Source organism: Salvia splendens, chromosome 20 (assembly GCF_004379255.2).
Source record: "Salvia splendens isolate huo1 chromosome 20, SspV2, whole genome shotgun sequence".
Classification (NCBI taxonomy): Eukaryota; Viridiplantae; Streptophyta; class Magnoliopsida; order Lamiales; family Lamiaceae; genus Salvia; species Salvia splendens.
Genome location: NC_056051.1, coordinates 9,177,441 through 9,298,526, shown reverse-complemented (window position 1 = coordinate 9,298,526; position 121,086 = coordinate 9,177,441). Strand labels below are relative to the sequence as shown.

The 121,086-nt window shown below is 39.5% G+C and overlaps 4 protein-coding genes and 3 long non-coding RNA genes across 7 annotated transcripts; 2 read left to right on the top strand and 5 right to left on the bottom strand.

The window, feature by feature from the left end:
* Window positions 1–23,602: 23,602 nt before the first annotated feature.
* On the bottom strand, window positions 23,603–24,716 carry LOC121780809. Its single transcript, XM_042178439.1, has one exon. The coding sequence runs from the start codon at window positions 24,687–24,689 to the stop codon at window positions 23,748–23,750; it is 942 nt and encodes a 313-aa protein (XP_042034373.1). The 5' UTR covers window positions 24,690–24,716; the 3' UTR covers window positions 23,603–23,747.
* A 5,062-nt stretch (window positions 24,717–29,778) lies between these two features.
* Window positions 29,779–30,405, bottom strand: LOC121780733 (60S ribosomal protein L27a-3-like). Its single transcript, XM_042178364.1, has one exon. The coding sequence runs from the start codon at window positions 30,352–30,354 to the stop codon at window positions 29,914–29,916; it is 441 nt and encodes a 146-aa protein (XP_042034298.1). The 5' UTR covers window positions 30,355–30,405; the 3' UTR covers window positions 29,779–29,913.
* Window positions 30,406–33,930: 3,525 nt separating this feature from the next.
* On the top strand, window positions 33,931–34,337 carry LOC121780937. The gene is made up of 2 exons (XR_006046116.1): window positions 33,931–34,079; window positions 34,175–34,337. It is a non-coding gene; the product is annotated as an uncharacterized LOC121780937 (long non-coding RNA).
* A 218-nt stretch (window positions 34,338–34,555) lies between these two features.
* On the bottom strand, window positions 34,556–34,962 carry LOC121780912. The gene is made up of 2 exons (XR_006046113.1): window positions 34,814–34,962; window positions 34,556–34,718 (listed from the first exon to the last, which is right to left on the bottom strand). It is a non-coding gene; the product is annotated as an uncharacterized LOC121780912 (long non-coding RNA).
* A 9,491-nt stretch (window positions 34,963–44,453) lies between these two features.
* LOC121782497 lies at window positions 44,454–52,466 on the top strand. The gene is made up of 3 exons (XR_006046416.1): window positions 44,454–44,627; window positions 44,704–44,773; window positions 52,135–52,466. It is a non-coding gene; the product is annotated as an uncharacterized LOC121782497 (long non-coding RNA).
* Window positions 52,467–72,732: 20,266 nt separating this feature from the next.
* LOC121781434 (protein FAR1-RELATED SEQUENCE 5-like) lies at window positions 72,733–73,224 on the bottom strand. Its single transcript, XM_042179171.1, has one exon. It carries the CDS (start codon window positions 73,222–73,224, stop codon window positions 72,733–72,735), a length of 492 nt encoding a protein of 163 aa, XP_042035105.1.
* Window positions 73,225–74,478, bottom strand: LOC121781433 (protein FAR1-RELATED SEQUENCE 5-like). The gene is made up of 3 exons (XM_042179170.1): window positions 74,245–74,478; window positions 73,847–74,130; window positions 73,225–73,693 (listed from the first exon to the last, which is right to left on the bottom strand). Exons 1-3 carry the CDS (start codon window positions 74,476–74,478, stop codon window positions 73,225–73,227), a joined length of 987 nt encoding a protein of 328 aa, XP_042035104.1.
* Window positions 74,479–121,086: the final 46,608 nt, after the last annotated feature.

The following is a 121,086-nucleotide window of genomic DNA, read 5'->3' as shown; positions in this document are numbered from 1 at the left end:
AAGGGGGTTAGATTGTCGAGTACTAGGGTGTTGATCCAACTGGCTGATAGGTCATGCATAAGTCCTGAGGGTGTTTTAGAGAATGTGTTGGTCAGAGTGCATGAGTTTACCTACCCTGCTGACTTTTATGTGATCAAAATGAGTGAGTATGAGGCTAGGGAATCTAGTGGAATATTGTTAGGTAGGCCATTTTTTAGAACGGCCAAGACGATAGTAGATATGGCTGAGGGAACAATTTGCATTGATTTTCATGGGGAGAAGTTTACTTTTGATATTAATGAGGCCATGAAAAAGTCTATCGATTCTGAAAATTTATTCCATGTTGATGTGATTGACCCCTTAGTCCAAGATTTTCTTGAGACCGAACTATTGCAGGAAAAGCTCCAAGCTTTAGATGTCTATGAGCAAGCTGACGTAGAAGCCGCTGCATGGTGTGATCTGATCAGTAGCCAAGGGCTGACTGATGAAGAGATAGAAGGAGCAATTAAGGACTTCTGCCAGAAATCAGAGTTCATTGGAGCCGCAGGGGCTCAGCTACCAGTCAGTATAGAGGAATCTCCAGAGGGAGAATTAGAGAAAGGAGGAGAGGCTGAGAAAAACCCTCTACCCGAAGACACACTTCCACCCCAAGTTGAGCTGAAGAAATTGCCATCGAATTTGAAGTATGCCTTCCTCGGAGAGGAGAACTCACATCCAGTGATCATCAGCAGCAGCCTTACGAAGGAACAAGAGGCTAGGCTACTGACCGTGTTGAGCAAGAACAAGAAGGCTATTGGATGGAGTCTCACAGATTTAGTTGGAATTAGCCCCGACGTCTACATGCACCACATTAGGTTAGAGGAAGGAGCAAAGGCACATCGAGATGCTCAAAGGAAGGTAAATCCTAACATGCGAGAAGAGATATTGAAGGAAATCTTGAAGTTGTTGTCGCTAGGGATTATCTATTCAGTGCCGGACAGCGAGTGGGTCAGCCCCATTCACATGGTTCCAAAGAAATCAGGGATCCAAGTCGTGAAGAATGAGAAGAATGAGAAGAATGAGCTAATACCAATGAGGCTAGTCACGGGTTGGCGAATGTGCATCGATTACCGTAAGCTGAACAATGCGACCAGGAAGGACCATTTTCCCTTGCCTTTCATCGACCAAATGTTGGAGAGATTAGCTGGGAAGAAGTACTTCTGTTTTCTGGATGGGTACAGCGGTTACTTCCAAATTTACGTGGATCCGGAAGACCAGGATAAGACCACATTCACTTGCCCATTTGGAACCTATGCATACCGACGCATGCCTTTCGGTCTATGCAACGCTCCAGGCACGTTTCAACGATGTATGATGAGCATATTTTCCGATTTGATTGAAGACTGCATAGAGATATTCATGGATGACTTCACGGTCTACGGAGACTCTTTCGATTCTTGCCTTCATCATTTGGATATAGTTCTAGAAAGGTGTCAAGCAAAAAGTCTGGTGTTGAATTTTGAGAAGTGTCATTTTATGGTCACTGAAGGGATTGTTCTGGGACACGTGGTTTCAGAGAGGGGAATCCAGGTGGATCGAGCTAAGGTGGATGTTATATCCAAATTACCGTTCCCTACTGATCAGAAGGGGATAAGTGGTTTTCTGGGGCACGCCGGATTTTATCGAAGATTTATCAAGGATTTCTCCAAGATTGCCCAACCCCTTACCCGACTCCTTCAGCATGAAGTAGAGTTTGTTTTTGATGAGCAATGCAAGGCTGCGTTTAACCTTCTCAAGGAAAAGCTGATATCCGCACCTATCATACGGGCTCCTGACTGGGACTATCCTTTCGAAGTGATGTGCGACGCCAGCGATTATGCAGTGGGAGCCGTACTGGAACAGAAGATCGATGGGAAGAGGTACGTAATTTTTTATGCATCTAAGACTCTGAATCAAGCCCAGCGGAATTATGATACCACTGAGAAAGAGATGCTGGCAGTGGTGTATTCTTTCAAGAAGTTCTGGCCATACTTGTTGGGATCCAAGGTCATCGTTTATACTGACCATGCAGCGATTAAGTATCTGATTGCCAAGAAGGAATCCAAACCCCGCTTGATTCGATGGGTCCTTTTGTTACAAGAATTCGATTGGGACGTGGAAGATAAGAAGGGAGTCGAGAACAAGGTGGCGGACCATTTAAGTAGAATAGTGCAAGAGGGAAATAGCGAAGAAGTGTACGACAAGTTTCCAGAAGAGCATTTATGTGAGGTAAATTTTGAGGCCAGGAAGATTGACTGGGAAGAAGTGATGAAACTTACTGGCCAGTACGATACTGAAAAAGGAAAAGAAAAGGTAGGGCAAAAGCCGTGGTATGCAGACCTGGCCAACTACCTAGTGACTGGAGAACTTCCAGAGGTGCCGAGTATTACCAAGGCCCAGAGAATGAAAATCAGGAGTGAGGCAAAATACTACTTTTGGGACGACCCCTATCTGTGGAGAGTAGGATCCGATCAAGTGATAAGGAGGTGCGTTCCTGACTGAGAGCAAAGGGACGTTGTGACACATTGCCACTCTTTGGCATGTGGAGGACACTTCGGTCCTAAGAAGACGACAAGGAAGATTCTGGACAGCGGCTTTTATTGGCCAACGCTCAACAAGGATGCGTACGAGTTCTGCAGAACTTGTGAGCGCTGTCAACTGACCGGAGGAATATCTGCCCGGGATGAAATGCGGCAGGTACCCGTCATTGTTTGTGAGTTGTTCGACATATGGGGAATGGATTTCATGGGTCCGTTTCTTTCGTCCTATGGCAATTTGTACATTTTAGTTGCAGTGGATTACGTCTCCAAATGGGTGGAGGCGAAGGCCACAAGCACGTGTGAAGCAAGGGAGGTGGCCAAGTTCCTAAAGAGTCATATTTTCAGCCGGTTTGGAGTACCAAGAGCGATCATATCGGACCAAGGTACACATTTCTGTAATCGCACAATTGAAGCATTAATGAAAAAATACGGCGTACACCACAGACTATCAAGCCCCTACCATCCGCAAGCTAACGGTCAAGCGGAGATTTCTAACCGCGAGATAAAGAAGATCTTGGAGAAGACTGTAAATCCTTCTAGGAAGGATTGGAGTGCAAGGGTAGAGGATGCTCTATGGGCATATCGTACAGCCTACAAGACCCCCATAGGAATGTCCCCATACCGGATCATTTTTGGGAAGATGTGCCATTTACCGGTTGGAATTGAACACCGGGCATACTGAGCAGTACAGAAAGTGAATATGGATGCTACAGCCTGTGAAGAGGAAAGGAAGCTGCAGCTGCAGGAGCTTGAGGAACTTAGATTGGAGTCGTTTGATTCAGCTATGTGGTACAAGGAGCAAACCAAATTGTGGCACGACCAGAATCTGAGGACCAAGGATCTCCATGTTGGGCAGAAGGTACTACTCTTCCAGTCGAGGCTGAAGCTCATGCCTGGGAAGCTCAAGTCGAAATGGACAGGGCCTTATGTCATCACCTCACTCCGTTCCAATGAAGCAGTGGAAATTTCAGGGAGTTTTCCTAACTCTGAACCTTTCATAGTGAACGGACATAGGCTAAAAATATTTAGGGAGAATAGTGAGGTGGGTGTAGTGGATGAAATTCCACTGCAACCACTTACTACGGTTGTCTACTGATCAGTAAGATAGGAATTTGGAGTTCCACGTGGCTAGTTTCTTTTTGAAAATAGTTTGCATATACTGGCCAAGTAGAATTCCAAATTGCCTAAGGAAGATGTAAATATTGTAAATACGTAGTTAATCTCTGCTTGCAAGATAATTTCTAAAAAAACCCAAAAAAAATTTCGGGCCTTAATTTTAATTTGGAATATGTATTGAAAAAATTGCCTATCTGGTGCTATTTCAGATTTTATTTAAGGGCCAATTTGATTTATTTTCCTTATTAGGTAAGTATAGGGGGGATTATGGAGAGGACGAAAATTTGAATTAAAGTTGATGCAGCTTTTGCAGGGTGGCAGCGGCTGGGAGTGGCGCGTGAGCAGAGAGAAGGGACACACTGACCAATCAGAGGCCAGCAATCTCAACCGCCTCCCATCTGAAGCGTCGCGACCGGCAACCCCTGATAACCGGTTACAACCACCTGCAACTGCTCTCTCTCATCCAAATTAAACTCACCATCCCAACCCTTTTCCCTCACAAACTCTCATTTACACTTTCTCTCCCAAAAGTTTCTTTCCCATTTCCACCAGTTCAAACCCTACTTTCCACCACCAAATCGTAAATTTCCGATCATGGGGAAGAAAGCGTTCGCCAAGAAAATCAAACCTCGCCGCAAAGAAACCCCGGAGGCACAACCACAGCCAAATCCACCACCACCGGTACCGACCGCTCAGCCGCCACCCATGATTTCCATGGATGCCTTGATGGCATTTCTTCACCAACAAGACCCGACAAGGGACTGGACGACGACGCTGACCAGTTTCAGCCAAATGGGGGGCGTAGGAACCACACCCAGTGAAATTCCGCCTGCGCCGGTCAGCCATACAGCAGTACATTCAGAGGAGGGAACTCCCTCGGCGACCGCGCCATCGGAAACCTCAGTACCCAATTCGGCGGAACTTGACGCTGTCGCTGCCCATTACGACTCTAACCCTGAGGAGCCTGAGGCCAGGACGAGTCAGGAACAGGGAGACAAAGAAGGGAACAGTGAGACAGAGAAGACACCGATAGCAGAGCCGGTTCCTCAAGGAGTAGCAAGAGAGACCATAGATCTAAATGAGACGGCCAGGAAGCAGGGCCTTATGACGGATGAAGAATTTCAAGCGATTCTGGAAGGGGTATATCGGCAGGAAGAAGATGCTGCCAGGAGGGTTGAGGGACCGGACCTCAAATCCGGGGTAGCAGGAGAAATGGTGGAAGACAAGTCAGAAACTCCCCAGCAAGAAAAATGGGCAGTTGAGGAGCATACTGCTCAGAAGGAGACGACAGAGAGTTTAGAGGAATCTGAACAAGTAGCACCACCCGTGATAAAACCAAAGGTAGTTAAGAGGAAGTTAGTGTTGAAGGGAGACCAGAAGGAGGTACAACCGAAGCCGCAAAGGGTATCGCAGCGATGCCTGGGCAAATATGCAGCTAGTAAGGCAAAGCCGAACACAGAGGCAGATCCCGTGGAGATCTTGAGTGAAGAAGAAAGGACCTTTCCCACAAAACCTGGGGAGGAGCCTTTACCTGTTACCGACCTAGAGGATACTGCAATGGAAACCAGCATCTCCAACACTGAGTGGCCAAGGTGAAGAGGCTGACGGGATGGCTGAGGGTCTGGACCTCGCATCCAGGTCAGTAGGCCACAAGGAGACCAGTCCTACTATCCAGGATCCACTTTCAACACAAGCTGAGAAGGAACCCGAAGAAGAGAAGACAAAGATGACGGAGAGGAAGTTAGATACCGTGAAGAGAGAAAACGAAAGGGGAAGGCCCCTATGAAGAAGAAGCCCAGCAACAAGAAGCCACGTACAGTAAACACTGGCATAGTCATTACTGAGTCAGTTCAGCAAGTCCAGGAACACCGGAGGGAGCGAAGTGATAGCGAATACGCTGCCAGCGAGGAATCAGCCTCCGACAGCGATATCTCTTTGGAGGATGAGGAGTACGCAGAACAACATCTTTAGAATGATCATCGAGAGTTAGTCCACCCACCGGTAGAGAGACTGAGGTACCGGCGCTGGACAGTGGACCTTACTGATGATCTGGTGGAGGAGATGAAGCTTTTCGACTCGAAAGAGCTACAGAAAGCTTTCGATAGCAAGGATGAAGGGAGTAAGCAGGTGAAGAACGGAAAGGTACTTCACATTCCTTCTTTAGATGAGTTAGGTGCCCGCAAGCAGTTTCTATCTTATTTGCACGCGTTAGGATTCGAATGGTTGTTGGAGAATGGGGATCCGAGTGTCCCGGTTAGATTAGCGAAGGAGTTTTTCACGACCTTTAGGTTTAAGGTCACCACTGATCTAGATGAGGAATGTATCAGTTTTAGGCTGTTTGGCAGAGAGATACAGATGAGCTTGATTGAGTGGACCGTGCGTCTGGGAATGTGCAGTTTAGAGGAGGCCATAGGGCCTGAGTGGAGAAGTAGGGAGCGGGGAATTCCCCGCAGACATGTGGAATTTGAGCCCCAGGAAGCCTGGGAGGAACTTACTCACCCTGATGCAGGGCAATTCCAGTCCACTATTTCCCGCTCCGTTCATTTCAACAACCCAATTCTGCGTCTTGTACAGCTTTACCTGGATTTCAATTAATTGGGGCAGTCGAACTCCGCTGTTAGGACATCGATGACGGAGTTATATCTTCTCTGGTGCGCCAAGCAGGGAAGGAAGTTGCATCTGGGTTTTTGGACCGCCTACCAATGCCATCTAATTGCCACCCACCCAGCGAGGAACCTCACTCTCTGCCATGTCTTGGGAGTGTTCGTCAGAAACAACATCATCATCACGGAGGCCGAAGATTTATCCGACCAGATCATGGTGGATCCTCCTGGTCTTTTTGATACACCTTTGTTCGTCCGAACGAACACCGTTTACATGAGGCAGGGCGCACCCCAATTCTACGCAATGGGAGAAGAAGCTATACCGACTGGGAGATCAGCAGCCGCCAGGGAGGAATCAACGCAAGAGCAGCGTCAAGAAAGGATAGAGAAGGCTGTGGACGAGATAGCGGAGGAAAACAGACAGATGAGATCAGAAATGACACGGTTAGCATCAGTAATGGAAGGGATCCTGAAGGAGTCTGCATGACAGACGAGGCAGAGTCAGAAGCAAGAAGCTTTGGAGACGATTGTTACGAGGCTTGGAGAGGAGAACCAGCGGTTGATAACTGAGATGAACAGGATGGCATCTGTGATAGATGAGATATTGGAGGAAGTAACCAGCCAGAGGAAGGAAGAAGCTACAGGAGACAGGGGCCATGAAGCCCAGCATCCCGGACCAAGTGTACCAGTAGAACCCGAGACAGAGAGAGGAGATGCCGAGGAGCCGGCGGACGTAGATGAGGAGCAAGCTGAAGGAACAATCTCCTGCACCACCTACCCCGCGAAGGAGCAGGCGATACAAATAGACCACACCCCCGACCACAAGTTAGTTTTTCTTTTCTTTCTCTTTAGTTTTTCGTATTTTTATGGTTTTCTGTGCTTTTAGGTAGTATAATTTCTGTTCGTGCGCAAACCCCATTCATAACGCTTAGCCTATTTTATAGTCTAAGTGTGAGAAGTTAAGGGTTTGTCTTTTTGGCGCATGTGTTTGTGTTTTCTGTTTTCTTTTTCGTAAGCATGTTGGCTCACACTTAGCCCATTGCATGGCCTAAGTGTGAGGAGTTTTGTATACATGTGTGTTTTGTTTGTTGGTTTCTGTTTAGGTTTTCAAACTCTCCCACTTAGCCCATTCCATAGTCTAAGTGTGAGAAGTTTTAGTTTTAATATGTTGTTTTTGTCTGATTGTCTATGTGTCCATCATACTGGCCATTACCTTTTCCACTTCACAGCCCTATCTGAGGGCAGACACTTGTGAAGTGGGAGGGGGGCGCAATGACCAGTATGATGAATGTGTATATGTGTGGTCTGTGTTTGTGTTTGTGTTAGTATCCTGTTAGGTATAGTTTTTTTATTTTGTGTGTTGATTGGGCTTAAAACTCAACTGTCTTGAGCTGACGGTGAGGGGAATTGAGGGAAATAAGACATGCTGGAAAACAGAAACCACCCCCCTTAGTACCTCCTAGCCAGGATAGATGATGTGAGTATGAGAGAAAGGCCTATACTTAAAGCCAAACACGAAAGCCCTCTTAAAATGTGAGTTATAAGCTTTAAGTGGAACCACTTTCCACATGTTTAGAAAAGAAAAGAGCGACTGCCACAAATTGCCTAGGGTGAAGTGACTGCGTGTAGCAACACTGAAGGCAGTAGGAACCTCCCCCCCCCCAAAAAAAAAACCACCTTTAGAACCTCTTTTCTAACTCTTTATACCCAGATAAATACCCCTAGCCACTGGGACTGTGTGTGTGCAAGGCATGAAGCGAATGAAGCTTACTGGCTAGAAGGGTGTACAAGAAAGCAGAATCCAGCTGGACAAGAAAGTTTGGAAGAAAATCGGCCAGGGAGTCATCCTAGGCCCAAAAAGAAGGTATAAGGGTGACGAAGCCACGGGGGAAAAAGAAAAAAAAAGAGAAGAAGAAAGAATATGAAGAAAATGGTCAGAAGAAAAAAAACTCGGCCACAAAAAAAATTGAAGAAGGAATAAGGGTGGCGAAGCCACAAGAAGCTACTGACCAGTTGGAGATCATAGCCAGAAGCGCCAGCCAAGAGAAACAACAACCAAGAGCCCAAATGCACACAGTTTCCCCACCTCAATAAAGCAGAAATTTTGAACCTAGAGCCTTAGGAACATCCACCCCAAAACATTACAAGCCAATAGCCCATTTACAAGCTTTTAAGTCCTTCAGTCGCTGCACATGAGATCTAAGTCCGAAGCATTTTGTGGTCCAGCAATTAGAGAGAACCGTCCTAATACTCCTGGTGAGGTATGAGTGACTGAGTGAACCTAGTGTTCGGCCGAGAGTGTGGGCGATCTTGACAAGCGGATGTACTGACTGGGAAAGAAAAGGGGGGCGGCAGAAGTTCAAGGCTGTCTAAGGCCGGATTGCACCTGATCCCGAGGGGAGGGATGGTTGAAAATATAGCCCGATCTTTGTGTTTTAGTCTTTTTATGTTTGTTATTTGTTTTTTTTTCTATGTTTGTTCAAGTGTTTTTCTTTGCGTCGTAGTATAGAGTCTAGTTTAGGTAGAGTCGGTCAGGGGAGTAACCAGGCTAGAATTCGACTTATTTCTTTTTTTTGTTTGTTCTTCACGCTTGAGGACAAGCATGTGGTAAGTGTGAGCAGTTTGATAAGTCGTATTCTAGGCCTTGGTTACTGGTCAGTATGATGTGCATATTTGAACTTTATCTGCAAAACAAGTTGCTTAAGCGTGCAGGTTGAGTGTTCTAGCCAGTAGGCAAAGCTTCAGATACTTCAGGTGAAAAGGGCGTCAGGACGATTACGTACTGACCAGTATACATGTAAAAATGGCTCGAGATGGAGAAGAAGGATAGCTGGGACTGATCAATCACAATTAAGGGCAAAGAAGTCATCTCACCGCAAGGTTTTACCCTAAAATCAAGGGTAAGCCTCCCTATAAAAGGAAGCCACTTGGAGAGAGAAGAGACATCTATTTTTCATCATCATCACTCTTAGGTAGAATTCTCTTGGAGTTCAGTCCTTCAGCCCAGTCCAGAGTCTCGTTCCTCGCCACTGCCATGGTCACTTGAAGATTAAGAAGTTCCCAGAGTTCCAGACGTTCTAATCCAGTCATCAAGATCGTAGTTAGAAGTTCCATCGCCCGGCGTGGCAAAACACTTTTATTTCGCTTTCGTAGTTAAATTGCTTGTTTTTCCTTACGCTGGATCTTTGTTTGCTTTTGAATTTCACCGCCTAGAAGTACTTTGTTTGAAGATCCAAACATGTTTTATGCTATGAAGTTGTTTTCTGTTCAGTTTACTTCGCCGATCTCTTTTCCTTCTGCCTAGTTAGCTTAGATCTAGAATTTCTGGTCGTTTTGAGTATCGAATCGTGTGTTTCCAGTTAGTAGTTTATTTCTTCGAGTTAGCATAATCTGTTTACTTTTATTTCATAGAGGTTTGTTTCATGCAAGGTGCAGTTATGTGTTTCCTGTTTTCTTCCATGCTGATCAGTAGGTGGGATTTCAGTTTCGATGTTTGATTTTCGATTTGGAATTTTTGATTGTAGATCTGTGTTCGTGAGTTATTAATCTGTGTTTTTATAGTGCTGAATCAGGTTTGTTTTCTGATTTTAGTTTGTGTTTGTTGAAGAAGATGATGTCCATATCCAAGTTTGGGACCACTTTGCTTTTTAGACGCTTTTTGCTTTTTGTCCTTCACCTTTAGTACACCCTGCAGATCTGTCAGCCTAGTCACCACAACTACCACTTATTCTCAGCTTTTCTGTTTAGCCTTTTATAGAAACCTAGTACTTTCCGCATATTTTCTGTTACATCGCATCCACCATAATTCCACGTACACCACTACATGTCGACCACCATTCACCTTCCTAGTCAGTAGGACACCATCTTAATTTCCCGTCTAGGTAGAGACTCAATCCAAGCGTGGTAGCTAACCAAACCATCCAAAATATCACCGCAATCTGTCCAACCGTCACCATCTCTGTGGGATTCGACCCCTACCTTCACTATACTACCCAGTAGAAGAGGGTTGAGGATTCTTTGAAAGCAGGTTCTAGGCTACCGGGGATTCTTATACTGATCAGTAGGATAGATCCTTGCTTGAGCGACACCTACGCAAACCATGCTCTTTCAGTCAGCATCGAGCCATCCAAGTGAGCTCTGGAAAGCTGGCTTGCCACCTTGTCTGAGGATTGCGACCTCGACCGTTTGCAGGTGGAGTCCGAGAAGGATTGGGTGCCTCCCGACTACTTAGACATATGTCACCTCATTTTATTTGCACCACTTGTTTTAACAATTTTCTCTCTCTCTACTATCATTTCTACTCAAGATAAAATGGATCACGATAGTGACTCTTCCTCCACGAGTGAATCACAAAAGCCGACGTTCCCTGTCGGAAGTGGGGTATACGTGGCTGGAATGGGCGGGAAGCCGACAGGATGGCTGAAATGGGCAGGAATGCCGTCGGGATGGTCAGGGTGATGCCCCAAATGGCGAGGAGGATGCCCGGGTACTACAATATCTACCCTTGGGCCGGGATGGCAAGGAAGGATGGGATAATGCTCTAAATGGCGGGCATGAGTGTCACGATTGTCACGACCGCCCTTCTAGGGGTTAATAAATGCGGCGATCGCGACTTAACAGGACTTAAATGTAATAAAAATATTATTTATCATGCTACACATATGTAACCATCGGGGTTTAGCTTTAGAAAAGTCCGAGGCACTAAAAATCATTTCCCATTGCAAAAGTCGACTGATCAGTCATGTTCCCATAGACGTTAACCATATATGCCAATACATGACTTGGAATGTGGCCACAAACCAAGTCACTAGACCGGCCAGCCCGTACGCTAGCACACAGTCTACCATAGGTGTACACTAATCCAAGTAGGGTTTGCGGCCCTACGAGGACCCGAATTCGATTTAAATAATAGTGGCAAAAGTCACATCAGATAGGAACGTTAAAATCAAAATACCGCATGATAAATATAGTTGCATTCCCATCGATAAGATATTTAGGACATGGTACTTATTTAAAAGAAAGCCCACCTCGACGGCTTAGATCTCAAGCACTTTCTTCCCCTTGCTATCACGCTGAGAGCGCGAGTTATCACCTTTAAAATTTATGTGTATCACAAATCAGTCCCAATTATCGACTCAAAATCATGCATGTCCCCAACGTTTCCCTTTTCCCATCAATTCGTTTTATCAACATAAGGAAACACACCATAGCATACATCAACACACAACACATCACTACATCATAGAATGAGTTTCTTACCACATATGCATCATGTATATCATTCAAAGCTTAACAACATAGATTATTTTCGCATGACTTAAATCTGGCAGAAGAGCGCAGTCGTTTTCGTAAAGATCGTTAAAAATCCATCCGACCTCCGTTGGAGCTGAAATTTTACCACAATACACTAGATATATTAAAGATCATCCAGTTAAAATGTCACATAAAAATCACATCCTTAGGCCGGTCAAATCAAAAACGAAACTCACTGGTCGAGAATATAAATTCTGATAGAACTGCGCAGTCGACTTCAAAACTTCATTAATAATTCATATTTCGACCAAAACGGCTGATATTCACACACAACACAGAAGACACCTTGAAGTTTACTCAGTTAAAATTTCACACCAAAATAAGATTGTTTGGTCAGTCAAACACACGTCGGAATCTACTGTCCGAACACCACAGTTGTCATGCTTCCAAATTTTGAATTAGTGTTTATCAAATATTCATCCCAACATATATATTCATACTTCCAACACAAAATCATACTTCAAAAAGATCTCACCATCATGTTCTCATATATTCACATAGCATTCACCACAAATCATCCACAAGTTCATTCATAAACAACCTAAATGCATATACTATCCTTTTTTCATGCAACCATCAATCCCACCCAATTAAATATTAGATCTACGATCTCTACACTTATTATATGCATGATGGAATCAAAATCAAGGTTTCAATAGAGAGGATGAGGAAAAGAAATTCTATTATACCGTTCTTGATCAAAAGCAATCGGTAGAAACAAAGTATAATCTAGATTCTTCAACAATTCTTGAGGCTTCAACTTAAATTCTTCTCAAAAGATGAAGAATTTATGGAGAAAAATAGAAGAAAAATTGGAAGATAATGGGGAGAGGAGAGTGGCGTGAGGGAGATGGAGTAGGCGTGTAGTTAGTGGGGTTAAGGTTAGGGTTAGGGTTTTCTCATGTATTTATAGAGATCAAGAATATAATCCCACTAATAAATAATTAGAGATTTGAGAAGATATGGGAGAAAGGAATTGGCGTGAAATCTTGGGATAAATAAGAGGATTTTCAAATTCTAGGCTATTTAATTAGCCTATGATTTAATTTGGTATTTCACGGAGTAGAATAAAATGCTACGGAGTAGAAAATAATAAATCCCCCCAATAAAAAGTGAGTAGGCGATTTTTATATACATTCTCCCACAAGGAATTAAATTCAAATCCTAATTTAAATAGGATACGGCAAGATCTCCTTAGATATGGTAAGATTTGCTAGAATGTTTATATTTATTCATGGAAGGGAATAAATAAGAGATCAAAATATATAATGAATAATTTCCTCCTCCCATAAATAGGAGAATTTTGAAATTTCCATGGTGTAAGGCATAGGTGTCGTTTTTCTCATGGAGAGAATAAGGAATAATTGGACTTTGAATTCAATTTGGATAAATATCCCAAGCAATTAATTAAATCCAAGGAAAAATAGGATTTCTTCTCCAATAATAACAGGGGTCGAAAATGCCAAATGAATACTGATGCTCCTATTTAATCTCACTCATCCCTTAAGAAATAATTCGCCACAATATATTTCACCCCGCATAGATTATTCACACAGCCACGTCACAATTTCAACCATTTTCACTTCCACCACATATTCTCAACACTTTGATCTTTCAATGGCCACGTCATATGTTCCACATCTTTGACTATTCAACAGCCACGTCATATGCTCAACGGATTTGACTAATCAAATCAAATCTAAATTCCAAAACGCAATTAGGTCACACAGAAAACATGCAATTAATTCACTCATCATTTAATTCACATACTTCACAAACATTAAAAGTATTAAAATGCAAAAATTTTATGCTTCGCAAATTAGGGTTCCGAAAGTGGGGCGTTACATCCTACCACTCTTAAAAGAAATTTCGTCCTGAAATTTGGTACCTTCATGAGAAGTGTTCCGGGTACAATTCCATCATCTTGTCCTCAAGTTCCCACGCGACTTTTTCGGGTACCCGTGGTTTCTCCACAACACTTTTACGCTAGCTATCGAATTATTTCTCAAATTCTGAACCTTTCTATCCTGGACCATTTGGGGTCTCTCCTCGTAGCTCAAGTCGGAATTCAACGCAACTTCTTCGTAATGAATCACATGCTTTGGGTCGAACACGTATTTCTGCAACTGTGATACGTGAAAAACGCTATGCACATTTCTGAGACTTGGCGGTAGCGCCAGTCTGTACGCAACGGGTCCTACTCCTTCTAGAATTTCATGAGGCCCGATAAATCGCGGTTTCAACTTTCCCTTAACACCAAAACGCGTTATCCCTCTCGATGGGGATACTTTGAGGAAAGCTTTGTGGCCGGCTTGAAATTGCAAGTCGGTTCGTCGGACATCCGCGTACGACTTTTGTCTGCCCTGGGCTTCTTTGATTTTTTTTTTCACGAATTTGTCGAACAAATTTTAATCATTTCTGTAACTGCATCAGGTCCAAGTACTCTTCGTTCGCCAACTTCATCCCAATAGAGCGGCGATCTACACTTTCTTCCATACAAGGCTTCGTACGGCGCCATGTTTATCGTTGCTTGGAGACTATTGTTGTAAGCGAATTCGATCAGCGGTAGCACTGATTCCCAACTTCCTCTGCAGTCGAGCACCACGGTTCTTAACATGTCCTCGAGAGTTTGGATCGCCCTCTCAGATTGTCCATCGGTCTGCGGGTGAAGCGCCGTGCTAAAATTCAATCAAGTTCCAAGCTCGCGTTGCAGACTCATCCAAAATCTTGAAGTGAATTTCGGGTCACGGTCGGACGTGATTGTCACTGGGACTCCATGCAGTCGCACTATTTCCTTTATGTAGACCTGAGCTAGCTTGCTCGATCGATGCGTTACGGGAATCGGTATGAAATGCGCACACTTGGTGAGTCGGTCTATAATTACCTATATGGCAGTATTCCCTTTTTGCGTCTTCGGCAATGCCGTCACAAAATCCATGGCGATGTGCTCCCATTTCCACTTTGGAATTTCTAGTGGTTGCAACTTTCCGTACGGTCGTTGATGTAGAGCCTTCACTTGCTTGCAGGCTAAGCAGCGCTCCACAAATGCTGCTATGTCTCTCTTCATGTCATTCCACCAAAAGGACTTTTTCAAGTCTTGATACATCTTCGTGCTTCCCGGGTGAGCGGTGTACGGAGTCTCATGAGCTTCACTCATGATCTCGTTCTTGAGTTCCACGTCGTTTGGTATGCACAGTCTCCCTTCAAAAGTGAGGGCGTTGTCAGACTCCTCACTAAAACTTCCAGATTTGCCAGTTCTCACTTCAATTCGAATTTCTTCAAGTTTCGTATCCATCCGTTGTGCTGTAACGATTCTCGTTCTTAGATTAGGTTCAACCCTAAGGTGGCAATTCGGCCTTCCACTATTTCAGGTGCCCTTACCACTTCCAATTGCATTTTACTAAACTCTCGTATTAGACTTTCCTCTTCCGTCAGAAAAGCAGCTAGTTGCGAATGGTTCCTTCGGCTTAAAGCATCTGTCACTACATTTGCTTTGCCAGGGTGGTAGTTGATGCCACAATCGTAGTCATTTACTAATTCGAGCCATCTTCGTTGTCGCATGTTCAAATCTTTCTGCTCGAAGAAATATTTCAGGCTCTTGTGGTCCGTAAAGATTTCACATCGAACTCCGTAGAGATGGTGCCTCCAAATCTTTAGGGCATGCACTACTGCTGATAGCTCCAAGTCGTGGGTTGGGTAGTTCAACTCGTGCGGTCTCAATTATCGTGACGCTTAGGCGATCACTTTGTTGTTCTGCATCAACACGCATCCTGGTCCCACCTTCGAAATGTCGGTGCAGGCTACGTAGTTCACTCCAGGCTCCGGCACAGCTAACACTGGCGAGGTGGTCAATTTCTCCTTCAAGAGTTGAAAACTTGCCTCAACTTTGGCGGGATCCACTTGGGTTCCTTCTACCGATACAATGTGTCCAAGAAAGTTTACTTCTTTCAGCCAAAATTCACACTTGCTAAATTTGGGCTATAGCTTCTCGGTCCTCAACGTCTCCAAAGCGATTCGTAGATGCTCCTCGTGCTCCTTCCCGTTCTTCGACTAGTCCAGGACGTCGTCTATGAAGACCAAAACGAATTTATCCAAGTACGGATGGAATACCCGGTTCATCAAGTCCATGAATACCGCAGGTGCATTCGTTAGACCTAACGGCATCACAACAAACTCATAGTGACCATATCTTGTACGAAATGCCGTCTTCGGTATGTCCTCACTTCGAACTCTCAGTTGGTGATATCCGGACCTTAAGTCCATCTTTAAAAACACGCCGGCTCCTCGGAGTTCGTCAAACAGGTCATCTATCCTCGGCAGTGGATACTCGTTCTTGAGAGTCAATTTGTTCAACTCTCTATAGTTGATACACATTCTCATCGACCCGTCCTTTTTCTTGACGAAAAGCACCGGTGTTCCCCACGGTGAGACACTAGGCCTAACGAATCCTAGGACCATGAGCTCTTGAAGTTGTATCTTGAGTTTCTCCAACTCTTTAGGCGCCATTCGATACGGTGCCTTAGACACAGGTGCGGCTCCGGGTTCGAAGTCGATTGTAAACTCCACTTGTCGATCTGGCGGCGGTCCAGGTAACTCTTCGGGAAAAAAGTCTGGAAATTCTCGCACAACAGCGACGTCTTCCACTTTCCTTTCCTCCATCTCCTCTCCGTGGAGATAAACGAGATATGCAGGACGCCCCTTTCTTCATCATTGCGGTAGCTTGAAGTGCAGAGATTATAGCGGTTCGCCGGTTCATTGAGATTCCATGGTACACGATGGGTTTCTTTCCCCGGAGCTTGTAGAGATATTTGTCTCTCTTTACAACGAATCGTCGTAAAATTCGCGGTCAACCAATCCATCCCTAAAATTACGTCGATATCTCCCATCGCCATAACTTGCGGATCGTGAGCGACTAACTTAAGGTTTCCCATAACGATTTCTATGTTCGAGCATGTTCGAGAGATTTCTATTGTCCCACCCACTGTTGAAGACACTACCATCTTATGTTCAGATTTGCTAACAGGCAAGCTCAAGGTATTCACACACAAATCAGATACGAATGAATTCGATGCGTCCGTATCAAACAACACAACGATAGGAGTGTCAAAAATTTCGCCCATACCTGTCAGGTTTCCTTTTTCTCGATTGCCTTGTTCCATCTTCGGTTGTTTTTGTTCCAACGCGTACGTTCTAGCTGGAGACGGAAGTCTTGAGTGGTTGTTGTTGTCATGACAGCTGGTCGCGATTTCTCTTCGATTCATTCTGCGGTGCCCTTGATTGCTGATGGGATCCTTGATCGTTTTGCCTCGATCCCGATCCTCCCTTCTTGCTCGGACACTCCCTAGAGAAGTGACCATTCCCTCCGCATTTGTAACACTTGGTAACGTTTTGATGCTGACATTCTCCGAAGTGATACTTAGAGCACACGTTGCACTGTGGTGCCCTGGATCGGTAGTCTCCTCTCTGACTAGAAGTATGTTGTCCTCCTCCGTGTTGAGATCGATGCTGACTCGACTGGAACCGTTTTTTGTCGTATGGAGTCCGAGAATCATCCCACTTCCTTTTCTCCCGGGAATGGGGTGTCATTTTTTAGCATGTCTGACTATAGAAACTTATTCCTTGTGTATATCCGAGTCGACTACTGCATTTCCCTACCGTCTAGTATCAAGGATTCGAAATTTGACCCAAAAGTCTTACTTGGATATGAACAGATTTCAAATTGTTGCAACAATGCAATGATTGAGTTTCATTGGACTCAACCCGTCCATTCTGAGAATTAAATGGTTTAGATGTATCAAATAAAACCCATAGAGCTTTGAGAATTTACTTCTAATGAGAGCTTGGAAGAACATGAGATAGGTTATGGAAACAGGATGAAACTGCAAAAAATTCTCAAATTCCATAGCCGACTGCTAGATCACAATTTGCAAAATTCCGGACAGCAATGAAGGATATCGTTCAAACATGTCATGGCTTAAAATAATCAGTCGGGGCAGGATTTAGAAACATAGACAAATGTCATGAAGTAGTACAAATGATGGTTCAACAACATCAGGTTATTGGAAAAGATGAAATCACATCAATGGGTTCGCGGGTTTGTTAAAGACAACTCAAAGTGAATGGAACTTTTTAGAAATTTAACACATTCAACCCGTTAAGGAAGAAGAGAACAGGATAGCCTTAACTTGGGGTTGCAGAAAGAAAAATCATTGAGTATGAAACAATATATGTAGTGAAACCGAGCTAAAAAGAATTTCACTTCTGCAAGAAAGAACTTGTCACATACATGATTACAAAATAAAGAGGTGAACTAGTAGTTCCAAGAATAATATTCCATTCTTTGAAGAAAACATGTCTGGAGGTGTGATCATACTGAAGGTCATAACTGCAAACAACTTTAGGAATGAAGCTCAATGACGGAAGTTCAAAAGGTCAAAATATTGTCCTTATGAATGATGAATCAAAGGAGACTACTCAATCAAGCTATCCAACGTTACAAAGGCAAACACAAACTTTCGAGACAAGTGAGTCATGACTCGATATAGGGAAGAAAAAAAATAATGGACATTACTTGCAAATTGGGAGTCAACCAAGGTGTTTAAATAGACAAGGCCTCACGTTTATTCAAAACGTCCTGAAAGGAACTTAGAATCCAAGTAAGTACTGTTGAAAGTAAAACGTTCATTCTAGATACGAGGGTCGCACTCCCTCGCACATTTTCGTGAGCCTGAACATGGTAACATCGTTCTATGAAATCGTGGATTCCAAGTTGAGATTCATCGTATCGTCGAAATTAATAACTATTTTTGATGGTCGCATCTTCAGAGTCTTCTTGCCATGCCACGTAGTTTTCGAAATGCATTGCCATTGCACACGTGGTTTTAAAGTATCATAAACGTCGTCGTACTTGTGTCGCATCGCCACTTTGGCATGGTATGCAAGACTGCATAGTTTTATTAGATCTTAGGTATGGTCTCGCCATTGTGAGAGTACACCAAAGTTCAAAATATATACTTTCGTTGGTTTTATCACTCAGGAAAGTGATATTGCAGTTGTCAACTTACAACTAAGTTCTAGCACGTTCAGTCTGGCCTACCTCGTAGGCACTCTATAATTTCAAGTATAGCTTGAAGTCTCGTACTTCAACGTATATTTGATCATTACCTCACTCAAGCTTCATATGGCTCCTACGTTCGCAACGAAGTTCAAAAGTTCCACATTTCACTTTAATAGTGGTTATCCACAATACCTCATACTTCATTGGTCATAAATTTTCACCACATAAACGTCATCCATATATTTCACAATCAACACATTTATTCGTATAAATCATTTGATGTTCCATAGCATAACAAACATCGTACATTAATATATGTGAATAGCAACACTCAGTTAATCAATCATCCATGGAATCACATTTCATAAATCATGCAGTTCATGCTCATCTGTATCACAATCACAACTCGCAACTACACGCGTATCATGCTTTGCATTTCACAGTTTCATAGTCATGAAATTTTAACCTCCTAGGCATAAAATTTTGTCGTTCCTGGAAGCAACATGTATTTTCTTCAAGTAAATTTTGCAGTTTCGTGGACGTAATAGCAAATCTCAACATCAACCAATACAAGTTCACAATCATACTTCAATATCCAGTGCATTCAACGCCATCATGCCTCACTGTTAAACAAAAGCAATTGTATAATCTCATAGTGTCTCCATAGTATTTACTTATTTCTCACAGGTGTTGTTTCATAGTATAATCAAGTAATCACACTCATACTTCACGTTTCACAATTCATGTAATTTTCAATCATTTAGAATTTCATCTATCCAAACTCATAGAAGTCCAATCACATATTCGCCGATTTTCCTTATCGGGGTGTGCACAACAGTATTCATCATTTTTGGCATAGTCGTATTAAGCAATTTCATATCCATGTATTTTCATCATCCCACACTTCCAAACAACATTTTCAAAGAGGTCATATTATCTTCGATTCCCATCGAAATAATTTCATTTTCCACCAGAGGAATATCCCCATCACACTTTCCAACATTTCACGGGTTCAGATCAAACTTATCGAAACGCTTGTTACCTCGTTCTTCGTGGTTGGGCGGAGACGAGTCGTGGTGTTGAGCCTTCGACGATTATCAATTAGTAAATTTACACATGAATAAACTTTGACTCAACAAAGCTCTTGGGTCCAGAGCGGAAAGAACTGAGGCTCTGATACCAAACTGTCTCGACCGCCCTTCTAGGGTATAATAAATGCGGCGATCGCGACTTAACAGGACTTAAATGCAATCAAAGAAAAGGGCTAGGTTTTTATAAAAAAGGGTTTGACCAGGGAAAATAATTGAACAATAAATCAAGAGAAAAAGGGTGATGCTTTTACAGATAGACCAAAAGGAGAAAACAATTATTATCATTGGTATTCAAAATAATACGGGTTCAACGTACTCCAAAACGTATCATGTCTTTAGATTCTAAAACGGAACTCAAAATAGTGTCAAGATTAAACAATAAGTAAAACAAGTTTCAGCGGAAGCATCCAAGAGAAGAGTGAAGTTATGTATGAAGGCACAACGACACTCACAAATCGAAGATAAACAATTCATTCTTCAATTTACTTGCTCAACACCACCATACTCTCGTCGCCGCTCAACCTGCACATAGAGAAAACACATGCAGGGCTGAGTACTATAAAAATACTCAACGAGCTCATGCCGAAAACATTTGCAATAAAAGTATTATTTATCATGCTACACATATGTAACCATCGGGGTTTAGCTTTAGAAAGGCCCGAGGTACTAAAAATCATTTCCCATTACAAAAGTCGACTGATCAGTCATTTTCCCATACACGTTAACCATATCTGCCAATACATGACTTGGAATGTGGCTACAAACCAAGTCACTAGACCGGCCAGCCTGTACGCTAGCACACAGTCTACCATAGGTGTACACTAATCCAAGTAGGGTTTGCAGCCCTACGAGGACCCGAATTCGATTTAAATAATAGTGGCAAAATCCACATCAGATAGGCACGTTAAAATCAAAATACCGTTTGATAAATATAGTTGCATTCCCATCGATAAGATATTTAGGACATGGTCCTTATTTAAACGAAAGCCCACCTCGACGGCTTAAATCTCAAGCACTTTCTTCCCCTTGCTATCACGCTGAGAGTGGGAGTTATCACCTTTAAAATTTATGTGTATCACAAATCAGTCCCAATTATCGACTCAAAATCATGCATGTCCCCAACGTTTCCCTTTTCCCATCAATTCGTTTTATCAACATAAGGAAACACACCATAACATACATCAATGCACAATACATCAATGCACAACACATCACTACATCATAGAATGAGTTTCTTAACACATATGCATCATGTATATCATTCAAAGCTTAACAACATAGATTGTTTTCGCATGGCTTAAATCTGGCAGAAGAGCGCAGTCATTTTTGTAAAAATCGTTAAAAGTCCATCCGACCTCCGTTGGGGCTGAAATTTTACCACAATACATTACATATATCAAAGATCATCCAGTTAAAATTTCACATAAAAATCACATCCTTAGGCCGGTCAAATCAAAAACGAAACTCACTGGTCGAGAATATAAATTCTGACAGAACTGCGCAGTCGACTTCAAAAATTCATTAATAATTCATCTTTCCACCAAAAAGGCTGATATTCACACAAAACACAGACGACACCTTGAAGTTTACTCAGTTAAAATATCGCACAAAAATAAGATTGTTTGGTCAGTCAAACACACGTCGGAATCTACTGTCCGAACACCACAGTTGTCATGCTTCTAAATTTCGAATTAGGGTTTATCAAATATTCATCCCAACATATATATTCATACTTCCAACACATAATCATGCTTCAAAAAGATCTCACCATCATGTTCTCATATATTCACATAGCATTCACCACAAATCATCCACAAGTTCATTCATAAACAACCTAAATGCACATACATATCCTTTTTTCATGCAACCATCAATCCCACCCAATTAAATATTAGATCTACGATCTCTACACTTATTATATGCATGATGGAATCAAAATCAAGGTTTCAATGGAGAGGATGAGGAAAAGAAATTCAATTATACCTTTCTTGATCAAAAGCAATCGGTAGAAACAAAGTATAATCTTAATTCTTCAACAATTCTTGAGGCTTCAACTTAAATTCTTCTCAAAAGATAAAGAATTTATGGAGAAAAATAGAAGAAAAATTGGGAGAGAGTGGGGAGAGGAGAGTGGCGTGAGGGAGAGGGAGTAGGCGTGTTGTTAGTGGGTTAGGGTTAGGGTTTTCTCATGTATTTATAGAGATCAAGAATATAATCCCACAATTAACTAATTAGAGATTTGAGAAGATATGGGGGAAAGGAATTGGAGTGAAATCTGGGGAGAAATAAGAGGATTTTCGAATTCTAGACTATTTAATTAGCCTATGATTTAATTTGGTATTTCACGAAGTAGAATAAAATGGTACGGAGCAGAAAATAATAAATCCCCCCAATAAAAAGTGAGTAGGCGATTTTTATATATATTCTCCCAAAATGAATTAAATTCAAATCCTAATTTAAATAGGATACGGCAAGATCTCCTTAGATATGGTAATATTTGCTAGGATGTTTATATTTATTCATGGAAGGGAATAAATAAGGGATCAAAATATATAATGAATAATTTCCTCCTCCCATAAATAGGAGAATTTCGAAATTTCCATGGTGTAAGGCATAGGAGTAGTTTTTCTCATGGAGAGAATAAGGAATAATCGGACTTTGGATTTAATTTGGATAAATATCTCAAGCAATTAATTAAATCCAAGGAAAAATAGGATTTCTTCTCCAATTATAACAGGGGTCGAAAATGCCAAATGAATACTGATGCTCCTATTTAATCCCACTCATCCCTTAAGAAATAATTCGCCACAATATATTTCACCCCGCATAGATTATTCACACAGCCACGTCACAATTTCAACCATTTTCACTTCCACCACATATTCTCAACACTTTGACCTTTCAATGGCCACGTCATATGTTCCACATCTTTGACTATTCAACAGCCACGTCATATGCTCAACGGATTTGACTAATCAAATCAAATCTAAATTCCAAAACACAATTAGGTCACACAGAAAACATGCAATTAATTCACTCATCATTTAATTCACATATTTCACGGCATTAAAAGCAATAAATGCAAAAATTTTATGCTTCGCAAATTAGGGTTCTGAAAGTGGGGCGTTACAACGATGACGGCAATGGCTAGCGGGATGATGGGCGGGGTAATGGCCAAGGGGACTCAGGAGAGTGAGCGAGGGCCGGGCGTGGTGAAGCTATGAGATGGATTTTTTTAATAATTGAACTATGTATTTTTTTTAATAATTTAACTCTTGTATTTTTTTATGAATTAAAATGGTTGCACTTTTTCCATATCTGTGTTGAATTTTAATTTTGTATTTGTAAATTTGTGAATTTATTTTATTGGCTTGAGCGTCGGCTAGTCCTAGTGCTAGGCTATTATTGTGTTGTAGTTAGTCCTAGTGACGTGGCAGGAAGTATTTTTAGTTAGTCCTAGTGCTAGGCTATTGGTTAGTCCTATCTACTGTGGATGCTCTTAAAATACTAGTTCCACCTAATCTCACTAAGTAGATTCGTACAACCCCGACCTTCTTATGATGTGCATGAACACTAGAAATATTGATGCATGAGCAAATGTATTTCTGTAGATTCAAGAAGCAGCGTATATTGCTTACTCCAACAGGTAAAGTCAGATGTTTAGCATGATTGTGTTCTGGCTATCAAAGATTATTGTTTGACAAACTCAATGCCCCCTTACAGGAACTTCAGTTAACTAAAACCAGAAACGAGCACGGTTATTGAGCAAATACCAATCCTTAAAAGTATATATTCCTTGCGTCTCAACAAAGATCAACGAAGATGAGAGATATTTCCTTTTAATTTATCTCAACCAATTAGTACTAAAAATAAAAATACTTTTACTTTTACGTTATTCTTTTTTATATATATTTCTGTCCATATAAAATTGCTTGGCCTCCAAAGAAAATGTCTATCTTCCTTTTGCATCGGAGGGAGTATTTTTAATTAGCACAAAATCAAAAATTAGTTGAAGCAAATCAACAAACACCTAACATGCATTTCCATAAGGCTTCCACATATCAACATAGAACTTTAACGGCCGCGGCAGCTTCTTCCTCCACTCGTCGGCGTCCGGCATTCCTCCCGTCATCGCAACCGCACTATCATCCTTTCGATTGTCGAGGCTGAGCACGTCAACCTCGCGCCCAAAGACCTCGTGCATCGCCCTCAACGTCTCCTCCATTATAACCTTCCCATCTCTCCGTATATCCTCCGGCTCCACGCAGCTCCCGCCCACATTCACCATCATCCTCCCACCCTTCCTCAAACTCCTCCTCAGCTTCTCCCACGTCTCCGCATCCTGCAATTCCGGAATCACGCAGCCTTTGCTGAACAGATCGATCAGAATCCCAGCGAATTTCTCCTTCTCGCCGGCATTCAGCGCGTTTCCCGTGTAGATCTTCAGCCGCTCCGAATATTTCTTCTCGAGCTTGTCGAGGCCGAAGTACTCTCGGGCGACGGCGAGGACAGAGGGATCGAGCTCCCAGGCGTGGATGGCGGCGTCGGGGTGGAGTTCGAGGATGATTCGGGCGGCGGATCCGGCTCCGAAGCCTAGGATTCCAATTGGACCAGGCGGGAGGAGTGGGGGGAGAGTGGCGAAGACGTCGAAGTAGGCATTAGTTAGGGATTTGAAGAGGTAGGAGATGCTGTGGATGTTTCCAGGGGCGTCGAGGAGGAGGAGGCGGGAGCCGGCGAGAGGGTGGTCCGCCGCCCGGGAGACTTGGATGACTCGGATGTAGTTGTGGCGCGATTTGAATTTTACTAGGGTTTTGACGTGCTCAACTGGGATTCCGTCGTCGGAGGATGATGATTTGGTGGCTGATTGAGGGGAGTAGGTGGAATTGAACGGGGAGAGGTGGAATTTAATGGGGGCGGTGGTCGGAAGGGGGAAATTTCGGTAGTGGAGGTGTGGGATTTGGGGAAAATTCATGGTTAATCTAAATTACTACAGTATACCTTCAACTCTGATATTGCGTTCTCTCTTTTTTGAAATTTAAGTCTGATATTTTTAACTTAAGTGGGACCACAACTATGTAAATTCATATTTTATCTAAATTACTACCGTATACCTTCCTACGCAAAAAATTGACAACGCAAATATTGATATAAAATTGCAAAAATTAATAAATAAAAAACGTAGAGAAAAATAAGTAGTTATTATGTGTTGTTAATGAAAATAGGCAAATAAGGCATATTGCTTAAGAGATAATATTACTACTCCATCCGTTCCTAGTATGCACTATTTTCTTTTTTATCCGTTCCCAAAGAGTATGAACATTCAAATTTTGAAAACTCTCATCTTTCTAATGAGGTGAGACTCATTCTCCACTAATAATACTTAAAAAACTTTATATATCTATATATCTCTCTTACTTTACCAATAATGTATTAAAACTCATGTTGAACTCAAAGTTTATACTCTTTGGGGACGGAGAGAGTATTATAAAATATCCAAAAAAATGCTTACTCCCTCCGTTCCATAGTAATAGAGTCATTTTGTCATTTTTGTCCCTAAGAGTCATTTTGTCATTTTAGTACGTTCCATAGTAATAGAGTCATTTCTCTTTTTAGTAAAAGTTAACACATTTCTCCACACCTACTTTACTCTCTCTTACTTTATTCTCTCTTCATCTCTCTACCTTTTTCAATTTTCAATTTATTCTCCCTTTACTTAACTCACATCACACAATTTTTCTTAATCTTTGTGCCGAAAAGAAACGCCTTCATTACTATGGAATGGAGGAAGTATTTGTTTTGGACGGTGGTGTAACATGATATCGAGTTTTGATATTTGAATTAGCCCATTATCATTTTGACATTTTCTTATGATATCTTCAAATTCTAAAGCACTTTTCTAAATAATACACTCTTCGTCCCCAAAATTTTGTCACAATTTAACTGGCACAGGTTTTAAGAAATGTAATGAAAAGTGGGTTGAAAAGTTGGTAGGATGTGGGTCCTACTTTTAAAGTACGGAGTATTAGTTTTATAATAAAATGTGAGTAGGAATAAGTTAGTGGAATGTGGGGTCCATTACCAAAAATGGGAAAAAGTGAAATGTGACAAATTTTATGGGACAGACGAAAATTGAAAAATGTGACAAAATTTCAGGGACGAAGGGAGTATAAAACCTATAAAATTGGTATTCGTGTGTACCTGTACCCGACAAGTCGGCAACATGTATCTGATATCGCCACAAAGATGCTTCCTAATACTTGCCCAGCTAGCAAGTCGGGTACACCCGATATTTGACTCGATTATCCCGCACATGAGCAATTCCATCGGTGGATCTGGTGACTATTCTTCGTGCTGATTTGTAAGCGCATCGAAGGGTGGGACATTGTCCTTGACCATTTGATTAAGAATGGACGAAACCATCCCACTCCATGACAAACCTTTTAGTTTGGGACTAGCATACTCCCCTAATCCCATTCATTCTAAGTGACATTTTCCATTTTTGAGATTTTCCACTCTAATCGACACATTCTTAAAATGAAAAACCTATTATCACTAATTTGTTGTCATTCTTACTTTATGTTATCCACCCAACTCAAAATACAAAAGTGCATAAAATCTTGGGCCAAACACGGAATGTTTCACTTAGAGTGAGTCGAATGAAGTACTTCCTTCGTCCCATAAAAATATAGGCAATAGGTATGACACGAGAATTAAGACAAGATTGGTAAAGTAAGACATTGTGTTTAGTTTTTTAAATTGTTTTGCCAAGAAGCGTCGACTCAACCAACGTTAGGACTTGTGCCAGAGATGTCTTCATCAATCATCATCATCTTCGTCTCCATCTCCAAAACCTTTTGAAGCTCCATTACTATTCTTATCTTCCTCTGCTAAAAATAGAAAAATAAATGAAAAAATATCATGTCCTTATTGCTTCTAAGCATCTTTCTTGTCCTTTGGAAGTCTATTCAATTGGAGCAAAATATCAACTCTTTTTTGTAAGTGAGATTATGAAAAATGATGGTAGATTTTGCTATTAAGTCCAAAATTCATAGTATAAAATATTAAGAAAATGTTAATCATCAAGCAACGAACTACTCCAACAAAGCCATAAGGTAATCACAATCTTTTCAAAACAATCGATTTTTTTATTCAAACAAAATAACACTAAGGCAATTTGGTTGCCAGGATATGATTCCATAATTTTTAAAATTCTTGTGTTTATTTTGATTTTAAGTGAAACTGGGAAATGATCAAAATTCTGAAAACAATGAAAACAAAGAAAGTAGTACAACTTTCCATGATAATCTAACTTTTCTTGTGTATTCCTTTTCTTAATTTTAGGATTCTTACATTCTATGCAATAAATCTAACATATATCATTTTATCAGTCAAAAGTATCATTTTATCAACTCAGAGTATCATTCTATCCGGCAAAACTATCATTCTATGCAATAAACCTAACATATATCATTTTATCATTTTATCAGTCAAAAGTATCATTTTATCAACTCAGAGTATCATTCTATCCGGCAAAACTATCATTCTATGCAATAAACATAACATATATCATTTGATCATTTTATCAGTCAAAAGTATCATTTTATCAACTCAGAGTATCATTCTATCTGGCAAAACTATCATTCTATGCAATAAACCTAACATATATCATTTTATCATTTTATCAGTCAAAAGTATCATTTTATCAACTCAGAGTATCATTCTATCCGACAAAACTATCATTCTATGCAATAAACGTAACATATATCATTTTATCATTTTATTAGTCAAAAGTATCATTTTATCAACTCAGAGTATCATTCTATCCGGCAAAACTATCATTCTATGCAATAAACCTAACATATATCATTTTATCATTTATCAGTCAAAAGTATCATTTTATCAACTCAGAGTATCATTCTATCCGGCAAAACTATCATTCGATGCAATACACCTAACATATATCATTTTACGTGATATTTGGCGAAATTCAGAAATTAAATGAGGGAAATGACATATTTACCCCCGCACTTTTTTTATGAAGTAAATCTAAGTTTGAATCTCAACCATAAGATTAGAAAATATGTGTGCTTCAGATTTGGTTATAGGGTTATTACGATATTTATGGGTTATCATATGATCACAACTCTCTCTCTATCTCTCTCTCTCTCTCTCTATATATATATATATATATATATATATATATACCAATATGAGTGTGTGTATCTGTAAAGATTGGATTTGGTTTGTTGGAGATTTTTCAGGTGGGTGGAGAGATTTGAGATAAGTACCGTGGATTTGAAATTGAAGAGTGATACATTTCCTTGGATTAAAATTAAGTGACTAATTTTGGGCTCAAAGAAGGAAGAATTAAAAAGGTTTTGGGATCATAACAAACGGGCTAATTGATAGTAAAAGAATAATTGTTTGGCCCAAAAAGTGAAATACTTCTCTCGACAAAAGAAATAAAGGCGAAAAATTTTCTGATGCACGAACGATGTTACTACGAGAACAAATAGAAAAAGTCGGGGTGTTACACTTACTTTTTCCATCAACCATCACCTACTTTACTCTCTCTATATCTTTCTTACTTAATGTATCTCCCTCATTTTTCAACACAATTTCTTAATCTTCGTGCCCAAAAGTTTTGTATCAACTTAGTTGGGACGAAGAGAGTATTATTTATTATTATAATATATAATTACAATATTAAATTTATTATTATGATGGATAGTATTTAAATTACCATTATATTAATAAATATAATAATTATAATTAATTTTTTAAGTATTAAAATATTAAATTATTGTTGTTATTATTATTACTATTAATACTATTATTTTATTAATAAAAATAAATAATGTATTTTTTGTTTAATAATTAAATCAAGTATAAAATTTAAATCATGATATTTTTACAAACACAGGAAAGTAAAGTTGTTAAAAATCATATTCCTTAGATTAATTTTATAGGAATCATTTTATTTGTCAATTTTATTTTCTCGTCAACCAAACATAACCTAAGTTCTTTTTTCGTGCAATTCTCGAAGAGGTTATCAATTCTCCCACAATTTTTATTCCTCCGGTTCCCTCATAGTTGAGTCATTTTTCCATTTTGAAAAATTTCCTCATTGTTGAATCATGTTCATAAATAGTACTCCCTCCGTCCCATAGTAGATGTCAAACTTTCCTATTTAGTTTGTCTCACAAAAGATGTCACTTTTCCTCTTTTGAAAAAATTTCCTCTCACATCAATTATAAAATTATATTTTCTTTCACCACTTAACACACATAACAACATCTCCTAAAATCTTGTATCATCTCCCAAGTATGCCATCTTCTTTGGGACGGAGGGAGTAACACTTTTTCTCACTCATATTTTACCGTCTAATTAACACACTAAATATTCATTTACTCTCTCTTACTTTATTCCGTCTACTTTATTCAATTTCTACTATATTTTCTCTACTTTTTTTATCTATCTTAACGTAACATACTAAATATCAATTTCTTTAACTCCATGCTGAGTTCCACCTCATAGTTGAGGAAGCGGCGGGATACGATTATCTCTCTAACATATAGCTTCTTCTCATCTTTTTTAACAGGGCAATAATATAGAGTATAGTTAACGTATTTGAATTTGAAATATTCAGAAGCCAAGACCAAAAATCTAACACAGTTGATCATTTGCATCTTCACTACAAACATCAAAATAGAAATCAACAGTATAGCAAAAAAGGCACTCTTGCTGCCCAAAAACGAAATCAAAAGTGGACATGAAATAGCCATCAATTGTTGGAAAATCTATTTGAGAAATGCAAAGAACCTTAATATTCTCAATGCCATGCATCTAACAAGGCTGGTTGGCTCTGTAAACATCTCATAAACACAATAAACAATAATTTACTAATCCAAGTGATGGTAAGGGGCAAAATATTTAACAACATCCAAGTTTCAATCTTTGTAAATCAAAGCACAAATCAAATGCATTTTATGAGTCTACGAACTGAAATCGACTTAGCAAAATTCAAGCAAGTTATTCTAGGAAAATTATCACCACATTCATAGAAGTCTGGAATATCTCAAGATCTTATAAATGCAATCCAATATTCAAAAGACGAATGCATCCAATTAGAGTATAAAACGAGCAATTCATTCAAAATCCGAAGCAGAAGCAAAATTAAATAAGAAAACCCTAATTCAAGCGGTGAGTACGACGGCGCCGCCAGCTTCCTTGATCTTCTTCTCGGCGTTCTTAGAGACGAGCTTGGCCTTGAGAACGACCGACTTCCCCTCCGGAAGCAATCCTTTGCCGAGGACCTTGAAGTAGCCGAACTGCGTGACGTCGATGAGAGGCGCGTTGTCCTTGGAGGCCTTGTCCTTGAGCTCCTGCGGCACCAGCGACCATAGGCGGTCGATGTTGACGGTGGGGCAGTGGAACTTGTTGCGCAGGCGATGGAAGTAGCGCATACCGACCTTGCCGAAGTAGCCAGGATGGTACTTGTCGAAGAGGATGCGGTGGTGATGCATTCCTCCGGCGTTTCCACGACCACCGGGATGCTTCCTGTGCTTGCCGATTCTACCGTGCCCAGCGCTCACATGGCCGCGCTTCTTGCGGTTCTTCTTGAATCTCGTCGTCATGGCGGCGGATCAGAATTGGTGGTTAGGGTTACGATTTGGGGATTTTATGGATGTGTTCGGCACACAAATATGGCCATGGGCCTGGCCCCAGACACTTTACCCACAAAATTACGGAGCCCATTTTACACGAACAGATTATGATAGAATATTTTAATTCAATACACAGTTTCATCCACAGCAAATAGTTTTAGGAAGTAGAAGTAATAACCCGTCCACGGAAAATATTACTCCCTCCGTTCTAAGGAAGATTATCTCTTCCTTGGGCGGCACATGATCTTATTTACTTATATTTTGTGTGTTAAGAAGAGAGAGTGAATAAAATAGAGATAAAAATATTTCCATTTTAAGTAATAAGTTATTTTAGTTGGGACAAACTAAAGAGAAAAATGAATCATCTTCAATGAGACGGAGGATCTTGTATAATTTAAAATTTCTCATACTTATTTTCTTTCTTTCTTTCTTTCTTTCATACTTTAGTTACTTTTCGGGGTTTTTTCTATTTTTGTTCTAAAATAGAACTTAGATTCCTCGTTTGTTCTAGCGTTTTTTTTTGTTCCGGATTTGGGAGAGACGCATGACCCTCATGCGTCTCTTTTTAATGAGACGCATGATCGTCATGCGTCTTTCATAGAGACGCATGAGGGTCATGCGTCTCTATTTTTTTTTCATTTTTTTTTAACGACGCATGAAGGTCATGCGTCTTAGGTATAGACGCATCTCTCTCATGCGTCTGTTGTTTTTTAAAATATAATAGACGACGCATGAGCGTCATGCGTCTTAGGTAGAGACGCATGAGGCTCATGCGTCTCTAACTTGCTTAAATCAGTTCCCACGGCAGCATAGGCAGAATACGCGAGAGAAAGAGAGGAAGACAACCCGTGCGATTTCCTTGGCGATTTCCTTGGCGATTTCTTGGCGATTCCCTTCATATTTCGGTAAGTTTCCTTCAATTTTTCAACATTGTTCTCGTATTTGTTGTTTATTTGCATATTATTAGGGTTTTGATAAATCTTTTGTATACTTACTATATTAGGGTTTAATGAAAAAAATTGTCTTTAATTGTTGTTGGTTTGTATATATATTTTTGCAGAAATCATGCAAGTATACGTGAGTTTATATTGGGGTGGTAGAATATATCAACTTCCTCAAGTGGGTATTTGTTATGATCCTCCTCGTGCGAGAGCTTCCATCGTATTGGATTCATGTGTCTCATTATCTGAATTAGTTGCAATGATATGTGTTAAGATAAGAATAGATTCAAACCAACACTTCATCGAAATATCTTGGAGGCATTGTTTCTTGGGTACCGGTACGAGTTATGTATGTACTGCGGTTGACAGTGATCAAAGTGTGTTTTATATGTTCAATGCGGCTCTAAATTCTACTCGACATATTGAATTATTTGTTGAGTATTCGTATGTTGGAAATGCCTTCATCCCACCAATTGTTGATCATGGTGTTGGATCATCTACGAGGTTTGAACCTTTGAGCATGGATTGCGGTATGAATGAGCAAACAGATGTTGCAGATGCTGCTGATGTTGGATTGAATACTCAAGAGAATGTAGAAGAGCATGATGATGTTCATGTTGTACGAAGAGACCTTGATGATCCAGAATTGTCGTCATCCTCGTCTGATGAGATTTTAAGTGATGATTCTGGTGCTGACTCTAGTGATGAGGAGGTAGTGTATAAACCCGTCGTGCAAGGTGAACAACCACTTCCAGAATACGTTCACACCGGGTTGAAATATTTTCGCAGACTGCCTAGTGGTTCTTCTGAGGTACCTGAAGTTGGTAATGAACGCAGTACCATGTACTGGGATGAAGAACACCCATATCGGATTAATGCAGGAACAAAATTTGATAGCAAACTGCATGTGAAGACTGCTATTACTATGTGGAGTTTGAGGCAACACCGGCAATTTAGGGTGGTTGAGAGCAAAGTAAGAAGGTGGCATGCCGTGTGCAAATATCCGGCAGGGAGGACAGAAGATGGGACAGCTATTATCAGCGAGACCGACGCTGATAAAGCGAATGAATGTCGGTGGAAAGTTTCTGTTACACACATGGCCCATGATGATATGTGGGAGATTAGGAAGTGGTGTGGACGACATAGTTGTGAAGGCCATCGTAATGATAGAGGACATGCTAACTTTTCATCACCAATGATTGCTTTGTGTATTCGACATCAGTTGCTTAAAAATGCCGAGTTCAGTGCCGCAGCCGTAAGAAATTTTGTTCATGACAAATTTCATGTGGTAATCAGTTATAAGAAGGCATGGTATGCACGGAGAAGGGCTTTAGAGATTGTATTTGGTGGATGGGAGGAGTCATTTAGGGATTTGTCAGGCTACATGCTTGAACTGCAGTATAGGAATCCAGGCACAATCGTTGAGTGGAGGCACAACGAGTTGTTGAGCCAGGGCCGTACTAAAGTCTTCTATTATGTGTTCTGGGCACTTGGGCCTGCTATACATGCTTTCCAGGAGTGCCAACCCGTTTTAACAATAGACGGGACTCACCTTCGAGGAAGATTTAAAGGTAAGCTTCTTGTTGCTTGTGGTGTTGATGCTAACAAGAGATGTCTGCCTGTTGCATATGCTGTTGTCGATGAAGAAACTGGCGACAGCTGGGAGTGGTTTTTGGATCATGTCAGAATCCATGTGGTGAAGTACGAAAGGGAGGTGTGCATCATTTCGGATAGGCATAAAGGAATCCTAAAGGCTATGCGTTCTGATGAATGGAAAAAGCCGCCGATATGTCACCACAAATTTTGTTTGATCCATGTGAGGAAAAATATCTTGACTAAACTTAAGGGTAAGGGAGGTAAAGCGAAAGGCATGATATGGGCATTGGGGGTCACAACTCAAGTACGCAAGTACGTGCGACGGCGACGTGCACTACGGGAGGAAAGTCTTGTTGCGATACACGAGCTCAACAAAGCCAAACAAGAGAACTGGTCTCTTTGTTACGATGATGAACTGAGATGGGGGGTGCCCTCAACAAACATGTCAGAGAGCTACAACAACGTGTTGAGAGGTATAAGAGAGCTACCTATTAGAGCTTTGGTTGATCTGACATTTTGGAGAACAGTGGAATGGTGGGCAGAGAGAAAGACAGAAATACAACATACCGAAGGTCGGTTGACCCCGTGGGCGAGGGACAAACTTGCTGCGTATGATGCAAAGGGGCAAATGCATTACTGTTCAGTACTTGACCGAGAAAAAGGTCATTACCAAGTTCGAAGTCGTCCCCGTGTTGAAAAGGGACAGGCAAAGGGCAATAACAGACAAGACGTCGAGTTTATGGATTCAAAGTGCAGTTGTGGGAAGTGGCAGATGTGGAGAGTTCCTTGTTCCCATGCGTGCACTGTTGCCAGAGATCGAGGTAACTCTATGTTTGAACTCATTGATAAACACAACCACAAAGCTACGTGGGAAGCACAGTACTATGGTGTCTCATTTCAAGCACCAAGACACGAAGACTATTGGGCAAATCCTGGATGGAAATTACGTATCACACCAGAGCAGTTGCTTCCGCGAAAGCGTGGACGAGGCAGAACAAGAAGGATTCCTAATCAAATGGATGTCCGCGAGGAAGATGAACCGAGAGCTTCCCGCAAGTGCAGGAATTGCGGTGTAGAGGGCCATGACCGTAGAAATTGCACAGTTGGTCGTGTTATGTAGGATCCTCACCGACTAAATTGTTGACATCTGCAGTGCAGGTATTTTTCCTTCTCAATGATTGATTTTATATATTTAATTTACCTTTGTATGCATGAAGTAAGAAGATAACTTTCTTTGTTTTTATTTTGTTTAGGAGCTTGAGACAAAGAGGACTTAGCAGGAGAAGAGATGTGTTATGATGAATTGTAGTTTGTTCTATATGTCACTAGCACTGTAGTTAATTTGTTTTGTGTAGTTTCTATGAAACGTTGTTTCTGTGTATCTGCCAATTAAATCTAAACTTGTGTTTCGGACTATTGGAAAATGGAAATTATTTGTCTCAACTCCACTGAATAATTAAAGTAGGTAAATGTGAAAATGAAAATAATCCGAAAACGCCCGATCGGGCGAAATTAGTAAAATAGAATCGCCCGAGCGGGCGAACTCTCTTAGACGACTAGTCCGAAACAATTAATTTCCATTTACCTACTTTAATTATTCAGTGGAGTTGAGACAAATAATTTCCATTTTCCAATAGTCCGAAACACAAGTTTAGATTTAATTGGCAGATACACAGAAACAACGTTTCATAGAAACTACACAAAACAAATTAACTACAGTGCTAGTGACATATAGAACAAACTACAATTCATCATAACACATCTCTTCTCCTGCTAAGTCCTCTTTGTCTCAAGCTCCTAAACAAAATAAAAACAAAGAAAGTTATCTTCTTACTTCATGCATACAAAGGTAAATTAAATATATAAAATCAATCATTGAGAAGGAAAAATACCTGCACTGCAGATGTCAACAATTTAGTCGGTGAGGATCCTACATAACACGACCAACTGTGCAATTTCTACGGTCATGGCCCTCTACACCGCAATTCCTGCACTTGCGGGAAGCTCTCGGTTCATCTTCCTCGCGGACATCCATTTGATTAGGAATCCTTCTTGTTCTGCCTCGTCCACGCTTTCGCGGAAGCAACTGCTCTGGTGTGATACGTAATTTCCATCCAGGATTTGCCCAATAGTCTTCGTGTCTTGGTGCTTGAAATGAGACACCATAGTACTGTGCTTCCCACGTAGCTTTGTGGTTGTGTTTATCAATGAGTTCAAACATAGAGTTACCTCGATCTCTGGCAACAGTGCACGCATGGGAACAAGGAACTCTCCACATCTGCCACTTCCCACAACTGCACTTTGAATCCATAAACTCGACGTCTTGTCTGTTATTGCCCTTTGCCTGTCCCTTTTCAACACGGGGACGACTTCGAACTTGGTAATGACCTTTTTCTCGGTCAAGTACTGAACAGTAATGCATTTGCCCCTTTGCATCATACGCAGCAAGTTTGTCCCTCGCCCACGGGGTCAACCGACCTTCGGTATGTTGTATTTCTGTCTTTCTCTCTGCCCACCATTCCACTGTTCTCCAAAATGTCAGATCAACCAAAGCTCTAATAGGTAGCTCTCTTATACCTCTCAACACGTTGTTGTAGCTCTCTGACATGTTTGTTGAGGGCACCCCCCATCTCAGTTCATCATCGTAACAAAGAGACCAGTTCTCTTGTTTGGCTTTGTTGAGCTCGTGTATCGCAACAAGACTTTCCTCCCGTAGTGCACGTCGCCGTCGCACGTACTTGCGTACTTGAGTTGTGACCCCCAATGCCCATATCATGCCTTTCGCTTTACCTCCCTTACCCTTAAGTTTAGTCAAGATATTTTTCCTCACATGGATCAAACAAAATTTGTGGTGACATATCGGCGGCTTTTTCCATTCATCAGAACGCATAGCCTTTAGGATTCCTTTATGCCTATCCGAAATGATGCACACCTCCCTTTCGTACTTCACCACATGGATTCTGACATGATCCAAAAACCACTCCCAGCTGTCGCCAGTTTCTTCATCGACAACAGCATATGCAACAGGCAGACATCTCTTGTTAGCATCAACACCACAAGCAACAAGAAGCTTACCTTTAAATCTTCCTCGAAGGTGAGTCCCGTCTATTGTTAAAACGGGTTGGCACTCCTGGAAAGCATGTATAGCAGGCCCAAGTGCCCAGAACACATAATAGAAGACTTTAGTACGGCCCTGGCTCAACAACTCGTTGTGCCTCCACTCAACGATTGTGCCTGGATTCCTATACTGCAGTTCAAGCATGTAGCCTGACAAATCCCTAAATGACTCCTCCCATCCACCAAATACAATCTCTAAAGCCCTTCTCCGTGCATACCATGCCTTCTTATAACTGATTACCACATGAAATTTGTCATGAACAAAATTTCTTACGGCTGCGGCACTGAACTCGGCATTTTTAAGCAACTGATGTCGAATACACAAAGCAATCATTGGTGATGAAAAGTTAGCATGTCCTCTATCATTACGATGGCCTTCACAACTATGTCGTCCACACCACTTCCTAATCTCCCACATATCATCATGGGCCATGTGTGTAACAGAAACTTTCCACCGACATTCATTCGCTTTATCAGCGTCGGTCTCGCTGATAATAGCTGTCCCATCTTCTGTCCTCCCTGCCGGATATTTGCACACGGCATGCCACCTTCTTACTTTGCTCTCAACCACCCTAAATTGCCGGTGTTGCCTCAAACTCCACATAGTAATAGCAGTCTTCACATGCAGTTTGCTATCAAATTTTGTTCCTGCATTAATCCGATATGGGTGTTCTTCATCCCAGTACATGGTACTGCGTTCATTACCAACTTCAGGTACCTCAGAAGGACCACTAGGCAGTCTGCGAAAATATTTCAACCCGGTGTGAACGTATTCTGGAAGTGGTTGTTCACCTTGCACGACGGGTTTATACACTACCTCCTCATCACTAGAGTCAGCACCAGAATCATCACTTAAAATCTCATCAGACGAGGATGACGACAATTCTGGATCATCAAGGTCTCTTCGTACAACATGAACATCATCATGCTCTTCTACATTCTCTTGAGTATTCAATCCAACATCAGCAGCATCTGCAACATCTGTTTGCTCATTCATACCGCAATCCATGCTCAAAGGTTCAAACCTCGTAGATGATCCAACACCATGATCAACAATTGGTGGGATGAAGGCATTTCCAACATACGAATACTCAACAAATAATTCAATATGTCGAGTAGAATTTAGAGCCGCATTGAACATATAAAACACACTTTGATCACTGTCAACCGCAGTACATACATAACTCGTACCGGTACCCAAGAAACAATGCCTCCAAGATATTTCGATGAAGTGTTGGTTTGAATCTATTCTTATCTTAACACATATCATTGCAACTAATTCAGATAATGAGACACATGAATCCAATACGATGGAAGCTCTCGCACGAGGAGGATCATAACAAATACCCACTTGAGGAAGTTGATATATTCTACCACCCCAATATAAACTCACGTATACTTGCATGATTTCTGCAAAAATATATATACAAACCAACAACAATTAAAGACAATTTTTTTCATTAAACCCTAATATAGTAAGTATACAAAAGATTTATCAAAACCCTAATAATATGCAAATAAACAACAAATACGAGAACAATGTTGAAAAATTGAAGGAAACTTACCGAAATATGAAGGGAATCGCCAAGAAATCGCCAAGGAAATCGCCAAGGAAATCGCACGGGTTGTCTTCCTCTCTTTCTCTCGCGTATTCTGCCTATGCTGCCGTGGGAACTGATTTAAGCAAGTTAGAGACGCATGAGCCTCATGCGTCTCTACCTAAGACGCATGACGCTCATGCGTCGTCTATTATATTTTAAAAAACAACAGACGCATGAGAGAGATGCGTCTATACCTAAGACGCATGACCTTCATGCGTCGTTAAAAAAAAATGAAAAAAAAATAGAGACGCATGACCCTCATGCGTCTCTATGAAAGACGCATGACGATCATGCGTCTCATTAAAAAGAGACGCATGAGGGTCATGCGTCTCTCCCAAATCCGGAACAAAAAAAACGCTAGAACAAACGAGGAATCTAAGTTCTATTTTAGAACAAAAATAGAAAAAACCCTTACTTTTCTTCCAACCATCACACTTTATCCACAAAATAAATAGGCCTAATTAAGGAGCCATTTTACACTAACATAATATGATACAATATTTTAATTCAATACTCTAGTTTCATAGGAACTAGGAGTAATAAATAATTACTCCGTCCGTCACATGAAATAGTCCAATAAAGAAAAATGGCTCAATTAACATGGAATATAAAGAGTATCAATTAAATCTAATTTTATGTTACTTCAAACGAAATTATGATTGCATAGGTTCAAATGGAAAATATTTGCATGGCCACTATAATTATTAGTATATCATGTAACACTGTGATAATTAGTGGCGAAGCCAAAATTTTAATGTCAGAAGGCTCAAATTAGTGTTTTTATTTATGAAGCATTTTTTGGTACTGTTGTCGTCAGAAGATCAACGACATAAGCCATAGGGGCTCCGAGACAGATGGACAATGAGAAAAATAATTAAAAGATGATCAAAAGAATCTAGATATACGTATTAGGGCTATAAATAAAAGTAATGTTAGCGTCAAAAGAATTGATAATGTCGTGAAAATACAGCGATATCGCCAAAACAACTATTAATAACATTTTAATTAGCGTCTAAGGATTATATGCAATCATTGATTTTCACATGCTATAAATATGACAAATGAATTAGAAATTCTCCATTCATCAACGAAAAATAGACTACATTTGTCATTTTTTGTTGTCCACGATAAATAGACCAAGTTTAAAAAAGGACCTCACATTTGCTACCTAACACAATTAAACACTACTAATAATATGGACCTCACATTCCACTAACATTACTTTTCTCTTACTTTTTTCTGTTCTCTCTTACTTTACCAATTTCATATTAAAACTTGTGTCATTCACAATGTGGTCTATTTTTCGTGGACGGATGGAGTATATTTTTAAAAAAATTAGAGCTTTTAAATAAAATTTAATATTATTATATATTCCCTCTATACGTGAAAAATGTCTGATTTTTCCATTTAGGGATGTCTGTAATTTAATGTTCCATTTTTTTAACAATGTAGATAAGTGAACCCCATCATCATTCAAGTAAATATTACACTCACATTTAACACATAAAAGTGAGATCCATATTCCATTAACTCATTTTCTTATTTTTCTTTACAGAGGCAATAAATCTCATAAAATCCGTATCTAATCAAAATATGAGTATGAATGATAGATGCAGGGAGCAATATATTTACTGTTTACATAGCTGAAGAAGTTAAATAAAATTAAGTATACATAAGATAAATAAATTAAAGAATATATATTAGTAAAATCAGAGGAGAGTTTTCAAACTAAAATTTAGAATATCATATCATAGGGTCCTCTTATAATGCTTATAACATTATAATCAAAATTAAGACTAAATCTACACCTTTAGATTTTAGAATGTGTAGATGAGATTAAAGCTCACAAATTTCAATAAATAGTAGACAAAATATCAACAAAAGGGTAATATCGTCATTATATTATCATATGATAATTTTCGTGGTTTATCTTTATATCAACATAGTGTATTACAAATATCAACAATATGACATGAGGATTTCAACACAAGCACAAGAAAATATCAACATAGTTTTATTGATATTTTACATATAATATATTGAGATTTTTTTTTAATTTGTCGTTAAAAATCTGCTTAACAACATGTATGAAATTGAAATATAAATTATCAAATTTCATCACCCGAACATCGTCGGAACATATGAAATTGAGATCTCGTTGGAATCCTTATAAAATTATCTTTAATTTAATATATTTTTGCGGAAAAACAATTTAAATCGAGAGAGTTATGAAAATTTAAAGTTTGAGATGATTTTGATGAGAGTGAATTGACATTAATACCCTTTAAATTTAATTACTAATTATTTAAATTTAAAATATTAATCCACTTGTCATTGTTTTAACCATTTGATCTCTTAATCTAATTGCTAAGAATTGGTCCTATTTTTGAATTGCTAATTAGTTAACAATTGATTATGACCCTCGTATCATATATTTAAAAGTTTATTAAGAATAAAATAAAATAAATAAAAATGAAATCTTGAATATGTGATTGTAGAAGTTTTTATCTGAACATAGCCCAAAAGAGTTTTTTCATTTTATAACATAATTGACTTAAATTTCCAATAAAGTAACTTATTTGAAACTATATCAATATTAATGTAGTATATGAAATGGTTGTTTGTGTTTTAGATCAACGTACAAACAATCTCGATTCTTCTGTATAACTATAGATAATAGGGTGTAGGGGAGCATTAGGCTGACACCATCTTTAGGGTGACACTATACCACTAATCATATACCTTAGATCTCTTATATGGATGCAGTTGCTGATTAATGTAGGGGATATTGCTTACCGAGGGTAATCTGGTCAATCGCGTTTTATTGAAACTGAAAGAGATTTGAAATACCCCCAAATTTAGGGGTGGTATATTGGGCGAATCAATTTCAGAAACAAAAAACCACGACTCTCTCTCGAAAATCGGATTGAGGGGGGAGTCTACTACTACAATATGAAATATGTACCCACTTTGTTATTTGTTTAATTCATGGGAAAACGCCATCCGCGTCGGCATGTTATTAAGTAAAAACACCAACCATGATGGCGTTTTTTAATTAATTTGTGATTTTTTTAAAATACAGTCTTAATAGTAAAACGCCACTAAGGTTGGCGTGTTTGATTTAAAAATGCCGTCCAAGTTGGCGTGTTTAAAAGTACAAACGCTAGTCAAGTTGGCGTTTTATTTAAATTCTGATATCTAATAAATAAAATCATAGTTGTAAAACGCCACTTAGAATGACGTGTTTCTCCGTAAAACGCCTACGTAGTTGGCGTGTTTCACTGGACACATGTATCAGTCTAGTTTCTCCCCAAAATCGCGAAGCCTACTACTTTACACTCCTCAAATGCGAAAAACCTTCAACTTGCGCGAAACCCTTGCACGGGTCGACCCAATCGGCGATTTGAGCTAGAAGATTTCAATTTTGGCCCATTCTTACATACATTAGTCCTCCTATTCGGTTAGTATACATAATTTTCGACCAATATTTGATGGATTGTTATGATAGTAAATATTGTAGTGTAATTGATAGAACAAATATTGATGATATATAAAGTTTGCTCTACATAATCATGAATTTAGTCCACAAAAATGATACTTATTTATTTGTGTGTTACATTATTGCAGATAGTATGACACGGTGTGTCAATTATATTGGGTGGAAAGATAATTCTCGGAGCAGTTATTTCATATGATCCTCCTTTCTCAAAAGGATTCATTAGGTTGGATGAAAGTGTTTCCTACGATAAGCTTGTGGGTACAGTTTGTGAAAGGATGGGTATAAACATATCTAAACACAAAGTTCAAATAATATGAAAACGTACTATATGCGTTGGATCTGAAGTCACGTTTATAGGTACTCTACGAGAAGAAGTATGCATGCCGCTAATGTTCAATGAGAGTATGGCTACAGGTCAAATTGAATTATTTGTTGAGTTTTCGGCGATTACTCAATAAAATAGTCATCATGTCATAAGTTATGATGTTGGTACGTCTACGAGAGCCCAAGAACCAAGTCTCGCTGGAACATACAGACATGCAACACAAGAGTTTGATGTTGGAGGCATACGTTTAGAAGACAATGACAATAGCCATGTGGTTGATGACATTATAGGTCCTGATAAAGCCAACTTTCTTGATCCACAATCACCTTATGATTCAGAAGATATAAATATTGTTAGTACAAACTCAGATGGTGATCTGTTTGATGATGAACAATTTGTTGATTCAAGGCCATCCATTCTAGTTGGAGGAAGATGGAGGAGTTGGAGGAAGAGTAGTTCCACAGTCCCCACATCGTGGAATTGACTATTTTCGCACCTGACCAGGTACATAAGATAGTTTTCAACCTAAGAACTTTGAGGCTGTTGATGCTAGTGTGCATTATTTGACTGAAAAAAGATCTTAGCAATGTCGGATTGCATACTAAATTTAGAACAAAGTTGGAATTGAAGACGACCTTGACTTTTTGGCATTTGGAAAAAAAATCCGACAATATATGATTGCTGAAAGTAAAGGAAAGAGATGGCATGCGGTTTGTAAGTGGCCACATGGAAATCTGGTGGATAACTCAGCACCGAAGTGTTTGTGGGAGTGTCGAGCAACATTAAAAAAGCATGATGAACACTGGCTGCTCATACTTGTATGGGGGATCGCAATTATAATGGGCACGCTAATCGTTCATCGTCCATGATATCATTGAGTGTTCGACATCAGATAGAAAATGATCCTGCCTAGAAGGTAAAAGCTATTGTGGTGGATATTGAAAATAGATTTCATGTGAAAATTAGTTACAAGAAAGCATGTATGCTCGAAGGAAAACTATTGAGCTTGTATACGGTGTATGGGAGTGGTCATTCAAAGTCTTACCGTCATATATGAATGAAATACAAAGACAAAATTCTGGTACAATTGTCGAATGGTTGCATGATAACAGATTAAGCCGCGGTATGAACAAGGTATTCAAGTACGTATTTTGAGCTTTTGGACCGGCTGTGGAGGCTTTTCAACTATGCAAACCCATTTTAACAGTTGCTGGAACTCACCTACGTGGACGATGTTGAGGTAAAATTCTTATTGCCGTTGGATTTGATGCTGATAACAAATATTTGGCTGTTGCATATGCCATTGTTGATGAAGAAACCAAAGAAAGTTGGAATTGGTTTATGGAACGCATAAGACATCATGTAGCAAAGCATGAAATATGTGTGATTTCTGATATACATGTGGAATCATAGATGCAATGAATTGATTGAATTCTCCCATATGGAAAGAAGAACCCAAAGGTCATCACCTGTTTTGCTTGGTACATGTTAGAAAGAATGTTATGCAAAATCACAAAGGTATCATGGTTAAAAGATTGATTTGGAAATTGGGTATTGCTACAAAAAAGCGCAAGTTTAAGAAAAGATAGAAGGGTGAGGTGACCACTAATATGGTGAAATCTTATAATAATGTGTTGAGAGGCGCAAGAGAACTCCAAATAAAAGCTTGCATTGATATGACATTTTGGAGGACAATAAAATGATTCAATGAGCGGTCAATTGCATCAAGACAGTGTCCAACATCACTTACCCCGTGGGCACATGAAAAGGTGTGCAAAAATGATGTAAAAGGTCAATTACATAATGTGAGAGCATCCAACACAATTCAAGGGATTTGTGAACAAGACGTCGAATTGGTGGAAAGGGTGGTAACAAGTGGAAGGTGTTGTATTTCTAGTCGAACTTCAAATGTAAAAAGTGGTAGATGTGCAGACTTCGGTGTTCACATGCAGTGACAGTTGCGCGGTTTAGAAATGACAACATGACATCACTTGTTAATGCTGTATACCACACAAGTGTTTGGATACACCAATATTCTGGGGTGTTCAATCCACTCAGACACCTAGATTATTGGGACATGCCTGAATGGACTTTACAGTGCTCATCAACTCAGTTAACGCCTCGAATTCGCGGTCGATACCGTACAACTAGGATTCCTAATCAGATAGATGTCGTCCGTGAAGCTGACCAGTCACGAGTTCGTCATCGTTGTAGAAAATGTGGTCAAAATGGTCACGATAGGCGCAACTGCCTAACTTCTTGATTGTTTAGACTTATATAGTTTTTATTATTTGGACTTATGTATTGATTACTATTTGGACTTATTGTATTTTGTTTGAACTTATGTAGTATTCAATATTTTGCCTTATATATTTATTACTATTTAAATTTGTTATATTGTAATTGTAACGCCCCACTTTTCGAACCCTAATTTTCGAACCCTAAAGTACATGTATTTAATGCTTTTGATATTGCGAGGTCCGCGAATTAATTATCGAGTAAAATTGTTGAATACCTTTCGTGACCTAATTTTGAGTTGGAATTTTGACTGGGTCAACAATGTTGAATATGTGACGTGGCTGCTCGAATAATTGAATACGGGGATAAATTAAAGGTTTTTGGATAATTGATTAATTGCTATGAGAGCTAGAAATTATGAAATAAATTACATCGCGAATTTAAATAATTTCCTTTCCGTGAAGAATATTTATTGGACTCAATTCCATGTTGGATCCGATAAATTAAATAAATAGTATGAAAGTCCAGTCCGTGATAAATAAATTGTGTACTGCACAAATTAAAATAAAATACAATGGACTATGAATTAAACTAAACTAATTAAAATAAAATATCTTTAATTCAAATATTAATTAAAGATTCTACGCAGATTTTCCTCCTCCGTGATGGAATTTTCCTCCTCCGTAAGCTGCAAATAAAATACCAAAACAAATCCAATTTCAGCAAAATCACATTAAATAAAAAAAGGGGAATTCGAAATTCATCCCCTAATTCCACGTTGAAACCGTTCCCCTCTATCCCACAAATCTCTCCCATATCCCCAACCCCCTCTCCACTACATTAAATCCTATATCAGTTATTCTTTTTCTTCACCTATCGTATCTGCAAGCAAGAAAGCAAGAACCATTCTTCAACTTCTATTCAAGGTAATCAATTTCATCAATTCGTTTTGTAGACTTCTCAATGTTGTCCGAAATCAACATCTGTAATCTCTGTTGACAGAAACCACATCCGGAGGAACCTCTTTGTTCACCCAACACTATTATCATCCCAATTCAACTTCAGGCAGAAGGTAAAAATTCCTTTTAAATTTAAACTCTATACACATCAATACACGCTTACTTTCTGCATTCACCCATGTCTGCCATCTTAAACTCTCACAATTTATACGAACAAATTCCCATCAACAATTGAAACCCATCATAGTGTAATTGAAATCTAAGAACGAAAAGATACGACCTTTAGTAAAAAAATTTAAGAACTTAACTCGCGGAGTGAAAACGGGGCTGGTTAAATCGGGGCTGCCGGAGCGGCGGGTGCGTCGACGGGTGGTTCAGCTCGAACCTGCGACGGGTCGAGCAACGTTGGTGGTGTACGCGGGGCAGCGGCAACATGATGTCGATCCCGGTACAGCAGCAGCGACGACGCAGGGGCTGGCTTCTATACAGCAGCGTCTTCCCGGCGGTGAGAGCAGCGACAACAGCATCGACGCGACAGTGGAGGAAACTGCACCGCAGCAGCGTCGCGCGACGGAGGCAGCACTCCCTCTTTCGGAAATCGATGACTACTCGCGGGGAGAACACAGCGACGACAGCAGAGACAGAACGACGATGATGCATGGAAATGAGATTTGTAGAATACAAACCGAAGACGAACTGAATAAAAGCCGAAGACGAACTGAAATAGAATAAAAGCCGAAGCCGAGAATGAGATTAATAGAATAAAAGCCGAGGACGAGCTGAAACAGAATAAAAGCCGAAGACGAGCTGAAAGCCGAAGACGAGCTGAAATAACAAGTAAAGGCCGAAGACGAGCTGTCATGACATGTGTGCACTCGAGGGAAGCGGAGAGAAGATTGACACGTGGCATGAAGATTAGTTAGGAATGAGTTAGTTATAACTGCCAATTCAAGTTAGTTAGCTAGCTCATAGCTTTATAATCTGTAACTTCTCCAATTTGTAGGTCATCATCGAAATTAATGCAAAACACTACTTCTTCTTCATCCTACTCTCCTTCTCGAGGTTCTGTACAAGTAGGTGCAATTCCGGTCACTATTCCGATCATCGGTGACCCCAATTCCGCACCAAGTGGTATCAGTTGTCAAGTTCGATCACCAGCGATGGTCGAAACACGTTCTGGCGACATGCGTCGCTGGGAAGAGATGCTGACGGCCGCTTTGGCCGAATTCTCGACAAAAATCTCGGAATCCGATCGTCGACGTGGAGAACTCGACGCAATTCGAGACAATGCTGATCAGACGCGCGATACGTCGATGAAGGAACTACGCGAAGCAATCCTTGCTCTGCAACTTCAACATACTGAGATTATCAATCGATTCGTGCCAAATTCTAATGCATCTACTGGAAATCAATTTGGAGGTGGCATTCCTCATACTCAATTCGCCGGGAATGGCCTCCAACGTCAACCGTATTTTGCTACTCGCCAATCTAAGGTCGGCTTTCCAATTTTCTCTGGTGAGGACCTAGCCGGCTGGATTCTCAGATGTGATCATTTTTTTATGGTGGATCTAACCCCCGAGGAAACCAAAGTGCGATTAGCTGTGATTAATTTTGAAGGACGCGCATTGCAATGGTTTCAAAATTGGTCTAAGTACCAGGAACGAGCAATGGCTACACCTTGGCCACTATTCCTTCAAGCACTCGAAGGAAGATTTGGAGATCAGCTTCTCGGTGATCCAATGACAGAGTTACTCACCTTAAAACAAACAGGTTCCTTCTCTGACTATCATGACCATTTTGAACTACTCTTAGGCCGTGTCTCTATATCAGAATCCTATGCTGTTAGTCATTTTATCAACGGCTTGAAACCTTATGTGCAAAAAGCTGTACGCATGTTTATGCCGCAAACTCTTGTGCATGCCTATGCTTTAGCTCGCTTACAAGATATGTCTACACCTGTTAAAGAAGGAACAACTCAACCTAGTAGACGATTTAACACATATGAGGCTAAACCTGCACATACACATACCTCTGCTCCATTACTCCCTACTCCTATCACACCTGTTTTTAAATCTAGACGACTTCTTACTGAAGAGGAAATGGCTGACTTGAGAGCTAAGGGTTTATGTTATGGATGTAAGGAAAAATTTGAAAGGGGACACAGATGTGCAAGGAAACAAATCTACTTACTTGAGATAGATGATGAGTTGCAGGCTGTTAATGATGAATCTGAGTTCATTCCTGAAGAATTAGGTGAAGATGATAATCCATTAATCTCTATTCATGCTATACACGGCTCTGCTACTAGAGGCTTTCGTACCATGAGAGTCACTGGTCGAATTGGGAAGAAAGATCTGCACATCTTGATAGATTCGGGTAGTACTCATAACTTCCTTGATTTGCAAACAGCTAAGAAACTAGGATTGACACTCACTGGGGTGAATCCTGTATCAGTGGATGTAGCGGATGGTAATAGATTAGAATGTAAATGGCTGTGTAAAGGCTTAAAGTGGTCACTGAGGGGTACTACCTTTGTTACTGATGTACTTCTCTTACCATTGGGAAGTTGTGATATGGTTTTGGGAATCCAATGGCTAGAAACTCTGGGTGACATTCAGTGGAATTTCAAAAACTTAACCATGGAATTCACATTGAATGGAAGAAGACATGGGCTGAGAGGGGGGCATAATGAACAACGGGTACAAGCTGCTTCAGAAAAAGCTATGAACAAAATTCTGAGTCAGAGTGATGGAGTCCAGTTATGCTGCATACAGATGAATAATGAAGGCCATTCTGAGCTGTTTGCTGTGCAAAGTAATGAAGTACAACAGCAAAACCCTAAAGCTATTCAATCATTCTTAGATGAGCATCACTCTGTTTTTGCAGAACCAACCACACTGCCTCCTATGAGATCTCATAACCATAAGATATCCTTAGTCCCTGATGCGTCCCCAGTAAACTCCAGACCATATAGACACTCGGCCATCCAGAAGAATATTATTGAAAAGCAAGTAGCTGACCTATTGAAGCAAGGTTTCATTCAACATAGCTCCAGTCCCTTCTCCTCCCCAGTAGTGCTGGTAAAGAAAAAAGATGGCACATGGAGAATGTGTGTGGACTACAGGAGGCTCAACAAGCTCACTATTAAAGATAAGTACCCCATTCCTCTCATTGATGAATTATTAGAAGAACTTAGAGGAGCTACAATATTCTCAAAAATCGATTTAAGAGCTGGGTATCACCAGATTAGAATGGAGACTCAAGACATCCCTAAAACTGCCTTTAAGACACATGATGGACACTATGAATTTGCTGTCATGCCTTTTGGTCTCACAAATGCCCCAGCTACTTTTCAGAGCTTGATGAATGACATATTTAGACCATTTTTGAGGCAATTTGTGCTGGTCTTCTTCGATGATATCTTAGTCTATAGCAGAGACTTGGATTCTCATCTGCAACAGCTTCAGTTAGTCTTCCAAAAGTTGCATGAGAACTCCTTATTTGCTAAAGCTAGCAAATGTGAGTTTGCCAAACCCCAGATAGAATATTTGGGGCATATAATTTCTAAAGAAGGAGTCTCTACTGATCCAAAAAAGGTCCAAGCTATGCAAGAATGGCCTACTCCTACAGATGTCTCTAAATTAAGGGGTTTCCTTGGTTTAACTGGATATTACAGGAAGTTTGTGAGGAATTATGGCATCATATGTAAACCCTTGACGGATCTCCTACGCAAAGATGCATTTCACTGGGATGCAACTGCTGATAAGGCTTTTCTAGCATTAAAACAAGCCATGGTCTCTCCACCAGTGTTGGCCCTCCCTGATTTCTCTAAACCATTTGTGATAGAAACTGATGCTTGTAGCTACGGTATTGGTGCAGTACTCATGCAAGATAAACATCCCATTGCTTTCATAAGCAAGGCACTCTCACCAAGAAATAGAGGCCTCTCTGTCTATGATAAAGAACTCTTAGCTATTGTGTTTGCTGTGACTTACTGGAGTCACTACCTGAGTCTAATGCCTTTTGAAGTTAGAACGGATCATAAGACATTGAGCCATCTGATGCGGCAGAAGCTAACTACCCCGGGTCAGCTCAATTGGCTCTCTAAACTCATGGCTTTTGATTTTGAAATCACCTACAAGAAAGGTGCAGAAAATGTGGTGGCTGATGCATTATCTAGGGTGCATTCCTCTGAAATTTTGTGTATGGCTATCACTACAGTGGATACTGATATCTACCCTATGATCAAAACCTTATGGGAAACTGATCCAGCTTTACAACTCCTCATTAAAGAAATGCAGCTAAATCCTACATCAGCTTCAAAATACTCTTGGGTAGGAGGCCAACTACGAAGGAAAGGGCGTTTGGTGGTAGGCAATGATGAGGTTCTCCGCTTAAAAATCATCAACCTATTCCATAACTCAAGCAGTGGCGGACACTCTGGAGTCCTTGCTACATATAAAAGACTATCTTCTCTGTTCTATTGGTCTAATATGGAGAAACAAATCAGAAATTTCATCCGGGAGTGTGATATATGCCAACGTTTCAAGTATGATAACAGTGCTTCTCCAGGGTTGCTACAACCACTACCCATTCCTGAAGCAGCATGGTCACAAGTCAGCCTCGACTTCATTGAAGGCCTCCCTCTATCTCAAGGGAAATCAACTATACTTGTAGTGGTAGATCGGCTAACCAAATATGCTCATTTTATGCCACTCACTCACCCATATTCAGCTCTATCCGTAGCTCAAGCCTTCCTTGATCAGGTGTTCAAGCTCCATGGTCTTCCCACCATTCTCATCAGTGATAGAGATAAAGTTTTCCTCAGCCAATTCTGGTCTGATTTCTTTAAATTGCAGGGTGTGGAACTCCATATGTCTACAGCCTACCACCCTCAATCCGACGGCCAAACCGAAGTAGTAAATCGATGTCTTGAAACTTATTTGAGATGTATGTGTGGAGATCAACCGACACACTGGAGTAAATGGTTAAGTCTAGCCGAGTTCTGGTACAACACCTCCTTCCACTCAGCTATTGAGAGCACTCCCTTTGAAGCTTTATACGGATATCCACCTCCACTCCACATTCCCTATTTCAGGGGTGATTCAACGGTACATGATGTGAATGAGAGCCTTTTAGCCAGAGAAGCTATGATGGAGGTGCTTAAATTTCACTTGACCCGAGCCCAACGTCGCATGAAACAGCAGCACGATAAACACAGATCAGACCGACGTTTTGCTATTGGAGATTGGGTATATTTGAAGCTCCAACCCTATCGTCAAAACACCTTGCGCGATAGACAATTCCATAAACTTAGTCCTCGCTTCTTTGGACCCTTCAAGATCGTCGACAAGTTTGGTGAAGTGGCTTATAAACTAGCTTTACCGGCTGATGCAAAGATTCACCCTGTTTTTCATGTATCTCAATTAAAGAAGAAAGCAGGTCCTTTATCTCAACTCCACGGCACGCTCCCAGCCGTGGGTAACTCCACCTTTCTCGAACCAGTACAAATCCTTGAGCGACGCCTGGTTAAACGGGGTAACAAACCAGCAACGCAAGTCCTAATCCATTGGGCCAACTCTTTCCCGGAGGATGCTACATGGGAATTTCTTCATGATATCCAAGAACGCTTTCCGCATTTTCAACCTTGAGGACAAGGTTAATTGAAGGGGGGGAGATTTGATGCATGGAAATGAGATTTGTAGAATACAAACCGAAGACGAACTGAATAAAAGCCGAAGACGAACTGAAATAGAATAAAAGCCGAAGCCGAGAATGAGATTAATAGAATAAAAGCCGAGGACGAGCTGAAACAGAATAAAAGCCGAAGACGAGCTGAAAGCCGAAGACGAGCTGAAATAACAAGTAAAGGCCGAAGACGAGCTGTCATGACATGTGTGCACTCGAGGGAAGCGGAGAGAAGATTGACACGTGGCATGAAGATTAGTTAGGAATGAGTTAGTTATAACTGCCAATTCAAGTTAGTTAGCTAGCTCATAGCTTTATAATCTGTAACTTCTCCAATTTGTAGGTCATCATCGAAATTAATGCAAAACACTACTTCTTCTTCATCCTACTCTCCTTCTCGAGGTTCTGTACAAGTAGGTGCAATTCCGGTCACTATTCCGATCATCGGTGACCCCAATTCCGCACCAAGACGACCACCCTCGCGCTGCAGTGGCGGAGGCTGGTGAAGGCTGACCCGGCGACTACGCCGACAGCACCGCGACAGCAGCGTCATATCTCCTCGGCGAGCAGTGGCCGGCGGTGTGGAGTGAATCGGGAAGGCGACGGGAGTTTGGGAAATCTGGATTTGGGAAAATTCTTTAATTTTGGGGCTGAATTAGAATGAAGGAGAAGAGAGGCGAAATGAGATGGTGAGAAATAATTTTGGGCTTTGACTTAAAATTGGGCCATTAGTTACTAGCTGCTGTTTTAAAAAAAAAGGGAATTTGGGCCTCTTTGAGTAATTCGAATACTTCATTTAGTTTGGTTTTGGGCCTCTTTAATTTAAATGGTAGGATTTGGTTAGTTGGGCTCCAATTAATTTTGTTTGTGGCTTTTCAACTTAATTGGAGATAAAAGGTGGAGAAATAATTAAGTTGAGCTTTTAAAAAAATCTTTGGGTTATTAATTAAATTAATTTTGGGATTTAATAATTAATTCCGGAATATTTCAACGAACGAATAATTATATCCTATGTCCGAAATAAATATAGTTCGAGGGGAAAATGCTTGTGATAAATTAATTACTTTTTATTAATTTTGGGAATTTTATTTCGATATCATTGAGAAAAATACGAGGAGCTAACGGAGGAATTCGGGGTGTAAGCGGCCGCCGAATAATCGAAAACCGAGATAAATAACTTCGCTTAGGATGCATGCATTTTTACTTATTTAATTTGAAAGTATGTTGATTTATGTGTTATTTTAATTCTAAAGGTGATATCTCGTAAGGGAATCGTGAACGCAAAGGAAAGAAAATAGTTTCGGATTAAGCAATCGAGGTGGGCTTTCTTTTAAATAAGGACGACGTCCTAAATATTTTATCGATGGAAATGAAACTGTATTTGTCATGCTATGATTTGATTTTTACGTGCCTATCTGATGTGGTTTTATGCCAATATTATATAAATCGAATTCGGGTCCTTGTAGGGCCACAAACCCTACTTGGGCTAGTGTACACCTATGGTAGATCGTGTGCTAGCGTACGGGCTGGCCGGTCTAGTGGCTTGGTTTGTGGCCACATTCCAAGTCATGTATTGGCAGATATGGTAAACGTCTATGGGAAAATGACTGATCAGTCGATGTTTGAAATGGAAATGGTTTTGAGTGCCTCGGGCATTTCTAAAGCTAAACCCTGATGGTTACTTGTGAATGGCATGATAAATTACTCTTTATTAAAAATGTTTTCGGCATGAGCCACTGAGTATTCTTATAATACTCAGCCCTGCATGTGTTTTCCCTATGTGCAGGTTGAGCGGCGACGAGGACGTGGTGGTGTTGGGCAAGTGAATTTAAGATTTTAATGTTGTCCTTGAACCTTGAGTGTCGTTATGTCTTCACACATGACGTCACTCTTTCTCTTGGTCGTTTCCGCTGTGACTTTTCGTTTATTCATGTTTTATTTGGGTCGACAACTTTAATTGTTAGGATAATGGATTTTCCGAATTTCTTGTTGGATAATATTAAACTCTTGGTTATTTAATTGGATATTAATAGTTGGTCCAACTTGTGTTGAAATCCTAATCTTTTCCGTCTGTTTATAAAATTCTTTTAATCACAATCGCCCGTATTTATTAACCCTAAAGGGCGGTCGTGACAGTAATTGTGGCTTTTTTAGGACTTGTTAGAAAGTAAAATAGAGTTCGAAAATATTTCTACATAAAAATGCCAACTTGGTTGGCATTTATTTACATAATGTTTCCTATTAGTTTAAAAAAAACCAAAATCGTGTAAAACTCAACCAGACTGATATGGTAGTTACTATATTTCTATATATATATAAGCATCCAAATATTTATCTTTTGTATAGTTATTTACAGAATGTTTCCCATTAGTTTTTAAAAAACCAAAACCAAATGTAAAACGATAACCAGACTGATATGGTAGTTACTATATTTCTATATATATAAACTTCCAAATATTAATGATACATATTTTTTTTAAATTTAAGACGCCCTTGTGGGCGGGGGTTTAGGCAGACCCCCAACCCGTAAATAAGTTCAAAATATAATGTTCCAAAACATGATCATTAGCCCAAAAGTGACTAAGATCCAAAGAAAGAACATGGGAAAACAGACCGGGGGTCCCATACGCCGGGATCCTCAATGCTATCAAGGGAAAAAATAGGGCCAAATAAACAAAAGGAAGCAGTATAACTGAGATAAATCTAACTATCATGAGAACAAGATTAACCCACATCTCTACGTCGAAAACGAAAGTTAGGATATCCAAACTAGTACATCCTAACTAGCGCCTTGAGATACCGAGGACAGAGATTGGGTCATAATAAGTAAGGGCAGGGGTCTGAGCCCCCTACCTGCCAGAAAGTCGGCAGTCCGGTTCCCTTCTCTGTAGATATGTGAGAACCGAACATGCCGCTGAGCAGTCATACTCCGGATCAAAGCCATGTGATGTCTAATATCCGCAGAGTCAAGTCATCCAGATGACAACAAGGTAACCAGAGCTGCTGAGTCAAGCTCAATCCAAATGTGGGTCGAAAGCTCCATTGCCATCCCCAAACCCTGAATCAGAGCCAACAGCTCCGTCTCAAAGCTCGATGATGCGGTAATTGGAGAGCAGAAGGCCCGTAGAAGGCCTCCATCCGGGCCTCGAACCAATCCTCCCTCCCCCGCCTCCAGCGTCGATGTAGAGAAGGCACCATCAGTGTTCAGCTTTACCCATGGGGCATCAGGGGGATGCCATAAGACCATGAGTGACCGCAGAACCCTCTGTCTGGGGGAGTCAGGCATGAAATCAACCGACGGCGAGCATCCCCTCCAATGTGTCGGGGTGATCCTGCCGGCTAGAACAAGCACGTGCAGGTGATGAGTGACCTGCCAAATAACATGTGGGTGACTGAAGGGACGACCGCCATGTTTGCAGCCGTTCCTCTCCGTCCAAAGAAACCAAGTAATCAAACAGGGAACAAGAAAACTAATATGCAAGGCGGGTGCCCTCTGGAAGGAGGACCTCCGCCAGTGACCTAATCTAAGTGCAATATCAGTGCTCGTGTGAATCGGTGTATGCGAGGAAGGAAACCAGGCATCGAAATACTCCCATGCAGAAATCGCCGACTGACTCAAGAAAAAGACGTGACTGAGAGACTCGACATAAGGAGACCGACAACACTGACACCTAGATGCTAACTCAATCCCCATCCTTTGTAACTTCTCATCCACTGGAAATCTACCAAACAATAACCTCCAAATGAACACCGAGATGGTAGGGGTCAGCCCTTGGTTCCAGATAAGGCCAAAAATCTCCCTCTTCGGCAGTCTAGTCCGGATGCTCTCCCAGGCTGAGGTCACAGAGAACTTGCCATGGCTAGTCAGACTCCACCGCCTCACATCCTTCGCCCCCAACTCGATCGGCGTGGCTCTGATCTGGTCTATCACATCTGGAGGTACGCCAAACCTGAAAGATAAACTATGCAGCATATCCTCATCCCATGCATGCTCATGCCAATATGATGCAACGGCCTGGGATTGATGAGGATCATTTCCTGGGATGCACAGATTCCGGATGGGACTAGCCCCAAGCCAGACACATCCCAGAAGCTGATCTTCCCCTCACCCAAGGACCAACGGATATACTCATGCATGTATGACTAAATACGACGTAAACGACGCCAAGTATGACTATCATGCGACCAACAAGGGGATGTATGCAAATGACAAGGGAGGATACTGTACTTCCGGGTCATGAACTGGGCCCATAGGGAGTCCTGAGCTAGAAGTCTCCACCACAGCTTGAACCTAAAAGCCACTGCCACTTCCCTGAATCGGCGAATGCCCAAACCACCCTCATCAAAAGGCAAACAAATCTGTCTCCAGGAAATCCAGTGCAACTTCCTTTTCTCACGAACTGTACCCCAAAAGTATCTAGCCAGTATTCGCTCCAACTCATCCAGAAAGCCAAGCAGATGGCTCATGACCTGTAAGATATGAAGCGGGATGACGGCAAGGGTACTCTTAATCAAAGCTAGGCGACCCCCAAAGGTAAGGTGTCGATGGGACCAACTGTGGATCTTGTCCATGAGCTTCTGCCTAAGGGGCATAAGATGATCTGACCTCCTCGCTCCTTGGAAGATCGGAATCCCTAAGTACATGAAAGGCATCACTCCTCTCTGGAAACCTCCAACCTCCTCCACGATGGCAGCGAACTCCATGTGCTCATCTACCAAATAGAACTGTGTCTTTCTATTGTTCACCATCTGACCAGATACATCAATGTAGTGTTCCAGACATCCAACCAACTTCTCCATCGCCTCTCTGTGAGCTCTCGAGAAGATGATGTTGTCATCCGCGTAGGAGAGGTGCGTGATAATGAGGGCCTTTTTCCGGCATCTGTAGACCAGCTCTCTATCCCCTTTGATCAGTCTGTCAAGACATCTCGAGAGGTAGTCTGCCGCCAGCACAAAGAGGGAAGGCGATTAGGGGTCCCCTTGTCTCAGCCCCCTGAAGAATGAAAGAAACCCGTCGGACCACCATTCACCAGGACAGAGAACCAGCAAGACGAGATGCATCTACTAATCATACCCACCCAAGTTGGTGAGAATCTCATCTTTTCCAAAACCTTGAGCAAAAAAGGCCACTGGACTCTGTCATACGCCTTTGCCATATCCAGCTTGAGGGCCAGATTGGGTGATCTCCCTCTACTCGAAAGTTCTTTCCCCAGGTCATGTGTCAACTCTTGGGCCAGAAGAGCATTGTCACTAAACAGGCGGCCCTTGATGAACCCACTCTAATTTGGTGCAATGACTAGGGGAAGTAATGGTGCTAATCTCGAGGCGAGGATCTTTGTTATGATCTTGTTCGTAACATTGCATAGGCTGATCGGTCTGAAATCTCCCCACGTGATCGGGTTAAGCTTCTTCGGGATGAGAATGATCATGGTCGCCGTGAAGCTTCGGGGCATAAAAGCTCCACTGAAGAAGTCTCCAACGGCTTCAATCACATTACTTCCCACAATGTCCCAACAGTGCTGAAAAAATAACGAAGTGAACCCATCCGGTCCGGACACACTATTCCAACTGATCCCAAAAACTGCATCTCTAACCTCCTTTTCCAGCGGCGCCGAACATAGAGCCTCTTGATCAACTGAATCAGGAAGTGTGTGGATAATAGATAGGTCGGGCTCTGCAAGGTCCCCGACGTCCGATGTCAGAAGCTGCTGAAAGAAGGCTGCCGCCGACTCCCTGATCTCTGTCTCTCCCGTCAGTGCCTGACCCCCAGACTCGACCGTGTGTATCCTCGACTTAACTCTCTTCTATCTGACACAGCCATGAAAGAATTTGGAGTTCCTTTCTCCATCAGCAGCCCATCTAATCGGCGCCTTTTGCCTCCAAAATTCTTCCTCCATCTTGGCCGTGATGATGAGCTCTGCAGACACTCTACTGAACTTGGCTCTATATAATTATCTAACTAGCATTTCCTTACTTTTTACTATAGTATCGCTTATTATTATTGTCACGACCGCCCTTACTAAGGATAGTAAAGACGGGGAAATCGTGACTAGGGAAGGGACTAAGGAGCGGGGAAGAAGAAGGGGAAAACAATGAAAGACAACATCTTAAACAAAGCTTCAAAAGAAAAGTTTTAATCGATTAAATAATTAAGCAACGGGTTAATATGTCAAGGTAATTAATTTCATCAAGTAGTGTAGAGCAAAAGGAAAGACTTTATCAAGAACGATTCGAAACAAGGCAGCGGAATAAAGGTGTCTAGAGAGTCATAGGGAGACGCCTATGTATGAAGACACGACGCATCCGGAATTTCTTAAGGCCCGACTCAACATCCGCCGCAACATCACCGCTCAACCTGCACATAAAGAAAACATATGCAGGGCTGAGTACTTGACATACTCAGTGGACACACACCAAAATATTTGATAAAAGTTATGCCATCTATACCATAGTGAACTCGAGTTTTAACATTTTAGAAAAGAATATCACCGAGTATCACAAAACATTTTCGTAGACTGGTCAGTCAAAACAATCTCCCCAGTTTCTCCACAATCAATCAATCACATCCTCTTACCATAGTGCGATGAAAGTGTGGCCACACTATTCGCCCACGAGACCGGCCGACTAGCAAGGACGGCTCCCGATCCCACCTGTGTACACAGCCTGATAGGGTTTGCGGCCCTACTCAGACCCAAATTTGTTTCACACATAGCCCTATAGCCTAACGGAGCAAGCTCAAATGAACTAGGCATCAGGCAACAATCTCAACATCAAAACAATCATGGCATGACATAACACTTTAAACCACCCTTATATCTCCAATATCATAATTTTGAAAGCGTAAAAGAGTTTAGTAAAAGAAAGCCCACCTCGATTGCTTACAAACACGGTTCACAACTTTATTGAAATCCCTGCTCTTCGTACCCACGTACGCACAACAACCCTTATCAACATCATAACCACATAATACAACACAATCAGTTTTCTATCAACACATTACTCATGCATGCCCTATCGTTCCTTTCACTGTTTTCTTATTTTGCCTATCCCAGCGTTCACCATCATACACGAAACGAAACCCTTTGGCATACATCAACGTGCAATACATAATCACATCATAGGATTAGTTCTTACTCACACATGTATCATCTATTTCATTCAAAACTTGCCAACAAGAATATTTCAATCAAAACATGAATATGGCAGAACATCGCAGTCGTTTTCTAAAAATCATTAAAAATCCATCCGATATCATTTGAAGCTAAAATTTGGTCACCACACAGTAGACACATCAAGGTTCATCCAGTTAATAATCCACACCAAAATCACATCTTTAGGTCGGTCAAAAACAAAAACGAAACTCACTGGACGAGAATACAAATTCTGACAGGACTGCGCAGTTCAATTGAAAAATTCGTTAAAACTTCATCTTTCGTCAAAAGAGGCTGAAATTTTGACACAACACAGAAGAAACTTAAAATTACACTCAGTTAAAAATTCGTACCAAAATAAGATCGTTTGGTCGGCCAAACACTCGTCGGAACCTACTGTACGAACACCACAGTTTTCATGCTCAACATTTACAAGCTATGGTTTGTCTATCATTCATCCACACATACATATTCATGCTTTCAACACATATTCCCGCTTCAAAAACGACATTACAACCATGTTCTCCTATTTACACATAGCATTCACCAATGAATCATCCACAAACTCACACACACACATACATACACGCACATACACATACTTTCTCATGCAAACATCCTTCCCAACCGATTAATCTTTAGATCTACGATTTCTACACTCACTATATGCATGAGGGGATCAAGAAACATGGATTCAATGGTAAGAAGGAGAAAGATAAATCAAAGTATACCTTTCTCTTGAAAAACAATCGGTAGGAATGACGAATGATACGATTCTTCGATGAATCTTGAATTTCCAACTCCACAATGATGCAAGAACAAGGAATTGGTGAAAGATTAGTGGAGAAGGAGAGGAAGAGAGAGACGTGTGGTATGGAGAGAAGAGGGAGGCGAAAATATGAGGGCGAGGGTTAGGGTTCTTTTAATATATAGTCTAGGATAAATCCCACAATAAAGCAATTAAAATTGTGGAAGAATAAAATAGAGGTCAATGAATAAATCCCACCATTAAAAGGAAAATAGGTGTGTAGTATGTGGGAGAGTAATTTTCAAAAATTGCTATTTAATTAGCATAGATATTTATTTGGTATTTACTTGGAGAGAAAGATACTCACAAAATAGGTAAAAAGATATTTAGTATTTCATAAATAAGGTAACAAAATAATTCAAGCATCTCCAAGTGGAGAAATAAAAAGGGGCGTGTATAATGGGAAAAATCAAGAAAAAATACTTAAAACCTCATAATTTAAATCCTATTCCTATTTGATTTGATGATTTAAGTATTTTTCCTTGATTTTTCCCATTATACACGCCCATTTTTATTTCCCCACTTGGAGATGCTTGAATTATTTTGTTACCATATTTATGAGATATTCAATATCTTTTTACCTATTTTGTGAGATTTTGTAACATCCCAAACTTTTGTGACTCTTTTATTTATGCTTTTGAAATGTTGATTATGAAACTTTTGTTTCTATGTGATTAAAGTGATTTGCGTGAAATAATTGTCGTGAGTGATGTGGAATGAAGTGCTTAATAGTTTATATTTTCCAATGTGGAGAAATAATTAATAGGATCATGCATTTATATTTTTCCGAGTCAATTCATTTGAAATTTTCGGCCCTTGCTAATTATTGAAATAGTATTTCATTTCTTGGATTTAATAAATTGCTTTGGGACTTCTATCCAAATTAAATCCAAACCAATTGGTTCCTAAATGGTATTACATGAATTTCGAACTCTATTCTATTACCCTTGGGAGTTTCGAAAATCCCCTATTTAAAATAGGAGAATGATTTAATTTTTCGTTGATTTAATTGGTGCTTTATTGACCCCCCCTTCTTTTGAATTAAATCCAATTAAATCATGTCACATTTTATTTCTTCACCCAAAATAAAGAGAGAGTTGGAATATTTCCTTGGCTATTTAAGCCTAATAATTTTCGGCCCCTTCACTAATTTTTGGAGGATAATTTATTTGTTTCCTAAATTATGGAATCCCTTTTTATTCAATTAAATACCATCCTAATACCTAGGTCTAATTAATTGGGGATGCGAATATTTCCTTTATTCCCCATCTATGCCACACACCCCTATGCCTTATTTTTCCTTGTGGGAATATAATTATTTGTTACCTATTTGATGGGAGCCTTTTTCCTGTAAAAGAAATTACCAAGTTTAAATCCTATTCTATTTAATTGAGGATTTAAATAAATTCCTTGTGCACACCCCCCTTAAATTTTCGGCCCCCTCACCATATTTACTACTTGGAGATTTAATTTATTTTGTTCCCTTGTTTATAGAATATTCACCTTTATTTCCTAAATTATGAATATATTCTCTCCAAGTAAATATTGCTATATTTCCTTGTAATTAAATCAACAAATTTTGACTTCCTCACCTTCAAAACCACAAGCCTATTTTGCTCCATGATTGTGGGATTTTTATTTATTTTATTCCTCACACAATTTAATTATTAATTGGGTGTGAATTAAGCTTAGTACATAAAATAGACTAAACCCTAGCCCTAGCCACTATTTTCACACGCCTCCCTCTCCCTCATTCTCTCCTCACACGTTTTCTCCTCCTCTCCCACTCTTTCTCTCCAAAAATATTCCATTCAAGCTTTATTCTTGCAACCATTGAAATTATTTTCAAGAGTCTCCGACGGATCGCATCGTTCTTTGCTCCTACCGTTTTATTTTTGTCAAAGAAGGTATATTTGCTCACTTTTCCTCATCCTTTGCGTTTGAACCATGTTCTTGAGTCCTACATGCATGTAGTGGGTGTAGGATTGATAGATCGCAAGATTTAACGGGGGAAAGTGTGTTTTCGTAAGAACTTGGATGGTTATGTGTTTTTGATTGAAATCATGTGATGTTGGATCGGAATATTTGGTGAATGATGTAAGTTTATGTGCAAATATGTGTATGAGAAACTTTAAAGCATGATTATGTGTTTTCAAGCATGAAAAATTGGTGTTTGTTTGATGGAAGATGAAAACCCTATTTTCGAACTATGAACCTGAAATCTGTGTGCACGACCAGTAACTTATGGTCTGTAATTGACCCATCAAACGAACGAATTTTGATATGAAATTTGTACTGAGTAAACTTCAGGGTGTTTCCTGTGTCTCTTGTGAATTTCAGCCCTTTTTATCCAAAAATGAATTTTTAATAAATGTTTGAAGTTGACTGCGCAAATCTGCCAGAAACTCGCGTTCTCGCCAGGAATGTTTCGTTTTCTTTTCTACTGACCAAATGACCTCCGATTGATGTGATTCTTGAACTATATGAAATATTGAAGTGTCTTCTGAGTCGTGTTAAATTTTCAGCCTTTTTGGGCATTGGATGAATTTATGGTGAATTTTTCAAATGAACTGCGCTGTGCTGTCACAAATTGTATGTTCCGACCAGAGAGTTTAATATGTGATATGACTGACTAAATGACGTGATTTCGGTGTCAAAATTTTCATGGATGAACTTGAATGTGTCCTCTGTATTGTGACCAAAATTTAGCTTCTTTTGAGGTCGGGTGAATTTATAGGGAATTTTTTCAAAACGGTCGCGCAGTTCTGCCAGTTTTCTGCCTTGTTAAAATGACGCCTAGTTTCAAGTTTAAAAGTATTATATGATGCATGTATGTCCAAGGAACGTGTTTAAATGGTGTAATCACTTGGGATAAGTTGGAATGTGTTACGTGTGTCTTTACACCTTTGTGACGTATGTTGGGTTGGAGAATTTGAGAAAAACGACGAGAGAGAAGCGATAGGACATGCATAGTAAAATGTTGTTGTGGAAGGCCGACTTGTGTTGCCGTTGACAAGGGTGTTGTGTATTTGTGAACTCGAGGATCGAGAGTTGCTATAAGTTGGGTTGTGAATTGCTAGGCGAACGAGGTGGGCTTTCTTTTCAAACCTCTTTATTTTCCAAAAATATTACGTGGTGTTATAAGGGTGGTTTAACTGTTGTGTCATGCCATGTTTTTATTTGTGAGATTGTTACCTGATGCCTAGTTCGTCTGAGTTTGCTCCGTTAGGCTATAGGGCTGTGTTGTGAAACGAATTCGGGTCTGAGTAGGGCCGCAAACCCTATCAGGCTGTGTACACTGGTGGGATCGTGAGCCGTCCTTGCTAGTCGGCCGGTCTCGTGGGCGAATAGTGTGGCCACACTTTCGTCGCACTGTGATTGTGATTGATGGATTGATGTGAAAAGTGGGGAGATAAATTGTCTAGCCAGACTTGAATTTTTGTGTTTCTCGTGATATTTCTTAGTATATAAAACTCGAGATCACTGGTATGGATGACATCACTTATTAAAATATTTTCGGCATGAGCCCATTGAGTACAACAAGTACTCAGCCCTGCATATTATTTTTCTTATGTGCAGGTTGAGCGGGATGTTGCGGTGGATGTTGAGCTGGCTTAAGTACCTAGGATGCGTTGTGTCTTCATACATAGGCGTTATCCTTGACTCTCCTTAAACCTTATTTTCCGCTGCTATAATTTGAACTATGTCTCAAGACTTTAACCTTCTCTTTATATTTTGTGTTTGAACATGTATGGTGGTGTTAGGTTTCAAACAAGTATTAACGTTGTCTTTTGAAAATGGTGTTCTCCGAGATTTAAGTTAAATGTTTGTTGGACCTTAGTTATTAATTGTTTTATTTCATAAGTCTAATTTTTCCCGTTGCTCTTTTAAAAGCATTTTACCTTAAGTCTTCTCAAAAATTTTTATAACCTTAAACTTCTTAAAACTAGGTTGTCTTCCTTTCTTAAGTTAATTAAGTCTTCTTTTAAACTGTTATCCATGCATGTCGGTCACGATCACCGCGGTTGTGGTACCCCTTTGTATGGGCGGTCGTGACAGATTTTAGGGAAAGAAAGAATCAAATCCTAATTAACATAGGATATGGAGAGATTTGGCAAGATATGGTAAGATTTAATTGGACTTTAATTCAAGGAAAGAGATAAACAAGATACCAATTATATCTACAAAAATAATTCCCTCTCCTAATTAATAGGAGATTTCGAAAATCTCAAGGGATGGACAAGGGGTCGAAAATCATGTAGAATAGCATAGGGATAATTTGGTTTTTGATTTAATTTGGATAAATATCCAAAGCAATTAATTAAATCCAAGAAAGAAAGTATTATTTTCAATAAATAGGAGGGCCGAAAATTTCAAATAAAATGGCTAGAATGATTATGCATTATCCCATTTAAGTTAATTCACACATTGGAAGCTTAATCACATTAACTCACATAACTCACAACAACTAATTTCACATAATTAACTCAAACACATAGAGACTCAATTTCCATAAAAGAAATTCTCATTCAACATCCATATTAATTAAAAAAAAATAAGCCATCAAATAATAATAATGATAATAAAAAGTCACAATTTTCCGGGGTGCTACAATTATATAATTATCATTAGTGAGTTTTGGTTTAGATGCAACATGTCTAAGTTCTTAAACTATATCTTATTTTTCTCAATTTTAAAAATACATCCTAATTTACTTATATGTCATACTCCCTCTGTCCCACCACAAGAGATCAACTTTCCATTTTGGTTGTCCCACCACAAGTGATCAATTTTCTTTTTTAACAAAACACAAAACTTTAACTCTCTCTTACTTTATTCTCTCCTTCTTAGGTAATCCACAATGGGGCGCCCTAAGGCGCGCCCTATGGCGCGCCACATCATCAGTTTTATCTTCCTACCCTCACCTGCAGTGGGACGCCCTAAGGCGCGCCCTATGGCGCGCCCTATGCATTTTTTAATTGAATATTTAAATAACTACAGAAATTGGGAAAAAACTTCATTTCTGTTATAAAAATTAATACATTACAATACGAATTAAAAAATACGCAAACTCAGCGATGGCTGTTACGGGCCCACACTTCTTCAATCATGTCGTTCATGAGCTGAGCATGGTCTTGTTGGTTGCGCATTGAGGCTTGTCTAGATAGAACCACATTGAAGCTCGGCGGTAATCCTCTAGCGGGGGGACTCGGTCGCCGTGCTGGACGGGCTTGATGCACGTCATCATCGTTCCACTCGGTGATGCTCCCACCTTCATGCTCGACTATCATGTTGTGCATGATTATGCACGCATGCATGACATCGGCGATGACTTCCTTGAAACAGAGACGAGACGGCCCTTTCACAATTGCCCACCGTGCTTGGAGCACACCAAATGCCCGCTCGACATCCTTCCGCGCCGACTCCTGCTTTTGCGCAAATAAAATCCTCTTCTCACCAATTGGGCAGCTGATCGTCATCACAAAAATAGGCCACCGTGGGTATATGCCATCAGCCAAGTAGGCCACCGTGAACTCGATGGCCGGGCCTTTGCCATTGCATTGCTCGGTGAAGAGGGTGGATGAGTTGAGGAAGTTAATGTCGTTGTTTGATCCGCCGAAGTAAGCATGCCAGATCCAGAGCCGATGGTCAGCGACGGCTTCGAGGATCATCGTCGGGTGGCTGCCCTTATATCAACTAGTGAATTGGCCTCTCCACGCCGTCGGACAATTCTTTCACTGCCAGTGCGTACAGTCGATGCTCCCTAGCATCCCAGGAAAGCCGTGCGCCGTCTCGTGCATCTTCATCAGGCCCTGGCAACCAGTGGAAGTCGGCTTGTGCAAATATGTGTCGCCGTAGGCCTCCACAACTCCCCTACAAAATCTCCTCAGGCACTCCCGGCCTGTTGTATCCCCGACGTGGAGGTACTCGTCGAAGATGTCCGCCGTGGTGCAATAGGCCAACTGACGGATTGCAGCCGTGCACTTTTGCAATGGTGTAAGGCCGGGTCTGCCAATGCCGTATTCCCGATACGTCATGTATTCATCACGTGACGACAACGTCCGGACAATGCTGAGAAAAAGGTAACGCGGTATTCTAAATCGGAGGCAGAAAACAGTCGGTCCCCACCGTGGTTGATCGGAAAAATAGTCTGCAACCAGACGTTGGTGAGCTTCCGCGTGGTCACGTCGGACAGACGTCCGACGTCGAATAGGCCTGTGGATCTGCTCCGCCGCCTCCTCGCGCTGCATTTCGACTAAGCATCCCGCCATGGCCTCTTCAACGGCTGCATCTAGGGCTTCCGAGGTCGAACTACCTGACTCCGAGGAACTAGAACTAGTGGTGTCGTCGTCATGGTTCATTTTGGTATGCGAGAGAGGTAGAAATGTGAGAGATGAGCGAAATGAGAGAGGCGAGATGTTCGTTATGAACAAGTGAATGAGAAACGAGGTTTAAATAGACAAAATTCGAAAAAATAAAAAATAAAAAACGCGTGCTATCGTCCACGCCCATCGTCCGCCTAGCCCACAATGGGGCGCCCGATGGCCTATCGTCCGCGCTTCTTCCTCGGGCAATGCATCGGACGTGGGCGTAGGGCGTGGACGATGGAGGGCACCCACAATGGAGGCATTGTCCGCGCCTGAGGACGATGGCTGCCATCGGGTGCCCCATTGTGGGTGCCTTACTTTATTCTCTCTTTATCTCTCTTACTTTTTCTTTTCTCATACTTTATTATCTCCATTTTAACTCACTTTATATATTTTCTTAAATACCGTGCCCAAAAGAAATTCACCACTTATGGAGAGACAGAGGGAGTATAATAGATAAGAGGGGTGTTATATTGCTAACTCACTCTTAAACTGCTTACTGCAACTAAGTGATAGGCTTTGAATCATTAAATCAATGCACAAAATTATACAACCAAGAGTATCAATACAGTTTCATTTCAATTAGGGGTATAAATGTCAATTAACAAAAAGTTAGTTATAACTAACTTTTAAAAAATATCTCAAAACTTTAAATAATTATAATTATCTCAATTTAAATTAATTTTCACACAACATATATCAAATTAAAGATAATTTTATAAGAATTCCAACGAGATCTTACATGCATATGTTCTGGTGTCAAAAACTAAAAAAACTCCTAAATTTTCATATTTTTTGTCAGCTAATGTCAACATGGATAACATGATATGTCAACCTAATATGTGTTCAATGTCAATAATGCATTGTGTTGACATATTTAATGCATTGTGTTGATATCTTAATACACTATATTGACATTGCGACTCAAAACCCTAAATGTGAGAGTTAAATCTTATTTTTTAATATTAAAATATGAAAACTGAAATCACACATAGCACATTATAGATCATTAGATCTCTTAATTCCTATGATTTTAAATTAGTTGTAATTAGCAATTAGGAGGTGAGTAATTGATCACATCCCTAAGAGCATCCACAATAGCGCCTAGCGCACCGCCTAGCCGAGCGCGGGTGCTAGGTGGTGCGCTAGGAGATCTATTGCAGCCGCCTAGCGGATTTCTCGAAAAAAAAACCGCCTAGCGCTCGGCGGTTCTGCGGCGCTAGGCGGTGCGCTAGGCGATCTGCTAGGCGCTATTGCAGTGTCCGGATCGCCTAGCGCACCGCCTAGCGCGAATTTTTAATTTTTTTTTCCGAAACACTATATATACGCGACTTGCCTGTCATTTTCATTCGCACCACTTGTATTAACGAGTACTCTCTCTATCTAAATTTCTGTACAAGATCAATAACGGTAAATGGATCTCAACAACGAGCCTACTTCAGGGAGTAGCGGATCTCAAACTCCCCCGATCCCCGTGGGAGGTGGATGGAGTCAGATGCACCCATACTACAACATGTACCCGTGGCAGCAGATGATGCCCGGGATACTAGTGGGGGGGAGTCCGCCGGGGGCGTTTCCAGCGATGTCGGGGTGGGCACCCAGTGTCCAGATGCCGGGGTGGGCACCCGGGATGCAGATGATGCCCGGGGGGATACCGGCGACGCAGGGGACGCCCGCGACACAGGGGACGCCGGGGGACGTCTATCGCCCCAGTTTTGATTTTTCGACTGGTTCGTCGCACTCATCGATTCCAACGGAGGCTGCGCCTCCGGCCCAGTTTGACACTTTCTCCTTCGATGACTTGTGGTTAGATCTTTCCGGTGTTCCGGATGCTCCCGTTCAAACGGGGGCGCAGGGCGGGGTCGGGGCGCCCCAAAGAAGAAAGGCAAGGGGAAAAGGGTAGGCGAGTCCTCGTAGCCGGGTGAGGATGACAACTCGGTACGAAGGAGGTGGACGGACGCGGAGAACGTCGCGCTGTCCAAGGCGTGGGTGAGTGTTTGCGACGATCCTCTCATTTCGAACAACCAGAGGATCGTCAACTTGTGGGGCAAGATAGCAACAGCCTACCAGAGGTTTTACCCGGTGGGGAGGCCACGCAATGGGGAGGATTGCCGGAAGGGGTGGGACCGAATCAGGGTTGCGGTCTCCAGATTTTTGGGCTTGTACACCAACGCCCTCCGCATGATGAGCAGTGGGCAAACGGAGGAAGACTACAGGAGGATAGCAGAGAAAGCCTTCTCCCTGAAGGGGGTGTACAAGGAATTCACCTACTGGAACTGCTATCTTGTGCTGAATGACTCCGAGAAGTTCCGAGTAGGTGTCGACTCTGGCTGGCCGAAGAAGCAACGGTTGAACTATTCCGGTGATTTCAGCGGCAGTAGCGGTGGTTCCCACGACCTCCCTGAGACGGCCCAGGAGGTCCCGACCCCTCGTTCGTTTGCTCGCCGTACTCGCCCGGTTGGGCACATGCGGGCTCAACGGGAGGCGAGGGGGGTCGCCGGGGGTTCACAGGAGGTCCAGTCGGCATCCCCCCTTGGCCAATCCACAGCGGATCTCAAATTCTTCGTGCGTCAATAAACGCGCGCTCAGATGGTCAAGACGATGGCCGAATGGCGGGCGGCGGTGGACCCCGTGGAGAAGAGTTTGCTTCAAACATTGCTCCTGAGCATGCAGGAGGATTTGGAGGCGGCACGGAGGGAAGCCGCCGGGAGTAGAGGCGGCGGCGACGGAGGCGGAGGCGATGGTGGCTTCAGCGACGGAGGAGACGACGACGGCGACGAGGAGTGAATTATTGTACTTTTTTAAAAATCATTGTAATTTTTTTTAATTATTATACTTTTTTAAAATTATTGTACTTTTTAAAATTTTAATAGTATTATTAATGTTTCTCGTATATGTCTCGTAAATTAAATTTCGTATATTGTGTGATTGTTATTTATTTCATTTTGTATATATTTGTTAATAGTGATGTGGATATTATGTGGCTAGGCTATGGTTGGGCTATTTGCTTGTTTTGATGATGTGGCAGGAGGATTTTTAGTGCTGATGATGTGGCAGTGGCTAGACTATGACTGGGCTATTGCTGAGCTATTTCTATTGTGGATGGCGTAATAGATAACTACATAAATAAGTCGGCTAGTTCGTTGCTAGTTCTTATATTTATGAGTTTGGCATTAAAAAAAGAGAGAAAGGGGAAAAGAGAAGAATTAACGAGAGCTTTTAAGCTCTAAATTAAAGAGGTAGACCTTGAATTGTGTAAATTTTCGTCTATCCCAATCCTTAGTTTTTCATATTTTCTTTACTTCCAATTAACTCGATATATAAATGATATTTTTACCCAAATCTTTTCATATTTTCTTTACTTCCAATTTACTTGATATATAAATGATATTTTTACCTATACTTATATATGAACGTAACTATAGAGTTTTGAAGGGAGTACGTGTTATGTGTTGGATCGAGAGAAGTTAAATTGAAGTGAATATTTGGCTGATGTTGGTGGGATATGATATGAATAGTGTAAGTGATATATTTATATATTGTATTGGAATTATTTGGTAGAATATAATATGGATATGTAGTTGATAGAATTGATATGTTTTACATATGATATTGAAAGTACATGAATCATTTGGATTAAAGAGGATCTGTGACAGTCTTGTCTTGACTCTGATATCAATCCAATGGGCCTACGGGTCATATATATATATGTATACAATGGCAATGGAAATTACGCATCATATATACAATGACAATGGACCTTTGGGTCATATATATGTATACATTATTTACCCTTTACTGGTGCAGTCATGATATGGCAATTGTAGCATCAGTTCACTGGTGGTGCCATTTACATTACTGTGGTTAATAATTTGCATTATACCTCTCTATATCTTGCATTCTGTTTATATTAATTTGCATTACTGACCATTTACATTATGTGATTAATAATATCAGTGTGCTTATGTGGACCGCGTGGTTCACATTCGGAGGCGCGTCATCCGTGCCTGGCCGACAATGAAGGGGTGGACAGCAGAGACCCTGAGGCAACGCGAGGACGCTGAGCGCGACCAATTCGGCACCGGGAGGTTAGAGGCCCGGCTACAGAAGGAGAGATATTTGGAGGAAGAGGAAAGAAGTAGGCTAGCAACGGTGACTGGAGGAGAAGCATCATCTACAAGCCGGCATAGAGCGAAGCGAATACGAGACAAGTTCATAGCTTCAAGCTCACTGATGGCCCACGCAATCTCGACGTGGGTCGATGATTTCAAGAGCATACCTGTGGACCTGCTGGACGATGATTGCTTCCCAGTGGGGAGTTAGATTGGTAGAAAATTGTTGGGAATGGAAGACCGGGATGTGGTGGAAGATCAGGAGATCGTGACCACGCTTACACAGGCAAGGGACGATGAAGAGGAGTTTAGTCAGGATTGGATTAACGAGATGGAGAAGATGATGGCCGCGTATGACAAGAAGAAGACCATCAACACCAGCTTTGCAAGGCCGTCTTTTGTTTTGGATGGATTCGACTGCCCTGACCCGTTTGCTACACAGCAAACACATGAGACATGGGTCAGCGGTGGTGGAGGTGTAGCTCCCCAAGTTGATGACAGAGCAAATGTTGCCCCAGTTGTTGATCATTCGAGAGATGAAGAGCATCAACGAGACACGGCCATGCCCGATCCATTAGGTGATGATATCCCTGATATCATCTCAACTGATGTTGTTGTTGCCGGACTTCAAGTCCGAACTGAAGTGCATACTTCAGCAGGTGCAACTGCTGCAGCATCAGACATGGCGGCACTCGGTGGAGTACGGAGCAAGGCTGGCGTATCAGTTAAAAACTTAAACACTTTGGCATTCACACTTTTGTACATTAGGGATTTGTTTTAATTGTTCGTTATATTCTTCAGGAGACTGACTCAGCAGTTGGAGCTGGTGATGGTGCAAGTGGGATTAGGAAAGCTGGAGGTGGTAAGGTGGCAAGCAGAAAAACCAGGACGGTGAAAGCAACAAAAGAGACAGCAGGGGCAGAGGAGAGAGCCAAGGTGTGTACATACTGAATATTTCGTGCATTATAAACTATTTTTCTTTCATTATTGCAACTACTGTTATCATTACATCACTTGTGTGACTGGCTTGACTATATAGGGTCAGTCTGAGAAGGCAGCACAACCCATTAAGGAGGGGGCTGCTAAGGGTGGGCAGGGGAAACCACCTGCCATGGCAAAGGTTGCTGCTAAACAACAGTATATGTTTTAACTGTACAATTATGTTTACATTATTTGCGTGAAAGTGTACATTATTTATTCACTTGTATACATTATTTGTAAAGAGTTCTGGCATTATATATCTACCTGCTGTGAGGGATGTTGGTGAAATGGTGGATGCAGTTTACAGAAGTGGATTATTTGATTGAATGTGTGCATTATGGAGCTCTATTATTTATAATGTACTAAGCATAATGGGAAGCCTTATGTGGATAGGTTAAATGTTGAAATCCCCAACTCCCATGTAGTCTTGCACATTATGTGACTTAATATATTCATTATTACTCCGGTAGTATACATTTCTTGTAAATATTTAGGCATTATTTGACAAATTGCTGTGTGATGTGGGGTAGATGGTGAATGCAAGATACCTATGTGCATTATTTTATGAAATCTGTAAATTATCTAACTAGTTGTGTGCATTATTTGTTATGAATTATACATTAAAGGGCTGAGTTCTTGACATTAGCACCGTTCAAGGCTGTTAGCCCAGCTATCATACATACATGGAGCTCTTACCTTAACAACATGGAGAAGCTCAAGGCACCAGAGACGGTCTCCAGGCTCTTTTTCTCCACAAGGCCATGTGTGAGTGACATATTTTATACTCTTATTTCCAAACTGATGTTATACGGCAACACACTGAACTCGTTTGCACAATAAAATTGCAGAAACACACTGTTGTAGACACTCCTCCAGATTGGGATAAACAGAGGCAGTTCGATTCTTTCTGGACCATACTGTTCGAGGAAGCGCTTGGCGCGAAATGCTACCAATGGGAGAAGTACGATATGGTGAGGGATATTATACTAATGGCTTTGAGATTCAATACTATTGTACACAATACCAGTTAATGTAATTTGCCCTTCATTGTGTAGTTCTTCTTCCCAATTTGGGATGATAGCCATCAGTACGTGGTGTGTTTCGATATCCCAGATGGGAAAATGAATATCATAGAAAACAGTTTGGCAGAACCTCACAGATCCTTTAGCGCCAAATATGGCCAAACACCCTCGCTCCTGGTATATGTAGTTTGTTTACTCAGTTCAGTAGCATTATATTTAACAACATGTACATTATACAGATTTCTTACACACTTTTACTATTTGTTGTAGAAACAATTCATGGCAGATGCACTTACCAAGTGCAAAGTACCCAAGATGGCAGGGCTTGTACGAAAATGCAGTACTCATGTGGTGACAATGCCCTGGAGGAACAACTTAGTAACAATGGAGACTGGGGTGTACGTCATGCGCCATATGGAGACGTACTTCGGGGAGAAGGAGAAGGACTGGCAGTGCGGGCTGAGCGCAAAAGGCACAAAGAGCTTAGAGATGTTCAGAATCAAGTTTGCAAAGACACTTCTTACTTGTGCACACAACACCAGAGGTGGCACAAACCAGTCTAAAGCCACAAGGTATTGGAGAGAGAGACAGGCCAAGTTCAACTTCGAACAGTGGGTCGAAAGTTATGGGCTGGAGTGAGTGAGCCTTTAGGCCGGTGTGATGGAGGTTGATGGGACAATTAATAGCTGGAGTGATTATTTAAACTGTCAGATTTTGAGTAGACTCATGTTAGATAGTGGACACAGCCAACTTGTGGCCTGGTATATTTTGAACAAATTGTTATGTGCATTTTGCTATAAGAAACTGATTTTGGGGCTATGCATTACGAATCAATTAGTTGGCATCATTTGCAATATAGTATGTACATTATTTGATTGCGGCTGTGCATTATGTATCAAGTAGTTGTCATTATTTGCAATATAGTACGCATTATGAGAATTATTGTGTATATGGGTGAATTGCTGCTTTTGTCATTATCAGTCGTGTGGTTTTACCTTTTTAAGTGCTTTTTTACATGGGAGATTAACTCAGTGAAGTATCAATGTGCGCATTAGTCGATTAATAATTTACATTAGTTATGTTCTGGGATGCATTATTTGTCAATTATTTTGCATTATGTGTCTGCTTACTGGCTGGTGTGGGAAAAGTGGTGAATGAAATATACATATGTGCATTATTTGATTGAGGCTGTGCATTATGTATCAAGTAGTTATCATTATTTTCAATATAGTCGGCATTATGAAGTATCAATCGGAACATTGGTACATCACTGAGTTAATCTACCAAGTATATAGAGTATTTGAAGAGATAGAATCCAATAATGAACAAAAAATAGTGTAATAATGCAATAACAAGATGTGGTAAATGTTGACACTGGGAATACTATGACATCCATTCGAATCACAAGACTACCCAGTCCAAAAAAACATTGATGTTGTGTGTATCAAAACTGAGTCAAGCTGGCCTCTTGGCCTTCCGCGTCTCTTTCTCCATCTCCATCTCTTTAAGCATTGGACAATTTCTGGAGTCGTGATGACCCATCTAATCGCACGCCTTACACCGTCTAAGAGGCCTAGTAGCATACTTTATAGCCTTCTCTCTCTTCGAAATCAGACGGCTCGCTGAGCTGCTAGCATGGCCCTTGGTCTTCACGACATCCGGAGGATGGACCTCAACTACTTCAGGCCTTACCATACCATAAAACTCTTCAATCATCCGCCTCTGAAAAGAGGCGGAGGTTGACGGAGTACCAACTTGAAGAGAATTGCCAAGTTCTTTGATTCCAATGCACATAGCACTTCAATGTCGGTCTCAAATCGTCTAAGAAACCCATGAAACATCGAAATCGCCTACTTAGACACAGTTTGCCTATCGTCAACGATGGACCTGGTAGGCAGGGCATCCTGAAACTCCCCATGTACAGCCTTGGCTAAGGGAGTCTTCATCCATCTGCTTTCACAATATTTATCTGGGATTTTTTCACTTCATTGTTCCGGAACAAAAAAAAAGATATGGCTGCACAAATAACCCTGCCGACCGAATAGTTTGCATTCGCATGAGTAAGTATCATCATTCTTATCATGACGGAAACATATGAATTGCGCTTGCTGTCCCCAAGCTTGTACGTGTCAACCATTTCTCCGGATGAAAATCCAAGCACGCGGCATCTTTCGTTACCCTCAACAATTTCTTCTTGTATTTTCTTGAACATACTGTCGGTGTACAACGTTGAAGCATGTTTCTCGAATGGCAGAGTAGTGGCTAGTATGGGCAGGGCAGTGGCATCGTGGTAGTCCAACGTTGTTCTACTGTTCCGTTGGAATTCAAAGGCGTGGTTGAAATTCAAGTAGAATTCAGCAATGTTAGCTCGGGGCTTCAGAAATTTTTTGTAGAAGCTGTTTTCCGATTCGGATATGGACGTAGTCTTAATCATCTATCCCAGAGGAAAATCCCTAAAGTATGCCGGTATCCAGAATTGCCTATACTCATACAATGTGGTGAACCAGTCAACGTCCTCCAGCCGATGATGTTCCACCAATCTATTCCACTCCTCCTCAAATTCGTCAGGTTCTACCAGGTCCGACCACACGCAAGCATTGAATTCCTTCTTGAACTCGTCGTCCCTCAGCAACCTGTTAGGAACCTTGTTGGCCAACTTATGCATTATATGCCACATACACCAACAGTGGCGATTGCCAACTGGAACCTCTTCAATAGCTGATCTCAAGCCCAAATCTTGATATGTAACAATCATCTTGGGTGCTACACCCATGCATTCGACGAAATGTCTGAACAACCAAGCAAATGCCCTTGTTTTCTCGCTGCACACCAATCCGGCCGCGAAGGTTACATGTCTTCCATGATTATCCTTTACAGTGAAAGGAGTGAAGATCATATAGTACCTGTGTATCACATAGTAATGTATCGTCAGCAACGTCAAAAGCGAATAATGCAACGTCAGGTGAGTAGTAATGCATCAAAAATGCGTTATAATGCACTACATAATGTACAACTGTATGCGTTGTAATGTACAATAGACATCATTCAATTTATACCTGTTTGTGTTGTACGTGGAGTCAAAGGCCACAATATCACCAAACATGTGGTAATTCCTCTTCATCAGACAGTCACACCAAAATAGAGCAACAAACTGGTTAGAAGCATTAACTCCGTAGTGATATTTGAACGCCTCAGACATTTCCTTAATCTTAGCCATATCATGCAACACCATTTGCACATCAAATCCATGTGCGTATGCTTTGATATCTCGAGAAGCATCCCTGATATCCCCGACAGTGCAACCAACTAGGTCAAACCCACCGAGAATTTCCTTCAACACCTTAAATGTAAGTGTGGGCCCTATATTAGCCTTGGATCAGTCAAGAATGAATTTCTGATGTACATCATCCACTTTTCGATTAATTGACATAAATTGTTGATGCTCTGACTCAACCATGTGATGGTTATGAGCCTCGTTGAACTCCTGGATAATATAACCTGGTAATCCTGCTTTAGATAAAAACTTGAATGATATACTCGCTTTACAACCACAACGCTTGGATAACCGTCTGCGCTTGATAGAGAAACCAAACCGTGCATTCAATTGGTCATCTTCGTCTGACTTCTTCTTGCCTTCCCTATTGCATACAACGTAATACCAGGTTGTGACATCGTCCACCTTCCTCATCGCTTGTTTGCGCGTATCAAAACCAACAGCGCAGGCATATACATTGTCACGACCGCCCAAACTAGGGGTACTACAAACGAGGCGATCGTGACCACGGGATAACATTAAAGACAACATTTAAGGATAACATTTTATATGAAAACTTAGCTTAAAGGAATAATATTTTAGTTCATTAAAAGTTTAGACAACAAATTTTTTTAGTTTAAAGAAACTTAATGTTATAAATTTATTATTAATTAGCAACGACTTATGGCAAAGGATTTTTCAAAAGAAGAAGAGGAGAAAATAAATATTAAAATCCAATTAACTTCCAAAAGAAAACAATTGGTTTAGTTCACGAAAAACCATTTCAGAGTAACAGGGTAAACATCAGATTAATGCCTAACACAAACAAACATGCTCAAACACAGTACGAAACAGAATAAAGTCTTGAGGCATAGTTCAAAAATATAGCAGCGGAAATAAGGTTTAAAGAGAGTCAAGGATGACGTCTATGTATAAAGACACAACGCATCCAAAGTTCCTAGGCCAACTCAACATCCACCGCAACATCCCGCTCAACCTGCACATAGGGAAAAACATATGCAGGGCTGAGTACTTGTTGTACTCAATGGGCTCATGCCGAAAACATTTATACAGTTATGTCATCCATACCAGTGATCTCGAGTTTTATACGTAGTAAAGAAATATCATCGAGAACACAAAAACGTTTCATAGACTGGCCAGTCAAATAATCTTCCCATTTTCTCAACAATCCATCAATCACAATCATCAATCCACATTGCGACGAAAGTGTGGCTACTCTATTCGCCCACGAGACCGGCCGACTAGCAAGGACGGCTCCCGGTCGACCAAGTGTACACAGCTTGATAGGGTTTGCGGCCCTACTCAGACCCGAATTCGTTTCACAACACAGCCATATAGCCTAACAGACTAAACTCGGATGAACTAGGCATCAATCACACAATCTCAATCAAAACAATTCATGGCATGACATAACAAGTTAAACCACCCTTATAACACCACATCATATTTTCGGAAAATAAAAATATTTGTAAAGAAAGCCACCTCATTGGTTTAATCAATTCAATATCCACTTAAGGCAACCCTCGTTCCTTGTGCTCACGTAGACACAATAACCCTTTCCAATCATCACAACACAAATCAGTCTTCCATAAATTCACATTACCATGCATGTCCTATCGTTCCTTTTATCATTCCCTTAATTTACCCATCCCAACATTCATCAACCTAAGGAACAACATGCCATAATATTTCTCAAGGTGTCACACATAATCACGTCACAGGATACCTTCCCAAATCATACATGCATCATATAATTCATTAAAACTTGGCAACAAGTGATATTTCCACATAACAACAAATCTGGCAGAATTGCGCGGTTTGTTTGTAAAAATCACCAAAAATCCATCCGACCTCATATGAAGCTAAAATTTGGTCACAACACATTAGACACATTCAAGTTCATCCAGTTAAAATTTCTCACTCAAATTCTGGCAGCACTGCGCAGTTCATTTGAAAAATTCACCAAATATTCATCCGATGCCCAATGAGGCTCAATTTTCACAAAACACAGAAGACACTTCGAATTTCATCCAGTTCAAAATTCACATCAAAATGAGGCCATATGGTCGGTCAAATAGAAAATGAAACTTTCTGGGCGAGAATACAAGTTTCAAGCAGAATTGCGCAGTCGAATTCAAAAATTTATTAAAAATTCATCTTTCGTCAAAAGGGGCTGAAATTTACACACCACACAGAAAACACCTTGACATTTACTCAGTTAAAAATTCGAACCAAAATAAGATCCTTTGGTCAGACAAACACACATCGAAATCCACTGTCCGAACACCACAGTTTTCAGGTCTCAAAATTTCGAAATTAGGGTTTCTTCCTCATACAACCAAACACAATTTTTCATGCTTCCCACACACAAACATGCTTCAAAAGGTTCTCACAATCATGTTCTCATATAACCACACATCATTCACCAATGAATCATTCAAACTTTACACATATTCATTCACAATCGCATATTCACAGTTTTCTCATACAAACACAAATTCCCACCGATTAATTTTGCGATCTGTGATTCCTACACTCACTATATACATGAATGAATCAAGAACAAGGTTTCAATGAAGAAGATGAGGAAAAGATTTAGTTATACCTTCTTGAATCGAAAACCAAACGGTAGAAGCAAAGATTGATGCGATTCGTCGGGAACTCTTGAAAGTAAAACTTCAATGGATGCAAGAACAAGGATGGAAGAAATTTTGGAGAGGTTGAAGAGAGGGAGGAGAGGTGAGGCACGAAAATTATGAGGGAGAATGGGGGCTAGGGTTTAGTTTAGGTGATTATATAGTCCTAGGTTTAATCCCATAAATTAATTAATTAATTAATTAATTATGGAGGAATAAATAGAGGCCAATAAATATAATCCCACAATTAAAAAGAAGGTAAAATTTCGAAAATTAGGTTAATAAATTCAATAAGGAATTTATTTGGTATTTACTTGGAGAGAAATAGATTCACAATTTAGGAAATAAGTCAATGAATATTCCATAAACAAGGGAACAAAATAAATTAAATCTCCAAGTAGGAAATAATGAGGGAAGAGGCAAAAATCTTGATGGTGTGCACAAGGAAATTATTTAAATCCTCAATTAAATAGAATATGATTTAAATTTGGTAATTTCTTTATAGGAAAAGACTCTCATAAAATAGGCAGCAATAAAATAGATTTCCCCCAAGGAAATTAAGCTAAAAAAAGTGTGGGATGGAGACACAATAGAAGGAAAATATTCACATCCCCAATTAATTTGGCTTAGGTATTAATTTGGTATTGATTAAAGGGAATTCCACAAAATAGGAAACAAATATATTCTCCTCTACAAATAGGGGGGGGTGAAAATTGGCTTAATTAGCCACAAGGAAATAATGCAACTCTTAATTTAATTGGGGTGAGGGAATAAAATGTGGCAAGATTTAATTGGATTTAAAATAAATGAAGGAATCAACAAGGTACCAATTTTATCAAAGAAACTAATTCATCCTCTTAATTCAAGTAGAGGATATCCGAAACTCACAAAAATAATAGGTTAGAGTTCGAGTTTCATGTAGCACAATTTAGGGATAATTTGATTTAGATTTAATTTGGATGAATATCCCAAAACAATTAATTAAATCCAAGAAAATTTCCAATAATTGGAGGGGCCGACAATAGCCACTTTATTTGGCTAGAACAAGATGCATGATCTTTATTTAAATTGATTCTCCACATTAAATATAACTAGCAATTCATTTCTATTTCCCCATGACGATTTATTCCACATAATCAAACTCAATCACGTAGCAACAATTTAAATTTCATAAATGAAATTTCCAATCGACATATCTTAAATAAATGTCACAAAATTTGGGATGTTACATCATTCCCCTCTAAACAGAAATTTCGTCCCGAAATTTGATCGTCTCACATAAACAACTCGGGAAACTTTTCTTTCATTTTATCTTCTAACTCCCACGTGGCTTCCTCGGGACCATGGTGCTTCCACAACACCTTCACGGACGCTATCGACTTGTTTCGCAACTCTTGCACCTTCCGATCTAGGATTGCCTCCGGTCTTTCCTCGTAGCTCATGTCAGGGGTTGAGATCACTTCTTCTTGATGAATCACGTGCTTGGGGTGGAATACGTACTTGCGCAACTGCGACACATGGAACACGTTGTGCACGTTCCCAAAACTGGGAGGTAACGCCAAGCGGTACGCTACAGGGCCTACCTCATCAATAATATTGTACGGTCCTACAAAACGCGGTTTCAGCTTGCCCTTCACTCCAAACCTCACAACTCCTTTCGTCAGGGATACTTTCAAGAATACTTTGTCACCAACATCGAATTTGATTTCCGTTCGACGCACGTCAGCATACGACTTCGGCCTAGCTTGAGCTTCTTTGATCGTTACGCGGATTTGATGTACAATTTCGGTCATTTCTCTTATAGCGTCGGGTCCTAACATCTTCCTCTCACCAACTTCATCCCAATAGAGTGGGGATTGACACTTCCTGCTATACAAAGCTTCATAGGGAGCCATATCGATCGTCGCTTGATAGCTATTGTTGTAGGCGAATTCAACCAACGGTAGAAAAGTTTCCCAAGTTTCCATTCGATCGAAGACAATGGCTCACGGTGGATAGCAAAAACGACCTCAACCTCGCAGCACAAGGGGATTTCTCAAAAACCCTTTTTAGCCAAGCTAAGAATATTTTGGAGAGGCTGATTGAGGCTAAGCGGTCGTATGAAACCTCTCGAGGGCAGTACAGGAGAGGAGCAGTGCACGCAGCAGAGGCGCGCAACTATAAAAAGCTGGAGGCTCGATTCGAGCAGATGGAGAAGAAACTGCTGGAAGCAGTAGAAAAAATGAGACCACCGCCACCACCTGCACCAAAGGAGACACAGTACGTACCGCAACCGCCACCTCCAGAAGAACATCATTACTATTACTGTGAATTTCCCCCTGAGGTAGAGCAAGTGAACGCAGTAGGCCACTGGAACACAAATGGCAACTGGATCCAGGGGAAGCAGAGAGATGCTCCGTGGAGAGACCACCCCAACTTCAGATGGACTGATCAGAATCAAAGCCAGCCACAACTAACCGAACCTCAACAAGTACAACCCTTCGACGGGCAGTCCAACTGGCCAGCCCGAATCTTGGATAGACCAAACACAGGAGGAAATAGAATGCAGGGAGGTCAGGCAGGATGGTCAAGTGGACCTCAAGGGAAATGGTCAAGTGGAGGACATCCTAACTGGTCAAACCGACAACAAGAAGAAGAATGGGGGTACCAACACCAAGCTCCTTAGTATGGCAACCAGGGTAGGCAACCAAGTAATCAAATGGTGAGTTATGTCCCGCAGTACCACAGAGGAACCCAGCAATCCCAAGGGAACCTACAGTACTACCAAGGAAATCAACAAAACCATATGTCCTAGAACCAACCAGAGCAATATGGATCTTCCGGTTTCTACCAGCAAGGCCATGGAGGAGGCCGATTTAATCAGAGAAATAACAGGCAACAAAATGAAGTTCCAGGGGATATGATGGTTCCACATCAGCCTCATGATGCTGTGCGGGAAATACAGGAAGCCCAGAAGGAACAGAGAGCCGCATTAGAAGTGCTTACAAAGCAGTTATCTCAGGTCGCCATGTCACTAGGCGAGCTGAGAGGTAATGATGGAAAGATTCCGGCTACAGTGCAACCTCCAGCAGGGCGAGAGAATGTTAACACAGTCTCTCTGAAATCAGAAGGAGTTTATCAGAGCTCAACTGCAAGTTTTCCAGCATCCAGGGCAAGTCTTAGTAAAAGCCTTGAATCCAGCGCCCCTGATCAAGTCACAGCGAAAGAAGAGTCTAACATATGTGAACATTGTGCTAAAAAGAGAAGGAGGGTCGAAGCAGAGGAAGTAACCGGTGAGATCCAACCTGATGATCTTCCCTCAAATAGAACTGACCCAGAAGTATTTACGCTCCCAATTTCTATCAGAAACGTTCAAATGAAGCACGTAATGTGCGACCTAGGGGCTTCCATCAATATTATGCCGTATTCTATATACATGAAGCTGGAGAACGCTAAGCTCGTCCAAACCAATATGGAAATACAGCTAGCAGACGGGTCCTGCATCTACCCCGAGGGAGTTTTGGAAGATGAAATCGTCAAGGTGAACAGATTCATGTATCCCGCTGACTTCTTTGTTATAAAAATGACGGAACCAGGAGCGGATGAGTCTATTGGAATCCTTTTGGGGAGACCTTTCCTATCCACAGCTAACACAGTCATTGACGTCCGCCATGGGACAATTAATCTGGAGTTTAAAGGAGAGCGACTTACAGTCGGCATTAATGCAGCTGCAACAGAGCCACAGGACAGGGAGAGCATAAACGCTATCTGCCCTCGAAAAAAGAAGTATCCAAAAAGGGAATCCCTCAAAGAGCCACCGTCTGGTTCCGCTGAAGGCGAACAACTGAAGAGAGAGGCAGCAGAATGGTATGATACGACAATGGCTGAAGCAATGGATGACCAAGCCATTGGAAGGGCAATTATGGAGTTTTGTCAGCCGTCACAACCAGCTGAGGCAAGAGAGATTACTCAGCCAAGAAGGGTCGAGAAACCACCTGACCAAGCCGCTCCATTAAAAGAAATGCTGAAGAAGGATCCCTCGTTTACAAGGCAACTATTTTCCGTACCAGCATCACCGATGGCATTCAAGGACCTGTCCAGTCAGACAGATCACAAGACAGTCAAACCACGATTGCAGAGAAAGGAAGAATTACTCTTCCAACATCAACCCCAGCTGATGCCCAAGAAGGAAAATTCAAACTGGCCGGAACATGGGACAGTCATGGCAAGACACACACATGTGGCAAAATTTCCGTACCTTATTAACCAGGGGAAGATCAGAATCTTGTTAAGGCACACTAAGGGCCGTGGAGGACGTATCAAGGATTTCGCCGGGGGAACGCAGATCCTGACAAAGCTTCCCCAAGACGACATGGAGTTTAAATTTTCTGATGACTGCAAAGCCACGTTCTCATTCCTGAAGGAACAATTGATGAGTTATTCTATAATTCATGGTCCTGACTGGAATCACTCCCTTGAGGTGATGTGTGAGACTAGTAACTGTGCTGTGGGAGCAACACTAAGTCGGAAAATCCAAGGGAAAAGTTATGTTTTCCTCTACGCATCAAAAGCATTGGGTCAGGCGTAAAGGAACTATGATGTAACAGAAAAGGAAATGTTATCGATAGTCTTTGCATTTGTGGCGTTCAGGCAGCACCTACTCGGTTCCAAGGTGACGGTGTATACAAACCAGGCGGCCATCAAATACCTATCGTCGAAGAAGGGATCAGACCCGCATTTGATCAAATGGTTACTCCTTCTACAGGAGTTTGAATGGGAAGCAGTTAACAGAAAAAAATGTGAAAACATAAAGATCCATCAGGAAATGAGGATTGATCAAGGTAAACAGAGAAACTGGGAGCAACGTAAACCTAAAAGGGCAAAGTTCGCAGGAAGGACCAACGGTTTGGAGCAAAGCGAGCTACCCGGAAGGAACGAAAGGAAGGCGTTTGTAGTGGGCGACATTTCACTACCAATGCCTAGCTTGTACCAGTAAACAAGTATAAGGACTGATCGGGTATTCATGGATGGTCTGCTTGATCAAGCAATAATTTCTAAATCTCTAAATATGATCAAGTAACATTCCAAGGAAACCCGGTCAAATCCTTGTAAATAGTTTTTTTATTAAGTGTGTTTAGTTTTATTTTCGGTAATCAAAAGTCGGAAGTGGAGGAAAGGAACTGATCAAGTGGAATAATGTGAGCTGTCATCGAGATTTAATGATTCACGTGATCAGTGCAATTTGAATTTAATTAGTGGAACAGTGATTGAGTTGATAAGAGCAGGTGATGACGAGACATGTGCAGTAAGTAGAGAGGTGTCAGGCGACGCCGACTGTTGAAATGAAAGGACGTTCTGGAGAGAGGAAGGAAGCGTATCGGGGAAGCTTTGCCATCTGACATTCTAAAAAGGCGCGCCGGTACACGAAAGGTCGCAGAGATATCAATAAGCGGGGATCTCAACAGTCGGAATTTGAGTATAAAAGAGGGTTTTCCGGATCTCACTTTCCATCAAATATCTTCAGAACCTTTGTGCTATCTTCATTCGGAAAGAAATGCAAGGCAATCAACTCGAGACCTCTAATACTTCCTCGTTTTCTTCAGGAGCCGGTCTCGACAGTATTAATCAGAGATCCTTTTCACCACCGAGTCCACCAACCACCAGAACCCCATTATCGCCTCCTAGATTCATCGGCCCACTCCAATATGTGGACCCGGCTTACATAAGGCGTGTGGACTCCGTACTCAGAAGTTTTCCCGTGGAGATTCACACCGCCCTAAAGGCTCGCCCAAGGATTTCTCGGTCTGAGGACCCTGTTCCGCCACCACCAACAGAGGGGCTGCCTCGTCCCAGTGATCTCCCTTTACGACGAAAAGAGGCAGAATTTAACCTTTCATCGACCACAGAAGAAGACTCCATCCCGAGAAGAACGCGCCACCAGGCAATGAACCAGCTGCTTCTTGAAGCTGAGGGTTCAAGACAGCAAGTGGATTAGGAGAAAATCAAGAGACCGGAGCAGTCATTGAAGCAATCAAGACTGTGGAGAGTAACCAGGTGATAGCAGAGAAAGGGAGCAAGAGGAAGGGGGAAGAAAGTATCTTTCCTCCCCCTAATATGGGCCACCATACCAATTAAGGTATGGGGCTTACTAAAGCTGCCAGCAGGTCTTTTGCTTCCCCTCCCCGAAGGAGAAAAAGAATAAAAATACCAAGGAGGAGGAGCTCCGATAAGCACGAAGCCATAGAGGCAATAAGGAAGGCCTGTGTAATGGAGACAATAAGGAAGGAGCGCAACATTCCCCTGATTCAGCTATCTAGAAGACAGTACTATCACCCTTAACCTTGTTTCTTTGTGTAAATTGTGTACTCCAATCTCACACTTAGTCCTGCGTCTGGACTAAGTGTGAGAAGTTTATGGAAGTTGTTTTCTGTATTGCCTATATCTGTTTTATTTCTATGTGGTCATTAGCATGTTTTAATTGCTGGCACTATCTCAGACTTAGCCCAGTGTCCGGTCTAAGTGTGAGAAGTTTTCCTTGATTGTTGTTATGATGTTGTCTGTGCCTAACCCTTCTTTCCACTGCATCCAGCCCCTCGAGGACGAGTTCATATGCAGTGGGGAGGGGGGACGGGTTAGTTACAGTAGAATCATACATGCTAAAAAATTTTCGAAAACAAATTCCTGATAGTAATAAAATAGGCAATATGCATGAAATTGGATAAATGGAAGACTTGATTACTTCTTGGGAGAGTTAGAAAAAGGATTCAGTATGCTCACATGTAAAACTTGATTGCAAAAGCTTGATCAATTTGAATGACGCAAGTATGATAGAAACGCTCAATTTCTAAACCAACTGTGAAGTCTCTCTATATGCGAGTTATAAGCCAAAAGTAGAACACTTTCTACTATTTTTACAAAAGAAAAATTATGAGAGGCTGATTTTTAATATTGAGATGAAAATTGCACAAGTAGTAATGACTAAAGGCATTAGGACTTAACCATTTGAGCCGTGTTCTTCCTTCGTTCCACAAACCCGCCTCATTAGTCAAGGCACCCCCTAGTTAGCCAATTCGAGCTTATACACTCTTTCCCTTTCTTTGAAGCCTTAAAACCAAATTCAAAGTTTCATATCACATGAGGAAAGAGGGTCAAAGAGATGGAGTTTGTCAAGGGTAACGAAAGGGGATAGCAAGAAAAAAGAGGGGCAGCCAGGTTGATCAAGTTAGACAATCGGGTTGATAATTAATCATATAAAAAGAAAATGATGAAAAGGTTTAAAAAAAATAATAAGGGTAGGAAATAGTTGTAACCTGACCCAGAAAATCAAAAGCAAAAATAATATAAGGCTGAAGGTCGAAATCTGACCAAGAAGGAGCACCAAAGAAAAAAAAAATATATCCCAATTCTGATCCAGCGAGTCTAGGCAAATCTTTGGCTTTTTGACTCATGTGAAATGTGTTGTGAACGTAGAGTGCCTAAGACTAAGCTAGATGAAACGTGCGCGAACCGTAGTTTTAAGTTGAGATAACCTATCACTTTTCCGAGTGACGAAAACGAGCGAGAATCTGAAAGTTTGGGGTGAACCCCTAATTTGTCAAGGCACGACGAGGCAAGGAGATCGAGAGTGCGAATGGAGGCCGATGGACCATGAAACTTTTTCTTAGAATTACGTGAAACGTTGGAGCAAGCTTGATGTGAGAACTATTTTACTATTTCCTACGTTTTCCCTGAACGATAAGAACAAAAAGAATACGAGGAAAATTTCAAAAAGTGAAAGATAGCGAAGACGAAATGAAGTTCAAACGCAAAAGAGGGTGCAAGACAAGGAGGGATGATGCGAAGTGCGCGATTTAATTTAATATAGTCTAATCCCCGCGTAATTTATTAAAAGTAGCAGCGAGGTGACTTCCAACTACAATGTTAATTAAACGACAAGAGAAAGCTGCTTGGAAGACAAGATGATGGAGAAATTCTATATTCGAAGGACGTAAGCAAATTTCGGGACGAAATTTTTTGTTAAGGTGGGTAGATTGTAATACCCCGTAAAAAAAAGAAATTTTTTTTTATTATTTATTCCAAATTTGTAGTCAACTACTTAATCAAATATATTTCCCCAAACCTATCAATAAACGATTTCCCCATATCTCCATCTTCCCTAAAATCTCTCCAACCACCAAATCCATCAATATCTATCAGTTTTGCCTATATATATCCCACGTTCACGCCAGTTTTTACCCACTTTCTTTCATAACCCTAGAAACAATCACATACCCAATTTTAGAGAGAAGAAACCAAGAGATGAGGGGAGAAAAAGGGGTGAGACGGCGATGGCAATCCAGCTGCGGCGCGAAGAGAGATACGTTGGCGGTAGGGGATATGCAGTTAAATTTTTTTTTTTGTTTCTTTTTGTACATATGCGTGTGCTGGAAGGGAGTATAGACGTGTAGGGATGCATGTGGGAGTATGCTTTTAAATAGTACCACTTCTCTTTTTCCTTTTTATAGTAATATGTACGTATGTTTGGTTGGGAGTATTTTAATAAGTGACGTATTTTGCTAGTTTTTAAAAGGAAGGTGGGTGGGAGTTAAAAAAAATATGTTGCTGACTCTTTTCTTTCATTTTTGTTTTAATTGGTAGAGGCCGTACTAATTATATTACTTGATGAACACAATTAGTTTTAGTGTATAATAGTATTAAAGTGGGAAATTGATATTAACATGTATATAGATACATGTTTTGTGAAAGGAGTATATGCGTGGTGTTTGGGAGTATTTTAAGACACAAACTCTTTTTCTTTTTTTTAATTGATTTAATAGGATTGACCTTTTGAGCTTGGGTAATTTAAATTTATGTGTGGTTGGAATTTACATAATTAGCTTATATCAGTTTTGTGATTATCAAAAGATTTCAAATGATGTCTGGGACTGTTGTATATAATTGATGAGTCTGATTTCTTAATTTTCAGAGTGACGTTGGAACAAGTTTGAGATATGAGGCTTTGCTAAGAAAAGAGAAAGGGATAAATTGAGCACACACTTAGGATGCATGCATATTTTAAATTAATTTTTTTTGCAAAGTCTAATTTTAGCATATCATGTTATTTTTAAAAAGGGTGAACTTTTGCACATTGTTTGAGGTTGGAGCAGAAAGAGTCGATTGAGGAATCAAGAGAACGAGGTGGGCTTTCTTTTTAAATAAGGGCAATGCCCTAAGTATATTTTTATGTGAAAATGATATGAATATTTGTCATGCCGTGTTTTGTTTTATTCTATGGAACCTATCTGATGTGTCTTTTGCCATCAATGGATAATCGAATTCTGGTCTGTCTAGGGAGTGAGTCCCTATTCAGGCTAGTGTACACCTATGGAGATCGTGAGCCGTCTTTTGGGTCGGCCGGTCTAGTGACTTGGGATGTGGCCACATTCCTTGTCATCAATGGATCAGATATGGGAGATAGCTATGGGAAAATGGTTGATCAACCGAAATTTTACGATGGAAATGATTTTAGTGCCTTGGGCGATTTCTAAAGTTAAAACCCCAAGGTCCACTCAATGGTGGCAAGATAAATATCTTTTTATAAAATGTTTTCGGCATGAGTCCACTGAGTGCATCAAGTACTCAGCCCTGCATTTTTTTTAAAAATGTGCAGGTTGAGCGGTGACGAGCGCGGTGGGTGTTGAGCATAAAAGTGAAGAATGTCTATCAAATGTCTAGAAGATGTTGTGTCTTCATACGTAACATTATTCTACTCTCGAAATACTTCCGCTAAATATTGTTTCTTTTGAGTTGTTGATTGTTGAGATACTCTGATTTTATTCGAGCTATTCCCATTTGTTTCGGGCTATGGTTGAGTTGTGTTGATTTCCCCTTTCTTCCCCGCTTCTTTAACCCTCCCCTAGTCGCGATCAACCGTGTTTTTTATCCTTAGAAAATGCGGGCGTGACAAAGTGGTATCAGAGCAACTTTTTCTTTCCGCTCTGGACCCGAGAGTCTTTTTCAGTCTTAGTCTTGACTTGTTTCGCTAGACTAAAATAATAGTGATAATAATAATAATGATAATAATAATTATGCATTGAAGGCTCAACATCCCGCTTCGCCACGCTCAATCAAGAAAGAGGTAATTTATTTTATGAAATTTTTTTTTAAGAAAGTTTTCTGGAAATGAGATGAGAAGAGCTATGGTTATGAAAACAAAGTATGTTTTACAATGGGATAGAGGAGCTATGATATATATATGTGTGTGTGTGTTTTGCGAGAAGATGAAAATCTATGGTGATAGAAAGATGTATGTTATGCAATGGGGTGATTTATCTTTTATGAAAAAAAATTGATCAATGGAAATACTGTGTTTATGAATTATTCGAAAATTTTTTAGTTTCGAGAAAAATAGTTTTAACTTTTTCGTTTGGAAAATTGAGCTATGGAAGTATGATGATATTTATGTTATGAGGTGGTGAAATGTGTTGTGAACGTAGAGTGCCTAAGACTAAGCTAGATGAAACGTGCGCGAACCGTAGTTTTAAGTTGAGATAACCTATCACTTTTCCGAGTGACGAAAACGAGCGAGAATCTGAAAGTTTGGGGTGAACCCCTAATTTGTCAAGGCACGACGAGGCAAGGAGATCGAGAGTGCGAATGGAGGCCGATGGACCATGAAACTTTTTCTTAGAATTGCGTGAAACGTTGGAGCAAGCTTGATGTGTGAACTATTTTACTATTTCCTACGTTTTCCCTGAACGATAAGAACAAAAAGAATACGAGGAAAATTTCAAAAAGTGGAAGATAGCGAAGACGAAATGAAGTTCAAACGGAAAAGAGGGTGCAAGACAAGGAGGGATGATGCGAAGTGCGCGATTTAATTTAATATAGTCTAATCTCGCGTAATTTATTAAAAGTAGCAGCGAGGTGACTTCCAACTACAATGTTAATTAAACGACAAGAGAAAGCTGCTTGGAAGACAAGATGATGGAGAAATTCTATATTCGAAGGACGTAAGCAAATTTCGGGACGAAATTTTTTGTTAAGGTGGGTAGATTGTAATACCCCGGAAAAAAAAAAAAGAAATTTTTTTTTATTATTTATTCCAAATTTGTAGTCAACTACTTGGTCAAATATATTTCCCCAAACCTATCAACAAACGATTTCCCCATATCTCCATCTTCCCTAAAATCTCTCCAACCACCAAATCCATCAATATCTATCAGTTTTGTCTATATATATCCCACGTTCACGCCAGTTTTTACCCACTTTCTTTCATAACCCTAGAAACAATCACACACCCAATTTTAGAGAGAAGAAACCGAGAGATGAGGGGAGAAAAAGGGGTGAGACGGCAATGGCAATCCAGCTGCGGCGCGAAGAGAGATACGTTGGCGATAGGGGGTATGCAGTTAATTTTTTTTTTTGTTTCTTTTTGTACATATACGTGTGTTGGAAGGGAGTATAGACGTGTAGGGATGCATGTGGGAGTATGCTTTTAAATAGTACCACTTCTCTTTTTCCTTTTTATAGTAATATGTACGTATGTTTGGTTGGGAGTATTTTAATAAGTGACGTATTTTGCTAGTTTTTAAAAGGAAGGTGGGTGGGAGTTAAAAAAAATATGTTGCTGACTCTTTTCTTTCATTTTTGTTTTAATTGGTAGAGGCCGTACTAATTATATTACTTGATGAACACAATTAGTTTTAGTGTATAATAGTCTTAAAGTGGGAAATTGATATTAATATGTATATAGATACATGTTTTGTGAAAGGAGTATATGCGTGGTGTTTGGGAGTATTTTAAGAAACAAACTCTCTTTCTTTTTTTTAATTGATTTAATAGGATTGACCTTTTGAGCTTGGGTAATTTAAATTTATGTGTGGTTGGAATTTACATAATTAGCTTATATCAGTTTTGTGATTATCAAAAGATTTCAAATGATGTCTGGGACTGTTGTATATAATTGATGAGTCTGATTTCTTAATTTTCAGAGTGACGTTGGAACAAGTTTGAGATATGAGGTTTTGCTAAGAAAAGAGAAAGGGATAAATTGAGCACACACTTAGGATGCATGCATATTTTAAATTAATTTTTTTTGCAAAGTCTAATTTTAGCATATTCATGTTATTTTTAAAAAGGGTGAACTTTTGCACATTGTTTGAGGTTGGAACAGAAAGAGTCGATTGAGGAATCAAGAGAACGAGGTGGGCTTTCTTTTTAAATAGGGCAATGCCCTAAGTATATTTTTATGTGAAAATGATATGAATATTTGTCATGCCGTGTTTTGTTTTATTCTATGGAACCTATCTGATGTGGCTTTTGCCATCAATGGATAATCGAATTCGGGTCTGTCTAGGGAGTGAGTCCCTATTCAGGCTAGTGTACACCTATGGAGATCGTGAGCCGTCTTTTGGGTCGGCCGGTCTAGTGACTTGGGATGTGGCCACATTCCTTGTCATCAATGGATCAGATATGGGAGATAGCTATGGGAAAATGGTTGATCAACCGAAATTTTACGATGGAAATGATTTTAGTGCCTTGGGCGATTTCTAAAGTTAAAACCCCAAGGTCCACTCAATGGTGGCATGATAAATATCTTTTTATAAAATGTTTTCGGCATGAGTCCACTGAGTGCATCAAGTACTCAACCCTGCATTTCTTTTTAAAAATGTGCAGGTTGAGCGGTGACGAGCGCGGTGGGTGTTGAGCATAAAAGTGAAGAATGTCTATCAAATGTCTAGAAGATGTTGTGTCTTCATACGTAACATTATTCTACTCTCGAAATGCTTCCGTTAAATATTGTTTCTTTTGAGTTGTTGATTGTTGAGATACTCTGATTTTATTCGAGCTATTCCCATTTGTTTCGGGCTATGGTTGAGTTGTGTTGATTTCCCCTTTCTTCCCCGCTTCTTTAACCCTCCCCTAGTCGCGATCAACCGTGTTTTCTATCCTTAGAAAATGCGGGCGTGACAAAGTGGTATCAGAGCAACTTTTTCTTTCCGCTCTGGACCCGAGAGTCTTTTTCAGTCTTAGTCTTGACTTGTTTCGCTAGACTAAAATAATAGTGATAATAATAATAATGATAATAATAATTATGCATTGAAGGCTCAACATCCCGCTTCGCCACGCTCAATCAAGAAAGAGGTAATTTATTTTATGAAATTTTTTTTTAAGAAAGTTTTCTGGAAATGAGATGAGAAGAGCTATGGTTATGAAAACAAAGTATGTTTTACAATGGGATAGAGGAGCTATGATATATATATGTGTGTGTGTGTTTTGCGAGAAGATGAAAATCTATGGTGATAGAAAGATGTATGTTATGCAATGGGGTGATTTATCTTTTATGAAAAAAAAATTGATCAATGGAAATACTGTGTTTATGAATTATTCGAAAATTTTTGAGTTTCGAGAAAAATAGTTTTAACTTTTTCTTTTGGAAAATTGAGCTATGGAAGTATGATGATATTTATGTTATGAGGTGGTGAAATGTGTTGTGAACGTAGAGTTCCTAAGACTAAGCTAGATGAAACGTGCGCGAACCGTAGTTTTAAGTTGAGATAACCTATCACTTTTCTGAGTGACGAAAACGAGCGAGAATCTGAAAGTTTAGGGTGAACCCCTAATTTGTCAAGGCACGACGAGGCAAGGAGATCGAGAGTGCGAATGGAGGCCGATGGACCATGAAACTTTTTCTTAGAATTGCGTGAAACGTTGGAGCAAGCTTGATGTGTGAACTATATTACTATTTCCTACGTTTTCCCTGAACGATAAGAACAAAAAGAATACGAGGAAAATTTCAAAAAGTGGAAGATAGCGAAGACGAAATGAAGTTCAAACGCAAAAGAGGGTGCAAGACAAGGATGGATGATGCGAAGTGCGCGATTTAATTTAATATAGTCTAATCTCGCGTAATTTATTAAAAGTAGCAGCGAGGTGACTTCCAACTACAATGTTAATTAAAAGACAAGAGAAAGCTGCTTGGAAGACAAGATGATGGAGAAATTCTATATTCGAAGGACGTAAGCAAATTTCAGGATGAAATTTTTTGTTAAGGTGGGTAGATTGTAATACCCCGTAAAAAAAAGAATTTTTTTTTTATTATTTATTCCAAATTTGTAGTCAACTACTTGGTCAAATATATTTCCCCAAACCTATCAACAAACGATTTCCCCATATCTCCATCTTCCCTAAAATCTCTCCAACCACCAAATCCATCAATATCTATCAGTTTTGCCTATATATATCCCACGTTCACGCCAGTTTTTACCCACTTTCTTTCATAACCCCAGAAACAATCACACACCCAATTTTAGAGAGAAGAAACCGAGAGATGAGGGGAGAAAAAGGGGTGAGACGGCGATGGCAATCCAGCTGCGGCGCGAAGAGAGATACGTTGGCGGTAGGGGGTATGCAGTTAATTTTTTTTTTGTTTCTTTTTGTACATATACGTGTTCTGGAAGGGAGTATAGACGTGTAGGGATGCATGTGGGAGTATGCTTTTAAATAGTACCACTTCTCTTTTTCCTTTTTATAGTAATATGTACGTATGTTTGGTTGGGAGTATTTTAATAAGTGACGTATTTTGCTAGTTTTTAAAAGGAAGGTGGGTGGGAGTTAAAAAAAATATGTTGCTGACTCTTTTCTTTCATTTTTGTTTTAATTGGTAGAGGCCGTACTAATTATATTACTTGATGAACACAATTAGTTTTAGTGTATAATAGTCTTAAAGTGGGAAATTGATATTAATATGTATATAGATACATGTTTTGTGAAAGGAGTATATGCGTGGTGTTTGGGAGTATTTTAAGATACAAACTCTTTTTCTTTTTTTTAATTGATTTAATAGGATTGACCTTTTGAGCTTGGGTAATTTAAATTTATGTGTGGTTGGAATTTACATAATTAGCTTATATCAGTTTTGTGATTATCAAAAGATTTCAAATGATGTCTGGGACTGTTGTATATAATTGATGAGTCTGATTTCTTAATTTTCAGAGTGACGTTGGAACAAGTTTGAGATATGAGGTTTTGCTAAGAAAAGAGAAAGGGATAAATTGAGCACACACTTAGGATGCATGCATATTTTAAATTAATTTTTTTTGCAAAGTCTAATTTTAGCATATCATGTTATTTTTAAAAAGGGTGAACTTTTGCACATTGTTTGAGGTTGGAACAGAAAGAGTCGATTGAGGAATCAAGAGAACGAGGTGGGCTTTCTTTTTAAATAAGGGCAATGCCCTAAGTATATTTTTATGTGAAAATGATATGAATATTTGTCATGTCGTGTTTTGTTTTATTCTATGGAACCTATCTGATGTAGCTTTTGCCATCAATGGATAATCGAATTCGGGTCTGTCTAGGGAATGAGTCCCTATTCAGGCTAGTGTACACCTATGGAGATCGTGAGCCGTCTTTTGGGTCGGCCGGTCTAGTGACTTGGGATGTGGCCACATTCCTTGTCATCAATGGATCAGATATGGGAGATAGCTATGGGAAAATGGTTGATCAACCGAAATTTTACGATGGAAATGATTTTAGTGCCTTGGGCGATTTCTAAAGTTAAAACCCCAAGGTCCACTCAATGGTGGCATGATAAATATCTTTTTATAAAATGTTTTCGGCATGAGTCCACTGAGTGCATCAAGTACTCAGCCCTGCATTTCTTTTTAAAAATGTGCAGGTTGAGCGGTGACGAGCGCGGTGGGTGTTGAGCATAAAAGTGAAGAATGTCTATCAAATGTCTAGAAGATGTTGTGTCTTCATACGTAACATTATTCTACTCTCGAAATACTTCCGCTAAATATTGTTTCTTTTGAGTTGTTGATTGTTGAGATACTCTGATTTTATTCGAGCTATTCCCATTTGTTTCGGGCTATGGTTGAGTTGTGTTGATTTCCCCTTTCTTCCCCGTTTCTTTAACCCTCCCCTAGTCGCGATCAACCGTGTTTTCTATCCTTAGAAAATGCGGGCGTGACAAAGTGGTATCAGAGCAACTTTTTCTTTCCGCTCTGGACCCGAGAGTCTTTTTCAGTCTTAGTCTTGACTTGTTTCGCAAGACTAAAATAATAGTGATAATAATAATAATGATAATAATAATTATGCATTGAAGGCTCAACATCCCGCTTCGCCACGCTCAATCAAGAAAGAGGTAATTTATTTTATGAAATTTTTTTTTAAGAAAGTTTTCTGGAAATGAGATGAGAAGAGCTATGGTTATGAAAACAAAGTATGTTTTACAATGGGATAGAGGAGCTATGATATATATATGTGTGTGTGTGTTTTGCGAGAAGATGAAAATCTATGGTGATAGAAAGATGTATGTTATGCAATGGGGTGATTTATCTTTTATGAAAAAAAATTGATCAATGGAAATACTGTGTTTATGAATTATTCGAAAATTTTTGAGTTTCGAGAAAAATAGTTTTAACTTTTTCGTTTGGAAAATTGAGCTATGGAAGTATGATGATATTTATGTTATGAGGTGGTGAAATGTGTTGTGAACGTAGAGTGCCTAAGCCTAAGCTAGATTAAACGTGCGCGAACCGTAGTTTTAAGTTGAGATAACCTATCACTTTTCCGAGTGACGAAAACGAGCGAGAATCTGAAAGTTTGGGGTGAACCCCTAATTTGTCAAGGCACGACGAGGCAAGGAGATCGAGAGTGCGAATGGAGGCCGATGGACCATGAAACTTTTTCTTAGAATTGCGTGAAACGTTGGAGCAAGCTTGATGTGTGAACTATTTTACTATTTCCTACGTTTTCCCTGAACGATAAGAACAAAAAGAATACGAGGAAAATTTCAAAAAGTGGAAGATAGCGAAGACGAAATGAAGTTCAAACGCAAAAGAGGGTGCAAGACAAGGAGGGATGATGCGAAGTGCGTGATTTAATTTAATATAGTCTAATCTCGCGTAATTTATTAAAAGTAGCAGCGAGGTGACTTCCAACTACAATGTTAATTAAACGACAAGAGAAAGCTGCTTGGAAGACAAGATGATGGAGAAATTCTATATTCGAAGGACGTAAGCAAATTTCGGGACGAAATTTTTTGTTAAGGTGGGTAGATTGTAATACTCCGTAAAAAAAAGAAATTTTTTTTTATTATTTATTCCAAATTTGTAGTCAACTACTTGGTCAAATATATTTCCCCAAACCTATCAACAAACGATTTCCCCATATCTCCATCTTCCCTAAAATCTCTCCAACCACCAAATCCATCAATATCTATCAGTTTTGCCTATATATATCCCACATTCACGCCAGTTTTTACCCACTTTCTTTCATAACCCTAGAAACAATCACACACCCAATTTTAGAGAGAAGAAACCGAGAGATGAGGGGAGAAAAAGGGGTGAGACGGCGATGGCAATCCAGCTGCGGCGCGAAGAGAGATACGTTGGCGGTAGGGGGTATGCAGTTAATTTTTTTTTTGTTTCTTTTTGTACATATACGTGTGCTGGAAGGGAGTATAGACGTGTAGGGATGCATGTGGGAGTATGCTTTTAAATATTACCACTTCTCTTTTTCCTTTTTATAGTAATATGTACGTATGTTTGGTTGGGAGTATTTTAATAAGTGACGTATTTTGCTAGTTTTTAAAAGGAATGTGGGTGGGAGTTAAAAAAAATATGTTGCTGACTCTTTTCTTTCATTTTTGTTTTAATTGGTAGAGGCCGTACTAATTATATTACTTGATGAACACAATTAGTTTTAGTGTATAATAGTCTTAAAGTGGGAAATTGATATTAATATGTATATAGATACATGTTTTGTGAAAGGAGTATATGCGTGGTGTTTGGGAGTATTTTAAGATACAAACTCTTTTTCTTTTTTTTAATTGATTTAATAGGATTGACCTTTTGAGCTTGGGTAATTTAAATTTATGTGTAGTTGGAATTTACATAATTAGCTTATATCAGTTTTGTGATTATCAAAAGATTTCAAATGATGTCTGGGACTGTTGTATATAATTGATGAGTCTGATTTCTTAATTTTCAGAGTGACGTTGGAACAAGTTTGAGATATGAGGTTTTGCTAAGAAAAGAGAAAGGGATAAATTTAGCACACACTTAGGATGCATGCATATTTTAAATTAATTTTTTTTGCAAAGTCTAATTTTAGCATATCATGTTATTTTTAAAAATGGTGAACTTTTGCACATTGTTTGAGGTTGGAACAGAAAGAGTCGATTGAGGAATCAAGAAAACGAGGTGGGCTTTCTTTTTAAATAAGGGCAATGCCCTAAGTATATTTTTATGTGAAAATGATATGAATATTTGTCATGTCGTGTTTTATTTTATTCTATGGAACCAATCTGATGTAGCTTTTGCCATCAATGGATAATCGAATTTGGGTCTGTCTAGGGAGTGAGTCCCTATTCAGGCTAGTGTACACCTATGGAGATCGTGAGCCGTCTTTTGGGTCGGCCGGTCTAGTGACTTGGGATGTGGCCACATTCCTTGTCATCAATGGATCAGATATGGGAGATAGCGATGGGAAAATGGTTGATCAACCGAAATTTTACGATGGAAATGATTTTAGTGCCTTGGGCGATTTCTAAAGTTAAAACCCCAAGGTCCACTCAATGGTGGCATGATAAATATCTTTTTATAAAATGTTTTCGGCATGAGTCCACTGAGTGCATCAAGTACTCAGCCCTGCATTTCTTTTTAAAAATGTGCAGGTTGAGCGGTGACGAGCGCGGTGGGTGTTGAGCATAAAAGTGAAGAATGTCTATCAAATGTCTAGAAGATGTTGTGTCTTCATACGTAACATTATTCTACTCTCGAAATGCTTCCGCTAAATATTGTTTCTTTTGAGTTGTTGATTGTTGAGATACTCTGATTTTATTCGAGCTATTCCCATTTGTTTCGGGCTATGGTTGAGTTGTGTTGATTTCCCCTATCTTCCCCGCTTCTTTAACCCTCCCCTAGTCGCGATCAACCGTGTTTTCTATCCTTAGAAAATACGGGCGTGACAAAGTGGTATCAGAGCAACTTTTTCTTTCCGCTCTGGACCCGAGAGTCTTTTTCAGTCTTAGTCTTGACTTGTTTCGCTAGACTAAAATAATAGTGATAATAATAATAATGGTAATAATAATTATGCATTGAAGGCTCAACATCCCGCTTCGCCACGCTCAATCAAGAAAGAGGTAATTTATTTTATGAAATTTTTTTTTAAGAAAGTTTTCTGGAAATGAGATGAGAAGAGCTATGGTTATGAAAACAAAGTATGTTTTACAATGGGATAGAGGAGCTATGATATATATATGTGTGTGTGTTTTGCGAGAAGATGAAAATCTATGGTGACAGAAAGATGTATGTTATGCAATTGGGTGATTTATCTTTTATGAAAAATAATTGATCAATGGAAATACTGTGTTTATGAATTATTCGAAAATTTTTTAGTTTCGAGAAAAATAGTTTTAACTTTTTCGTTTGGAAAATTGAGCTATGGAAGTATGATGATATTTATGTTATGAGGTGGTGAAATGTGTTGTGAACGTAGAGTGCCTAAGACTAAGCTAGATGAAACGTGCGCGAACCGTAGTTTTAAGTTGAGATAACCTATCACTTTTCCGAGTGACGAAAACGAGCGAGAATCTGAAAGTTTGGGGTGAACCCCTAATTTGTCAAGGCACGACGAGGCAAGGAGATCGAGAGTGCGAATGGAGGCCGATGGACCATGAAACTTTTTCTTAGAATTGCGTGAAACGTTGGAGCAAGCTTGATGTGTGAACTATTTTACTATTTCCTACGTTTTCCCTGAACGATAAGAACAAAAAGAATACGAGGAAAATTTCAAAAAGTGGAAGATAGCGAAGACGAAATGAAGTTCAAACGCAAAAGAGGGTGCAAGACAAGGAGGGATGATGCGAAGTGCGCGATTTAATTTAATATAGTCTAATCTAGCGTAACTTATTAAAAGTAGCAGCGAGGTGACTTCCAACTACAATGTTAATTAAACGACAAGAGAAAGCTGCTTGGAAGACAAGATGATGGAGAAATTCTATATTCGAAGGACGTAAGCAAATTTCGGGATGAAATTTTTTGTTAAGGTGGGTAGATTGTAATACCCCGTAAAAAAAGAAATTTTTTTTTATTATTTATTCCAAATTTGTAGTCAACTACTTGGTCAAATATATTTCCCCAAACCTATCAACAAACGATTTCCCCATATCTCCATCTTCCCTAAAATCTCTCCAACCACCAAATCCATCAATATCTATCAGTTTTGCCTATATATATCCCACGTTCACGCCAGTTTTTACCCACTTTCTTTCATAACCCTAGAAACAATCACACACCCAATTTTAGAGAGAAGAAACCGAGAGATGAGGGGAGAAAAAGGGGTGAGACGGCGGTGGCAATCCAGCTGCGGCGCGAAGAGAGATACGTTGGCGGTAGGGGGTATGCAGTTAATTTTTTTTTTTGTTTCTTTTTGTACATATGCGTGTGCTGGAAGGGAGTATAGACGTGTAGGGATGCATGTGGGAGTATGCTTTTAAATAGTACCACTTCTCTTTTTCCTTTTTATAGTAATATGTACGTATGTTTGGTTGGGAGTATTTTAATAAGTGACGTATTTTGCTAGTTTTTAAAAGGAAGGTGGGTGGGAGTTAAAAAAAATATGTTGCTGACTCTTTTCTTTCATTTTTGTTTTAATTGGTAGAGGCCGTACTAATTATATTACTTGATGAACACAATTAGTTTTAGTGTATAATAGTCTTAAAGTGGGAAATTGATATTAATATGTATATAGATACATGTTTTGTGAAAGGAGTATATGCGTGGTGTTTGGGAGTATTTTAAGATACAAACTCTTTTTCTTTTTTTTAATTGATTTAATAGGATTGACCTTTTGAGCTTGGGTAATTTAAATTTATGTGTGGTTGGAATTTACATAATTAGCTTATATCAGTTTTGTGATTATCAAAAGATTTCAAATGATGTCTGGGACTGTTGTATATAATTGATGAGTCTGATTTCTTAATTTTCAGAGTGACGTTGGAACAAGTTTGAGATATGAGGTTTTGCTAAGAAAAGAGAAAGGGATAAATGGAGCACACACTTAGGATGCATGCATATTTTAAATTAATTTTTTTTGCAAAGTCTAATTTTAGCATATCACGTTATTTTTAAAAAGGGTGAACTTTTGCACATTGTTTGAGGTTGGAACAGAAAGAGTCGATTGAGGAATCAAGAGAACGATGTGGGCTTTCTTTTTAAATAAGGGCAATGCCCTAAGTATATTTTTATGTGAAAATGATATGAATATTTGTCATGCCGTGTTTTGTTTTATTCTATGGAACCTATCTGATGTAGCTTTTGCCATCAATGGATAATCGAATTCGGGTCTGTCTAGGGAGTTAGTCCCTATTCAGGCTAGTGTACACCTATGGAGATCGTGAGCCGTCTTTTGGGTCGGCCGGTCTAGTGACTTGGGATGTGGCCACATTCCTTGTCATCAATGGATCAGATATGGGAGATAGCTATGGGAAAATGGTTGATCAACCGAAATTTTACGATGGAAATGATTTTAGTGCCTTGGGCGATTTCTAAAGTTAAAACTCCAAGGTCCACTCAATGGTGGCATGATAAATATCTTTTTATAAAATGTTTTCGGCATGAGTCCACTGAGTGCATCAAGTACTCAGCCCTGCATTTCTTTTTAAAAATGTGCAGGTTGAGCGGTGACGAGCGCGGTGGGTGTTGAGCTTAAAAGTGAAGAATGTCTATCAAATGTCTAGAAGATGTTGTGTCTTCATACGTAGCATTATTCTACTCTCGAAATGCTTCCGCTAAATATTGTTTCTTTTAAGTTGTTGATTGTTGAGATACTCTGATTTTATTCGAGCTATTCCCATTTGTTTCGGGCTATGGTTGAGTTGTGTTGATTTCCCCTTTCTTCCCCGCTTCTTTAACCCTCCCCTAGTCGCGATCAACCGTGTTTTCTATCCTTAAAAAATGCGGGCGTGACAAAGTGGTAACAGAGCAACTTTTTCTTTCCGCTCTGGACCCGAGAGTCTTTTTCAGTCTTAGTCTTGACTTGTTTCGCAAGACTAAAATAATAGTGATAATAATAATAATGATAATAATAATTATGCATTGAAGGCTCAACATCCCGCTTCGCCACGCTCAATCAAGAAAGAGGTAATTTATTTTATGAAATTTTTTTTTAAGAAAGTTTTCTAGAAATGAGATGAGAAGAGCTATGGTTATGAAAACAAAGTATGTTTTACAATGGGATAGAGGAGCTATGATATATATATGTGTGTGTGTGTTTTGCGAGAAGATGAAAATCTATGGTGATAGAAAAATGTATGTTATGCAATGGGTGATTTATCTTTTATGAAAAAAAATTGATCAATGGAAATACTGTGTTTATGAATTATTCGAAAATTTTTGAGTTTCGAGAAAAATAGTTTTAACTTTTTCGTTTGGAAAATTGAGCTATGGAAGTATGATGATATTTATGTTATGAGGTGGTGAAATGTGTTGTGAACGTAGAGTGCCTAAGACTAAGCTAGATGAAACGTGCGCGAACCGTAGTTTTAAGTTTAGATAACCTATCACTTTTCCGAGTGACGAAAACGAGCGAGAATCTGAAAGTTTGGGGTGAACCCCTAATTTGTCAAGGCACGACGAGGCAAGGAGATCGAGAGTGCGAATGGAGGCCGATGGACCATGAAACTTTTTCTTAGAATTGCGTGAAACGTTGGAGCAAGCTTGATGTGTGAACTATTTTACTATTTCCTACGTTTTCCCTGAACGATAAGAACAAAAAGAATACGAGGAAAATTTCAAAAAGTGGAAGATAGCGAAGACGAAATGAAGTTCAAACGCAAAAGAGGGTGCAAGACAAGGAGGGATGATGTGAAGTGCGCGATTTAATTTAATATAGTCTAATCTCGCGTAATTTATTAAAAGTAGCAGCGAGGTGACTTCCAACTACAATGTTAATTAAACGACAAGAGAAAGCTGCTTGGAAGACAAGATGATGAAGAAATTCTATATTCGAAGGACGTAAGCAAATTTCGGGACGAAATTTTTTGTTAAGGTGGGTAGATTGTAATACCCCGTAAAAAAAAGAAATTTTTTTTATTATTTATTCCAAATTTGTAGTCAACTACTTGGTCAAATATATTTCCCCAAACCTATCAACAAACGATTTCCCCATATCTCCATCTTCCCTAAAATCTCTCTAACCACCAAATCCATCAATATCTATCAGTTTTGCCTATATATATCCCACGTTCACGCCAGTTTTTACCCACTTTCTTTCATAACCCTAGAAACAATCACACACCCAATTTTAGAGAGAAGAAACCGAGAGATGAGGGGAGAAAAAGGGGTGAGACGGCGATGGCAATCCAGCTGCGGCGCGAAGAGAGATACGTTGGCGGTAGGGGGTATGCAGTTAATTTTTTTTTTTGTTTCTTTTTGTACATATACGTGTGCTGGAAGGGCGTGTAGGGATGCATGTGGGAGTATGCTTTTAAATAGTACCACTTCTCTTTTTCCTTTTTATAGTAATATGTACGTATGTTTGGTTGGGAGTATTTTAATAAGTGACGTATTTTGCTAGTTTTTAAAAGGAAGGTGGGTGGGAGTTAAAAAAAATATGTTGCTGACTCTTTTCTTTCATTTTTGTTTTAATTGGTAGAGGCCGTACTAATTATATTACTTGATGAACACAATTAGTTTTAGTGTATAATAGTCTTAAAGTGGGAAATTGATATTAATATGTATATAGATACATGTTTTGTGAAAGGAGTATATGCGTGGTTATTGGGAGTATTTTAAGATACAAACTCTTTTTCTTTTTTTTAATTGATTTAATAGGATTGACCTTTTGAGCTTGGGTAATTTAAATTTATGTGTGGTTGGAATTTACATAATTAGCTTATATCAGTTTTGTGATTATCAAAAGATTTCAAATGATGTCTGGGACTGTTGTATATAATTGATGAGTCTGATTTCTTAATTTTCAGAGTGACGTTGGAACAAGTTTGAGATATGAGGTTTTGCTAAGAAAAGAGAAATGGATAAATTGAGCACACACTTAGGATGCATGCATATTTTAAATTAATTTTTTTTGCAAAGTCTAATTTTAGCATATCATGTTATTTTTAAAAAGGGTGAACTTTTGCACATTGTTTGAGGTTGGAACAGAAAGAGTCGATTGAGGAATCAAGAGAACGAGGTGGGCTTTCTTTTTAAATAAGGGCAATGCCCTAAGTATATTTTTATGTGAAAATGATATGAATATTTGTCATGCCGTGTTTTGTTTTATTCTATGGAACCTATCTGATGTGGCTTTTGCCATCAATGGATAATCGAATTCGGGTCTGTCTAGGGAGTGAGTCCCTATTCAGGCTAGTGTACACCTATGGAGATCGTGAGCGGTCTTTTGGGTCGGCCGGTCTAGTGACTTGGGATGTGGCCACATTCCTTGTCATCAATGGATCAGATATGGGAGATAGCTATGGGAAAATGGTTGATCAACCGAAATTTTACGATGGAAATGATTTTAGGGCCTTGGGCGATTTCTAAACTTAAAACCCCAAGGTCCACTCAATGGTGGCATGATAAATATCTTTTTATAAAATGTTTTCGGCATGAGTCCACTGAGTGCATCAAGTACTCAGCCCTGCATTTCTTTTTAAAAATGTGCAGGTTGAGCGGTGACGAGCGCGGTGGGTGTTGAGCATAAAAGTGAAGAATGTCTATCAAATGTCTAGAAGATGTTGTGTCTTCATACGTAACATTATTCTACTCTCGAAATGCTTCCGCTAAATATTGTTTCTTTTGAGTTGTTGATTGTTGAGATACTCTGATTTTATTCGAGCTATTCCCATTTGTTTCGGGCTATGGTTGAGTTGTGTTGATTTCCCCTTTCTTCCCCGCTTCTTTAACCCTCCCCTAGTCGCGATCAACCGTGTTTTCTATCCTTAGAAAATGCGGGCGTGACAAAGTGGTATCAGAGCAACTTTTTCTTTCCGCTCTGGACCTGAGAGTCATTTTCAGTCTTAGTCTTGACTTGTTTCGCAAGACTAAAATAATAGTGATAATAATAATAATGATAATAATAATTATGCATTGAAGGCTCAACATCCCGCTTCGCCACGCTCAATCAAGAAAGAGGTAATTTATTTTATGAAATTTTTTTTTAAGAAAGTTTTCTAGAAATGAGATGAGAAGAGCTATGGTTATGAAAACAAAGTATGTTTTACAATGGGATAGAGGAGCTATAATATATATATGTGTGTGTGTGTTTTGCGAGAAGATGAAAATCTATGGTGATAGAAAGATGTATGTTATGCAATGGGGTGATTTATCTTTTATGAAAAAAAAATTGATCAATGGAAATACTGTGTTTATGAATTATTCGAAAATTTTTGAGTTTCGAGAAAAATAGTTTTAACTTTTTCGTTTGGAAAATTGAGCTATGGAAGTATGATGATATTTATGTTATGAGGTGGTGAAATGTGTTGTGAACGTAGAGTGCCTAAGTCTAAGCTAGATGAAACGTGCGCGAACCGTAGTTTTAAGTTGAGATAACCTATCACTTTTCCGAGTGACGAAAACGAGCGAGAATCTGAAAGTTTGGGGTGAACCCCTAATTTGTCAAGGCACGACGAGGCAAGGAGATCGAGAGTGCGAATGGAGGTCGATGGACCATGAAACTTTTTCTTAGAATTGCGTGAAACGTTGGAGCAAGCTTGATGTGTGAACTATTTTACTATTTCATACGTTTTCCCTGAACGATAAGAACAAAAAGAATACGAGGAAAATTTCAAAAAGTGGAAGATAGCGAAGACGAAATGAAGTTCAAACGCAAAAGAGGGTACAAGACAAGGAGGGATGATGCGAAGTGCGCGATTTAATTTAATATAGTCTAATCTCGCGTAATTTATTAAAAGTAGCAGCGAGGTGACTTCCAACTACAATGTTAATTAAACAACAAGAGAAAGCTGCTTGGAAGACAAGATGATGGAGAAATTCTATATTCGAAGGACGTAAGCAAATTTCGGGACGAAATTTTTTGTTAAGGTGGGTAGATTGTAATACACCGTAAAAAAAAGAAATTTTTTTTTATTATTTATTCCAAATTTGTAGTCTACTACTTGGTCAAATATATTTCCCCAAACCTATCAACAAACGATTTCCCCATATCTCCATCTTCCCTAAAATCTCTCCAACCACCAAATCCATCAATATCTATCAGTTTTGCCTATATATATCCCACGTTCACGCCAGTTTTTACCCACTTTCTTTCATAACCCTATAAACAATCACACACCCAATTTTAGAGAGAAGAAACCGAGAGATGAGGGGAGAAAAAGGGGTGAGACGGCGATGGCAATCCAGCTGCGGCGCGAAGAGAGATACGTTGGCGGTAGGGGATATGCAGTTAATTTTTTTTTTTTGTTTCTTTTTGTACATATACGTGTGCTGGAAGGGAGTATAGACGTGTAGGGATGCATGTGGGAGTATGCTTTTAAATAGTACTACTTCTCTTTTTCCTTTTTATAGTAATATGTACGTATGTTTGGTTGGGAGTATTTTAATAAGTGACGTATTTTGCTAGTTTTTAAAAGGAAGGTGGGTGGGAGTTAAAAAAAATATGTTGCTGACTCTTTTCTTTCATTTTTGTTTTAATTGGTAGAGGCCGTACTAATTATATTACTTGATGAACACAATTAGTTTTAGTGTATAATAGTCTTAAAGTGGGAAATTGATATTAATATGTATATAGATACATGTTTTGTGAAAGGAGTATATGCGTGGTGTTTGGGAGTATTTTAAGATACAAACTCTTTTTCTTTTTTTTAATTGATTTAATAGGATTGACCTTTTGAGCTTGGGTAATTTAAATTTATGTGTGGTTGGAATTTACATAATTAGCTTATATCAGTTTTGTGATTATCAAAAGATTTCAAATGATGTCTGGGACTGTTGTATATAATTGATGAGTCTGATTTCTTAATTTTCAGAGTGACGTTGGAACAAGTTTGAGATATGAGGTTTTGCTAAGAAAAGAGAAATGGATAAATTGAGCACACACTTAGGATGCATGCATATTTTAAATTAATTTTTTTTGCAAAGTCTAATTTTAGCATATCATGTTATTTTTAAAAAGGGTGAACTTTTGCACATTGTTTGAGGTTGGAACAGAAAGAGTCGATTGAGGAATCAAGAGAACGAGGTGGGCTTTCTTTTTAAATAAGGGCAATGCCCTAAGTATATTTTTATGTGAAAATGATATGAATATTTGTCATGCCGTGTTTTGTTTTATTCTATGGAACCTATCTGATGTGGCTTTTGCCATCAATGGATAATCGAATTCGGGTCTGTCTAGGGAGTGAGTCCCTATTCAGGCTAGTGTACACCTATGGAGATCGTGAGCGGTCTTTTGGGTCGGCCGGTCTAGTGACTTGGGATGTGGCCACATTCCTTGTCATCAATGGATCAGATATGGGAGATAGCTATGGGAAAATGGTTGATCAACCGAAATTTTACGATGGAAATGATTTTAGGGCCTTGGGCGATTTCTAAAGTTAAAACCCCAAGGTCCACTCAATGGTGGCATGATAAATATCTTTTTATAAAATGTTTTCGGCATGAGTCCACTGAGTGCATCAAGTACTCAGCCCTGCATTTCTTTTTAAAAATGTGCAGGTTGAGCGGTGACGAGCGCGGTGGGTGTTGAGCATAAAAGTGAAGAATGTCTATCAAATGTCTAGAAGATGTTGTGTCTTCATACGTAACATTATTCTACTCTCGAAATGCTTCCGCTAAATATTGTTTCTTTTGAGTTGTTGATTGTTGAGATACTCTGATTTTATTCGAGCTATTCCCATTTGTTTCGGGCTATGGTTGAGTTGTGTTGATTTCCCCTTTCTTCCCCGCTTCTTTAACCCTCCCCTAGTCGCGATCAACCGTGTTTTCTATCCTTAGAAAATGCGGGCGTGACAAAGTGGTATCAGAGCAACTTTTTCTTTCCGCTCTGGACCTGAGAGTCATTTTCAGTCTTAGTCTTGACTTGTTTCGCAAGACTAAAATAATAGTGATAATAATAATAATGATAATAATAATTATGCATTGAAGGCTCAACATCCCGCTTCGCCACGCTCAATCAAGAAAGAGGTAATTTATTTTATGAAATTTTTTTTTAAGAAAGTTTTCTAGAAATGAGATGAGAAGAGCTATGGTTATGAAAACAAAGTATGTTTTACAATGGGATAGAGGAGCTATAATATATATATGTGTGTGTGTGTTTTGCGAGAAGATGAAAATCTATGGTGATAGAAAGATGTATGTTATGCAATGGGGTGATTTATCTTTTATGAAAAAAAAATTGATCAATGGAAATACTGTGTTTATGAATTATTCGAAAATTTTTGAGTTTCGAGAAAAATAGTTTTAACTTTTTCGTTTGGAAAATTGAGCTATGGAAGTATGATGATATTTATGTTATGAGGTGGTGAAATGTGTTGTGAACGTAGAGTGCCTAAGTCTAAGCTAGATGAAACGTGCGCGAACCGTAGTTTTAAGTTGAGATAACCTATCACTTTTCCGAGTGACGAAAACGAGCGAGAATCTGAAAGTTTGGGGTGAACCCCTAATTTGTCAAGGCACGACGAGGCAAGGAGATCGAGAGTGCGAATGGAGGTCGATGGACCATGAAACTTTTTCTTAGAATTGCGTGAAACGTTGGAGCAAGCTTGATGTGTGAACTATTTTACTATTTCATACGTTTTCCCTGAACGATAAGAACAAAAAGAATACGAGGAAAATTTCAAAAAGTGGAAGATAGCGAAGACGAAATGAAGTTCAAACGCAAAAGAGGGTACAAGACAAGGAGGGATGATGCGAAGTGCGCGATTTAATTTAATATAGTCTAATCTCGCGTAATTTATTAAAAGTAGCAGCGAGGTGACTTCCAACTACAATGTTAATTAAACAACAAGAGAAAGCTGCTTGGAAGACAAGATGATGGAGAAATTCTATATTCGAAGGACGTAAGCAAATTTCGGGACGAAATTTTTTGTTAAGGTGGGTAGATTGTAATACACCGTAAAAAAAAGAAATTTTTTTTTATTATTTATTCCAAATTTGTAGTCTACTACTTGGTCAAATATATTTCCCCAAACCTATCAACAAACGATTTCCCCATATCTCCATCTTCCCTAAAATCTCTCCAACCACCAAATCCATCAATATCTATCAGTTTTGCCTATATATATCCCACGTTCACGCCAGTTTTTACCCACTTTCTTTCATAACCCTATAAACAATCACACACCCAATTTTAGAGAGAAGAAACCGAGAGATGAGGGGAGAAAAAGGGGTGAGACGGCGATGGCAATCCAGCTGCGGCGCGAAGAGAGATACGTTGGCGGTAGGGGATATGCAGTTAATTTTTTTTTTTTGTTTCTTTTTGTACATATACGTGTGCTGGAAGGGAGTATAGACGTGTAGGGATGCATGTGGGAGTATGCTTTTAAATAGTACTACTTCTCTTTTTCCTTTTTATAGTAATATGTACGTATGTTTGGTTGGGAGTATTTTAATAAGTGACGTATTTTGCTAGTTTTTAAAAGGAAGGTGGGTGGGAGTTAAAAAAAATATGTTGCTGACTCTTTTCTTTCATTTTTGTTTTAATTGGTAGAGGCCGTACTAATTATATTACTTGATGAACACAATTAGTTTTAGTGTATAATAGTCTTAAAGTGGGAAATTGATATTAATATGTATATAGATACATGTTTTGTGAAAGGAGTATATGCGTGGTGTTTGGGAGTATTTTAAGATACAAACTCTTTTTCTTTTTTTTAATTGATTTAATAGGATTGACCTTTTGAGCTTGGGTAATTTAAATTTATGTGTGGTTGGAATTTACATAATTAGCTTATATCAGTTTTGTGATTATCAAAAGATTTTAAACGATGTCTGGGACTGTTGTATATAATTGATGAGTCTGATTTCTTAATTTTCAGAGTGACGTTGGAACAAGTTTGAGATATGAGGTTTTGCTAAGAAAAGAGAAAGGGATAAATTGAGCACACACTTAGGATGCATGCATATTTTAAATTAATTTTTTTTGCAAAGTCTAATTTTAGCATATCATGTTATTTTTAAAAAGGGTGAACCTTTGCACATTGTTTGAGGTTGGAACAGAAAGAGTCGATTGAGGAATCAAGAGAACGAGGTGGGCTTTCTTTTTAAATAAGGGCAATGCCCTAAGTATATTTTTATGTGAAAATGATATGAATATTTGTCATGCCGTGTTTTGTTTTATTCTATGGAACCTATCTGATGTGGCTTTTGCCATCAATGGATAATCGAATTCGGGTCTGTCTAGGGAGTGAGTCCCTATTCAGGCTAGTGTACACCTATGGAGATCGTGAGCCGTCTTTTGGGTCGGCCGGTCTAGTAACTTGGGATGTGGCCACATTCCTTGTCATCAATGGATCAGATATGGGAGATAGCTATGGGAAAATGGTTGATCAACCGAAATTTTACGATGGAAATGATTTTAGTGCCTTGGGCGATTTCTAAAGTTAAAACCCCAAGGTCCACTCAATGGTGGCATGATAAATATCTTTTTATAAAATGTTTTCGGCATGAGTCCACTGAGTGCATCAAGTACTCAGCCCTGCATTTCTCTTTAAAAATGTGCAGGTTGAGCGGTGACGAGCGCGGTGGGTGTTGAGCATAAAAGTAAAGAATGTCTATCAAATGTCTAGAAGATGTTGTGTCTTCATACGTAACATTATTCTACTCTCGAAATGCTTCCGCTAAATATTGTTTCTTTTGAGTTGTTGATTGTTGAGATACTCTGATTTTATTCGAGCTATTCCCATTTGTTTCGGGCTATGGTTGAGTTGTGTTGATTTCCCCTTTCTTCCCCGCTTCTTTAACCCTCCCCTAGTCGCGATCAACCGTGTTTTATATCCTTAGAAAATGCGGGCGTGACAAAGTGGTATCAGAGCAACTTTTTCTTTCCGCTCTGGACCCGAGAGTCTTTTTCAGTCTTAGTCTTGACTTGTTTCGCTAGACTAAAATAATAGTGATAATAATAATAATGATAATAATAATTATGCATTGAAGGCTCAACATCCAGCTTCGTCACGCTCAATCAAGAAAGAGGTAATTTATTTTATGAAATTTTTTTTTAAGAAAGTTTTCTGGAAATGAGATGAGAAGACCTATGGTTATGAAAACAAAGTATGTTTTACAATGGGATAGAGGAGCTATGATATATATATGTGTGTGTGTGTTTTGCGAGAAGATGAAAATCTATGGTGATAGAAAGATGTATGTTATGCAATGGGGTGATTTATCTTTTATGAAAAAAAATTGATCAATGGAAATACTGTGTTTATGAATTATTCGAAAATTTTTGAGTTTCGAGAAAAATAGTTTTAACTTTTTCGTTTGGAAAATTGAGCTATGGAAGTATGATGATATTTATGTTATGAGGTGGTGAAATGTGTTGTGAACGTAGAGTGCCTAAGACTAAGCTAGATGAAACGTGCGCGAACCGTAGTTTTAAGTTGAGATAACCTATCACTTTTCCGAGTGACGAAAACGAGCGAGAATCTGAAAGTTTGGGGTGAACCCCTAATTTGTCAAGGCACGACGAGGCAAGGAGATCGAGAGTGCGAATGGAGGCCGATGGACCATGAAACTTTTTCTTAGAATTGCGTGAAACGTTGGAGCAAGCTTGATGTGTGAACTATTTTACTATTTCCTACGTTTTCCCTGAACGATAAGAACAAAAAGAATACGAGGAAAATTTCAAAAAGTGGAAGATAGCGAAGACGAAATGAAGTTCAAACGCAAAAGAGGGTGCAAGACAAGGAGGGATGATGCGAAGTGCGCGATTTAATTTAATATAGTCTAATCTCGCGTAATTTATTAAAAGTAGCAGCGAGGTGACTTCCAACTACAATGTTAATTAAACGACAAGAGAAAGCTGCTTGGAAGACAAGATGATGAAGAAATTCTATATTCGAAGGACGTAAGCAAATTTCGGGACGAAATTTTTTGTTAAGGTGGGTAGATTGTAATACCCCGTAAAAAAAAGAAATTTTTTTTATTATTTATTCCAAATTTGTAGTCAACTACTTGGTCAAATATATTTCCCCAAACCTATCAACAAACGATTTCCCCATATCTCCATCTTCCCTAAAATCTCTCTAACCACCAAATCCATCAATATCTATCAGTTTTGCCTATATATATCCCACGTTCACGCCAGTTTTTACCCACTTTCTTTCATAACCCTAGAAACAATCACACACCCAATTTTAGAGAGAAGAAACCGAGAGATGAGGGGAGAAAAAGGGGTGAGACGGCGATGGCAATCCAGCTGCGGCGCGAAGAGAGATACGTTGGCGGTAGGGGGTATGCAGTTAATTTTTTTTTTTGTTTCTTTTTGTACATATACGTGTGCTGGAAGGGCGTGTAGGGATGCATGTGGGAGTATGCTTTTAAATAGTACCACTTCTCTTTTTCCTTTTTATAGTAATATGTACGTATGTTTGGTTGGGAGTATTTTAATAAGTGACGTATTTTGCTAGTTTTTAAAAGGAAGGTGGGTGGGAGTTAAAAAAAATATGTTGCTGACTCTTTTCTTTCATTTTTGTTTTAATTGGTAGAGGCCGTACTAATTATATTACTTGATGAACACAATTAGTTTTAGTGTATAATAGTCTTAAAGTGGGAAATTGATATTAATATGTATATAGATACATGTTTTGTGAAAGGAGTATATGCGTGGTGTTTGGGAGTATTTTAAGATACAAACTCTTTTTCTTTTTTTTAATTGATTTAATAGGATTGACCTTTTGAGCTTGGGTAATTTAAATTTATGTGTGGTTGGAATTTACATAATTAGCTTATATCAGTTTTGTGATTATCAAAAGATTTTAAACGATGTCTGGGACTGTTGTATATAATTGATGAGTCTGATTTCTTAATTTTCAGAGTGACGTTGGAACAAGTTTGAGATATGAGGTTTTGCTAAGAAAAGAGAAAGGGATAAATTGAGCACACACTTAGGATGCATGCATATTTTAAATTAATTTTTTTTGCAAAGTCTAATTTTAGCATATCATGTTATTTTTAAAAAGGGTGAACCTTTGCACATTGTTTGAGGTTGGAACAGAAAGAGTCGATTGAGGAATCAAGAGAACGAGGTGGGCTTTCTTTTTAAATAAGGGCAATGCCCTAAGTATATTTTTATGTGAAAATGATATGAATATTTGTCATGCCGTGTTTTGTTTTATTCTATGGAACCTATCTGATGTGGCTTTTGCCATCAATGGATAATCGAATTCGGGTCTGTCTAGGGAGTGAGTCCCTATTCAGGCTAGTGTACACCTATGGAGATCGTGAGCCGTCTTTTGGGTCGGCCGGTCTAGTAACTTGGGATGTGGCCACATTCCTTGTCATCAATGGATCAGATATGGGAGATAGCTATGGGAAAATGGTTGATCAACCGAAATTTTACGATGGAAATGATTTTAGTGCCTTGGGCGATTTCTAAAGTTAAAACCCCAAGGTCCACTCAATGGTGGCATGATAAATATCTTTTTATAAAATGTTTTCGGCATGAGTCCACTGAGTGCATCAAGTACTCAGCCCTGCATTTCTTTTTAAAAATGTGCAGGTTGAGCGGTGACGAGCGCGGTGGGTGTTGAGCATAAAAGTGAAGAATGTCTATCAAATGTCTAGAAGATGTTGTGTCTTCATACGTAACATTATTCTACTCTCGAAATGCTTCCGCTAAATATTGTTTCTTTTGAGTTGTTGATTGTTGAGATACTCTGATTTTATTCGAGCTATTCCCATTTGTTTCGGGCTATGGTTGAGTTGTGTTGATTTCCCCTTTCTTCCCCGCTTCTTTAACCCTCCCCTAGTCGCGATCAACCGTGTTTTATATCCTTAGAAAATGCGGGCGTGACAAAGTGGTATCAGAGCAACTTTTTCTTTCCGCTCTGGACCCGAGAGTCTTTTTCAGTCTTAGTCTTGACTTGTTTCGCTAGACTAAAATAATAGTGATAATAATAATAATGATAATAATAATTATGCATTGAAGGCTCAACATCCAGCTTCGTCACGCTCAATCAAGAAAGAGGTAATTTATTTTATGAAATTTTTTTTTAAGAAAGTTTTCTGGAAATGAGATGAGAAGACCTATGGTTATGAAAACAAAGTATGTTTTACAATGGGATAGAGGAGCTATGATATATATATGTGTGTGTGTTTTGCGAGAAGATGAAAATCAATGGTGATAGAAAGATGTATGTTATGCAATGGGCTGATTTATCTTTTATGAAAAAAAATTGATCAATGGAAATACTGTGTTTATGAATTATTCGAAAATTTTTGAGTTTCGAGAAAAATAGTTTTAACTTTTTCGTTTGGAAAATTGAGCTATGGAAGTATGATGATATTTATGTTATGAGGTGGTGAAATGTGTTGTGAACGTAGAGTGCCTAAGACTAAGCTAGATGAAACGTGCGCGAACCGTAGTTTTAAGTTGAGATAACCTATCACTTTTCCGAGTGACGAAAACGAGCGAGAATCTGAAAGTTTGGGGTGAACCCCTAATTTGTCAAGGCACGACGAGGCAAGGAGATCGAGAGTGCGAATGGAGGCCGATGGACCATGAAACTTTTTCTTAGAATTGCGTGAAACGTTGGAGCAAGCTTGATGTGTGAACTATTTTACTATTTCCTACGTTTTCCCTGAACGATAAGAACAAAAAGAATACGAGGAAAATTTCAAAAAGTGGAAGATAGCGAAGACGAAATGAAGTTCAAACGCAAAAGAGGGTACAAGACAAGGAGGGATGATGCGAAGTGCGCGATTTAATTTAATATAGTCTAATCTCGCGTAATTTATTAAAAGTAGCAGCGACGTGACTTCCAACTACAATGTTAATTAAACGACAAGAGAAAGCTGCTTGGAAGACAAGATGATGGAGAAATTCTATATTCGAAGGACGTAAGCAAATTTCGGGATGAAATTTTTTGTTAAGGTGGGTAGATTGTAATACCCCGGAAAAAAAAGAAATTTTTTTTTATTATTTATTCTAAATTTGTAGTCAACTACTTGGTCAAATATATTTCCCTCAAACCTATCAACAAACGATTTCCCCATATCTCCATCTTCCCTAAAATCTCTCCAACCACCAAATCCATCAATATCTATCAGTTTTGCCTATATATATCCCACGTTCACGCCAGTTTTTACCCACTTTCTTTCATAACCCTAGAAACAATCACACACCCAATTTTAGAGAGAAGAAACCGAGAGATGAGGGGAGAAAAAGGGGTGAGACGGCGATGGCAATCCAGCTGCGGCGCGAAGAGAGATACGTTGGCGGTAGGGGGTATGCAGTTAATTTTTTTTTTTGTTTCTTTTTGTACATATACGTGTGCTGGAAGGGAGTATAGACGTGTAGGGATGCATGTGGGAGTATGCTTTTAAATAGTACCACTTCTCTTTTTCCTTTTTATAGTAATATGTACATATGTTTGGTTGGGAGTATTTTAATAAGTGACGTATTTTGCTAGTTTTTAAAAGGAAGGTGGGTGGGAGTTAAAAAAAATATGTTGCTGACTATTTTCTTTCATTTTTGTTTTAATTGGTAGAGGCCGTACTAATTATATTACTCGATGAACACAATTAGTTTTAGTGTATAATAGTCTTAAAGTGGGAAATTGATATTAATATGTATATAGATACATGTTTTGTGAAAGGAGTATATGCGTGGTGTTTGGGAGTATTTTAAGATACAAACTCTTTTTCTTTTTTTAATTGATTTAATAGGATTGACCTTTTGAGCTTGGGTAATTTAAATTTATGTGTGGTTGGAATTTACATAATTAGCTTATATCAGTTTTGTGATTATCAAAAGATTTCAAATGATGTCTGGGACTGTTGTATATAATTGATGAGTCTGATTTCTTAATTTTCAGAGTGACGTTGGAACAAGTTTGAGATATGAGGTTTTGCTAAGAAAAGAGAAAGGGATAAATTGAGCACACACTTAGGATGCATGCATATTTTAAATTAATTTTTTTTGCAAAGTCTAATTTTAGCATATCATGTTATTTTTAAAAAGGGTGAACTTTTGCACATTGTTTGAGGTTGGAACAGAAAGAGTCGATTGAGGAATCAAGAGAACGAGGTGGGCTTTCTTTTTAAATAAGGGCAATGCCCTAAGTATATTTTTATGTGAAAATGATATGAATATTTGTCATGCCGTGTTTTGTTTTATTCTATGGAACCTATCTGATGTGGCTTTTGCCATCAATGGATAATCGAATTCGGGTCTATCTAGGGAGTGAGTCCCTATTCAGGCTAGTGTACACCTATGGAGATCGTGAGCGGTCTTTTGGGTCGGCCGGTCTAGTGACCTGGGATGTGGCCACATTCCTTGTCATCAATGGATCAGATATGGGAGATAGCTATGGGAAAATGGTTGATCAACCGAAATTTTACGATGGAAATGATTTTAGTGCCTTGGGTGATTTCTAAAGTTAAAACCCCAAGGTCCACTCAATGGTGGCATGATAAATATCTTTTTATAAAATGTTTTCGGCATGAGTCCACTGAGTGCATCAAGTACTCAGCCCTGCATTTCTTTTTAAAAATGTGCAGGTTGAGCGGTGACGAGCGCGGTGGGTGTTGAGCATAAAAGTGAAGAATGTCTATCAAATGTCTAGAAGATGTTGTGTCTTCATACGTAACATTATTCTACTCTCGAAATGCTTCCGCTAAATATTGTTTCTTTTGAGTTGTTGATTGTTGAGATACTCTGATTTTATTCGAGCTATTCCCATTTGTTTCGGGCTATGGTTGAGTTGTGTTGATTTCCCCTTTCTTCCCCGCTTCTTTAACCCTCCCCTAGTCGCGATCAACCGTGTTTTCTATCCTTAGAAAATGCGGGCATGACAAAGTGGTATCAGAGCAACTTTTTCTTTCCGCTCTGGACCCGAGAGTCTTTTTCAGTCTTAGTCTTGACTTGTTTCGCTAGACTAAAATAATAGTGATAATAATAATAGTGATAATAATAATTATGCATTGAAGGCTCAACATCCCGCTTCGCCACGCTCAATCAAGAAAGAGGTAATTTATTTTATGAATTTTTTTTTAAGAAAGTTTTCTGGAAATGAGATGAGAAGAGCTATGGTTATGAAAATAAAGTATGTTTTACAATGGGATAGAGGAGCTATGATATATATATGTGTGTGTGTGTTTTGCGAGAAGATGAAAATCTATGGTGATAGAAAGATGTATGTTATGCAATGGGGTGATTTATCTTTTATGAAAAAAAAATTGATCAATGGAAATACTGTGTTTATGAATTATTCGAAAATTTTTTAGTTTCGAGAAAAATAGTTTTAACTTTTTCGTTTGGAAAATTGAGCTATGGAAGTATGATGATATTTATGTTATGAGGGGGTGAAATGTGTTGTGAACGTAGTTAGGAGGGGACCACGGGGCTTCTGGAAGAAGAGCACGTGAGGAAATGAGCTGGATACAACGCACCATTCTGTTATCAAGGACGACGTTCTAGAAGGGGACACGTGCTAGAATATGAGATGCAAGGACGAAGCTGAGTCACGAATTTGTTACCAAAAAGCGTCGACATTCTAGAAGAACAACACGTAGCAATCAATGAGTCGCTCATTCTCAGAATGAGTGAATATTCCCCGACAAGATCGTTATCCAGCTGGAGGCCGAATCGAGCTTATAAATAGAGGGTGTGCCACCACAAGAAAGAGAGACACTTTACTTTCCACCTAGTTTAGTTTAGCATAGATATCTAGTGTAGTCCAGCTCTCTAGCTTAGTTTAGTTCAATTCTCTAGCTTAGTTAGATAGCTTAGTTAGAAGGGCGACCAAATGGGAGCGCTGCAGAATACTCATTTCTGTTAGCATGACTTAAGTTTCCCACTGAGATTCATCTCAGTTTACCGCTTTCTTAGATTCCAAGTGTTAGCTTAGTTTAATTTCACGCTGTAATCAGTTTTTAGTTTAATCAAGTTATTTTCGCTTTAAATCCGCGCATTTACTTTTCTGTTGTTTCCTGCAAATCACTTGACCCAGTAGTTAGAATTCAGTTGATCAAGCTAGCTAGTTTAAATTCTGTCTAGATTAAAACAGTAGTTAAAACTCCCAAATTAAAGCGTGGCAGCAGCCAACCCCCCCCCCCCCCCCCCCCCCCCGTTCACTACTCACACACTTGACACACCAATTTCCCAGTGGGATCGACCCCGAACTTGCCGCTTTACTGTTAAAGTTGTGCAAAATTGGGAGTTATAAATTACTTTGGCAAGGCGGAAAGGGCGAGAGCTAGAGTGCATTGATTAAGTGGCAACGACATTTGCTAACTGATCCAATCGGTTCGGTTATCACTCCATATAACTTGATCCGCATTCTATTCGTGTTTCGATCCCTTTCCTAGTCCCTCCATATTGCATTTACTGCGCTGGAAAATTTAATGCCCCCCTTTTCAATGTTTTATGGAGTACAAGAATGAAGGTAAGAGGCAAAGGAAGATCAGAGGCAGAGTGATATAGATATGGAATTTATGCACTACAAACCCAATTATTAAACAACAAACTGAAGATGGAATTAGCTTTGCCCAAAACGAAATAATCCTTCTCAGAAGTTAAAGTTATTCCAAATACAGATATTCTAAAGACTTGACAGAAGTCATTGTTCAAAAACACAAAAAGCATTACAAACCAACACATGGTCCATGAACATAAAAACAGCTTTTAAATAGATTTACCTATTAAAATACCTAGCAAAACCAACACAAGTGCCATAAATGTAAAAAGGAGTTGCATTTCCAGTTGAGACTGAGGTTGGGTTGGGGGCTTGGAAACAGAATCTATCCGTCTTGGTTCACCGGGTGAATTCCCTTCATAGCAGAAATCCTAACCTTGATTCAGAAACAAAGCCGTCGGGTGAGATGTAGTCGCCGGAAGGTTTCGAGTGGCCGGAAGCGTTCGAGTCGCCTGAAGCTTTTGAGTCACCGGAAGAAATGGAGGAAGGCAGAGATTGAGAGAATTTAGGAAGAGCTTGTTAGGGTTTTTATACTAGAAATCACTTTTCGAGTGATTGAATACTGTAAAACTCTTTTTTTTTATTTTCCAATGAATGCAACAGATTATTTTTGTCATAATGTTGTTATGTTTTACATTTAATGGATGTTTATTGCATATTTAAATGTATAAGCAACGTAACAAAGTCTAAGTCTTTGTTTTAGGATACCGGTTGTGGGCGTCGTCCACTTTAAGGTAACACGGTCAGTTCTGAACAAAGAAAAATAAAAATTTCACAACCTAGATAGGCATAGACTACCTATCGTGAAAGGTTGCAATGTCAGTCCGCATATTTCTAAGCCTTACTGAAATAAGATGGCATTGGTGTGGTATAGCACTGAATTGGATCTAACGGCAAGAAGAGTCTTTATGCTATCTACCGAAAGACGAGGTCTTGATAATTAATTTCTTAATCAATGTACGTTAGCATTGAGCATACGATATTGATCATGTACTACTTTGACTTACTAATAGGTGCGGATTTTTCGTAACCCAACGATCCTGGTATATTGGGAAGTGGTGATTAATATCTAGCGGTGCTAGGATTGCTATTATGTTGAATCGTGCGCGATATGAGTCTCGTTTTATAACATCCACTAGAGGAGCTTGAAACAAGGTTTTATTATTCGAAACCTAGCTAGTTGGAGTTTGATTACTCTTGGATTGCTAGGATTGAGATGTAGTCGCCGGAAGGCAGAGTGCTAGGATTGCTATTATGTTGAATAATGAATAAGTGTTTCCTGTTAAGTCCACTCTTGGAGTTAATAATATATTAATTAATTAAGTCCATAGCATATATTAATTAATTAATGGATGTTACTATCTTAAGCACGGGAAATAAATGACAAACAAATGGAAACTCTGAATACTTGTAATTTCGGATTTGGATGGGCAGTGCAATATTACTTCTGTAGTGGCTGCTCGTAATGTTTCAATATAAGCTTATATTAAATTGTGGGTTCAATTTAATTAGTAAAAAGCTAATTGGGGGAGGCCATGTCCAAATTCTTCCATATATCCCTGACTGGACCCAATATGTGACTTAATATAAATATGAGAATAAAGGAGACAGAAAACACAAGATTTATTTTATAAAATTTTCGCCCCCCTCTCCTTCAAGCAGAGGGACGATTTTTGCTCTCCTCCGTGAGCAGATTCCGTCTTCTTTATTTAAATCCTAGTACTCTGGTGAGATCAGCCCACACTGGTATCAGATTACAGTCCGGGAACCAGTCAGATGATCCGTGGTTTAGTACTCAAGATCTTCACGTGGAGAAGGCGCGAGCTATCTTCGATTCTTCAGTGAATCAACGAGGTAAATTGGTTTACTCCGTAGCAAACATGTTTTAGGTGTTAATTAAGCTAAACCATGTTTAAATTCAAGTTATGAGCATGATACATGTGAGAATTACGCAAATAGAATTTGTCTAAATAATCTGCTAAATAGATCAGAATTATTATGTGATCCGTTTGAATGCACGCTTCCGCTGCCAACCCCTTCAATTGGTATAAGAGCCAGTCCTTGGCTCTGATTATTTGGATTTAAATTTCGCGAAATTCATGTATGCATGTGTTGTTTGATTACGAAGCATGTTCTTGGTGTTTCTGTTTATATTTTATGCATGATGAACTCAAGAACTATCGAATCAAAGAATTTGAATTTTTCGATCGTTCGAGACGTGCGATCCGCCAGCGCTCGCGCCGAGACGGATCGCACCACGCGCCGCCGACCGAGAGCAAACTCTAGGCGGCACCCGCACCAAGGTCAACGCATGGTGGATGGCGCGGTGCGGCGGTTCGACCGAGAACACACCAAGACACCGAGACGCCGAGCCCCAACCCTAGGTGGAAGGTCCCGCCCGTCAGCCCCAGACCAGGTCGAGAGCGACACACCCCATGACGCGACGCTGGCTGAGCCAGCTGGAGCGGCGGATCGAGCCTGGCCGAGACGGGTCATCGCGGCTGGATACAAAACATGGGCTACTATGTTTGGTAACATAACTACCAAACACACAGATAAACCCAGATTACTCTCTTATCTAGGCGAAACATAGCTACCAAACGGCCCCTGAGTTGTGTCCTCATTTAAACCACTAATATTTTTCAGGAATCGAATATCAGTGAAGATTTTGGTTGACGTGGGTTAATTGTTCCAAAGTTAAGAGTTTATTATTATTAAAGAATACATCATAGAGGTTGGGGCGTGACATATAATATATTTATAAAATAAATTATCTATCTAAATGTAATATATCCATTTGGAATATCATGTTGCACTGAATATTATCCATGTCTAAGCCAATCGAAAATGATGAAATAGCTTCCAACCCATTTCAGGAACAAAGATAGAAAACTTCTCTAAATCTTGTCAGTTTAATCTCAATCTAATATTGATGTACTTCTGTCCGATCCGCCAAACATATAGTATAAAATATATGCATCGAATAGAAAGATCGATGTGCATGATCGCTAGTTAGCTACATCGAAATCGGACAAAAGCACAACAAATGAAAAGAAACACAATCACACATTACCAACCAAACTAACTAACACAATGTCAATTATGAATTTCTAAAAAATCTTACGCATTATTACACAGGGCGAGATAGAGATAGAATTCAGAGAAAACAATAATGTAGTTTTCATCACTATTTCCCTTTATTTTTTAGCAACCATAATTGAAAAGATGGGTTCTTTTACATTTTCTTGAAATATTAGAGTCCACAAAAATCTTACTAACTCAACGTCAATAATATAAGAATCTTTTGGCTTCTTCTTTTGATAGTAGCCACTCATGTACATTTTCATTACTATTTCACTTTATTTTTCAGCAACCATAATTGGAAAGATGGCTTCTTTTACATTTTCTTGAATCATGAGTCCACTAAGAATGATACGTTTCGACCTTTGCCACTAGAATAAGCTTATTAAATAAGTAAAGTAATGTAATGTAATGTAATAAGATATTAGGGTCAACAGTATATACTTTTTCATACCATGCTCGTGTCTCACACTTGACTTTGATTAGATTGTAACCAATCGAATTATCAGGGAAAATTTTACTAATTATCTCTTAACAATATGGATCGAATATTTTTGTGTATGACTTTGACTTCGATTAGATTGTAACCCATCTAAATTTTTACATGAAAATGTTACTGAACTACTATCTATTTACAATGTCATTATCATTATATCACTTATAAAATTCTACCATAAATTATTTTTAGTTTGAGCAATTTAAATTAGCCGTGCGGTTCATGCCTACCGCTTTTGCTAATGATGTTTACGGTTGAGATAAAAAATAGTATAGTACAAAATTCTAATCTAAATGTGTCAAAAACTAGACAAAGTATAAATTCGTGAACAATTATTTTGATGTCCAAATATACATATTTATAGTGTGGAGATACACATGCACAAACCGAACCGGCCCGGCGGTTAACCGCCGGTTCGGGCCCGCCGGTTCATGAACCGGAACCGGAACCGGAACCGGCGGTTTGAACCGTCCGGAGGGTTGCCGGTTAACACGGGCCGGTTCAGGGTCGGCGAATTGTGAACCGTGAACCGGCGGTTCAAAACCGGCGGTTCGGGGTTTGAACCGCCGGTTCAACCGAATTTTAAAAAAAAATTATTTATAAAAATTGATTTTTATATTTAAAATCAATTTTTACAAACAAGTGAATACAAGAAATTCGTAATAGCCCATCAAATATATATGGGCTATTACGAATTTATTGTATTCATTTGTTTGTAAAAATTGATTTTAAATATAAAAATTAATTTTTATAAATAAAAAATATTTTTTTTTAATTTCGGTTGAACCGCCGGTTCATGAACCGGAACCGGCGGTTCAGGCAAAAAACCGGCGGTTTTGAACCGCCTGGTGAACCGGCGGTTTTTTGAACCGGAACCGGAACCGCCGGGAGGTAGGCGGGCCGGTTCAGGTTCAAGCATTTCCTGAACCGTGAACCGCCGGTTCATGAACCGGAACCGGCGGTTCGTGACCCTTGTGCATGCCTATGTGGAGAGGCTAAGATATGATAGGACTTGAATAATAGAAGGTAGTATATCTTAAATAGGAAAAAAGTAGGGATTCGCGTCAACCCCAACCGATCCTGCTTCGTGATGACCGGCTGACATTGCACTGCTTGGTGCAGTCTTCGTGAACCAGTCATAACTATCTCTCCCAACTCTGATTGAGCCTTGCGAGATACCTACACGAAACTCTTTCAAAAATGAATGCAATAGTGATCTTAAAAGTTTGATTGAAAATAATCATTTTTTATATTATTGTATCTTTCAAAGAAAAAATACAAATTTAAGATAAAATATACATTTGGTGATGTGACGTAGATCCTATCGATATTTTGATTTTTGATATAGTATAATTTATAGAATCATGCACCCTCCGTCTACGAATAGGAGTTCCGTTTTTTCATTTTAGTCTGTCCGTTAATAGGAGTCCCGGTTCACTTTGATTATAAATGGTAATATGGTCTCACAATCCACTAACTCATTCCATTCAAATTTCATTTAAAACTTATTATATACAAGTGAGATCCATATCCCACTTACTTTTTTCCACTCATTTTTCTTAACATTTCTTAAAACCCGTGCCGTCAAGAAATGAGACTCCTAATGGCAGACGGGGGAGTATTAATTATAGATATTTTAATAATGTTTACTATAAAAAAGTTTTATGTATATAATAAGCATTTATTACTAAAAATTATCCTAATTATTGGATATAGTGATTGATTATTAGCTAATAAAAAGTATCACACTTTTCTATTTCAGCTCATCCAAAACCACTTACACTTTCTATTTTAATTAAGAATTAAGATATTTAATTAATATTATATTATAGTTAATTAAGTGTTCTCTTATTGAGTGATTTCCCATTAGAGCATTCACATCCGTGCTCTTGCCAACGAGCACGGATGTGGGCCCGGACCCACTTTTTCTGTCTGCTCTTAGACAAGAGCACAACACCCACATCCGTGCTCTTCCGTAAGGACGAGCATAAGGGTCCCACCATTCCATTATTCAATTTAAATAAAAACATTTTCACAAAATTAAAATACATTAAAAATACCCGGAATAATATAACAAAATACATTAAAAATTAAAAATTACATAATTAAAATTCTAAAAAATAAAAATTACATAATTAAAATCATAAAAAATAAAAAATTCATAAATAAACTCCTAATCAATAAAAAAATACATAATTCAACTCCTAAAATCAAAAAAACCACTACTCGTGGCCGAATTTCGCCCA

Excerpts from the sequence above, each read along its gene's own strand:
- LOC121780809 (XM_042178439.1), bottom strand. The coding sequence starts at position 24,689 with ATGAATTTTCCCCAAATCCCACACCTCCACTACCGAAATTTCCCCCTT.
- LOC121780733 (XM_042178364.1), bottom strand. The coding sequence starts at position 30,354 with ATGACGACGAGATTCAAGAAGAACCGCAAGAAGCGCGGCCATGTGAGC.
- LOC121781434 (XM_042179171.1), bottom strand. The coding sequence starts at position 73,224 with ATGATTAAGACTACGTCCATATCCGAATCGGAAAACAGCTTCTACAAA.
- LOC121781433 (XM_042179170.1), bottom strand. The coding sequence starts at position 74,478 with ATGAGGAAGGTGGACGATGTCACAACCTGGTATTACGTTGTATGCAAT. Across the intron at positions 74,131-74,244 it reads AGGCTCATAACCATCACATG|GTGTTGAAGGAAATTCTCGG; the intron begins GTTGAGTCAGAG and ends CTTACATTTAAG. Across the intron at positions 73,694-73,846 it reads TCCACGTACAACACAAACAG|GTACTATATGATCTTCACTC; the intron begins GTATAAATTGAA and ends TGTGATACACAG.